General features: G+C 34.9%; 13 protein-coding genes, 1 long non-coding RNA gene, 6 other non-coding genes and 1 pseudogene across 21 annotated transcripts; 12 read left to right on the forward strand and 9 right to left on the reverse strand.

Moving 5' to 3' along the window:
• The first annotated feature begins 6648 nt into the window (after positions 1 to 6648).
• On the forward strand, positions 6649 to 6753 carry LOC121261756. Its single transcript, XR_005939978.1, has one exon. It is a non-coding gene; the product is annotated as a small nucleolar RNA R30/Z108 (small nucleolar RNA).
• A 179-nt stretch (positions 6754 to 6932) lies between these two features.
• On the forward strand, positions 6933 to 7024 carry LOC121261778. The gene has a single exon (XR_005939998.1). It is a non-coding gene; the product is annotated as a small nucleolar RNA SNORD34 (small nucleolar RNA).
• A 3882-nt stretch (positions 7025 to 10906) lies between these two features.
• Positions 10907 to 11756, reverse strand: LOC121259031 (putative glycine-rich cell wall structural protein 1). Its single transcript, XM_041160510.1, has one exon. The coding sequence runs from the start codon at positions 11611 to 11613 to the stop codon at positions 11194 to 11196; it is 420 nt and encodes a 139-aa protein (XP_041016444.1). The 5' UTR covers positions 11614 to 11756; the 3' UTR covers positions 10907 to 11193.
• A 5069-nt stretch (positions 11757 to 16825) lies between these two features.
• LOC121261789 lies at positions 16826 to 16921 on the reverse strand. The gene has a single exon (XR_005940009.1). It is a non-coding gene; the product is annotated as a small nucleolar RNA snoR31/Z110/Z27 (small nucleolar RNA).
• A 429-nt stretch (positions 16922 to 17350) lies between these two features.
• LOC121261736 lies at positions 17351 to 17441 on the reverse strand. Its single transcript, XR_005939963.1, has one exon. It is a non-coding gene; the product is annotated as a small nucleolar RNA snoR31 (small nucleolar RNA).
• Positions 17442 to 17553: 112 nt separating this feature from the next.
• On the reverse strand, positions 17554 to 17656 carry LOC121261754. Its single transcript, XR_005939976.1, has one exon. It is a non-coding gene; the product is annotated as a small nucleolar RNA R30/Z108 (small nucleolar RNA).
• A 168-nt stretch (positions 17657 to 17824) lies between these two features.
• Positions 17825 to 17928, reverse strand: LOC121261790. The gene has a single exon (XR_005940010.1). It is a non-coding gene; the product is annotated as a small nucleolar RNA Z107/R87 (small nucleolar RNA).
• A 1755-nt stretch (positions 17929 to 19683) lies between these two features.
• LOC121260856 (peptide methionine sulfoxide reductase-like) lies at positions 19684 to 23484 on the reverse strand. Its single transcript, XM_041162906.1, has 2 exons — positions 22921 to 23484; positions 19684 to 20234 (listed from the first exon to the last, which is right to left on the reverse strand). Exons 1-2 carry the CDS (start codon positions 23284 to 23286, stop codon positions 19983 to 19985), a joined length of 618 nt encoding a protein of 205 aa, XP_041018840.1. The 5' UTR covers positions 23287 to 23484; the 3' UTR covers positions 19684 to 19982.
• A 2436-nt stretch (positions 23485 to 25920) lies between these two features.
• On the reverse strand, positions 25921 to 26904 carry LOC121259142 (stellacyanin). The gene is made up of 2 exons (XM_041160638.1): positions 26693 to 26904; positions 25921 to 26490 (listed from the first exon to the last, which is right to left on the reverse strand). Exons 1-2 carry the CDS (start codon positions 26850 to 26852, stop codon positions 26093 to 26095), a joined length of 558 nt encoding a protein of 185 aa, XP_041016572.1. The 5' UTR covers positions 26853 to 26904; the 3' UTR covers positions 25921 to 26092.
• Positions 26905 to 35020: 8116 nt separating this feature from the next.
• LOC121260290 (flavanone 3-dioxygenase 3) lies at positions 35021 to 37425 on the forward strand. Its single transcript, XM_041162116.1, is given in 3 exon segments — positions 35021 to 35257; positions 35384 to 35631; positions 36849 to 37425. Coding segments are annotated over 3 exon segments (1062 nt in total).
• A 1051-nt stretch (positions 37426 to 38476) lies between these two features.
• On the forward strand, positions 38477 to 39602 carry LOC121260951. The gene is made up of 2 exons (XM_041163056.1): positions 38477 to 38929; positions 39171 to 39602. The coding sequence occupies exons 1-2, from the start codon at positions 38665 to 38667 to the stop codon at positions 39365 to 39367; spliced, it is 462 nt and encodes a 153-aa protein (XP_041018990.1). The 5' UTR covers positions 38477 to 38664; the 3' UTR covers positions 39368 to 39602.
• A 3425-nt stretch (positions 39603 to 43027) lies between these two features.
• On the forward strand, positions 43028 to 47425 carry LOC121260954 (GTP-binding protein YPTM2-like). Its single transcript, XM_041163059.1, has 8 exons — positions 43028 to 43303; positions 44527 to 44599; positions 44937 to 44984; positions 45066 to 45113; positions 46188 to 46259; positions 46393 to 46548; positions 46658 to 46761; positions 47016 to 47425. The coding sequence occupies exons 1-8, from the start codon at positions 43290 to 43292 to the stop codon at positions 47107 to 47109; spliced, it is 609 nt and encodes a 202-aa protein (XP_041018993.1). The 5' UTR covers positions 43028 to 43289; the 3' UTR covers positions 47110 to 47425.
• A 1299-nt stretch (positions 47426 to 48724) lies between these two features.
• LOC121260952 (polycomb group protein EMBRYONIC FLOWER 2-like) lies at positions 48725 to 60770 on the forward strand. 2 transcript variants are annotated; one of them, XM_041163057.1, is made up of 21 exons: positions 48725 to 49134; positions 49228 to 49283; positions 50191 to 50305; positions 50471 to 50630; positions 50720 to 50788; positions 51519 to 51658; positions 51786 to 51848; positions 52021 to 52142; positions 53104 to 53168; positions 54756 to 54808; positions 54929 to 54982; positions 55064 to 55123; positions 55279 to 55325; positions 55447 to 55568; positions 56855 to 56893; positions 56970 to 57108; positions 57289 to 57337; positions 57455 to 57538; positions 58168 to 58247; positions 58701 to 58790; positions 60404 to 60770. In XM_041163057.1, the coding sequence occupies exons 1-21, from the start codon at positions 49009 to 49011 to the stop codon at positions 60522 to 60524; spliced, it is 1854 nt and encodes a 617-aa protein (XP_041018991.1). In that variant the 5' UTR covers positions 48725 to 49008; the 3' UTR covers positions 60525 to 60770. The 2 variants fall into 2 exon arrangements, with proteins under 2 accessions (XP_041018991.1, XP_041018992.1); XM_041163058.1 differs by lacking the exon at positions 56855 to 56893 and having other exon boundaries at positions 48728 to 49134.
• Positions 57897 to 58011, forward strand: LOC121261733 (annotated as a pseudogene).
• A 1920-nt stretch (positions 60771 to 62690) lies between the features above and the next one.
• Positions 62691 to 64085, forward strand: LOC121260955 (zinc finger CCCH domain-containing protein 54). Its single transcript, XM_041163060.1, has 3 exons — positions 62691 to 63072; positions 63115 to 63861; positions 63892 to 64085. The coding sequence occupies exon 2, from the start codon at positions 63124 to 63126 to the stop codon at positions 63847 to 63849; it is 726 nt and encodes a 241-aa protein (XP_041018994.1). The 5' UTR covers positions 62691 to 63072; positions 63115 to 63123; the 3' UTR covers positions 63850 to 63861; positions 63892 to 64085.
• Positions 64086 to 66519: 2434 nt separating this feature from the next.
• On the forward strand, positions 66520 to 67887 carry LOC121260956. The gene is made up of 2 exons (XR_005939809.1): positions 66520 to 67492; positions 67727 to 67887. It is a non-coding gene; the product is annotated as an uncharacterized LOC121260956 (long non-coding RNA).
• A 2201-nt stretch (positions 67888 to 70088) lies between these two features.
• Positions 70089 to 73602, forward strand: LOC121260957 (cyclic nucleotide-gated ion channel 2-like). Its single transcript, XM_041163063.1, is given in 9 exon segments — positions 70089 to 70218; positions 70389 to 70953; positions 71089 to 71304; positions 71451 to 71752; positions 72005 to 72116; positions 72219 to 72455; positions 72601 to 72687; positions 72831 to 73295; positions 73297 to 73602. Coding segments are annotated over 9 exon segments (2061 nt in total). The 5' UTR covers positions 70089 to 70201; the 3' UTR covers positions 73357 to 73602.
• Positions 73603 to 74484: 882 nt separating this feature from the next.
• LOC121260958 (oleosin 1-like) lies at positions 74485 to 75161 on the reverse strand. Its single transcript, XM_041163064.1, has one exon. The coding sequence runs from the start codon at positions 75064 to 75066 to the stop codon at positions 74644 to 74646; it is 423 nt and encodes a 140-aa protein (XP_041018998.1). The 5' UTR covers positions 75067 to 75161; the 3' UTR covers positions 74485 to 74643.
• A 5923-nt stretch (positions 75162 to 81084) lies between these two features.
• On the reverse strand, positions 81085 to 82125 carry LOC121260959 (ethylene-responsive transcription factor 2-like). Its single transcript, XM_041163065.1, has one exon. It carries the CDS (start codon positions 82012 to 82014, stop codon positions 81211 to 81213), a length of 804 nt encoding a protein of 267 aa, XP_041018999.1. The 5' UTR covers positions 82015 to 82125; the 3' UTR covers positions 81085 to 81210.
• Positions 82126 to 90387: 8262 nt separating this feature from the next.
• Positions 90388 to 91714, forward strand: LOC121260960 (ethylene-responsive transcription factor 5-like). Its single transcript, XM_041163066.1, has one exon. The coding sequence runs from the start codon at positions 90614 to 90616 to the stop codon at positions 91535 to 91537; it is 924 nt and encodes a 307-aa protein (XP_041019000.1). The 5' UTR covers positions 90388 to 90613; the 3' UTR covers positions 91538 to 91714.
• Positions 91715 to 99875: 8161 nt separating this feature from the next.
• Positions 99876 to 100873, forward strand: LOC121260961 (ethylene-responsive transcription factor ERF106-like). The gene has a single exon (XM_041163067.1). The coding sequence runs from the start codon at positions 99982 to 99984 to the stop codon at positions 100720 to 100722; it is 741 nt and encodes a 246-aa protein (XP_041019001.1). The 5' UTR covers positions 99876 to 99981; the 3' UTR covers positions 100723 to 100873.
• The last annotated feature ends 586 nt before the right edge of the window (positions 100874 to 101459 follow it).

Genomic DNA, 101459 nt, shown 5'->3' on the forward strand with positions numbered 1-101459 from the left:
TCGCTGTACATCGCGGGATCCAAATGTTGATTATGCACAATTTATAGGTCTTCTTTTATTTATTTTACTGTATGTTTTCTTGTATATATATATGCACAATTTCTGGAGTAGAAAAGAAACAACCCATCTTGGATAGAAGGGAACGACGGTTTGAGGAGAGACTCCTTAGAAATCATTCCCGAGTTATTTTCTCTTGGTATCGCCTCTTTTTCCTTCTTCTTCATTGCTCTTGTATGATGTTTTCAGTAAAGCAAATTGGATGATTAAAAAAAATAGTAGTACAAATTACGAAGCTTCGTATGTGGTAATTCTTCATTTGCTTTGCTGGACGAGTTCATGATTTTATTGTTCTCCTTCCTTGCGTGATTCGTGATTATGGATGTCTCAGTGATAAAGTTGGATGCTTTTGGACCTGGCTATAAACTGGAATATTTTATAGACTACATGTTATTCTTTTTGCCTTTTGTTTTTTACCTCTTCATCTGATTCTCCAATTGAGCTCTCACATGTAAATTCTGCTTATGTCAAATTTTATAGAAGTGATGAGTTAAATGTATATTGAATCATCATCCCCTGAGAACACTCCTCATATGAGAGAAACCAAAGAAAAAAAAAATACCTGATGAGTTAAATATATGTTCAATTTTTCTGTAACAAACTAGTGCTGGCATTTGGAGCTTTTTTATCCTACAAAGACACTCAGGCAGTAATGATGTTGTGCATCACAGCCAAAATATCAGAAAACAATGTTTCCCTTTGTGTAAATAGGCTGCGTTTGAATGTTGAACTGAGTTGAGTTGAGATAAAATATTATTTGAATGTTATTTTTTAATATTATTATTATTTTGAGATTTGAAAAAATTAAATTATTTATTATATTTTGTGTTGGAATTTGAAAAAATTGTAATGATGAGTTGAGTTTGGTTTAGTTTCCAAACACACCAAGCTACCATTTGTTAGAAGATAATCTAAATGCATCTGACCATGCCTCAGTATTAGTATTATTCAAAAAAACTTATGGGACTTTGTCCTCTTAAAAAAGTATTGCTTTTCTCCATATTTATTGAACTGTTTAACTGTCAAAATTTTTTAAGCGTACATATTATAAATGTAGTCGTGGTGAGATAATAGGAAATATTTGATAATAAGTTTTAAATATTTGATAATAAGTTTTAATAGGAAATATTTTAAATGGATAACTTGCATTGAAGATGTGATTAAAATAGGTATAACAATCCAGAAAAACCTCTATGCGATGGAGCCTATCTGTTTCATGTGTAAATGATTTATGCCTTCCTGTTTGGTAACTTCATTCTCAAAACTCAATTGATATTGTGTGATGGACAAAGAGGAAGATGAAAAGCCACCTAGACCTTCTACATCGATTTCACCAACTCATGTATGATACACATTGATAATTTAGAAATGTCATTGTTTTTTATATATCCATTAAGTTAACGTATTTTTAGTTGTGTATTATAGGGATATTATGGTCCAGGCTCTTCGTAATACCTGCCATTTATGATGCATCCAAATATATATCTAAATCCATATATATACGCATGCAGGAACCAGGTAGATTCCTTTCAGCGATGCTTTTAAAATTCTTTTGTTACGTGCATTTGAGCGGTTCTACCAATGATATGCCAATTTACAATCTCCGTCAATGCCCTATTTTGGATCAATGATTATCTACCTTCCGTTGACTAATGTAGAGGAGTTGGGACGAGTTCAACATCCGAACCAGGTAGATGCCTTTCTACTTTTTAAAATTATTTTCTTACGCACATTTAAGCGGTTCTAACAGCAGTATGCCTATTTACAGCCTCCATCAATGCCCTCTTTTGGACTAACGATTATCTACTCTACGTCAACTAATGTGGAGGAGTCGGGACAAGTTTAACATTCGATCCAGGATGTTTTGAAAATCATGTTGACAATGTTATGGTGTTGTGCCACTTCAAGATTCTATTCACTTCTGTTGTGTTTTAATAAGATTTTTCTTCACTACTAATATTCTAAAGTTCATTGATCAGTGGTTGTTAGAGCTATCTCTCTTTCTAAATTTCAAATAGCTTGAAACATATATATGAAAAATCAGCTATTTAATAGTGATATAATTATTGAGCTTATTTATTTATTTTTGGCAGACAACGTGAGAACTTAGTATCATGGTAAGGGGGATTTTGTATGATTTTTTTGGAGACTTCCTTCAATATGATGTCTCCCTTTTCATTGTGGTTTCTTTTCAACGACAGAGCAGCACTTCAATTAGGATACAGGTGCTATGAACCTTGCTTGAGATTTGCGACCATGCTTTAGAGAACATTTTGGTGGGTGATCTTATAAGTTCTTTTCATTTTTTTGTTTACGTGTAATCGAGTTAATTGCAGCCCACGTTGTACCATTTCAATTTGATATAACCAACTGAGTCATGTTCGAGAGAAGTTACTGTAGTAGTGCACACTTTGCACTCACTACATGGTTGCTTTTAGTTCTTTACTTTTTTATTTCAGACTTAGGAGATATGTGGTTTAGATGATGCCACATCATGTATATAAAATAGTTGCTCCTAACAGAGACTTCTATCTATATTTATTCTAACCAATAAGAGCTTAAAAAATTGTAATCATACAAGATGGAGCTACGCTGTGGACACCTTCTTGTCCCATTAAAATCCTATATAAACTAACTACATAATCAAATTAGTAATGTCTATTAGAAACATAGTCCAAATCATCATCCATTTACAATTAACAGTAACACATATATCTATAGGCTCCACTAACCAAAAGCTTTTACAACTAAGGTCCGTTTGGAATCAGAAATGTGATGAATTCAGATGATTTGTAAATAGTAATGAGATTTATGAATTGAAATTTATAAATAGTAGTGAGAGAGATGATCTAACGATCTCTCAATCCAAACCGGCTCTAAAAGTCACCATTGCTGCAAATCGGGAACTTCTGTTTTCACGGCCGTTCTAAACAAATTAGAATTGTTTGTATTCGGAGTCCACTTACTGAGTTTGGTCCCACGTTATGCCCAATTCCAGCAAAATCTAGCTTTGCATGAACAATTTCTCCTGGATCTGGAACATCAAAGAGTAGTTTTTTTAAGATTGGGATAAAGAACTTCGGTCAATCTCTTCGACAAACAACAAAAAAATGCCTCACTTTTTTTCCAATTTGGCCAGTTCCAAACTGTTGACAGTTATGCAAGTATAAATTCTTACCTGGATCAGCGAAGATGAGAGATTCGCCTTGGTAATTAGGTTCGGCCAGATCGGTCCCTGACGGTGATATAATAACACTACCTCTAGCACATACGATTTTGTCCTGGGATGCATCGCCATTTGAACCTTCAGAAACACATTCTGTCGAAAGAAAATAGCCTTTCCTTCGGCAGAATTGGTTTCCAGATAGAACAAAGCAGCCGCCTTCTAGGGCTATATGGGTCATTGATGACCTCCATATCTCTCTTGCTTTGGCTGTCGGTGCACAAAATATTTCAATGCCTATAGAGTGGAAAGAAGGATTAAACAGATTGTGATCGGCACAACCATTGATTACACAATGTATGAAATTCAAACATTAACTGGACACAATCAAAACAATCCTTCAAACAGCTGATGGGCCAACCAAAACAATCCAAACATTCAACCAACGCACTCGTTAAAAGATCTATGGTTAAATCCAAACATCCAAATATTCAAATATGGACGCAGAGTGATTAAATCTCAAATGTTAAACACAACAGAGTGAGTAAATGTAAAATATACAAATTTATTGAGATGTAGGGAACGCGGATCTGGATGCAGGCACAGATCTATGGTTGAGCAAAATAATCGTTTGATAAAAGTCCAATGAATTATAAAATTGCAATGAGAGTAGAGATAATGACTGAGGAGGTTTGAGAGATGAAATTAAATTTTCAAAACTTCTAATAATTTTATAATTTTCAAAACACACTGAGCTCGCTGCATTGAGGTGTTCGTTGCACCTCTAGGTGCAGCCGTCATGGGCACTGCCTGTAGAGGTTTCTGTCAACTGCAATGGCATGCTACTTTACACTGCAGAGACTGGCGCTAGTATGGGTGCGCGGCTCTAAACCTTGCGACATCGGCTTGGTCCGCCGTGCTTCTCTGCGCGCAGTAGATCTCGCAGCGCCACCATGGTGTGCGCTGCTCTGCGCACAACAAAGGATAGTGCCTTCGTCGACTTACCGCTTTGCTTGCAGCAAAGCGCACCGCTTTACATGGTGCACACCATGGCAGCGCTGCCTTGGGCGAAGCAGATCTGGCCCACAGCTTCATGTGCGGTACTGCTCATCACGAAGCACCACGTACGACATTACTCCAACACCGTGCCGATGGGCTCTCTTCCTTGAGGCAGTGTTTTATCAGCACTGCACCGTGGCAGCGTTGCACTGACGCTGGCTGCGCAACACCTTCGTCAGTGTAGCGCCATGAGTGGGGCAACATCGATGAGCGACGCAGCAGCGACGCACCTTGTGCCACTTTTATCACACAGCACAAGGGCGATACACCTGTGTGTATTGCCGTAGCAGCGGCAACGCCTTGGGCACGCAATAATCAAACAGTGATCGCAGCACTGTAGGCTACATTGTTCATGGTCGGAGCGCGATGCACCCAAGGTTTGCACAATGCGCAACACCCATGCGGTGCGCTATGGTGTCTCTAGCGACCTATTTCCGAGATACACAACCACCTCTCAAACAACCATGGTTTCCGAGAGAAAAATAAAAATTTTCTCATTGTGCTGTAAAAATTCAGTGAATGAAATCATAACATACTCGTCAAACTGGGAACAACCAATTTTTGCTCTGATATAAATGTTAAAAATATTATATCAAATATACAGCAGAAACAATATTACCTCGTTGATAAATTATAAATTTAGTGTAGTTGTTTTACAGATTTTTCAACGTTATTATTCGTCTATAATCTTCACATCGATAATAAAATATGCTACATTGTAATATCAGAATAATACTTACAAATTCTACAATTTAGATGTCGTGACTAGAAAGAATACTCTTGAGATAGATAGTTTGTGATGCAAGTATCTCATCAAATCAAAGAGGGGAGGGCTATGTAAATAATAGTCCCTCTAAGTATAATCCCGGCTGGCCATTAAAGTTTATAAAGTGACTCTTAAGCCATTTCATAATCTCCAAGAGAGGGGGAAGAGATGTCTATTATGGGTGCCCCTTTCGTACAGTTTAAAAATTTTAAAATATTGTAATGATTGGATAAAAAAATTAAATATTTGAAATATACTTTAAGTTTTACCACGTAGTGATATTTAAAAATAAAATATTTGAGAATATTTATGAATACTTAAGAATAATTGTATTCTTAAACAGATCCATAATCATATAGGGATTAAATTTCGAGATGTCACTCACGTAGGAGAATGAATACCATTAGATTGAAATGAACGTTCCGATGTAGGCTTCTAAATATATGTGTGTAGATCGTTAAAGAGAAGGAACTGCTACCCAAACTCGGCTTTGTACAGTAACGAAGCATAAAAAAATAAATTTTGAGACAACTTTTAAATATGCACCGCGGAAAAATATTTTCATCTCTCTCTAATTTTACTACAAAAAAAAAGTATACAGTTTTGACACCAATATAGATCCAAAATAGAAAATGATTTATACACCAATCTAGTTTTTAGAAAAATAAGGTACAATCGGTGCTAAGATTAATATGAAAAAACTCATTTTGTTACAATGACTTTACTTTAAAAAAAAAAAAAAAACTACACAAGAATTGCACATATTAGAACTATATTTAGTATTATTATTTTGAAAATTTATATTTATAAATTGGTGTGTATAATACACATAATAAAATGTTTATATAGTATAATTTGATTTGGAAGAGAAGTTTCAAAATTTTAACATTACAAATCAAATTTTATTATTTAAGTAATGTGAATTGTGTATTTTACATTCAGACAAATTTGAGAATATAATAACTCTATTATTTTTTTTTAATAAGCAGAAAAATATAAACTTGAAATTGATAAAATGCTACTATCAATAAAAAAAAAAAAAAAAAAAAAAAAAAAAAAAAAAAAAAAAAAAAAAAAAAAAAACAACGGGCCATCACTCGTGCACGTATCATTTTGCAATTCGGCAAGGCCCAATGGAACCCTAGGTATGCTTCCCCTATAAATTCACAACCTTTCGCGCTGCCCGATCTCCTCTGCACAATATGTTCACAGCGTCTCTTCCTATCTCCTTCGTATGTGCTTTTGCGAGTGGTTAAAACGAAGATCAACATGCAGAAACGCGGAGTTTTCTCTTGCTTTAATTGGGAGAAAGCCTTGCGTGTAGACCACCACGCTCACTGGTGGAGCGATCTCACTCGTCACTTTTCTGTCTCTATTTTTTTCTTCACTTGAAATAATTGTCTGTTTGGTTTCCCGGAATACAACTAATCAATAGGAAATTAAAATTCTTGGAATCATCTTCTATTCTTGAAGTTAATTAGCATTTGCCCTTTGGTTTAGTCACTCCAAAACAACAGATCAGTACGTTCTTTTAATTTCCTGACTTTTTAAGTCGTTTGTTGTTCGGGTTTATATTTAATTTCACATATATTTTGGGGAAAGCAGAGTTTGCAATGAGGATGACAGAAGCTCCCTCTTCTGAGGTTTTAAGGTGAGGAATTCTGCTGGCAGAATCGAACCTACAACTTTAAACGCCACAACTGAGTAACCTCTCTTCCCTTTTTTCCTTTTTCAATATATCTACAAACTGCGTTAAATCTTTTGTTATATTTTTATGTTCTGATGCGGAGGAATGGTAATAGACTTCAAGAATGTGACAATATTTATTAATAGTTGGCTTTGTTCTGAAAGGTACAAATACTATTTTGCTTTCTCCTATATTTAAGTTGAGGCCGATGATGATCTACAAATGATTTTTGCCTACATTGCATGATTATCTGGACTAAGATAGTGATATATCTGAATTTTCTGAGGCCTTTAGATCGTAATTTCTTCGAGTCATGGGATGGGCAGGATATGTTTCGATGCATGTTAGATCTGCAGCTTGCCCACTATGCTGTTTTTAGTGTGCATTATAATTTCTGTATTTATAAATTTGGCAGCTTTGTTTTATCAGTTTTCTCTCTGTTTATTTCTTTCCATCAAATGCTGGAACTGTTTCATGTTTTGCTCAACCTGCTATCAAAGTCTACAATCTATGTAATCTCTTGTTCCTCACAGGGAACTGGTGACGTAGTTTCTTGAGGTATTTGGGTGACTTGAAATTTTTTTTTTTTTTTTTTTTTTTTTTTTTTAAGAATCTAAAGTCAACATCTTCCTAAGAGTACTGGCATAGGCCAATGTCAGTGACCAGCTAAATGTATATTTGTGAAATTTTGAAGTACAGTAATTTAGGGCCCAATCATATTTGTAGTCACTTAAGAAGTGCCAAATCAATATTTTATGATTTTTCCATCCAACTAACTTTCTCTTTTAACATTAAATTTTAGTATTTATACAAAATATTAAATATTAAATATAAGTGTATTTAAAAAATATTAAATTTTAATATTAATATAAGTGTATTTAAAAATTATTAATTTTTTTTAAATATTATTCAAATATATAGTATTATATTATTATTTTGACTTTAGGATGACTAGTCCAATATAGATTAGCCTCTTTAAAAGTTTTGGCTATAGCCAAAACTTCAAATTCTAGTCAAAATTTAGACATTGCTAATGCTCTTAGAACATTGGCAATGCCAAATCTAAAATTTGACTAAAACTTGAGGTTTTTGGTAAAGTCAAAATTATTGAAGAGGTTAATACACATTGGACTATCCATTCAAAAGTCAAAATAATAATATAATATTAGATATTTAATAATATATTTTTTTAATTTTTTTTTATATTTTGCAAATATTCTATATATTAATTAATAATTTAATTTTTACTTAAAATTATTGTTGTCCAAATTTTTTTTCTCAACGTAATTATCCAATAATAGCCATTGAGAATATTTTACGAGTAAAATATTATTTTGGAGATGAATAGTGACTGGTCAAATTTGGAGAAAGGGATTTACTGGAGCTCAAAAGTAGAGCATTGGAGTTTTGACTACTCCAATGCAGACCACTTTTGAGTTACTTAGCCAAACTTTGGCTAGGCATTGACATTTGGCTAGAAGTGCTGTTAAAGTGATCTGCATTGGAGTAGTTAAAACTTCAATGCTCCACTTTTAAGCTACAAGTCAAACAATTTTTCAAGTTTGGCAAGCTATTGTTCATTTCTAAAATAATATTTGACTTTAAAAATATTCACAAAGTTGGCAAAATGTGTTTGTTGGATAATTAAGTTGAGGGAAAAAAAATAGGAAATAATAATTTAAAATAAAAATTAAATTATTAATTAATATATAGAATTTATTTACAAAATATAAAAAATAAAAATAAAAATTATTATTAAATATATAATATTATATTATTATTTGGACTTTGAGATAGATAGTTCAGCGTGGATTAATATCTCCAATGGTTTTGGCAACCTCAACTTTTAGTCAAATTTTAGACTACCATTGCCATTACTCTTATAGATCGATTTATAGGAAGAGACATGAAAAAATGCCACTCTTTTCAAGTTCCCTTTAGATTAAGCATACAAATTGATGGCCTTTTTATTTCTTTTGAAGTGAATAAACAATTTGTAAAATTGCGTTGATGTGTTTGTACAATCTCTTGGCTGCCCTCCCAATTCACCTCTCGAAATATGTTCTCACTCGCTGAGGATATGGATGGTCTCCATGTATATGAAGCTATAGCAAATAAACCATCATACTGCAATGCAACTAATCAAAACATACAAAGAAGAAAAGGAGGATGTTAGATTTTCATGGATTATCAATCTTGATTCGAGTGATTTCCGCAAGTGGTGCATGTCTCTATAGAGAAATTTATGGGCGAGCTCATGGCTTGTAATCTAAGTTCTAACAATATGTTCTTCGTTTTATAGCAAAAGGTGATATTTGAGATCAAGGCGATATCTCACTTTTTAGTAAAAAAGTTGGATATTGGATCGTTGGTTACCTTATTCAGTGTTGTAGAAGGAAGATGAACAACATGTTATGTAAAAGAAAGGAGAACGTATTACAGTAGAAAGCAATCGATTGATAAAAAAGTCCAATGAATTATAAAATTGCAATGAGAATAAAGAAAATGACTGAGGAAGTTTGAGAGATGAAATTTTCAGAACTTCTAATAATTTTTTATTTTATTAACAAATATCGCTTAAATAACAAATATTTTTTAATTTCAAATTTTAACTTTTTTATTAAATCATTATTTTAACACATAATTTTTTATAAATTTTAAAACAAAAGTAATTTTAAAAAATTATATATGCAAATGGTTTTTTAATTAATAATATTTTATTTGGTTTTTTTCTCTCTTTTTTCGAAATTTCGATAAAGCATCTTATTTCAAACGGAAAACAATACCTCAGCATTTCAACGTCCTGTGGCCCCAAAAAAACAGCCTCGATCCGCTGATAGCCTCTTATCACACTGTTTTGTGGGGTCTTTTCCCAGTTTTCAACAATTTTTTCATGTTACCTACCATCTGCAATTGAACTACATATCCGTATAATTTATCAAAAATATTTATAATTCTGTAAAGAGAAATACTTTAGGTAAAACGATTTAAACAAAATAATACTACAAATTAATGTAATTTGATGTAGTTTATTAAATTATAAAGTTATTTTTTTTTATAAAATAGATTTAACGTGTAATATCAGATAGATTGTTAATTTATTTTTATGAAATATATTTGTATTTTAGCACTGTTCTTCCAAAAGAAATGTCAAAATGATTGATTATATACACACGTTAGTTGAATCACAACAAAACCACACTATCATCCGTCTTGCATTGACGGTTTCCATACTTCATATGGGAAGGACGCAACTGATCATCTACTCACAAAACAACGTTTTTTTTTTTGCACAACTCAAGCTAATCAATTAAGTTTTAGGGACTCACGGGAAATATCCTCGTTTGAGATGGCGTTGGCCTAACTATGTACTGGTTTAAATGGGTACATATCTTGTTATAATAAGAAATAAGTACTATTTCTCATTCTTATTGAGTTCTTTTTTCTAAGCCATTCTTATCGATTTCACCGAAGTGTTTACTTGTTCTCGGAGCTTTTGGGCCTAGGTCTACTTATTTCTCAATAAAACTTAACTTGCCCCGAACAGAAAATTCTCGCACCAAAAAAAGAAAAAAAGAAAGCTCTTTGACTAGTCAGACAGTTCAGCTTCAATTGGGCAGTCGGATGTTTCAGAAGTTTTTGGTGAACATACAATAGTACGTCTGGAGAAGCACAGCGCGAAATGCCATCGATCGTGTTTTGTGACTCTCGTTTATAATTGGAACGTAATGCAAAGTCTTCCTGCTGGCTGCAGCTTCCGTATTCATGACTCTCGATATATATCCATATATATATATATATATATTCCAAAACTTTATTGAGGCGATAAATCAGACTCTCTCTTTAATGAAAATCATTTCCTTATTTCAAGTATCTGATGTTTATATCATGAAGCCCTCGAAAACACGCCATTAATATAGTTCTTGTTTCCATTGATGTTTCATATATAAATCCTTTTAAAGTTTTCTTTTTGCTTCCATAATATTTTCCTTTTTAAACGTCAGTACTCAGCTGTCAGAAATGTTTGGTCAACTTAATTAGATAGTTTATGATCGGCTGTGGCCATTCAAACTAACCCTTCCGGACCGAATTTTAGCGAACAAATTAAAACCATAAGGTCTAGCTAGCTGAATAGTAAGTACCCAAGGAGCTAAATATATTCTTATCCACAAACTTGCAAAAAGACCTAGCTAACTCGCTAGAACAACATCCTTTGAAGCATTTTCCTAGCATGGAAACTATACGAGATACAGACAGTTAAAATAGACACAGATCAAGAGCTTAATCGTAATGGAAAATCCATAATACGATATTAACATAATAATACTGCCAAGGCTTACAGATAATTAACAATAATGTAAACGATACTCTTTTTATAACTCATGATAACATTGATCATGATATATATTTTTCTTCTCGAGAACATGCTATTCCATCAGTTGTACCAAACCAGTGCATCATTCAGCCATGCTTCTTTTTCCCACCCGAGCCGCCACTTCCTCCACCAGCACCTGCACCAGCACTGCTGCCACCACCTCCTGACCCGTAGCCAAACCCTGAACCTGAGCCTGAGCCTGAGCCTGAGCCTGAACCAGAACCAGAACCAAAGCCAAAGCCTCTTCCAAAGCCGTTGGGAGATCGGCCAGACCCCGAACCATAACCCCATCCGCTTCCGGGGCTCGAGCCCCATCCCCAACTGTAGTCCCAGTTGGGGCCATGGCCCGAGCCACTATCACCCGTACTTGGGGTCCCGGAAGGCGTTTCCGAGGATCCACTACTCATTTTCCCACCGCCACCATTACCAGGCTTGGCATGTGCTATGGAAGTTCCAATGATCAAGAAGAGAAGAAAGAGAGTGAATAGCAAAGAATTTGGCTGCATTTCCTTCTCTGTTTTTCTTTTTCCTTTCTCTTGTGCTTGTGAGTTTTGCAGGGAAAGTTAGTTCGCCACTTTCGTTAGCACTTGAGGGTGTAATGCATGAAAGTCGTATTTATAATGGTTTCTGACTCTTTGGGAATGGGGGATATGGACGGCCGTCATGAAAGTTGTCGATCCTATAGTGTGCATTATAGAATAACTACAGGGTAGATCAGATTTTAGCCACAACAAATAACTACACGCCAGATTCGCACCACCGCCTCTCAACTAATTAATGTTGTACAGTGAAAGTGTTTTATTTTAAATTTTATTTATAATTATTTTAAATTTTTATATAAAATATAATAAATAATTCAATTTTTTTAAATTTTTAAATAATATTAATATTAAAAAATAATATATTAATAATATTTTATATAACTTTTAATTTTTATCTAAAATTATATTATCTAATCTCACCGTCGCAGACTCGCACTGACTCAACGTAACTTTTTCCTTATCCATCTCCTTCTAAATTGTGATAGCTCTTATTTATTTCGTTTTCGGTCGAATACGATGGGGTTTTAGTTGGTGGTTGAAAAAAAAAAAAAAAAAAGTGCTTTTTGCTTGTGCTATCGTGCTGTGTGGCGAGTAATTGCTCTGACTTCTTCCACGTTCCATATGCTGGACGGATCGGATCATTTAAGAAAGTGACCCGATCCTGACACGTGTGCGATGTTTTTGTGATATCATTATTAGTGGGAATTTCAGGGTGCAAGTAGATAACAGGTTGTGGCATTGTGCAGTTGGGCTGTTTGCACTTGAAAAAATATCTGCAGTTTTCAGGCTCAGTGCAGCATTCTTTGGACCACATATTCATTTACACTTGTAATAGGTAAAGAACCATAATTCTCAAGGAAAATGTCATTAAACTAATCGAACTAGCAAGTTGGAGTAGAGAAAAACTTATTATTGATTGTTGAACTCATCTCAACTTAATTATTAATGAGATTCGTTATTTTGTCAACTTATCATAAAAAAATTAAATTCGTCTCAATTTATTTTATACATTTAAACATATAACTCAACTTATTCAGTGTGTTTGGTTGTTAAAACCAACTCAACTCATTTCAAATAAATTATTGATGAGATCTATTATTTTTTTAACTTTTCATAAAAAAATTAAACTCGTATCAACCTAATTCGTACATTTAAAACATATTTTAACTATTTACATTCAAACACATATCAATAAGATCCACAAAATATTACTATTCATAGATTAACTTAGATTATCTCAACGGCCAAACGCAACCTGAACATATTTCAATAGGATTCACAAAATATTGCTATTCATAAATCAACTCGATCATCTCAATATCCAAACGTAGCCAAACAATCATCCTAACCTTTCAAAAAAGCTTTATTAATCGGACTCAATGTATCATCTCACTCTTAACCATTAATGTTTTACTGTTTAAAGCCAAGTGCTGGTCATCAGATAAATGATTTAGCCACAAATAAATTTTATAAAAATAAGTTTATAAACTAACATAACTTGATATAATATATTAGATTATAAAAATATTTTTACTATAAAATAAATCAAATTAAACCACATTAATTATAGATTTAATTTTTTAAAATCTCTTTATATATCTAACATTTCTCTAAATCATTAACTAGGTGTTAGTCTAGCCTAGAAGCAAGCAAAGAACGGATTATCTATGTTTCAACTGGGAGAGGAAAACTATAAACAAAAGGAATAAGGCTTGGAAGTTGGATCCATGACGTAGGAGCTGTATGGAATCCAGGACACAGTGTGGATGGGTGCACACGTTTTAAAAGCTCATTGTATGGAGCCCTCTGTAAAGAAGTAAAATAGCCCTGCTCCGCAGGCTGGCTAATGGGCAATCCGCGTTTCAGCCATTTTGAAACCTCATGTGGACCTCTTGTCCAAGCTTGCCTTGGGATCCAGTTTTATATAAATATGTATATGTATATAAATACACGCTCAACGACTAAGCTACTTCAACTTGTACATCATGGCCATGTGTACTAGTACTACTGTCAGAATACTTTTGCTTTCGGAAATGCTTGGGGACCGAAAGGATGAGTTACTACTTCGATTACTATAGCACCGCTCTTTTGCCTTTGGTCCACATTGCAGAAAAATTCTACTCTTCCAATCATATAGATCGAACCCAATTAATCGACCGAATGCATTTGAGGGTGCATACATCTACCATAGCTGTACGCCTGTAGGCAGTGGCGGACGTTATGTCTATTACAGGGGTAGCGGATATGATAATGAGTAAAGCTAGCGTGCCGCTCTCAGCTTATCATGTTGCAAGTTATCGCTAGTGTAAAGTTATTTTTTTTTTTTTTATCTAATTTTTATTCATATTTTTTTTATCATTTTTAAATATTTTTTAAAAATATAAAAAATATATCAATATATTAAAAATCACTTCCTTAATCATTAAATAAAAAAAATATTATTATTAATTTTTTTTCACTGAACGGTTAAATAGAGCGGTAAACTTTATGCGGCAAATTTAATTTTTCCTATGATAATTGAACTTTTAAAGCCAAAATTTTGAAGAAATTTGGTAAAAGCCGAAATGAATGTAAAAATTTTAGGATTTTTTTTAGCATTTCCAATTACTTTTTTATCTTATCTTTTAAAATATATCATCAAAATCTACTTTCTCTATTTTATATATTAATTTTTACAATACGTCATATCAACTTATCTATTTTTTTTATATTATTTAAATATTATATTTTTTAATTTTTTTTATTTATTTCAAATATTATATTCTCTACTCATCATATATTTTAAATATTTCTTTATACATCATATATTTGCAATATTTCATTATATATAATGTAATATTTTAAATTACTTTAAAAAAATAGTAAAACGATAAAAAAAAATACATGTCTTTATTATTAAATTGAAAAGGAATAAATTGAAAATAAGATAAAAAGGAAAGATGATGAAATGAGAGAAAATAAAAAATTGTTTAGAGAAATGTATACCTCTACATGTAGAAGATTTACTGTAGCTAAATATATAATAAAAATAGAATAAATGATCAAATAAAAGTGACTTTTGATCATCTTTTTTTATATTTTACAGAAATTTATATTTTACAAAATTCATTATAAACACTCTAAGGCTTCGCTTGCTTCCTAAACTCCTCTTAACTAATCTCAACTCATCATTATAACTTTTTTAAATTATAATACAAAATATAATAAATAATTCAACTTTTTCAAATTTTAAAATAATAATAATATTAAAAAATAATATTCTAACAATATTTTATCATCTAAACTCAACTCAACTCAGTTCAACATCCAAACACAGCTTAAGTTGCATCCAATTTTGAGTATTGTATGTATATGTAATTTTATCGTGTACCAATTTCGCACAATTATTTAAAAAATAAATAAATATTATTATTAAAAAATAATTTTTAAATATAAATCTTAAATTTTCTCACTTTTTAAAAAAAATTATCTGAAACTTATACAACTGTAAATATCATTTATAGCATATTTTATAACACCCTTTGAGGAAATTATCTTTTGTAAATACATCCAAAACAATATGGGAATAATAAGTTATTGATCCGCTTGTCATTTCGATAAAATCAAAAGTGTTGAAATAAAATCTAAATCAAACCTCTTCTTCTGGAAATAATTTTTACTTTTCTCCAGAGAATCGTAAAGAATTATTTGTTGAAATAAAATCTCGTGAAAAATAAAGAATTAAATAAATTTATTTCTTAATTATTTCGATTAAATTATAAAGCAAAACCTTGTCTTGACTACTGTTTGTACAGGTAAGTACGAGGGTAATATCTTGACAGCTACAGCCTACCGAGCCAAGATACGAACTCCAACCATGCAAAATACCGCCAATCTTATCAACTAACCTTGAAATTCACATACGATGCGAATCCATCACAATAACGTAAACATCAGCACATGTAAAGTTACGCCGTGTTTCTAGAAATTTACCGGCAAAGAACAATTTCCGTGCAAAACAACTCAACTTGGGGCCGATGATCGAACAAGACTTGTAACCGCGATACATGGAAGAACATAACACTTTCTTCGACTTACATCATCATACCCCCGTTTCATAAGTAAAAAGGAACTCAGCAGTCTTAAACTAAATACGATTAACCAAAAAGCACACATACAATCATATACCAAAAACGGCGCTAGAACAATTATTCAAGTGGTCAAACGAACAATACTATTATAAAAGAACGTTCCATTAGAATTGTAAAATAATTATAAGATAATTGTAAACTTTACATTTTCAGACCCAAAAATATCAGATTGGTTTCGGCGAGCCAGCTCAACCGGTACATCCCTCTACCACCCATCACTTTGGATGGAGACTGTAAACATTGTGTCTGCTTTTCGGGTGACTTCAACACGCCTTTGATGCAAGGAAAATGCAAAAGCCCTGTTGCCACTAATCGGAGAATCAAAATTGTAATTCAATTTCAACCCTATTATAGCTTACACGAGGACAACTACCGTGCTCATATGCCAAAAATCTGATGAAAGCCACAAGTTCTCTAATTGAAGAATGTCCTCAGACCAAAATATTTGAAGATGCAAGCAATATAAAGCTTTTCGAACAAGTATTCCAACTATTGCATCACTCATAGTTACGATGTTCAACAGTGCCTACAACACTTCATAAGTCAACATCCCAACCATATCAAAACCTTTTTGATACGGAGGTGGGAGGGTTAAAACTTGTTTCTTCCCTTTAGAGACCAGATCTTGCGCCATCCTGTCTAAGGTAGTTGGTTTAAAAATCTCGAGTGGCTTACAAATGATTAAAAATTGATTTTTTAAATTTCGATGCAATGATAATGTAGGAACAAGCCTAAACAGCATATACCCAAAACAGCAGCAATAAAAAGGAACGAATATGTGAATTGAAAACAACTTTATGAGTCATGGTTCGATATAGGAGATGTAAAACTTCGTAAATAAAACATCCATCTCAGGCCGATTTCAATTTCTACGCGGTAATGAATATTCCATTGCATTCAAGAAACGGAATGCCAAAAAGTGATGTCTTTAAAGAAAAAAGCACCGGAATTTCAAGCAAAAAGGAAAAAATGTAGTCAATTGTGCATATGCAAGCCTAATATGATGAAGCAAGTCAGTTTGTAGGCGCAAATGTGGATAAGACGTCATCATCATCAGAATGGAATTTCTATTCTCATCCACAGCTAATAAATACTGTGTAGGAAGGTGTCCTAAGATTTTTTAACTTTCATCATATGATGATTCAGATTATAATTAAAAGAAAAATATAATGAATCACAAGTTTAATTTTTCTCCAACGGATGCAAGAAAATCTTTTATCCTGATTTCAATATGAATGGCATGATTAACAATATTTAAGTATTTGGCTAACATAAAGCATTGCAATACAGGGACCTTCATTGATAGAACAACACAGAAATAACAATTATTGTGGCATCAATGTTTCTATTGAAATCTCACAATGAAAGGAACTCAATTGATTATTGAAGTCCCTCCAATCTAAATCTTACTAAGGACCCATCGTTTGATAAACTGAAGTGCGTCCCTCGTATCAACCAAAAGTCATATGACAGACACTTCCAATGAATCAAAATTATTTTTTGAAACTTATAAATAAATCGAACGAGAAATAGAAGGGACAAACGAGGGCATTGAAAAAACAATGAGATGAGCAGATTCAGAAGCCATATATTTATAATCACTCGACAATGAATATCTCAGATCAAGTGTTGGATTATGTTATTTTGCTTCATCCCAATCTTGCATAGATAATAAATTAATAATTTAATAAACTCAAAATAAATTCACACAAAAATAGCATGCCATTGTAACATATCCTAGAAAAATGCTGAGTATATGAAGTGGGAAAATAGATTACTCAGTGGTGGCGATAAAGTCATAGGTTCGATTCTGCCAGCCATCTCTCTTCAAACTTAGACTTCAGAAGAGGGAGCTAAGAATCCTCATCGTAACCTTAGATTTCCCACAACATAAACATATAAAAAACAAAAATAAACAGCACACGCAATGTCCGTTTGGCTTCTGAGAAAAAACAGAACTTAATAAATAAATACTAAAATTTGAAATCTGAGACTTGAAAGTGTTTGCAAAACCACAAGAATGAAAAAAAGGGGAGAACGGGGAAGATCGCTCAGTTCAGCGGGGTTGTCGACACGCAAAATTCTCCAGAAAGAGAAACCTGCATTCCGGTCTGTTGAGCTTGAATTTCTTGGAGTCATCACTGCGATCTCTCTCCCATTTTAAGCAAAAACAAAAACCAATAACATACAGACAGAGAGGTTCATAAAAAGTCTAAAAGAAACAAAAGCGAAGTCAGATAAACAAAATTCAGGACAGAACGAACGAAAGGAAGAAATAGTGGCGAAAGGAAAACCTAAACGATAGAGAATGGTGCGCGGGACTGTGGTGCTGAATGGCTGTGTAAAAGCCTTAATTTATAGTGGTTGATTTAGGGTTTGTGAGGATTCGGGCCGAACGGGTGTGTTGTCATGTCTAAGACGGGCCGGGCCGACCATTTCCCTTTCAATATGAATAATGATAGCTTACTATGATACTATCTCCTCTCTTGATATCTATTTATTATTGTTTTTATTATTTTTTTACTTAATAGTATAAATAACTATTAATGAAGTTACATATATTTTTAAAAAAATAAAAATAAAAATAAAGGATGTTAAAAGAGAATAATTTTAGTCACACCTATCCCAGCTTCCGGTGGGAGCTACTTTTGACATTTTTTTTTTTACTTCTTGATTAAATAAGTGTTTTTTAATGAAATTGTGATTTTTTTTAAAAATATATTTAAAAGTGTAAAAAGAATGTGTTAAAAAACAAAAAAATAAAAAATACACCAAAATAACTAGCAGTAGCTCCCAGTGAGGTTGCAGTGCCACCTATTAAAAAAATACTTAAAATAAAATAATAAAAAAATAAAATTTCAAATTCACTATAGAGTAGTAATTAAGTGATAAGAAGAAATAAGCCTATTATCCTTTCAATAATCATAATGAATGAATTTGTAATTACAGTGTGCATGCACATATTTTTATAAAAAAAAATACTAGTTTTTTAATAATAAATCTCATTATTTTGTGTGGTTGCTTGCACAATTCATAACTGTATCTAACATTGTTCTATACAAAATATAATAAAATTAAAAATATATTTTTTTCTATTCTCATATGCAACTCTGATAGAGATACATTGGAATTGTTTGGCAGCTTGAGTAGCACCAGTAGTTCAATTCACTTTTATGTGATAAGTAACTGGTAATGTGCTTTGCAACCTGCTGAACAATGACTAGAGTTTTGCATAATTTCGATTTTATTTTATTTTTTTTGTAAATAAAAGAGATATAAATATAATGTAAGGATCACACAGTATTTTATTTTGTCTATGAATAATGTAATGCTAATTGCTATAGATATCCGCATTAAATATTGTGAAATTCATATCTGTATCTCTTTTAATGGGATGAAATACTTGGAGCAAACAGTTGCCCATTTCTATACCATGAAGAGGAGACGAGTCAAAGCGTAATGCTAAAAATGCTAAAGTACTACTTGCATTACTCGACGTGCAGGCAATGGCTGGCTATGCTCCTCCACCTTGACCACGCTAGCATGGTCCACAAAACAATGTGTGTTTGGTTTATTCCAGCAGCACTCTCGTGTAAGTTCGATTATGCCAAGATGATGGGCAAAACAATTGCCGTACAATCACCTTCGTCGACTGAAAATGCCATCCCCATGCCGGCACTCGTAGAAGAATGCCCCCATCAGCTATGTCTCAAAAGAAAACTTTCTTTCTGACCCCAAAATATTCTTACAAACCTAATGCGGCAAAAGAATTTTAAGGTGCTTTATTTACCATGCCATTTAGGAATGTTCCATGCATTGCAAAGCTTAGAACTTATTTGTTATGCCCAACACCAAAAAACTCCACTGTCATTTGAGCACTACACTCCAGAGAGGCAAACACCACTAGGACAGAAAAGCTTTTCATATATACCAACTAGTCAAACTAGCATAGTGAACCTCCGACCAAAAGAAAAAACATGCCGCCGGTGTAGATACAAATGTTGATGCTGGTTGGAAAACTCTGTAACTAATTTACAGATCCATGTCTAAAAGGTAAATACACCGGCATTCTTATTGCAGCAGAGTATCATAACCACACAGGCATATGAATATGGTAGGCAAAAGGACAAACCTATAGACAAACAGTCTCAGGACTCTAACTAGAATATAACCCTTTGGCTTGGGCTCGCCATTGAAAGAGACTTAGCCATAGCATCGGATCGGATCATTGCAGCCTTTGGCAGTAGACTGTTTAAAGCCAAAGCGGCCACCTTTCTCAAGGTACTGCTGATGGTATTCCTCTGCTTGGTAGAACTTTTTGGCAGGCAGAATCTCAGTCACAATCTTCCTGTTCAAGAGCTTCTGCTGACGCTCCAGAGACTCTCTCGCTGCCTTCTCTTGCTCAGGCGTGTAGAAGTATATACCGGATCTGTACTGTGTCCCCACATCATTCCCCTGCACATGAAGGATTTCTAAGCTATTAGGATCTGTGAAGTGGTCTGGTTCCGAGACAAATGAGTCTAATGTTGATGGATAGAGAAGATTGAACATCATGTTACATGCTAGGAACTTTTTTTACAAGTGATTGTTATGTAATAGGAATTTCTTCAGTATAAGCTCTTTGTAACCAACTAGTTTTTTCCTACAATTAAGAATTTTGCAATTCCAAACCAGGATTATCTAGAATCCCATGTAAGTATTCCCAACCAGGTCTACCAAAGGAAAAAAAAACTCCTAGATCACAAATGTAGTTCTAGTACAGCACTTGCCAACCAACGAAAGACATAGAAGATGCTCTAATGCTAACATATTTCTGGTAAAACTAGTGCCTCTTATCTAATTTGCCAGAAAAGCAACCTATTGAAGAGTGGGAGCCATTTTCAAGATGCTTCCAGATATCTCAAACCACACTACAGATTCAGATTAATGAACACCATAACTAAAAAAAGATTGTTCATATGAGTTTCACTGTCTCCATATAATTCAATGTCCATCTCCCCAAGCACAATTCTAATAGGCCATTAAAGTTAATGGTTAAAGCAATATGGCCTTCCTCACATTCATCGATAGCTTGTTGCCTTTTGGTAACTCAGATCAAAATACACTTTCCTAATCTCAAGCATGCCAATGAGTCCTAAAAAAAGCCAATGAGTAGCCAACATGTCAAATAAAATCCAGAACATGCCATCCCAATTATTACCATCAGCATTAATTGATTATCATCTATCAATATCACTAGAAAGATAAAAGTACAAATTAACAGACTGAAGATAATAGGTGCTAACCAGAGTCCAGAGTCTAATGTCATTACTCAGAATTGAAGACACCCAGAAAAAATCTCAATCAGAAATCGTCATGAAGAAAAATAAAAGGAAAAAAGTGAACATTTCTGTATAGCTGATATTCATCTTCAATAATTCACCACATAACACCTGACAAGATTCAGAAGTTACAGTTCACCCAACGGGAAGATTGTAAGTTGCTAGCTGTGGATAGCATAACAATAAGGGAAAAATAGGAACAAGCACATCCTTCGGTTCTAGTGAAGATAACAGCTAAGGGAAACGTCAAATAAAAGTCAAAGTGGTTCCCATATGGTCAGATAAGTTTTAGGTGGCTACGTTTGGATGTTGAGATGAGTTGAGTTGTGAATAGTAATATTTTGTGGGTTTCATTGATATGGGTTTAACTTTTTAGGCTGAAATGTATGAAGTAAGTTGAAATGAGTTAACTTTTTTATGGGAAATTGAAAAAATAGTGTGTCCCATGAATGATTTGTTTGAGATGAGTTCAGTCAGTTCCCAAACACAACCTAAGAGAGCAATACATACCATAGTTTTAAATTATGTTCCGTTTCGGCCGGAATTTTCATTCCAGTGTAGTATCTGGTACACTATGCATTAACCTCCTCGTTCCATTTTGCTCCAAATTCCAGCTCGTTTCTGCCATTTTGGGCCCTATTCCGTTTCGTACTGTTTTTGTCATTTTCTTGTGCTTGGATGACATTTTTGTAAATTTTAAATCTAGATGGTATTTAATTAATTCTAGAATATAAAATGTATTTATATAATCTTAATTTTTTTGTAACTTTAAATATGTCTCCTCATTCTCTCTTTTTTAAAATATCATTATTTTTAATCATTTTTCTGTATTCTTTTATTTTTTTATTTTTTATTTTTTTGTGACTCAACTCAAGTTTGTGATTTTTTCAATGTATGTTCATTTTATAAATCTTCAGTTCTTCCATATATATACAGATATACATGATACACAATTACATATATATGTATTTATTCTATTAATTGTTAGTTTATATATAATATATAATTAATCCCAAAATGGTATACTGGAATGCATTGGCACCGAAATATTATGTTCTAGTACTTAAACCGGAATGATGACAAGAATGGAATTTAAAACATTAATACAGACACATCCTTAAAAATTAGATGGTTCTGAAGTCTATTCTCTTCACAAGTCAACAGCACGATTTAAATTAAAGAAAAAAAGAATAGAATATTTAACCAGAAGATCAAGCAACAAGTTGACAGACAAATATAGATATATTGCGCTGCATGGCTATTCATTCCCTTTCAGATAGAAAATACATAAGCTAAAGCCAGGCAAATCCCAAACGAGTATTGGTTCACAAATATTGGAGAGAAAAAGAATAACGATATTTCTTTTAAAAAAAATAAAAATAAAAAAATCACTGAACATTACAAAGTAACCAAAACGCAAAGATTCATCTACAGAGCTACCCAACCATAATTCATTAAAATTATGGTGAAAATAACAATCAACCCTGCTTCCTCTAATAGAAAAGCACTACACTGCAAAGCTTATGAACGAGGAAAAGAACCAGGACCTAGCGAGAATCAATTTCAGTACAATTCAATCAAAACTGAAGAATTATTCGTCAAATCACAGCCAAAGCAACCATCAACCCCAAAATGATCAACCAAATCACCGTAATTAAAACATCCATAAAAATTTAGACCAGACATACATCATAAATCAATCATGGGCCTCAAAAGAAGCGAAACCCAAATCATATTTCTTCAGAATTAAACAAAAAAAAAAAAAACCCCAAATTAGATTTCTTCAGAATTAAACGAAAAAACAAACCCAAGAAACCAACCTGCCGATTGAGCGTGGTTGGGTCATGCCTGGCCCAGAACGCGTCAAGCAGAGAATCGAAGCTGCACTCCTTGGGGTCGAACTGGACTCTGACGACCTCGGAGTGGTTGGTGGTTCCCGAGCACACGTCCTCGTAGCTGGGATTGTGCAGGAAGCCCTGGCTATACCCGACCTCAGTCTTGGTGACGCCAGAAACTCTCTGGAAGGCCAGCTCAACGCCCCAGAAGCAACCCGCCCCGAACTGCGCGAACTGCTGGCCCGGTGCCGGAGCTTCTTCGTCCAGGCCCTGCGGAATCGACGCATCTGCTGTGGATTGAGTGGCCCTCGGGGAGCCGGAGCCGAAGCCGAGCTTGTTCAAGATGTTCATGGTGGTGAGAGATATTTCTTTGTATTTGGAGAGAGGATTCAAGAAGGATCTGTTGACTGAGGGTGAAAAGTGAAGGAGATGTGAGGTGATGGCGGTGGTGGTGGTGGTGACGGCTGGTGAGGGTGGGAGAGGCGTTTAGTTTTAGGTAACTTTTTAGCTTGATGTCGTACATGGAATTGGAATTGGTAATTCAGAAAAGAAAATATATGGAATAGGAATAGAAATTTTTTAAAAAAAAAATGCATTTTACATAGAAATTATAATTTTTTTCCTAATTTATTATAAGTTCTTTTATAATTTACATAGCCAATTTAATATTTTTTTTTATAAGAATAGAAGGTTCGAACCAGATATTTGTTAGTCAATTGCTCAAAAAAAAAAAAAATCTTATCTATATGATTATAAATAATATTTTACATCAAAACTTGGGGAAAAAGGGGGCAGTTGTGGTGGTAGTTTATCCACATCGTCATTTTTTATTATTATAGTAAGCTTTTATGGTAGAATATTATTATTTATAAGTCTCACACATTATATATTATATATTATTTTATTTTTTTAATTTTTTTTAAATTTTATTTTTCTTAAAACAATTAAATTATTCTATTTATCATTTATATATCACACATTTTATTAAAGAAAAAATTAAAAAAAAATAACAAAAAATATTATGTGTAGTGTGTGAAATTTATGAATAAAATTTTTCAAAAAATAAACCTACGACCAATATAAGTTTTGGAGTCAAATTTAACAAACTCAAATCTTAAATTATTAAATAAATCAATAGGGAACTCAAATTTTGAAGAATGGAAATATAATTTACTACTTCTGAAAACGATAAACAATCTCCCTCTCTTAATCAAAGGCCTTGTGATTTTTTACTGCGATCATGAATATTATTTACGAAAAAATGATTATTTATAATAAAAATATATTTATTTTGACAAAAAATAGTTATTTTTATCACAAATTACATATAAACATTTCTCTTGTAACATGCTCTTAAAATGAATCAAAAACTTATTAATCTTGACAGTTTATTTATTTATTTTTATTTAAGATTTTCGCTCCTCGCAGGATATAATAGGAAGGGAGCATTAGTACCAAGTAATGATCTTTTTTTCCCAGGAAAAACGAAATAAATGCATCTGCAATTAAAATAATAAATAAATAAAAACCGCTGGGATTAACCTATTTATTTATTCAAAGTCCTTTTTATTTAGTAAAAACTATGCAAAACGAAATTAAAGAACTAGCTTGTAAAAGAGATTCGTAGAGACTAACGTGGCGGCCAGCACCTTCCTGGCCGGTCTGCAAGTTGATATTATTCTGGTTCGAGGCTCTCCTGGCAATTCGCAGCTCGATCGATCTTTGTGTATATATGATCGATCGATATGTACTAATAATATTATGTATGGCAACGTTAATTAACGTTATAGTACCTAGAATATCTGAATTTGTGCGTGCTGGATGCAGCTTGACAATCCATTCAAGAGGAATATGTAATTATGCTTTAATTTATGTACGGTTTAGAATACATTTGCTAGTCTTGTACATCCAATGTCAAAAGATCATACCGTACGTACTCATGGGTTATTCACGGAGAGATCATGATGTTTTTAGGATGATATTGAACTGAATTGAATTAAGAGATAAAATATTGTTAGAATATTATTTTTTAATATTATTATTATTTTAAGATTTGAAAAGGTTGAATTGTTTATTATATTTTGTGTTGAAATTTAAAAAAGTTATAATAATGAATTGAGATGAGTTTGAGATCCAAACTAACCCTTAATCAATTCTCAGGACATCTTACTTCCAAATGCCGTTGGTTTTGACCCCCTATTTTAGATTTTCATGCATTCATAGGGATAATGCCCAATGAAGAAATTCACCACTTGTCTCAAAAATCTAAACTAATGGGAAATGTAGATTTTATTATTTATTTTATATCTTTTCCACACATGTGTGGGCCATACTCTCCCACAATTGGTAGCCTAACACGTGAAATATTTAATTAGATGGAATAGAGTATAAAGTTAGGGTTCGAATTTAGGACCTCTGCTCTGATACCATGAAGAAATTCATGGGCCAAATTTATCTCATAAAACCGATTTTACAAGAGATGATTATTCATTCCTTATAAACATGTCAAAGATTTTGTCCATAGGCAATGAATCATTCCTTAATATCTATGAATTTCTTTATGGTATCAGAGCCTGACATAGGACGAATGGGGGCTCACACTACTTATCTCGTGTCAAAAAAAATATTGACATGCACGTGAGGGAGGGTGTTGAGAAATAATCTCATATTATCTGTGAATATAATCTTAAACATATTTATAAAAATAATTTTAAGAAATGAACCAGGCCCATAAATTTATTTTCTATAAGGTTCTATTTTTGTCCGAAGAATCATTTAGATAACATTTCCCTAGAGAAACCACGTGCCGCAGGCCCGCAATATTACAATTTGGGCTAGCTCTAGGTCGGCCATGCATGGTATCAGGTTGTCAACATCCAAGTAATTATACGATTCCAAACCATCTGATTTAGAGGATTTGGCACTTAATAATAAGTACTGTACGCACGTACAAGATATATAATATCATTGGAAACAAAAAATATAGCCCGAGAAGTACTACAAGTTTCATTAAAACTCCTCATTACACGATGGTAATTAATTAAGCAAATAATCACTTAAAGCTAGGAAAGTTGATAGATAATATTCAAAGTCCAAATAATTAAGAAAAACCTTAAACTTATAATAAATCTATATATGTTTCTGAAAATGATAAACTTTAGATCATTTGCACCACCCATAACACAGTAACCATAAAACCTAGACAAACTGACACAAGGGCATGCCATCCGCCATGCACAACTCCGCTTGAAATTGGCACGTTGCTCTTTGTAGAAGGCCGTGGAAGAGCATCACCCCCCTGGTTTGAACCATCTGCCGGTAGAGGTGCACCGGCTGGAGAATATTCTTGATTGTTGTCTTTTACATTTAGCTGGAGCTTCATCCCTCCAAGGCAATATAATTTGTTTCCAGATATGAAATACCTGGGACCAGGTTTTGACAATGTAACGGTTGTGTTCCCGTTTGTATAGGATTTCAATACATTGGTCGTGTTGCAGTTGTTGAAATTTTCTTTCGTCACTTCCTCTAGACTATTAGATGAAGAAAACTGGAACACTGCAAACAAATACAAAAGCACATCAATATAGCAAAATTTTCATTCGACCACTTCTCCAATATTTCATGTGTTGGGAGGAATTAATTAATATATCCGTAGGAGGATTTATGAACGAGAAGGCAAAAAAAAAAAAAAAAAAAAAACTCAACATATGCTAATTTATAAGAAAGAACAAACAAAAACGAAAAGAACAGTACTTACGTAGAACGTCGCCAACGAAAAATGTCTTGCCCTTGGCCCACGAATCAAGGTCAGTGCTTATGTCCCAGCCAGAGTTATCCCCCACCACGTACGTCGTGGCTGTGCATGTCAAAGCCAGGCTGAGCGCGACAAGAACAAAAACCTGAAGCTGCTTCGCCATGAATTATGAACAAAATGTGACGAAATTATACGAGGAGCGGAACGAGTAACTTATAAGCGTACAGAACTCCGAATTTATATATATATGTATGAAAAGTTGCGTAGCATTAGATAACCTAACTTTGGAATTCACAAATGACTTGTGCTTGTGGAGGATTGTTTTTACACGCTGAGCCTGTGTGCGCGCGCGCATGCATGTGTGTCGTTGTATATTCTATCAAAAATTCGTTTCAGGAAAGCGGGACGAGATTCCGTACCAACCCCTTTTTTTAATCCACAAATTCTTTTAATTAGTATATTATATGGTATTTTAGTGATTTACAAGATAGGAGGGGTAAGAAGATATTGATTATTCATGATCTCTCTCAAACATAATGTGATTTAGAAACCGTTTTATAAGTACAAGTTTCCATTCAAACCGTGTTGAAATTTAAGTTTTACACGTACGTTTTAAAATTTAAGTGGGTGGGGTTGTTGAATGGAGAGTTCGTTGGTAGGCAGTTAAACACCTCCCACCTATTTAGATGGTCGAATCACCTAATCGGGAGCTGGGTAATAATTTACAGAATGATCAAAATAATTAAGGGGATAATTAATTACCGGAATAATTAATTACCATAACTTTAAGGATTCATTTGGATAGTGAGATGAGATGATATGATTTTAGATGAGTTGAATAAAATATTATTATGATATTATTTTTTAATATTATTATAGTTTTGGGATTTGATAAAAAAGTTAAATTGTTTATTATATTTTGTGTAAAAATTTAGAAATTATAATGATGAAATGAGATGAGATCGTTTCTCCATCCAAACAAGCCCTACATCTTTAGATTCAAGTTTTTTTTAATAAAAACAAGATGAGAATGTTATCAATAATTTTTTTTTCTTTTTCACTCTCGACAACAAAGAGAATGTTCAAATTAAGCATAATGGTCGCATATGATTCGACTTTCAAAGTTGGAAGTACCACTACTTTATAAATGAGTGGTTTCACCAGCCGTTTCGTTTACAATTATTATCTATAAATATATGTAAGATTGTTCATCCGGGCTGGATTTTTTTTCGAACCGATCCAGAACTCGGGTTACCAAAATCCGGACCTGCCCGGTTCAAGTACGAGTTTGAAACTTAGGTACGGGGTTTAAAACCGGGTACTCGGATCTTTTTTATTTGGAATTCAGCTTTTGGTTTCTTTGATAACAGACCGTGTCTATGAGATAACCAACGTCTTCCTGATAACTGTTATAACTTCTAAAGCTGTCAAGTCACATCAAGATCAAGTAAAGCGTACAAGGTCAGCACCCAAGCTTCTGAAGCTGTCAAGTCACCCAAGCAAATCATACAAGCTTCTACTCGTTTACTATCCATATATAATTTTTTTCATTTTTTTTTTGCTGCAGTTACCTAGCTTCTCTCTACCCAAGGTCTGCACCTTTTCCAAACAATATCCTTACTGTCAAAGCAGTACCCAAGGTTTGCCAGCTCGCCGAGGTTCTACTAATAAAAGCCGCCACACGCTTCCTTTGTCGGTGTATCTCCGTCTCACAAACTCTTTGTTCGGCCTCCATCTCATTTTTTCCTCTCGTCGTCACCTAATAATCCCAATCTCTCATCCCTTTTCTCTGTTCCATCAGGTTTCCATCAAGAGCAACCACAAGCTTCTAGAAAATCACGCAAAACAATGTGTGATTTCAACAAAGACAATGAAAACGACAGCCATTGGTTCTGGGTGTAAGGATCTTTGAGATCTCCTCACTCTCTGTTTCTGTAATCATCTAAGGAATTTCTTATTTTATTGTTTAGATCTACACATGATATTACCGATGTTTTTAAAATTTGGTTTATTCTCGTGTACATCGGTATCAATGTTAACGTATATAGTTGTAAATATTCCTATAAATATCAAGAGATCCTCACAGCAGTTTTACGCTTGAGGTATTACCTTTTCATGATATCAAGAGCTTTAGGTTAAAACCTTAATATTTTTTTTCCCATGGCCGATTCAAGCTCCAATCAGCTTCCGCTCAATACAATGGTTCACATGGTGACCATCAAACTCACTTCTACCAATTACCTCATGTGGCGTAGCCAATTCGTTCCCTTGCTTGAAAGTCAAGATCTCATGGGCTTCTTGGACTGGTCTTCCTCTGCACCCACAGCCCAGTTCGATAGGGTTCCAATCAAGTTCCTAATCTAGCTTACAAGAGATGGCCTACACAAGACAGGATGTTGCTCAGCCTCATTTATGCTTCTCTTACAGAGGAATGTATGGCCGAGGTTGTTAATTCCTTAACTGCTCGTGATGCTTGGTTGACTCTTGAAGCATCATTTTCTCACAACTCCAAGACAAGAGAAATTCAATTGAAAGACGAACTTCAGTTAATGCAGCATGGCTCTCGCGGTGTGGCTGAATATGCACGTTCTTTTCACTCTCTTGGTGGTCAACTTAGTGCTATTGGCAAACCGGTTGATAACATTGATAAGGTACATTGGTTTCTTCGTGGTCTTGGATTATATTTCAAAAATTTTTCGACATCTATGTTATCTCAGATGCCACTGCCTTCCTTCGCCAATTTGGTTCCCAAGGCTCTAAGTCATGAGCTTTTCTCTCGGTCCATTCCTGGTGATTCCTCTCAGCAGTCGGCTTCATTGCACAACGTCGTTCTTCTACACCAAGTTTCACTAAAGGGTCTATTGTTGCTTGCCAGTGGTGAGGTAAAGAAAATCACACTGCCAAAAAGTGTTATAAACTTGGCAAATTATTAAAAAAGGCCAAGGTTGGTGGCTTAATTGAAGCTTTCTCTGCCACCTCTCTTGATAATCCCACTGATTCCAAATGGTACACAAATACGGGGGCCACTTCGCATATGACAAATAATGATACGTCTCTTGATAATTCTGTCCTTTACAATGGTAATCAACGGGTGTTTGTTGGTAATGGTAACTCTTTGCCTATCTCTCGAATTGGCTCCATCTCATCCATTGTTGCTTCCAAATCCTTATCATTATCTGATGTTCTCCTTGTTCCTGGCATTACTAAAAATCTTTTGTCTATCAGTAAGCTTACTCACGAGAACAACTGCTCTGTAACCTTTTCTCGCTTTAGTTGGATTTTTCCTTTAAAGCTTAAGTTAGATTTCTTTGATATTTTTGTCCGTTTTTATAAATATGTCAGTACTCAATTTGACAAAAACATTAAATCTTTTCAATGTGATGGTGGCACCGAATTTACCAATAATCGCTTTACCTCTTTTCTTCATGAGTGTGGTATTGTTCAACGTATTGCTTGTCCTTACACTCCTAGTCAAAACGGTATTGCTGAGAGAAAACATCATCATATCACTGAAACTAGTATCACCCTCATGTTTCATTCTAGTGTTCCATTACATCTTTGGGTGGAGTCCTTCTCAACGGCTTGTTATCTCATGAATCGTCTCCCATCACCGGTTCTTGAAGGGAAAACTCCTTATGAGATCTTATATGGGAAAGCTCCTTTTTACTCGTCACTTCGCACTTTTGGTTGTCTTTGCTTTCCCTTTTTGCGTGACTATATGCCTCATAAATTATCTCCTCGTTCAATTCCTTGTATTTTTTTAGGCTATAGTCCTCTCCATAAAGGTTTTCGGTGTTTGGATAAAAACACTAACAGAGTATATGTTTATCGTAATGTGCAATTTTTTGAGGATTATTTTCCTTACGTTACATCAAGTTTACCAACTTTGGTTTCTACAGATTACGTTACTTTTATTGATCCTCTTGAAAATTCTTTGACATGTGCAAATAACTCTTCTTCAGGTCTGACTTCCACCCATCTCGAGGCTCCTATTTTTTGTGCTCCTTGTGCAAACAACAACAACAATTTGTTGCCACTTGTGCTGCCTTCAACTACAGCAACATCTTCCACGTTTGTTGCCTCTTCTTAGCCGTCCTCGCCTGCGATGGAATCGAAAGTCATACCTCCACCACCTCCTTCAACCTCCCAACCGACTTCCTCTACACACCCAATGATTACTCGTGAAAAGGACGGTATTCTTAAACCTCGCACCATTCATTCGTTAATTGCTTTGTCAGCTCCTCAATGGTTTCAGGTACATCTTGTCATTAAAGAACCACGCGAATTTAAATCAGCTGTGAAACATTCAGAATAGCTCTCTGCCATGGATGATGAAATTACCTCACTTAAGCAAAATAACACTTGGCACTTGGTACCTCATCCTTCAGATCATAATATTGTCGGCTATCAGTGGATATTCAAAATAAAACTTCGAGCAAAAGGAACTATCGAGCGTCACAAAGCCCGCCTTGTTGCACAAGGATTTTCTCAAAAGCATGGCATTGATTTTGAAGAGACTTTTAGTCCAGTTGTTCGCCCTGCTACTATTCGGATTATCTTATCTCTTGCCGCCATGCATGGTTGGCGTCTTCATCAGCTTGACGTAAAAAATGTGTTTCTCCATGGCTTTCTTTAGAGGAAGTCTAAATGGAACAACCCCCAGGTTATATTGATCCACAATTACCAAATCATGTTTGTCGTTTGCAGCGTGCCCTTTATGGCCTTAAACAGGCTCCAAGGGCTTGGTTTCAGCGTTTTAGCAATTTTTTTCTTGGTCTTGGGTTTCTTGCGAGCCGTGCAGATTCTTCTCTCTTTGTCTATCATGGTCAACATGGTGTTATTTATCTCCTTTTGTATGTTGACGATATGGTTATTACTAGCAACAGTCCAACCATGCTTCGTACTCTTATTGATCGTCTTGCCGCCAAATTTTCTATGAAAGATTTGGGTGATCTTCATTATTTTCTTGGTGTTGAGGTTATTCACAATGACAAATGATTGTTTTTAAGTCAAGCGAAATATGCTCTAGATCTTTTGACTCGCGCTGAAATGGTGGATTGCAAACCAATTTCCACACCCTTTGGGGTCGGTTCTCATCTTTCTGGAACTGGTACAGCATACTCAGATGCAACACAATTTCGCTCTTTGGCTGGAGCCTTGCAATATTTGACTCTCACACGTCCAGATTTGTCTTACAGTGTTAATACCATCTGTCAATATATGCATGCTCCTACTATTGATCATTTGTGCCTTGAAGCGTATTTTACGATATGTTAAAGGCACCTATCAGTATAGTCTTCAGCTGTCACGGGATCCTTGCCCAATTCCAGTTGGTTACTCTGATGCCGATTGGGCGGGTTGCCCTTATACTCGATAGTCTACTATAGGTTTTGCTGTTTATTTTGGTCGAAATTTAATTTTATGGTGTTCTAAAAAGCAAATCACCGTCGCACGTTCCAGCACTGAGGAATAATACATGGCTCTTGCATTTGTAGCTGCCGAACTATCCTGGACACTTCAGCTATTACGTGAACTACATATCCAACTCTCCTCTACTACAAAACTTCTATGTGACAATAACAGTGCCATATTTATAGCATCAAATCCTGTCAACAAATCTCGCTCTAAGCACATCGACATCGACTACCATTTTGTTAGAGAGCTTGTTGCTCAACGGGTTCTTAGTTTGGCGTTTGTTCCCTCTTAACTATAACTAGCAGATGTCTTCACTAAAGGGGTTGCTAGACTGCAGTATCTTTTGGATCATACCAAGTTATGCGTGTTTCCACATTCCACCACACAAACTTCGAGGGGGGTATTAGAGGAGAATCTGTTAGAGAAGAATCTGGAGACAAATCAGGAAGAGAAGGATCCGGAGACAATCAAGAGGATTCTCTACTTATATAGCAGTTTTTAAAATTCAAATAGTTGTTTTGTTGTAACAATGTTAACGTATATAGTTGTAAATATTCCTATAAATATCAAGAGATCCTCACAGCAGTTCGCTTGAGGTATTACCTTTTCAATCGGCATGTTTTTTTTACGCAACTTCTAGAAATTCCAACATCTCACAGATTTTGTTTGGTCTAAGTGTTCATTTCTATAATGGCCTGAGAAAATCCTTTTCTCTTTTTTAGATCTACAAGTATTCGATTTTATTTTTAGATTTGGTTTCTTTTCGTGTATATGGGTATGATTTATTTAGTGAATTTAAGGGATTGTGTTTGGATCTGCCTTGCTTTCGTGTTATGTGTATGCTGGTGAAAGTGATAACATAAATGGATAAAGAGGATCAATTCGAGATGATCGATCTCCAAAGATTATGCTAGGCAAAATTCTCTGCCTTTTTGTTATTATTCCTTAATATTTAAAGATAACAAAACCAACTGACTGGCAAAATAATTGCCTAAATACAAGAAATTAAAATATTTGAAAAGAAAATGATAAACATGACCACCTTAATCCTATGATAATGTTTACTTTCTAAGACTCAGTCAACTGACCACTGATCTATTTATAGCTGGTTTGTTTATTTGCTTGCAAACCCATCTCGACTTTCGTAAGGACTGGACCTCGTGGACCACATGGGCCACAAGGCCACGTTGGCCCGTAACATTTCGTCTATATGGGTATCATTTTTTTGCTAAACTTGCACAAATTCAAACAGAATTTGCGTATTTGATTTTTGTGTGATGCATATGCAATGATGTAGTTAATTATTCTGCAAGAATTAAGACATCCTGCAATCAGAGAGAGGATAATAAAAAAGCATACCCAGAAGATGCCAAGATTCAGAAGAAGGGGAATCAATTGGAAGCCCACCGAAAATTTTGTGTGGAAAAGTGAGAAGTAGAAAACGAAGAGGCGAAGAAGATGAATGAAACAGTTTCTGGAAAGTTAAATAAGTACAAAACAGATAGAACTATAGAAATGTAGAATGACCAAAAGGTTAGTTGGTTGAGAAATAACCAAAAAAGAACAAAACAAAATTTCATCATAAAACTAGGGGTAAAATAGGGAAAAAAATAATGGATGAAAATTCACTGTTCACTCCATATTTGTTATGAAAAAAGCTATAAAGAGATAAGTGAAACATTGTAAAAATATACTTTACACCGTCCGTGAGATGAAGAAAAAACACAAAACAATGAGAATTTTGTCAGAAAATAGAGGGCAAAATAGGAAAAAAAAATAGTGGACAAAAATACTGTTCATCCCCTATTCACACTTATTTAATATATATATATATATATATATATATATATATTTGTGTTTTGAGCCGACTTAGATTCTAAATTTCTATTGTTAATTAAGAACCATGCAAAATCTTCATGTTGGAAGTTTGAACCGCTTCCATGTGGAGTATACGTTTCAGAATTTTTGAAAGTTGGTGTACAAGAAAACACACCTTCAATTTTATTGACATAATAATATTTGATTTATTAGATAAATTTAAAATTAAAGTCTTTTACAAATCAAGTATTGTCAATGTCGATAAAATGAAGGGTGTATTTTTGAACACCGACTTCCAAGTAGAAGAACTCTTACCCAATACAAAAATCTTCATTATACGAAATAAAAGTTCCTCTTTGTCCCCTTCTCTTATTTCCTTGCACAATGCTCGTATTAGTCTGATCAAAGAATATATTGAATATATTTGGAAAAAAAAAATCATTTTAGTAATAAATTTATTTATAAGAATAAAGTTTGTCAGAATAATAGAAACCAAAATATTTGAGTAATTATTAAGCAATATTATTCAAGTATGTAAACAAGTATTCTTATTATAAGAGTATATAAAATATATTTATCTTCAAGATCTTTTTCAATAAATCCCACCGGCACTCTGGCAAATAAACATAGCACATATTTCAAGAGTCTTTATCACAAGCATAGAACGTGGACCGCTCTACGAAAGTAGGAACGGGGGCATGCAGATATGATATCAGCATATCACATTTTCATCAAACGCATGGATATATATGTAAAAAAGGTCGAGTGCTAGTACTCTTGACCCGCTCTGATAAATAAGTCCACATCCAGAGCGAGCAAAATTACAATCACACAACTGTGCATATAACTGCATGTGAAAGGTGTTTTTTTGGATTTTAGTCTTAATTAATCCCTTCGACGCAAAACTCCTTTACGTCTCTGTACAAAGTATGCTACCCTACTAAGCAAGTTCAACTTTTTGCATGGGAACCGCCTAAAACATCTCTATATAAACCCGTTCTGCATGCATGTTTTGCCAAACCATCTGAGTCTCATTCTCAAGCACAAATCACCTATCTTTGAGAAGCAATTCTGTAATTCAGGACTCAGATCGATCGCATGGCGGGTGATCATCAAAGTTCGAGCTCATTCTCGACAGGAAAGAGTGCACAAGAGAGAGGCTTGTCGTACGTCCTCGATTGTTACGTGGTTCCAGCCCCACAACGAGAGAGTTTACACTCATAGGCCGCCAAAGTTCCCGTTGTTGATTTGGCTGAGTTGAGACAGGGTCCAGCTCGACGGTCTGTCGTTATCGAAGACATTCGAAATGCTTGCCAGCGTTTGGGTTTCTTCCAGGTAAGCATATGAAGAATTCATTTTGTGTAATTTAGCTTCAGGCAGCGAGATTTGTACGTAATTATGTTTTGAAGTTATACGCTGCGCTAATATTGGGCTTTGCGGCGGCAACCATGTACGTACAAGATCGTCAACCATGGCATTTGCCAATCGGTGCTGGACGGAGCTCTTTCTTCAGCATTCGATTTCTTTAAGTTGCCAACCGGAGAGAAGATGAAGTTCATGTCCAACGACGTTCGCAAGCCGGTGAGGTATGCGACAAGTCTCAAGGATGGGATCGACAAGGTGCAGTTTTGGAGGGACCTCCTTAAGCATTATGCGAATCCCTTGGAGGACTGGATCGATGCATGGCCTGCTAATCCACCGAGTTACAGGTACTTATTTTCTTCTGATAGTGATAGGTATGGAAAATGATACTCCCGACAAAGTTTACTGATTAGTAACACTGATCGGTATCTTTTTCGATCGGTACCCTTTTTTATACCGATTCTCGATGAATGTAGCTAGCGTCATTCGATAGGTATATATATATATATATATATATATATATATATATATATATATATATATATATATATATGATAAGTGCATTCGCGCACGGCATACGCAACGTACCTTTGCATTAGAATAATTAATCTTGAGTATTAGTTTAGAGCTTGCAAGCTTAATACAAACTTATTTTATAAATGTGAGATTTACTTAAAAAAAAAAATTAAATTGGATCCCCACGTGCATTTTATAAATTAAGGGACTTGCATCGATTTGTATGTCCTTAACTTTTATATATTATTTTTCTTGTCAATATATGCTGCCTAAGTACTATTTATAACACAAATATATGATATTATTAATTAATTATTAACTAGCTAGCTAGTATTGAAGTAGGTAGGTCTTATATATAGAAATACAATACGTCGACTGGACGATGATCTAGTATATATAATATTATAGCACGAATGCTGCATGCGGCCTAGCTCGGGCCTCTTGTACGTCACATGATTTCGGCTAAGTTGTGTCGTCGCTCACGATCACATGCATGCACGCATCTTGCTTTATTACGTACGCTGTTTCTTTTCATACTGTCCGCATGATATTTTTATTTATTGTCAACAAAAGGACAGCCACCGTCTTTAATTTATTGAAGATCGTGTTCATTTAAATTATTTATAATAAGATAAATTATGTAAGAAAACTTCACATGCACTTCTATTTAATTAATATATAATTTTTTTATTTTTATCATTCTATCTTAATATTTAAATATGTATATATTTAAATAAAATGATAAATTATATATTGATTAGAAGAACGCGTGTAGTGTAAAATTTTTTTTATAACATGTCTCTTATAATAATCCTATTTCCAATATAATCATGCACGGTTACATGTTAAACATATATGTATACACACACATGATCAAGAACAAGTGTAATTAGATATATAATAGATGATCAACTTCTGCCTAAATATATACATGAATATATATTTATTTATTTTTACCACGGATACATTTCATAATTAATTATGCTAGCTCGTCGACATACATCCAACTTTCATATTTTGATCTTTGGCTGAAAGAAAACTCTCTCAGGGAAAAAATGGGGAATTATTCTACGGAGGTGAGAAAGCTTGGCTTAGACCTAATGGGAGCAATCACCGAGGGTTTGGGCTTAGGTTCAACATACTTGAGCGACAAAATGGACAAAGGAATGCAAGTCATGGCAGTCAACTGCTACCCACCGTGTCCAGAACCGGATATTTCACTTGGGTTACCGCCTCATTCCGACTACAGCTGCTTAACCATTGTCCTCCAGAGCTCAAGGGGCCTCGAAATCATGGACAAGGATGACGGAGAATGGGGAGCAGTCGAGCAACTTCAAGGTGCCCTACAAGTGCATGCGGGCGACCATCTTGAGGTACTGAGCAATGGCTTTTACAAGAGTGTGGTGCATAGGGCTTCACTCAATCCTGACAGGACTAGAATCTCCATTGCTAGCCTACAAAGTTTGGGCATGGATGAGCTGATGAAGCCCGCCAAAAAGCTTGTGGATGAACAACATCCGAAGGGGTATAAAGAAAGTAGTTTCAGAGATGTTCTAGATTTTCTCTCCAAAAATGACATTGGGGAGGGAAAGAGTTTCATTGACACGCTTAAGATGAAGGGATAATAATGTTAATGTACTCGCTTTGAAGGTGTTCTAATTCTTAGCTCGTATTTCCCTAAATTAAAGTTCTGAGAACTCATTATAGGGTTTGTTTGGAAATATAGTCTTCTGCTAGTTTGGTTTTGGCTACAAGTCAGCCTTGTTGGCTTGCATTTTATATAATTTTCAAGCCCCTAGGTTTTTGGATCCAGTAATATATGGCCTATTGGGTTTTTTCTGCGGGTAGGCTCCTGTGCCCCTGTTTTCTATATATTAGCCAGGAAGGTATCTAGCTTTTTTCTCGTGCCTTTGATATGTACCGGATCATGTATTGCGGCAAAGAGGCCAGGTTACTCTTCAAATTTATTAGAAGGTCAAAGGCCGAAGGGTTATTTTTCTTCTTCTCTCTAAAGTTATTTCGAGTGCTTTCAAATATTATTTGTCTACACCATCGGTTATCTTTTAAAACCATGGTGTATATATATTATCTTTTAAAAACAAGATAATATATATAATATATGCTTAACTACAAGATAATACATACATATATATATATATGCTTAAACAATATGTTAATAATATTTTATTTAACTTTTAATTTTAATTACAATTCATCTCATCTGTAAAAATAAATGAAACCTTAAAAGTTATTAACATCATGTTTGGATATAAAGATAGTTTCATCTCATTTCATCATTATAATTTTTCTAAATTCTCGCATAAAATATAATAAATAATTTAATTTTTTTAAATCTCAAAACAATAATAATATTAAAAAATAATATTTTAACAATAACTTATTCAACTCATCTAAAATCATCTCATCTTATCTCATCTCACTATCCAAACGATCCAAAACTTTGACACATTCCAAATTTTATCCCAAAAAACAGAGGATACAAATAAAAAGAGAAAAGCTTGGCTTCAAATCCGGTATAATTAAGGACAAAGTGCCATCTCATTCTCATCTAGGGCTGACAGAGTAAAAAATGATGGATCCAGTCAATCTATTATGCCACAGAAAAATAAGGGTAGTCAAGGCTAATACGAAACTGATTTACCCAAAAACAATCCACTTTTCTTGAACTGCAACCTTCGCTCCCTCCCCCGGCCCTCTCTCTCTCTCTCTCTCTCTCTCTCTCTCTCTCTCTGTGGCGCGCACACACGAACATTCTGATTTTCATTCTTTTAGATTCGTATTTCCATTGCTTTTCATATTCTCTCTTTTCATTCTTCCGTTTTCTGCCAAGGAGAAAAACAAAAATGTATAGATCGGCGAGCTGGAGCCGCGTCTCTGACGGCGACGATTACTTTAAGCATGGACCCTCACCTTCGACGAAGGAGTCGCCGAGCATGCAGAGATTGACAGGTTCGTTTGAAAGCAATAATGAGTTGCCTGTCTATGACCCTATCGCGGAGTTGGCTAAGAAAGAGAGGGCACGCGTCAAGTTTGCAGAGAATGCCGTGCATGTCATACCCTTTGTCCTGCTTCTCTGCGCCACTGTTCTCTGGTTCTTCTCTAATCCGGGTAACTCTGCCGAATCCCAAAAGGAAGCCTTCTATTTGATGGTTTAGCCATTTTATAACATTCAAACGAGTTTGATGGTGCAAGCAGCAAGACATTAATGTGGAATTCCTTCAACCGATATTTATTATTATGAAGTTTTTTTTAGCATTATGTGTTCTAGGCAACCAAACAAGAAAATCTCGAGCCCTAAGTAATGTTTATTCTTTAAATAATTGACACGCATTTTGGATTTTGGATGCAGAAGTGGATGTGGGAATCAGAGGAGATTCAGCAGCGGCAAGAATCGAAGGATTGACACTCGAAGGAGAATTTGATACTGATAGTGATGGCACTCAAACGGGTGCTTTGCCGATAGTCGATTTTGGGGATATAGACTCACCGAAACAACTCGAAGGTCGCAAGGGTCCAATCAAATTGGCCCTCAGATCTTTCAAATGATGCCTCCGTGGGTAATGCATTACACTGCTATGTTTTTAACTTTTTGCCTACATTTTGCCCTTCAAACCAAAAAAAAAAAAAAATGCTACGACATTGTTTTGCTCTCGGCAGATTCTATAGGGACGGCAATGGAATAAATATTTTGTGTCGTGAATTATCAATATTTTTTCAATTCATAACATAAGCCGTCAAATTTGAATAATTTATAGACTCACCGTTTGTTTAAATAGTGATATGAAATGAGATAATTTTAGATAAAAATTAGAAGTTGAATAAAATATTGTTTTTTAATATTATTATTATTTTAAGATTTAAAAAAATTTAATTTTTTATTATATTTTATATAAAAATTTAAAAAAATTATAATAATAAGATGAAATAAAATAAAACCATTTCTGACGATTAATTCGTTTAGATATTATTATTGGGTGCATTGATGGTAATTCAAAAGCATTAGAGCATGTCGACCAACCAAAACAGTCGTTTCCAAGTTGCCATTTTGTTTGTGCATCTTCGTATGGTTATGCATTCAACTAAAAAGATGGTGCCTTTTGGAGTCAGATGACTCAGACCCCTTTAATTTGTAGTTGGCGCGGCAATTTCCTGGCCACAATTTCTTCAATGTTTGAACACCCATCACGTTCATATGCTTGCTTGTTATCCATCCAAGGTCCAAAACTATAAGGACTTGATTGGACTATAAAACTAGTTCATTTTTATTTAATAATTAAACCAATTTGGTAATTACAGTTTTCCTGCGTCTGTAGAAGTGACACTGTCTGTCAAAAATAATAATTTGTTTTCGAGCAAAAGTGATTTAATTTGTTTGAATTTGTCTCTTTATTTTCACAGCTTATATATTTAATTTTTTTAATTTTTTCACTTAACAATTAAGAAAATGATTTTTTATGTATTAGTATATTTTTTTATTTTTTAAAAATATTTAAATATATTAAAAAAATTAAAAATAAAGAAGATAAAAATAAAAAAATAACTTTATACTAGCGGGCACATCTAGCGGTCAAAGTTGGGCGGCACACTAGCACAACTATTTTCATTTTAGTTTGGTTACGCAATTCAGATGAAATAAAATATTTTATTGAAAATTGAATAAAATATTATTATAATATAAAATTTTAATATTTGATAAAGTTGTAATGGTTATATAAGACGGGTTGAGATGTAATAGTTTGGTTCGATTTTGTATAACCAAACAAGCCAAGTCTCTAATACTTTGTGGTTAATTACTATCCTCGTTTCATTTTAATTATACCACGTTACAACGTTACGTTAATGTGATGTTATTTATAAATTATTAAAATTATTATTAGATTCAATTTATAATATTTTAATTAATAAAGTTCACTAAAATAATACAGATCATTTTTTTTCTCGACAAATAAATCATTTATGGATAAATTAACGGATACAAAATACAAGTTCAGTGGGGTGAGAATCTCCTAAAGTCTTCTCAAAGCCAATACAAGTCACAACACAAAAGTAAAAAAATAAAGGGGGTGATCGGAGCCAAAAGATTGACTTCCACCTAATTCCCACAAAGAGAGACCACTTGGTGACATTTTTTAAATAGTTTGATGAACAGACTATAAAATTGCAGCTGGAAGCCGTAGTATAAAGGGATGTGTTGCAACGTGTTGGTCTGGACTGACTGGAAGGAGCTGTCACATCCACTTTCACTTGATCTTTGGTTAGGAAAAGCATGAACATAGTGTAGTAATTGAAAACAGTGACGAATCGCCGACTAGGGGGCGTTACTGGAGGTGGTGGCGCATGCAGGCCACGCATCACAGCTGGAGTGAAGAGAACAATCAGATCTAGAAGATTCGAAGCCGTAGAACTCGAAACTGCCGCGTGTGGTGGCAGAGTGCTTTCCAAGGCGAGGCGGCGGGTGAGGATTACGCGTAGCATAAGCTGCGTGTGAAGCGAATGCGCTGCATAGATAAGCATATTTCTGTTGCTAGCTTGACGATCGGCACCTAGAGAAGTTGAGGAAGGGGCGTGTGTCCACCCTAAGTCGTCGGAAAGCAACAAATCAATAAAGATAAACGATGCTACCAGAAAACTAAAAAAGAGAGAAAAAAACATATATAAAAGGAAATAAAGATCGTGGCTGGCGAGGAGGGGAGGTGGGTGGAGCCGAGACATCAACCCCCCTCCCCCCGGTGAACGAAAAAATTTTCTGAGAGAGGATTAATAAAGTTTTGTTTAAGAATACAGATCATTTGTTTGTTCATCATAGTGGGTGTACGTATTACTCTGTTAGGTGCATCTCCCCAACGACCAATAATAACGCCACCCATTACTTACTGCAGCTAAATGGATTAGCCATTAACATGGTTGCCTATGGTCCCTCCCAGACGAATAAATGCCACTTATAAAGCAACATTTTCTTAACACGATATAATTTTATTAACATAATTATTAAAAAAAATCATTCAAATTGTACTGAAATGTCGATAATTAACCAAAGACTGGCTAATTGAACTAAAAGATTAATTAAAAGAATAATTGTTTCATTACGGTTCTCCTTTTGTAAGTTATTTGTTTGACTTTTTTCTACCGCGTGTTTTATTTTATTTGCCACTATAATATCAAATAAACTCGTATTTTTATTTTTGTTTTTAAAGTTGTCGTCGGAAACAACATTTGGTGAGATAAGTTTTCACGATTGGAATTAATAATTAAGATTTAAAAAAAGGGATAATTAATCAGTATATAATTGCAAAAAAATTATATTAAATTAACATAAACCAAAAACTGGTTACTAGGTTCTGCGCATCAAACATTAAAAATGTTGAACAAAGTATATTTATATTTTCAGGGAATAGTGAAATTTAAATGAAAGGAATTGTTACAAAATTTCTTAAGAGCATGCTTGGGTAACATCAAAGTCCTAAACAATCTCGTAATTTTATTTATAAACATTATTCAAACATAAAATATTTATTTATTTTAAAATTTAAACTTTTCAATTAATCATTATTCAAAAACAAAAATCAATAAACTTTTATAAATTTTAAAATAAAAATTATATTCAAAAATTATATTCAAATAACTTTTTACTTTTATCTATTCATTTTGACAAACTTCAATATAATACTTATTTTAAAATATATTTATTTAAATTTTGTCTCTATCTTTCCAAAACCCAATAAAATATATTCAATCAAATCATTTAATTACCATTCACAAAATTTGAAATATATTTTAAATTAAAAAATTTTAACAATTTGACGTGGAAGATCAAGCTACACTAATTTGTGATATTTATTTTTTTGAGATTTATTTATATATCAAATATTTATTTTTTAGTAATTGATATGTTAGATTATTTAATATGAATTTCATTAATAAATATTCAAGAATGACAAAATCTCCTCAAAGAAGTAAAATTACAATTAATTAATCGATAAATTAATTTTTAAGAGATTATAGAGTAATTAATATGCTGACATGAAAAATTATATTTATTAATCGATAGGAATAACATATTTAATAAATTATTTATAAGATATAATTTGACTTAAAAATAATATTATTAAAATTTTTAAATTAAATATATATTTTTTTTTTGCTAATTAAATGTTGATGATGATGTAGCGAAATAAAATAACTGCAGTTCAAAAAAGAAAAAACTCCACTGAAATATATCACATCACATGTGCATGGGCCACTCAGATCCGTGCAAACCCGAAGTTTACGGTTTCGTCAGCATCCTTTGTTCGTTTCTGATCTCTCTACGATCCCTATTCTCCCCCATTTGTGTTTCACTGTCCAATTCGAACACCGCCCTCTTTAACACCATAACCGGGTCTACTGTTCCCGGTCTGGCCGGTCCTATCCCGGTCGATCTCCTCGCAGATTAAACACCACCGCCAACAACGAGGACAACAACTCGGTCATGAATCCTGAATAGTAAGTCTCTCCCATGTCAATCTCCTCGTCGGGATTGTTACAGCTTTAACCTCTGTTTGGTGGCTTAGAGATTGAGAGGAGATAGAAAAGAAGATTCTGAATCGGTTGTGAATGCGATTTTATCTTGTTCGTAGTTTCTTGCAACCAAATGCAACGTGAATTGGAAAATTTCTTTAGATCTCTGATTGTTTTGTGCTTTTTAGGGTGGTGGATCATGGGTGCATGAATTAATAGTTTTTTCCTCTTTAGGAAATTAAGTTGATTCGGGAAGGTTCATCAGTTAATTCGTACGATTTAGTTCGCCTTCCTGTTTGGTTGCCGAAAAAGAAAAGAATCGGGAAAGGAAAGAAAATAAATGAAACTTTAATGCTTTATTCTCTTATTGGTTATTCGATGCTGTGAATATTAGGCTTTCGTACTGTTAGATTTATGATCGTAATCGCAACTAACCGGAAGCATTTTTTTCCTTGGCTGTTTAGATCTGCAACGAGAATGCTTTAGCTTGGGTGTGCAATTACAATTTTTTTTTTTCTCATGAGAGTACTCGTCTCCGTCATTGCGATATAATCACTTTATCTGGATTGCGATTTTCAACCTCGATAAGTTGACCAACGACAGTGTTTGGGTTTCAGATCTCAATGTTTAGTTTGATGGCATAACTCTTTTCTGTATGGTGTGCACGCGCCCAATCGCCTTCATCTTTTTGTGTCGCTCAATGTACACATCCCATATTTGTTTCGTCCACTAGGTTGCAAATATATTAAGATATTTTTGTCTAATCTTCTCAACTATATCCTTCTCTCGAAGTTAAGTATATAATTAATTGAAGTTTAGGATTGAATTGAACGTGCTAGGTTCTATGCTTAACAAGCTGCTGTTGGGGGCTGTTTGAGCCCTTTTATTAGTGGTCACAATCTCGGAGATGCTCCTTCATTAGTGGCTATTCGCTTTTGGGATTAGGCACATGAATACTATTTTCTGTTGTTCCATACCATATGCTTGTCACTAAGTCGTTGTCAGGACAAGGATCACGCCCAAGCATTTAATTGAAGATATTACTGAATTTCTTTCTAAGGCCTCAATAATGTTTATTTTTAGCCCCATGAATCCTTTTGTTCTATATTTGAGTACAGAGATTTATCTGTTAAAAATGAGTTACAGCTTCGTGACTCAGATGAAATCGTGGGGACAAATTTATTTATTTTTAATGTTCTCTTCTGCAGTGACTATCTGTTCAAGCTTTTGCTTATTGGAGACTCTGGTGTTGGCAAATCATGTCTTCTTCTGAGATTTGCTGTAAGCTTTCCAAAAGCCAGGCTACATTAAATGCCCCCAATTTGTTGTGGGTTGATATTTTTCTCCGCTGCGTGCCTCCCTGGATATTGATTCTCATCCAGTTCAAATTTTTTTTTTTTGTCATCCATTTTGTATATGTTTATCCTTGCTTTCTTACTTGCCAAGAAGAAAATTTGAGACCTAGTTCGTGCTAGGGTGGGCCTGGAAAAGATGTTTGTGTCACTGCTGGAAGTTTTCTGCTTGCCGAGCATACTGAAGCCATTGTGCTTTTCTTGAACTTTCCTTTTACTCTTTCCACCCTTTATGATAAGAATTGTCTTTCATCACTTTGATACAGGATGATTCGTACTTGGACAGTTACATTAGCACAATTGGAGTTGACTTTGTAAGTATCACCTGGGTTTTAGTGCATGCTATTTTAAGTGAAGCAATATGATCCTAACTCTACTTTTCCACCGATTGTTAGAAAATACGCACAGTGGAGCAAGATGGGAAGACGATAAAACTTCAAATTGTAAGTACGACTTATTCTCCCCTATGTTTTCTTGGAGGCGTCATGCTAGTTCCCGGGCATTTATTTAGCTGATTAATTGGAAATTGCAAAGAAGTCTTGTTAAGATTCTGTTTAATCAATTTTTACTATTATCGGGTGTCTGCCTTGCCTTGTTATTGAACTATCTGATAGGAAGTGTGACATGAAAGTAATCCAATGGTCTTTGGATTAAATGGCATCTCCTCCCTTTGAAACATGTGAAAGGTGAGGTCACAGGTTAAACCTTGCGAGGGTGTGAGAGTTGTATTTATTTATCACTAGAAACATGTTGTAAATATAAGTATAGTATTTATGGTGGTGATAATTTCTATCGACTTATAAAAAAAAAAAATTCTATTGTATTGTTTTGGAAGCTATCATTAGAAACATGATATGAAAATAAGTCTAGTAGCTGTGGTGCTAAAGGTTCTACGATATTTTTTTGGTGGAATATGATGATACAGTTCTGCCACATTAAGGATTGATGTCTTCGAGGGGATTGTGGCTCCAATTTCTGGGATACAATAAAATCTTGATTTATTTCATGATTAGCCATTAGATATCTACATAGCAAATTACTATGATGTGGAAAAGAACTGAAAAGGATATCGGATTGTAACAGTATCCTATTTTAAATGAACATAACAATCTCTGAGATCTGGCTAGGTGTATCAAATGTTAACTCCCTATGTACTTGGGTAGTGCCTTTCTGCTCATTAGTAAATTTATCTTATAAAAAAAATGTCCTAGTTGAATGACTCAATAATATATGCTCTAACTAAATGAGAAGCTTAAAATTATAAAGGCATGGAGACTAGATAAAAAAGGCTACTAGATGATCTGGAAAATCAGAATCATCTCTAAGATATTTGCTTTTCACTGATGACCATCTTCATGCAGATGTATATTTGGATGGTGTCATTGTTTTACTAGTGTTAATAGATTAGAATGGGGTGCATATCCACAACTTTCTGTGTTGTGGCATTCTGTGCAAGTTGCTTTTGTTTCTATCTAGTTGTTGAAACTCACCTGCTCTCTCTCTCCTCGAACTTGCAGTGGGATACTGCAGGACAAGAGCGATTTAGGACAATCACCAGTAGCTATTACCGTGGAGCACATGGCATTATAGTAAGCTCTCTCTCTCTCTCTCTCCTCCGTGTCAGGTTTTTTGGCACTTTGCTCATGGTTGTGCAGTGAGTCTGTCATCTGTGTGTGTGAATGTATTGAATTTGTTTCACAATGTTCTTGGCATGTGTGGCAGATAGTTTATGATGTGACAGACCAAGAGAGCTTTAATAATGTTAAGCAATGGTTGAGTGAAATTGACCGATATGCTAGTGAGAACGTAAACAAGCTTCTGGTTGGTAACAAAAGTGACCTTACTGCTAATAAAGTTGTGTCCTACGAAACCGCCAAGGTAAAAGCTGGTTTCCTTCAATGGCAAAACCTTGGTTATTTTGTTTTTTTACTGGATTATTGATAACCCAAATAATGCTGTTGCATGTGATCTGAATGGGTTCTAATAGGCTTTTGCGGATGAAATTGGCATTCCATTTATGGAGACGAGTGCTAAAAATTCTAATAATGTGGAGCAGGCATTTATGGCCATGGCTGCTGACATCAAGAATAGGTACTTCTTATGTATATGACTTAATTATATCTTGTGGAAATAGAGTAGAGAAGAGGTATAGCATACGTAATTTACAAGGAAAAAGCATGTGTTGGACAGCTTCGAAGGAGCGAGTTAGAAAATACTCAGCTTCAGTTTTTGTTATGGTTGGTTAAGTTGCTTGGGGACAGGATTTCCTTGTATTTCAAGTACCATCTTCGTGTGCAATTGCCTTTTCTCAATGGTCAAAGTAATTCTTTCATCACTTTTTGCAGGATGGCGAGTCAACCAATGAACAATGTGAGAGCACCAACAGTGCAGATACGAGGACAACCTGTTAACCAGAAGTCTGGCTGCTGCTCTTCTTAGTTGCTTCTTTCGATATTCCTTTGGACGTAGGCATGTAAGAGCAGCCTTCTCGCTGAATCGAAGTGGAAGAACCCCCTGAATACCATATGATTATGATATGCACGTCCGGTCGCTTTGTTAGATTTTCTCTCACTCCATTATTTTTTCGGTTTGTTTCTAAAGGGTATGTACAAATGATCTTATTCTAGCCACAAGGCATTCTCTATTACAGTCAGTGTCTAGTAATTCGACTTTAATCTTTGTCATACTAAATTCGAAGTAGCTTGCTGATACAATGATGAAATGTTAGCTTGGCAGAGAGGTGCCCTTTCTGTCAGACCGTATTCAGTTCCTTTTTTTTAAAAACAAAATTTGTGCTAGAAATTAGTAGATAATGACTCTACGTTTTTGTCGTGCTTTGCATTTCATCTATGATTTTTGGATGCCATGGGGGTTTTCAGATTTTGAAAAATACACATGAATGTTCCCCACTCACAACAGTTTTTCACACGTGTTGAAATCAAATGATTTTTATCCTGAAGACTTTTGCATGATCAAGCTGGTGGGGCATTGTCAAGGAATGCTAGACTGATGTATAATTACAGCATCATGAGTAGAAAAGTTTAGCTGGGCCCCCGGGGCAGAGAGGGATAACTACTTGGGCTGGAAAGACGGGCAAACTAATCATAAATGGCTCGACACTTCGGACAGAAGAAAGCTTCAAATGAAAGGCTCGAATATGCATTTGGAAATAGCGCAAGATTATTTCCCAAAATACCTTCTAAATACATAAAAAAAAAAAGACATTTATTTGAATTTCTTCCTCTTCCCATTTTCCATTTCCACTTTTTGCTCTTTTAATTCTTCCTCGTTTACCAATGGTCCATAGGAAGATTCACATTGAAAGATATCAATCCAAAGAGAGAGAGATTCAAGCCTCTTTTACTTCTAATTACGCTAATTTGTTTGTATAGCCGGGATTTGAGCCCTCGTTTTGGACAGTGAAATAAAAAATTTATGAATAATAGTTAGATAATTTGTGAATAGTAGTGAAATAATTTGAGTCAAAATTTTTATTGAGTTTTAAGAAATGAGAGAAAAAATTGAATAAAAATATTATAAAAATAAAATGTTATTAGAATAAAATATATTAATATTATTTTTATTTTTTAATTTGAAAAAATTAATTATTTTTTATATTTTATATGAAAATTTGAAAAAATTGTAATGATGAATAATTATTATATTAAAAAGTATGAAAAAGAAATTGAAAATTTTTTATGTTTAAATAGTATTCAGATGTTGATATGAGATGAAACAAATTTTTATCGGAACCTAAGTCTAGATTATATTTCTTCGTAAATACTCTCTCTCTCTCTCTCTACATATAATATATATATATATATATATATATGAAAAAATATCTATTCTTTTTGCACTTGTTTGACTGAAACTGATTTTGTTCCAAAAAACTTATCAAGAAAAGACCCACAAGGCGCTGCCCAACTCGAGTCGTATGATTGCCATATGCGCAACAACTGCCAGACCAATCAAGTCGTCCTCGCAAGGCCTTGTATTCCAAATTCAGCCAAGTAGTAGTACAACGCAGGCCGGTATCCCCTTAAGAAAAAGGAAAAAATATTATTAGAACAAAAGAAAAAGAATAAGAAAAAGAAAAAGAAAATGGAGGAGCAACTCTCGAGTCAAAATCTGGCCCAAAATCCATCGTTACAACGTACTTACCAGTTACTTCTTCATGACTGCCCTGCCTTTTGAAGACTTTCTGGAACCCCCACCTCTTCAGATCGTACCGCTCCTGGTTGGTCTGCGACCCCTTTATCTATTATAATGAATCCCTGCTGATTTTCTGAGCTTCCTGAGAGCTACGAAGCTCAATTCCTGTTTAGAATTGCGGAAGCTATGTGCCGTCAAGATTCCCGTGTGCGTATGTCGGCCGAAGAGGAAGTCGCCGCGGAAGAGAGCCTCTCCGTTTACTGCAAGCCCGTAGAACTCTACAACATTCTTCAGCGCCGTGCCATCAGAAACGTAGTCCCCCGATAATCCATTCAAATTCTCCTTCTTTTGTCTTCATTTCCGCCTCTGCATTTCTAACTCTACACATTGCTTTTGCTTGTGTAGCCGTCATTTCTTCAAAGATGTTTGCACTACAAAATAGAGGCAAAAAATAGAAAGAGGTATATTGTTTGAAGTCTGCATTTTATTTGAAGTCTGCATTTTATTTTCCATTCGTACTCGGATGCTACATTTTCCTCACAGTATTGCTCTTTTCTGTAAATTTTGTTTTATTTCCTCCCCATAAGTTTAAAGCTTATTCTGAACTTTTTGTTTGGATCTTGGTTCTTAAGAACACTTTTTCATGTGCTCGTTCTAACGTAGAAGTTAGATTGAGCTGCGGATCAGCATCTGTTGCATGAAAAAGTCGGGTAATTGCTTTCTAGGGCAAAATAATCTGTATTTCTTGAATTTAAACTCGCCAATTGTGAATGATAGAGATATCTTAGTCTTCATCATATATTTTTTCATATTCAATAACACCGACTGTCGTGGCATATCTTGAGTCGCTTTAATAGTTAACTTTTAAATGAAAAGAATATGATACATATGACTAGAGATGAGAACTTTCAAGATAAAGAATAACATTTTTTTAAATATATTGTTTTTCTAGTGTTTAAGAGAGGAAAAAATTCATCCGTGCAAATTACAGTTTAGTTAAACATTTCACGTTTTAGTTAATCATCTTCCTCCTGCTTTACTCGTGTTGTTGAATTCTATTTGTTTTCATGACGTTTATTGCTAAATTTATTGAACTTGAGCAACTTTTGCAGAGACCTTTCATTCGTGCTATTGTTGTTGAACTTTTAGTAGAGAGTAATTCCATTAAGCATATGATGAACATAGATGATGGTACTGGCATTTTGCTATTCATCTTTTTTCCCCTGCATCATTATTTGAATTCCATTAAATTTCATGACACTGAACGGATATCGTTTGAATAAGGATGTGGGCTTTTCTGCTTTAGTCTGTCCTCATCCTACAAATCAATTCGTGGCACTCACTTGTTCCTGTTGGTTGATCATGTAGAATACAAATGAAAATTTCTTTACCGGGGACTGCGAATGAAAGTTTACAAACTCAAAAACTGTTTCCCCTGTGTATTTTCTTAGCGAGACTAGTTTCTGATGTTGCAGATGCTGAGGTAAGAATGCATATGATTCATTCTTAGGCTAATATTAATCAATATATATCTTATTGAACATTATTCTAACTTCGCTAGCATCTGTTGATGATAATCTTCTATTTATTCTACCCTCTAAATTGTTTTGTTGGAATTATTTTTAATTCCTCTTCCCCATAAAAAAAGGATTCAGCTGTATACCGCTTTAGTCGAGCATTCATCTTGAACAATCCTATCGGAGTAGGTGGGAGTACTCAAATTCAAGCCAATATTATTCTTCCTGAGATTAATAAGCTAGCACTGGAGGCCAAATCTGGTTCACTTGCCATCTTGCTTGTCAGCTGGGGTATGCAATAATAATGTATAAACTGAATGATGCGGAGGGATTGAAGTGTGATTCTCACTGCAATATTTGGTCACATTATTTTCTTGCAGTTGGGGCCGAAAACCCTTTGCCTGGAATCGATTTAACCAAGGGATTTTTGGATGTGACTTCTTTTCCGTGTAAGATACATAGTAGTTTCTGTACTCTGTTGTATATAAAATACTTCGCTACGTTTTAACAATTCATGAGTCATTGTCTTTCTTTTTTTTCCTAATCAATATCTAACAATCATGTGTTTTTCTAATTTGATTCATTGCATCTGCTTTACTCACGCTATTTTTTTTTTATTGGCAACGGGTGCTCGAGAACAAAGTCCCCCAACTAATCCCGGGGGTGTACAAGCCCTTGACAAGGAGTTTTCCGCAAGTGCACCTCGGGTAATTCAAGGGAAAGTTCTCCCAGTCCGATGGTCCCTAGAAATTGTTTGCACCCTAGAGGATTCGAACCTTAGACCTGGAGGGAGCATACTACCAAGACCAAGGCCTTTACCACTTGAGCCAACCCCTAGGGCTTTACTCATGCTAAATGTGTTTTATTTGTAGGAGATTGCATTTTTTTGATATTTTTGTACAAGATTGCATTTTATTGCATCAATATTAAACTTCCTAAATGAAAGTAAATAACTACCTCTGAAAAATGTAACTTAAGATCACCCAAAGGTTGCAAAGAAAACATTTCATAGAGCACAATCTTATGTTAGAGCTAATAGATAATGAGACCTTTTTATAATATTTAAATTAATTATTTAATGCATTTTCAACCCATGATCCATAGAGTATGAAACGATTTTAGGTGTACCTCAGCATAAGAATGTTGCTGGTTTGGTTTTGTTTTGTTTTCACTTGACAGTAACTGCTGGAGGATACTGTTTATGGGGCAAGATACCATTCGAATCACTTTACTTGTCGTGGGAGAATTCTCCTAACTTCATCTTGGGCCAGAGGGCTGAGATAATTTCAACTGTAAACATGCATTCTTGCTTCTTAAAGGTATGTCTTATATATGCCTACTAACTCTTTTTTTCTCTTGTTTCTAGCCTAGATGTGCTAATTAGCTGTTTAAATATGCCTTGGGAATATTTTCATATTCTAATAAATTTATTTTTACTTTACTCAGCTGAGTTGTTTGAATGAGGACAGATGCATCTCAATTCAACTTCCATATAATTCTGAAACTCTGGTATTTTCCACATTTAACATTTCCTTGTTAGGTTGGAAAAAAAATGAGTATCATTTCTTTTTTTTTTTTCCTGTTCCTTTTTCTTTCTACTATTCGATATATATTTTCTCATTGCTCTGCAAGGTCCTGTTTTTTATAATATCTGTTACTTTTTTTTTCCCGGTTGCCTAAGGGTACATCACAGCAAGTGCAAGTCATCATTTCTGCAGAAGAGATTGGGGCGAAGGAGAAATCTCCTTATAATTCATACATGTGTAGTGACATTCCTTCTTCATCATTGTCTCATATTATTCGGTACTCTTCATCTCTCTCTCTCTCGTGTGTGTGTGTGTATTTCATGTATAGGTAGGTAGGTATGTATGTATGTATGAAGACATTCGCAAATAGAGACAATAGGTAACACAAATTCAGCCACATGAATGGTATAGAAAATATATTATATGCATTGTCACATCAAGATTAATACCTTCCCATTTTTTAATACAAGAATGGGATGATATGCAGATCCATATAATTCAAATTAATCTACCAACCATAGATTTTGATCAAATTGTTGAGCACATCAATTTATAGATTTTCTAATGATTGAACGGTGAATAATGTTGTCTGTATGAGCCAGTAATTATGTTGTTTTCTTAAATGAAAATGGTCACTTAATTCATATTTTAGCTTTTTTCAAAAATATCTTAAAATTTTTTAACCTCTGTTATACAGGATCTTTAACTATTGAATGTTTAGATGGAGGATAAATACAGAATCTTAAGTGAGAAAGGATGAGGGTCTCTTTATCTTGATCAGGCAGCCCCACATCGTTGATTATCCCTGCACATGTTTATATATTCACAACTCCTTGTGCTTCATAGATGCTGTTAGGGTTGGAATTTAGAAATCTTCATTTTTATTAAAACTAATAGTCTTCTAGAATTGGTATACTGCACATATTTTTCTTTGTTGAATTTTTTCAGCCGTTCCAATCTTAAATGAATGCAAACAAGCATTGATTCAAGAATGTTGTTACATGTTCACTGTAGATTATCAAAAACTACCCCAAGTGGATTGAGTCTGTAACTTGGTCAATAATATTCAAAGTTTTAGTTTTATCATGTGTCTTGCTGTTTATTTGGAAGATTCGAATATGTGCATTTGGCATGCTTATTGTTTAACATGGTCCACTAAAAACATTGGCCTGGCATATTCTTTGTTTTCCCATGTCAATTTATGAAAAAAAAAAAAATTGGCTGATTGTGATATCCAGGCTAAGGGCAGGAAATGTCGTTTTTAATTATCGATACTACAAAAATAAGTTGCAGAGAACAGAAGGTGATGTGGATTTCTCTTTTTTCTTTCTGGTTAATCTGTAGTTTTTTACCCTTTCAATTTGTTCTCTATCTCCTTTCCCCTGCACAGGGGGCCGTCCCCCCTTTGTTGGATTATTTTCACACACCTAGTGGCATTGATAATTTGTTATTGCTTTGGCAACCTGTTGAAATTCATAAGGGTGCAAGGAAAGAAATAGAGAGAAGCATGAATGTAACTGATTACTTATGTTAGTTTTCTCTTAGAATTAGGCATGACAACTTATTGTAGCTTCATATCATTAACTCAGCGAGTGCATTCTTGTCCTCTGAATTTTTAAGTGGTATCAATTTATATCTTATGTTTTATACTGAGCATTTCATGGCTATATTATTTCCTGTGAAAGCTAAACTAGTGTCAGTTACCAATTCTCTAGAAAAAAGCGCTATTAGGAAATGGATTAATAATGTGAACCTGCTAAGCTCTCACTTCCTCCTCCATTTTGAGTAGACATAAGATGGACTGCCCTTTCCATTATACCTTTATTAAAGGGGAACAAAAGCTGTTGATGGGATTCTGGAAGCATAGTAATTGGAGGAAAAGATAAGTCCATGGAGGTGGAATAGGTAATTGAGAGTTTGAAATAGTGCAGGAAAAATCCCATTCCAAATGCAAGATGTGTCCAAGGGCAACTGTCACATTAGAAGCGATCCGTTTGAGTAGTTGAGGGTCTAGATGAAGCACTTGGATAATTAACTCTTTCTAAACAACAATGAACAGAAGTCATTTTTCCTGTTAGTTCCCAATTGATAATATATTAAAGAAGACACTTTCTAATTGCAGATGTAGTCAAGGTATAGTAGGAGATGGCAAATTATTTCCACTGTTAAGAGATGGAGAAATGATAACATCGCAATTGGATGTTTAGTTACTGATGGACAAGTGGGTTTGCACTTGTTCGAGTTCCATCAGGGCTAGTATATGATAGAACATACCTGTTTTTGTATCATTGTTCAAAGTGGTGAAGGCATGCCATCAGAAAAGAAGAATGGATTCTGGGTGCTTGGGGGCTGGGGGGTTGATTTCAGGGCTTCATAGTAATGATAAAGGAAAGAAAGAAAATAAAGGGTTAATCAACAGATTCTTGGTGCTTTATGATTCCCCTTGATTGCTGTCAACTTCATGTATATGGTCCATCTTCTTATCAACTTGTTAGGTTTTTGATTAGCTCTAGCCAGTATACTAGTTTGGTAACTTGTGGCAACTCCTCGATGATAACTTGGTTTTAGATGAGGTTTATCAGTTAGACATTCATAAAAGAATAAGGGTTTTCTCATTTTGCATTCCATTTACTTGTAAGAATATAGTAGATATTGATGCTAATGGAAATTCCTCTTCCATTTTTTCCCTGCTTTTTTTAATCCTTCCGAATAGTTTTTTCCCTAACTAGGTGTCTTCTATTGTATAAGTCCTGTATTTGGGCTTCCCCTAGATTGCTATTAATAAAATTTTAACTTATAAAAAAATAGTTCTGTATGATGTATGCTTTTTCCCCATTAATGCATGGTTGTGATTTTTGAGCTGTAACCTGGTTAATTCATGAACTTGCAGTAACTGAAGACTTTACATGCCCATTCTGCTTGATAAAATGCTCTAGCTTTAAGGTAAATCTCTTTCCTTGTTCGTTTTCTGATCTCTTCATAGTTCATTTCATATGAAAATGAACAGATAGTATGCATGCTTTTGCATGTTGATGCTTATAAGTTTTGAAATCTTTTCTGTAGGGTCTCAGATTTCACTTGTGTTCATCACATGATCTCTTCAACTTTGAGTTTTGGGTTGGTAATCTTCAAAATTCTTGTCATTCTGATTATTAAAATTTGGTGAAGCATAACTACTAAAACATGGATGTATTACAGGTGACTGAAGAGTATCAAGCTGTAAATGTGTCTGTAAAAACTGAAACGTGGAGATCTGAGGTGACAATAACTCTATCCTGAAAATTACTTTGTGATGATTCTTTATTGTACTTTGGTTGTCATTAACAGTCTAGTATTATTGTGTGTACAGCATTTTGCTTTTGTGTCATTGATATTCCGTGTCTGGAATTTATATCCAAGTTTGTTCTCCTCAGGTTGTTGCAGATGGTGTTGATCCTAAGCAACAAACTTTCTTCTTTTGGTAAGTTCTCTCTTCTTTTTCCATAGTGTGACCTAATAAGCTTCTTTGGTTTTGTTCCATTTAAGTTCATATACATAATCAATTCCTTAGAATTAGTGTGAGGGCTCATTTCTCTATCCAGCTCAAAGCCACTTAGACGCAGAAGACCAAAGAACCTAGTTCAAAGTGCAAAGCATGTACATCCACTCGCCTTGGAGTCACAGTTGCCATCAGAAGTCTGTGAGCTTCTAGACAAGGCTGATGGTATGTGTTCTTTACTTTTATCTGTATCAGCAGCCTCAACAGATCTTCTAATCAGTTCTTTTGAATGAGCTTCTCAACACAACTCGTGCTTCATAGTAGATTGGACCTGTGGCCTTATTCTCCACCTCTTGCTTATTCTGAAGATGTCACTTGACAACAGATTGTTAATGGGCCAATAATACTTGTAGCATAGAAATTCCTTGGTGTTTTTGAATTTTGGTTCAAATTATTGCCCCCGAAAAAGATAAAGGAGTAAGATTGTAGAGAATGAGCACGAAGGAATCAGAAGAGAAACAAAAGGAATTGATATTTTACCTAAAAATACTCGCCTCTTAATTATTACGCGACTTACGTCCGGAGTCTACCTAGAGTGTCCTAGTAGGGAAGTCCTGATTGAAGAGATGAATTTTCATGCAATCCATTTATCCACCCCTTCAAAGTGGTGTCGTTTCTCTTTTCTCACTGTTTACAGGATCGTAGATCGAGAAGAATTTCAAAACCTCTCTCTTCTTTCTTGTGGCTGGAAAATACAATAAACCTAGAATTTCCCACCTGACAGACAAGTGACTCCTAACAACTGATAAAAAAAAAAAATGATTGTGCTGAAGCAATCCAGCAAATTGAAACCATGATGGTCTACCAGCTCCTTAAGGCTAGTGCATGACATGTCTCTTGTAAATCACCAGCCCTATGATAAAGTGGGTGACTTGAATGTGGAACTGCAATGAGAGTGGTGGTGTCAAATTTATTAGTAAACCTTAATAGTGTGAGCCTCTTTTAGAATGTGATAAACTTGTGTGCACATATGCATGCATTCCTAACTGTGAAACTGCATTGCCCCAAGTTTCCTTTCACATTAAAATTGTGCGTAGGGAGGGATCAGGGGTGGGATGAACATGTTATGCAACGTGTAATCTGCAGATTGCACTTACATTTTTGCAAAATGACCTCCTGGAGTAGGTTTGGAACTTGTGAAATGACCTTCAGTTGCCCTACCAAGCTTTGTTTCAAAAGACCATCTCAAAATAGGACTGAATTGTTGAAAACTATCTAGCTTTGTGCCACCTGTTGAAGATATATGGAAAAGGTGGGGTGAACCTATTGTTGCAGGCTTTCTAAGGCATCAGCCTACAAGATATCTCCAGCAGCTCGTAGTTTTAGATATCTGCAGATACTGTGAAGGATTCTTGGACCAGATAGACTCTTGCATTCTTATCTTTTTTTTCCTGTTCACCCATTCCCATGGATTTTATATATGTACAATGATTTTTTTTTTTTAATTCCAGATGCTCATTCTAGCAAAGGTGATAAGGCCCGTTTCTCAGGTGGGAATGATTTGCAGAATGCCATTCTTAGTGCCGAAGAGTGTTTAAAATTTGTTGTCTGACTTTGGTGTTGCAGGGGTTTTAAGTGCCACACCACAATCACATGTTGATCCTGATTGTGTTCAATCAATACCTGGGAATAATCTTGCAGCCCCTACCGTGCTACAGTTTGCAAAGACAAGAAAGTTATCTATTGAACGATCTGATCCTAGAAAGTATGTCTGTTCCCCCCCCCCCCCCCCCCCCCCCCCCCCCCCCCCCCCCTCTTTCTCTCTCACCCCCACCCCATGGTTTGGCATATTCTTATTTTTATTTGGAAGGATACAAGTTTTTATAAATTATAAATTCCATCATCTTAAATGCATATCATTATAATTATTTTCCAATCATTTCAGCTGTGCCCTGCTGCGGAAGCGACAGTTCTTCCACTCACATAGAGCACAGGTGTCAAGTTCAAGTTGTATATTTTTTCAACAACATGATATTTTGTTTTGGATACTTCTGCTCAAAATATACGAATCAATATATCTGAGAATAGATATTATTATCTTGTGCTTGTAGCCAATGGCACCAGAGCAAGTATTATCAGATCGAGATAGTGAAGATGAAGTTGATGACGATGTTGCAGACTTTGAAGATCGGAGGGTATGCTTAGTGATTTCATGACTTTTTTTGTTGTTTTCTCAGAGTTGTTTCTTTTTGCTTGAAAAATAAATTTCAGGTTGAAGAGTAATGTTTAAGTTACAAAATAGTTAATAGCTAGCTAAGGCATTGAAGGGTACTTTTTAGGTAACCTTTAAGAAGTATCAATTACAAGGGTCATAATTAGGGCCCATTACAGGAAATTGTCAATTGTTATAATTGTACTAAATTTCATATTGTTGACTCTTCAAATGCATGTGGACAAGTGTTCACATTCTTTGCTTCTTATTAGCAGTTCCTCCTTTTAGGTATCCATTAGTAGGTAAGAATGATTAAAAAAATTTCTTGGTCCAGTCTTGGTTGAGTCCATGGTCAGTTTGCTGAATATAATTTGCGCCTTGGTAAAGTCAATGGCCCAGATATTGTTTCTGTCGTCATCTTTTTTAATTGGTGATTTGATTGTTGCTCGTCCACATTTGTTACTTTCATTGTTATAAAAAAATAAAAAATTGGCCTTGGTTGGATAATATGGGTAAGCACCTTCAGTTTAATAAACATCTTTGACTTTGTTTACTTGGTGGTGTTTTGTTCTCTATCAATAATAGCATTGATACACTCTTATCATGTCGCAGATGCTTGATGATTTTGTTGATGTGACGAAGGATGAGAAGCTAATGATGCATATGTGGAACTCTTTTGTGAGGAAGCAACGGTAATCTTCTTTCTTGTTTCAAATTTATTTATTTATTTATTTATTTAAGCTTTACAATTGACTTTCTCTCATTAGCCATGCCTGTCTGAATTGGCTGAAAGGGTGATTGTATCTGGGTTCTGTGTAATTGTTCAAATCAACCTAACTGAATGAAGCCTGAAGCCATTAGTTGCCGTTTAGTGATGTTTGGAAAACCAAACATAATACGGATGTCTGAATCACGAATGCAACCTATGTTCAATACTTTTATTTTATATGGAAAATTGCTTTGAGTACTTCTCACTAGGCTAGGACGAAAATTAGAATGGGGGTGTATGCATCAATTTGAATGCGGTTTGATTTCATGGCACATTTAATAAGGATATATGATGCATGGTTCATGCCTGTCTCTCTGAATTGATCTTATTCATTTGAGGCTTGTTCTTTGAAATACTCTATATTTGGTAATGTCAGGGTGCTAGCAGATGGTCATATTCCTTGGGCATGTGAGGCCTTTTCGAGCTTGCATGGACCTGACCTGGTCCGTAACCCTGCCCTGATTTGGTAAGCTGTTTTCATTTGATTCTGTATTGTGGGTATGTTCATTCCAATGCATCCCTTAAAGTCTAATTTCCCGGCTTCCGTGTAACTCTGCCCTTAAAGTCTCATCCAATCCCCAATTATTTGATGAATATAGAATGCAGTCAGAACCAATGTTTTGAATACCGTACTGGAAGCCGTACCGTCAAGGCACTAGAACGAAATATTTCGGTACCAGTACCGTTTCGGGATAGTCGATATATGAATAAATTATATATATAAATATATATAAATTATAAATAGCCTAGTCTGAATTGGAGGTCAAAAAATAAGCTTGTAGTTTGAAAAAATGAAAAAAAAAATAATAATAATAATTGAAGGCCGAAATATCAGCCGGTACCGGCCGAAATATAGGTCGGTACAGGCCGAAATTGAGGCCGGTATGACCGGTATCGGCCGGTATTTGGGCCGGTACGAAACGTGTAGGGTACCTGTACCGGCCCAGCGGCCGGTATAGAAAATTTCGGCCTTACCGGCCGGTACGGTACGAAATTCAAAACAGTGGTCAGAACACCTTATAGCAAGCCAAATTGAAAATGTGCCACACGACCTGGCTAGGATATATGTGTGGACGGTGTTTATCGTTGTGCACTTGCTTTGTATGTATGCACATCATATAAGTGTGACATTATGCCTGTTAATTTCAGTCTTCATTTTCTTTATTGATTGGAAAGGTTTGAAACTAATCTCTCTTCTGCTCCATGCTGCTTTATGATAACATGAAACTGTTCATAAACAGATTTGAGTGCGTTGAGTCAGTTAGAAATTTTGTATAAGAACATCAAGTTTATATATTGTCAGCATTGGCTTATTTAAATTTAATTGGGGATTGCTTTTAGGAGTCACATTACAGAACCTCCATGCTCTGGGACTCAGCTACCTTTGACAGTTGAATGAAATAGGGGGAGAGGGGATGGGGGAGAGGGCTTTTTACTTAAATGACAGTGGGCACATCTAAAGGTTAAGACTAACGGTTTTTAGATATTAGTGACAGTACTTTCCAGGCCATGCTCTTGTGCCTCCACTCTTGCCACCAGCTCCCCGCAGATGCTTTGCACCAATGCAGAAAAAGAAATTACTAAACAGATTAGCTGTTTCCAGTAACGCTGCTTTTGGGAGTTTAAAGGTTTGAAGGTGGAATAGAATGAAAAGGAAAGGAAAAAAAGAAAAGAAAAGCAAAAAAGAAAAAGAACACTGAAAAAGTGAACTGTTGGATGTCAAGAATTGGATTTGATATTTAAAGACTCGAGTTTCCTGTGTTTGGGCCTCCTTCCTTCGCAACCATGTTTGTGTTTACTAGCTCACCTCTACTTTTGTGGGCAATGCCCGAGTTTTATTAGTAATTGGATTACGATGTTTGACATGTTGCCTTGGGCCCAAATCTTTGATTATCTGTTTATCATTACAATTTCTTGCTCTATAATTTTGGTAAAGTTGCTCTCCTGACTTCTAATGTCATCTGGTTGGTTGGAAGACTATAAGGTGGTAGTACTCATATTCAATAGAAGCCATCGATTTGCTCATAACTTGTAATTGATAAAACGGTCTGGAGTATTAATATGCTTATGGCTTGACAGGTGTTGGAGATTATTTATGATCAAGCTATGGAATCACGGTCTCCTTGATGCGCGCACCATGAACAATTGTAATGTTACTCTTGAACAATGCCAAAGCCAGGATTCATATCCTAAAACCTAAAGAGGTGATTTTTTTTTTCTTTTTTATTATTTTCTGAGTCAGCAAAGGTATGGGCCAAGATGACATAATTCGTCACTCATGTATCAATCTCGATCACTACATTTGCGGCATCTTTATTTTCATTTTTGGGCCCCAAGTTTCTACCCGTCTGTGTCTCAGCACACCTTGTATCCGACCAGAAAAAAAAAATATGTATTTTGTATAATTTGAATTATAGAGGAATAAAAATTTTGTTCCATTGTGCAAGATTGGAATTTCACATCTTCGCAAGACTTTTGGGTTATTCATGTAATCCTATTCCCTTTTTCACGAAATTGTTCTTCTGTTGTTAATTGATGTGTAATTTGGATTTGTTATATTTTATATTTTATAAATTCCGCCAATAGTTTTATATCTATAATGAGGAGTTCCACTTTGATATTTCTCACTATTTTCAGGTCACGAGTTCTAGGCACTTCGTTAGAGTAATTGCATGAATCGTCCAAGGAATCATGCTCTACTAGTTTTAGCCTCAAATGGGATAGAAATTAGAAAATGATTAAAGTCTTGCAGGCCAGCCTTTTATTTTTATTTTTTAGAAGTGTTATAGGAACAAAAGTAAATTTATAAAATGACATGATTTTATATTATTCGTTAGATATGGATTACAATAAAATTAATTTTACAATTTAATATATTACACCAGATCATATCACTTGTGAGTTTATTGTAACGTAATCACTTGGTGTATTTTATTTTATTTTTACCTTCAGATTGGTCAGGCCGCAGGGGGCACTTGTCACCCCGTGGGTTGCGGCTTGGGAGTAAGCCACGCAGATTCCTTGCAAGCAACAGCACACCCAGACCCCATACCGCTGAGTAATAATCAGCAAGCATGAAATTAGACTTTTTTGTTTTTATTTTTCACCTAATCATTTAATACCAAATTAAAATATGAGGAAAGGATAATAATTAAATAAATAGTATTTTTCATACTTTAAAACTCAAAAAAAAAAAAAAAAAAATCCCAATTTGAGAAGGGAAGCTGACTTTTGATTACTTTTTTCGTTCATGAGAGTGGACTTCGGTTGGAACCTCTCTTCTTCAATCGTGTAACCGGCTATAGATCTATACAGACTAATCAATGCTAACCTCAATTTCAAGTTGTATAGATTTTTGGTGCCAAGAAGACAACACGTACGACTCGGAGATGGGTTTTAGAAAAGAAAATAATCCAATGAAGATAAAGGTTTATGTATCTCGATTTTGTTAAAAGCTTTGCACCAACTCTTTTTTTTTTTTTCTCACATATATAGAACCAACAAGCGAAGGGAGGCGTCCGTTTTGTTTGCTTTTGTTGTTTTGTGAACGAACGGAACCACAGAGAAGAGAAGAAATTAACGCTTGCCAAACCGAAGGACACCTCTCAATAAGAGCAGGGAGAGTAACTCAAAACTGTTCCAGCTCGGGTATTTGATCCTCTGACACGTGAATGCGAGAATCTCTCACTACTTTTGTCGTAAATATGGGTCGGGTCACTTATCATTTCCACGTGTGGATTGCCATGCGTTTGCCATTTTAGCAAAATTTGTTCTCTGTGGTGTGGGGGCCGGAGTCGATACAACGTCGATTCTGGGTTTTTGTTTACTGTGGTCTCATCTAGACGTCCGTTAAACCCCTGCGATCGGCAATCTTTAGTACGTCACCACATTTTCTTTGTTTCATGATCTCCAGTTTCATTAATGGGCAAAATAATGCCAATTAGTAATTATGAGAAAGTAGTGTAGATTCTGGTGAGGGTGCTTTAGCAAATTCATAGATCTTAGGTCATAAAATCTTGATTTCATCAAGAGATCTCCAATTAATTATATTCTACCACATGGGGAGTTAATTGCAAAGTTAAGCATCTTTCGCTCTGCAAGTTGCAACAATGGCCAACATGAAATGGCCAAGCTGCCTCTTCATGGGCTCACAACTGGCAGATTGTGTTAACCAATGTCTTCCCGGTGGCAAAGAAAGCATGCATGCCAATGTCATGCCCATTAAGGGGAACCCCAGCAGACGTCCGTTGCCGTTAGACGAAAGGTCCATTTGTGGACCTCAATTGTAACTCATAATGGTTAGCTTTTAACTCTAGCAGAGTTCAGTTCTTGTTCGCTATAAATGCACGTACCCTTTCCCTTACCTTCCTAATTCACTTCAATGCTTCCTCTTAACAGCCTAGCTTGCCTCTTAGATTTCTCTGGCATGCTTAATGGATCTGCTCTCTGCTTCCCATATTTGCAATCACAAAAACAATATTTATCTTCGAACCAATAAGCCAGAGGTATTATGAAGAGATTAAAGCTTAACAGATTGTTTGCATCCCTCAAGCCCCTGAAGTGTTCGGATTTCTTCAACCCAATGCATCCTGGAGTTGAATTTTCTTTTCAATCTTAATTTCTTGGAATTTGTGACACACACACGCACATCCCATTGTCATGCATTCTCGATTTGTATAAAGAAAATTTGGCACTTGATTTTTCTATTTCCTTTGAAACCGTAAAACCTTGTGCATGTACGAGTGCAGTTTGGATAAGTTCTCTCTTTCCCTTTCTAAAATCTTATCCAACCATAAAAAATGTTGAATGGCATCAATCCCGGTTTCTACGATTTCTCCGAGCAGCAGTTTCCCCAAGTCGTCACTCCTTCAGAGTTCAATTCTGACCACATTGACAACGCCGTGTTTGGCTCAGATGAGTTCCGCATGTACGCCTTTAAGATCAAGCGATGCCCGAGAGTGCGAAGCCACGACTGGACCGAGTGCCCCTACGCGCACCGAGGCGAAAAGGCCCAGCGCCGGGACCCAAGTAAATTCAACTACTCGGCCATCGCCTGCCCCGCCTTCCGCATGAACGGGAAATGCCCTAAGGGCGATGCCTGTGAGTTTGCGCACGGAGTTTTCGAGTACTGGCTGCACCCCGCAAGGTACCGCACGCGTGCATGCAATGCCGGCAAATATTGCCAACGTAAGGTATGTTTTTTCGCCCACACGCCCGAGCAACTGCGATCGGAGACCAAATACAAGTTCCATTACGCTTACCGGGCACGAAATAACGGTGGGGATAGATCAAATGGAAATGAGAGAGCCATATCATCAGTACCACCGGTGCCGGAACAGTTGACGAGGAAGAAGAATGAGAGTAATTGTTTTGATGGTGTTTCGGAGTTTTTGAAAACATTGAGGGGCTTGAAGATTAGGGATTGCGAGGAGGCAGGGGATCAGAGGAGCTCTACTTCTAATTGCTGGGAATTACCAGATTCGGATTTGCCTCATCTCGGTTGGATTTCAGAGCTGTTGCAGTAAATATATATATATATATATATGTGTGTGTGTGTGTGTGTGTGTGTGTGTGCTGCATTTGAGAAGATGAGACATATATGTGTGTCGATTCTTGAGAAACATGATATATGTTTTTGCGGGTAAATATGCGTAATTACGTTTAAGTAAAGATTGTTTTTGTTTACTGCCTATCTTAATTTGAGGACTCCATTTGGGTAAATAATGTCAGCATCAAGATTATCTAAAAGCCTTTGAAAGAATGTGAATTTTGCAGTATTTATTTTTTTCTATTTTTCGCCTTCAAATTATTACTATTTTTTCATGATCTAGTCTTAATCAATACTAACTGGAAGGGAAAACAAAAGCAAAAAATGAAATGCATGGCTAGATGATCATATATATGGGGCACAACGCTAACAATTCATTTCTAAACTGCGATTTGACTGAATCTCTCACGTGGACTTCTTGATCAATAATGGAGCCAATTACGTACCAAACGCAAAACCTTTGCAATATTAAATTCTCTCCCCTATCACCTAGGGCTCAGCAAAAATTAGGAAATACGATTTTGAATCCGGCTTCACTTCAGCTCTGGCAAAACGGAATTAGAGTCAAATTTATTTTTAATTTCTTAGTCGGAGTTGGAGGTTTCGCTAGACGGACTCCCATTTTATGTTCCGACTTTTTTCCTCCGACTCTGACTAACTCTGAATTTGATTTCGATATTGTACATATGTTATAAAAATATATATTTATAATATATTTATATAGTTATATAACTAGAACTTATATAGTTAAATTCGATAATATATAAGTATGAGCTAATTATTATACAATAATATACTTATACTATAATATAAATAGATTAATAGTAATTTAGTATATACAAACATCATAGTATTACTACCATACAAAATCAAGTACATAAATAAGTTAGTCACTAGCAGTATTTAAATAAGTATAGTATAATAAGTTATTAACACATATGAATTTACTAAAGTATAATAACTTGTAATTAGACATTATAGTATAAGTCTTGTATAGACACTACAAGAAATATAGATTTTTCCCACGAATTCTTTTTCCAAGATACATAATCATGGCAAATAGTATTTTTTTAACATGAAAAATGTTCGTAGGAAAAAAGACAAGCCTTTTGTCACGAGATATTGTTGGCAAGTAAAACTTTGTGAGAAAACAATTTTTTCCCACGAAATAAACACATTTTGCGGCGATTAAAAATCGCCGCAAATAAACTTACCAAAAAGTTTCTTTCGTAGGTTATTAGTTCTTGCCACAAGGTTATCAATTTTTTGCGGTGACATTTTCTCGCTGCAAATACTCTTACTAAATTTAAATTGCCCTCGTGGGTAATGAGTTTTTGCGACAATTTTAGTATTTTTTTGGGCGACTTTTTGTCACCACAAATAGACCAACCTTTTTAATTATGCGTTCTTAGTATTTGCGGCGATAAAAAGCTGCCTCAAATACTAATAAAATTAAATCCCCATTCTTCCCCCCCCCAAAACACTCATGCGACTCTCACTCTCTCTCTCTCTCTCTCTCTCTCTCCGCAACTGTCAAATGTCCAGCCTCTCCTCCTTGCTGCGCCACCGCGAACGGCTCCTCTTGTCGTCAAGCCACCGTGGGTCTTCCCCCTCGCCCTCTCGCCGACTCTCTTTCTCTCCCTCTTCCACTCGGATCGCAGCAGATCTATGTCCCTCCACCTCTTCCAGCCATGGCCATCGCCTCCCTCAGCCGCCCTAAGGTTCCGCCAGTCACCAACTGTTGCTTCACCCTAGCTCCCGCATCTCTCTCCCTCGCACGGTCTCTCTCACGGGTCTCCAACGCACACCCCCCCCACGGTTGTCTTATTACAGTGGTATTCCCCGTCGCCATGAGCCACCATCTCCGCCTCCAACCAAGATGCAGCACCATCATGAGCAACCCATGGACGCAGGAGCACCTCCTGCATGCCTCCTTCGATGTCCAGCTCTTATACATGGTAAAAATCCTACTTTTGTGTCTCAAGTGCATTATTTTAGTGTATATAGACGTGTATGGTGTGGTGTTGAGGGCTTAGGCAAATTTGTATCTATGTAAATTTACTATTTCAAATGTTTTCAACTAAATTGCACCTCACATGGTTTTGAGTCTGCTCTGAAAATGGTTTTGGGCTAGTCGTGGATGAAAAGAGAGCCGAGGAGATGAAAGCGACCTCACAGGGTTTCTCTATTTTGCAACTTCTGTTAGTTCTGTTTATTTTCTTTTGGGGATGGGGGATTGATTATCTTGTGTTTTCATAAGTGAAAATTGAAGGTGTACACTTCTTTGCTTCTCAAACCAATTGTTGTGCTTTTGTACTGCCTTAAATAATTGTGCTGATAAGGAGTGCCGTAAGTAAATTAGCTCCATGCCTTGTTTGCCTTGGATTTATGCTATGTAAGATTTTTGAAAGGATTTGAAGTTTTTCATGTATACTAACTTGATTGTTATATGTACATTCCAGGGAAGCTCAAACTTATCTATCCTAACAGAAACTAGAGTAAGGAAGGCAGAAAGGTGCAAGAAAGTGACGTACAATAATGTTTAGAAATTCTTCTATTTTTGTCCTTGCAGATTTTCTGTGCAATTGATTGGGAGTTAGATGAGCTTGAGGTATAGAATTAATGTTCAATTTTTTTATTCTATGACATTTAGTTGTGAGGTTGTAGTCATGTGGTCTGCCCAGTTCAATTGATTGTGCAATGTTATTGTGTCTAACTATGCCGTTTCTTAGATTTCTTTTTTTTTAAATCAAATTTTGACAAAATTCTTATTTGGTTACATAACTTGCAACTTATTATCACATCATTGGGGTCTAATGTGGAATATCTGGAGTAGGGTGGGTTTTGGAGGATAAAGTGTCACAATAATTTAACAAATTTATAGATTAGAATTTATATGAGGACCATGAGGTCTAAGAATTTGACAGATTTGAATATGTAGAGTGTATTTATGCATGAACAATGGATTGTGTGATGGATTTAGGTTGGGCTTAAATGATAAATGAATTAAAATTCCTTTGGGCAGCAAGCATGCTGTATGTTTTTGGTAAGTGGTCGAGGCCTTACTTCACCAGAAATTATGTAAGTGGTCCCGCTTTTCTCCTCTCTTCTTTTTATTTTTCTCGCGCCTAATGAACATATATTTATATTTGCTTTGTAACAAAATCTGCACCCAATTAGCTTAGTTTAGGTTGGGATGTGTCACTCTAGAACCTTGCATAACCAATTTTATGAGCAGAAAACACATCTAAGTACTCAAAGATTCTGGTAATGAGGTTGGGTTGAGTGCAGCTTACCCAAGATTCATTTGTTTTCCCAAGTCCCAAATGGCAAATACTCATGTTTCTCTTAAAATAATGTTGACTGGCATCTAGTTGTGTTCAAAGCTAAAATTATTACAATTTTATGTGTCAATACAAGTTTTGCAGAATGTACAGCTAACCTACATGGCAAATGGGGTAAAACAAACTATGTGGAAAATTTATTGGATTTTTCTTTGAAAAGTAATCCTTGTGAAGGTTATGTTTGCAGGTGATCTTGCATATATGTTATCCGTTGACATGTATAAAGGTCTTTCAGGGCGAACGTTGACTCTAAAACTGAAAACATCATCATTTGAGGTGCTTTCTGATTCTCCATTACTATTCCCTATAATTATAGTTAATAAGTTTTCTGGCATAATTCTTTTAGATATTCTACCTAATTTCTTTGCTCCTTTGCTACCTTTTATTATTTAGATATTCAATTATAAATGAATCAATGAATATATGAATTTACTTATTAAAATTATATTTAGTAATCTAGTTACTGTGAGAAGTCTCTAATTAGAGGTTACTGTGCCATTGACAAGTTAGAACCAAAGCTATGACTTTACAACAGTATATTTGCTCAAGCGATAATATTTTGAAATACGCTTCAAATCTGGTAAAGGCTGAACTTGATAGTGATGAATTGTTTTGAAGTGTTTTGGAGTTGTAGGGAGTTTGTAAAGTATGACGATGATGTTGGTTTAATAGACAAATTTGTGTATATTAAATGCATAGGGTATAGATGAAGCTTGTAAAAACAAATGAGTACTTTGAATGGATTGTATGTTGATCTTATAAAGCTTGAATGGATTGTATGATTGTGCTTTTGTAGAGCCATGAATTATAACTTATAAAGTTTTTTGGTTGTGTGGTGTATGTGTATAAATTATATGGACAATTTCCTATCTTTGGTTCTAATCAGAAATTTTTATGTTAGCACAATTTTACATGTTTTTTTTTAAATTATTATAAATGTAAATTTGGATCAATAAGATTTGGATATATTTATTTTATCCTATATTAGACTATTTGTTTTGATTATTTTTGGTTCAGTCTCATTTTTGTATTTTACAATTTTTGTTTTCTAAAATCTCTTAGCGTTTGCCATGAATGTAACTCGTGGCAAATACTATTTTTTTTGTCAGAAGTGATTATTTCCCGCGATAATATTTCTTTGTAAATAAGTATTTCTGATGAAATATTGTGTGGAAAATATATATTTCCCAGTAAATTATTTTATGGGAAAATAATTTTTTTCCAAGGTAAATACTTTTTGCCTCAATCTCTTGTCATAGAAAATTGTGTTATTTCTCACCACATCATACCAAATGAAACCTTATTTGTAGGAAGAAAAAAGATTTTAACCACCACGGTAGTTCAAAAGCTTTTCCCATGAACTTGTGGTTTGGTAAAAAAAAGAATTTTTCCCCAGCAGTTTTATGCCACAGGTCTCCCACCACACAAATTGGTGGGAAACAGATCGTTTTCCAAGAAATCTACACTTTTTCCGACCACAATCATTCTCGAGAAAAAATGAGATTTATTGTAGTGAGAAATAAATTATACACTAGTATAGAAATAACTAATAAGTCTAGCATAATAAGTAAATTATATAATACTAATTTACTAAAGTATAATAATATGTAATTAGACACTAGAAATAAGTCTAGTGTAAAAATAAGTTAGACACTAGTATAATACAATAACATGTAATTAGACACTAAAAATAATATGTAATACTATAGTATGATAACATATAATTAGAAATTATTGTATAAGTCTAGTATAAAAAAAATTAGATATTAATATAGAAATAAATTAACAGTGAATGATTTAGTTTTAGTTTTAAATTTTTTATAAAATTTGAAATTTAAAAGCCCATAATTTTTTTTTAAAAAAATAAGTTAAATATGAAGGTAAAAAAAGCCTAAAACTGAAAGCTCAAATCTAACTCCACTCTAATAAATTTGAGTCGGAGTCGGATTGAAGCCTACACTAGTGAGAGTTGGAATCGGATTTTGAATTTGAACTCCAAAAAAGTCGTAGTTAGAGTCGAATTTTCCTAAATCTGACTCCACTTAAGTCGGTACTCACCCCTAGTATCACCTACCTTTATCCGTTTTCGCTCTTCTTAAGTTTTCATTTTCCTAATCTTAAAAAAGTTTCTTTAATTTGCTTTCTTTTTTATTTATCTGTTTTGCTTCTTTCAATATTGAGAAAAATAATTTTAAGTAATTCTCTACAAAAACCATAAATGAATACTCAAAATCTATCTCTCGACAATTATCACTTTAAGCAAACAAAAATGGAAGCCCTTTAAGATTATTACTATTATTATTATTATTATTATTATTATTGATTGCTCAAATAAAAAAGGACTATCATTTCCATAATGCAAGAGCATCTTAATTTCCTTCATTTTTTCTTTTCATTTTACCACCTCTAATATTGTTTTCTTTTAGATCTCTCTCTCTCTAGCTATATATATGTAACAGTAAACTACAGTCGTTTTTGTCTTAATTGATAATAAAAAAGAATTCATATATTTGTTCATGCGCATACCATACCTCCTGGTGCGAGGACCAGTACATGAAACTTTTTGCAATAAATTATCTTTAAAAGAATTAATAGCAACTCATTAAAACTAGTGAACGATGAAGTCTCAAATTAGTCATAAAGCAAAACCCTCATTTTTATGCCATACCAAAGACACTTCGGCAAAGGTCGGCATTCAAAGTAATAAATAATCAATATGGGGAATAACAATTCATGCGTAATTAAGAAATTTGATAGGTATGAGTTGTCCCATCTCTGCTGACATGGAAGGTAAGTAAGACACTTTGTGCTATGTGGACCCAACTACAGTCGATTTATAGCTAACCGACCATCCACGTAAGAGCGTCTCCCTCCTTCTCACAGCCAGGACATCTCCTCCAGCTACGTGCCTCTGACACAGACAACCCGACCCTCCGTCATAATCCCTTCAGACCCCCCCTCTCTCTCTCTCGCTCACTTCCAACCATGTCCTCCCTCTCAAGGTAATTAAGATAGGTATCACTCCTCTCTGATCTGATCAGATTCTCATGTATTTGCATATTGCATACGCGCACGCAGAAATGTGCCATATTGTTGAGGTGATTGGATTGAGATCATGTATGGGTTTTGAATTCTTACTTTCTTTTGCTTGTTGATAATATAATATTTATAGGTGGATAGAGATGTCAAGAAATCCTGACAAGAATAATAACAGAAACAGAAACAGCCATAGCATTAGCGATGGCGATCATGAGCCTATTGCAACTACGAAGAACTTCAACGAATGCTCTGCCTGCACTCAGGTGGGTGTCCCTGTTTTCCACTCCATCCACTCTGACTGTAACCTTCGCCGCCCCAGCTGGGGCCCTTTCGGGAGAGTTTCGGACCCACGAAGCAAGCGCGTGCTGAGGTGGAACCGTGCCGTCTTGCTGGCACGTGGCATGGCTTTGGCCTTGGATCCTCTGTTCTTCTACACGATTTCCTTAAGCCCGAGTGGTGCCCCATGTTTCTACATAAACGTTGCGTTGGCTGCTATCCTCACCGTTGTTCGCACGTGTGTGGACTTGGTTCATCTGTGCCATCTCTTGCTCCAGTTAAGGCTGGCGTACGTGTCGACCGAATCTTTGGTTGTTGGGTGTGGGAAGCTGGTGTGGGACGCACGTGCGATTGCATCTCACAACCTGCGTTCCCTGAAGGGTTTCTGGTTGGATGCTTTTGTAATACTTCCGGTTCCTCAGGTTTGTTTCTCTCACAAAGGATACTTCTTTGAGTTCTTTCTCTATATTATACACGATGACATGAACAATTCTTTTACAGGACAGGCCTCCTGATCTATAGCTGAATTTCTCTCCTTTAATTAATTTAATTGGCAGGTGGTAACGTGGTTAATAGTCCCAAAATTGCTCAAAGAAGAAGGGATTAAGCTGATAATGACAATACTTTTAGTAACCTACTTGTTTCAATTCCTTCCCAAACTCTACCATAGCATTTACTTGTTGAGGAAACTGCAAAAGGTCACAGGTTATATCTTTGGCAAAGATTGGTGGCGTTTGCACCTTAATCTCCTTGCCTACTTCATTGCTTCTCATGTAAGCTGCCTGCCTAGCTACCTTCATCCTTCAAAATATGAACCCATTTTACCCATTTATTTGATAATTATAAAGTAATTTATATATCCTATAATATATATATATATATATATATATATATATATATATATATATATGATCTACAGGTTGCAGGGGGATGCTGGTATGCCCTTTCAACACAACGACTTGTGTCGTGCCTCCAGCAACAGTACTCATGTGACAGACCAAGGATTAACAACTACTGTAATCTCTCTTTATTTTGCTCAGAGGGAATTGGTACTTGTCTTTATAACCAGTCTCCAGCAACAACAATTAATAGGTCATTATGCTTGGATGTCGATGGGCCTTTCAATTTTGGGATCTATTCGGAGGCACGTCCAGTATTTTCTAGCAATTCCCTCGCTCTTACCATCCTCTATCCCATATACTGGGGCTTTCTGAACCTTAGGTAATTAATTAAATAAAGATTAAAGTTATTATAATCTTAATTAATGCCAATACGAAAATCTAATTAATTGTCATCATGCATTAATTAATTTCCATGAATTTTTAGATCGTAGCTTAGATTTTGAATAAATAAATTAATAATCTGAGTAATTTTTTGTACTATATATATTAGTTAGTACGTAATTCATGTTTATATAATTATGCTTATATATATATATATATATATATATATATATATATATGTTACATGCAGCACTTTCGGAAATGTTCTTGAGCCTTCAAGTAACTGGTTGGAATTGATAGTCAGTATTTGCATCACGCTTGCGGGCTTGGCACTCTTCATTACTTTGGTTGGCAACATCCAGGTGTGACCCATTACTCACCTGATTTTTTTATTCTTAGACTTATAATTTATTCATGACGTATCAAATACAATATTAGAAGAACTTGTCTCTGTAATTATGAAGATATTTCTGCATACGGTCACGGCAACTAAGAAAGAAATGCAGCTGAGATATCGAGATATGGAGAGGTGGATGAAAAGAAGGCAGTTGCCATCTCATTTGAGACGGAGAGTTCGCCATTTTGAACGCCAAAGAGGGGCCGCCATGGGAGGATTGGATGAGATGGAATTGATCAGAGATTTGCCAGATGGCCTCCGTAGGGACATTAAACGTTATCTTTGCATAGATCTTGTCAAGAAGGTAACAAAAACCATATTATATATATCTCCCTTGTCATCTACAGACGATCGAGAAGTTTAAAATAAAATATGACATTATTTTGAAAATGAACTTCAATTTATTTACATTAATTGCACTTTGTATAATCTCTCATGATCATCATCAGGTTCCTCTATTCCAAGTGTTGGACGATCTTATTCTTGACAACATCTGCGATATGGTCACACCCCTTTTCTTTTCCAGGGGCGAAAGGGTGCGATACGGTCTCCTTCTATTACTTGATTTATTTAATTAAGTTGCAATTAGTTGTACGTACGTACGTAGAACGGCTGATCTTAAGAATTTCGGCTCTTTTTTTTTTTTTTTAACTAGTTTAGTGTTCCCATAAATTAGCAGATTATTAGAGAAGGAGATCCTGTTCACAGGATGATATTTATAGTTAATGGACGCCTAAACCGTCGCCAAGCGCTTGGTAAAGGGTTCATAACGACGAGTACTGTGCTTGAAGCTGGTAGCTTTCTGGGTGAAGATCTCCTATCCTGGTGCCTCCACCAACCTTTTAGAGATCGGCTTCCGTCCTCACCTGCAACATTTGTTTGTCTAGAGTCCGTAGAAGCATATGGTCTGGATGCTTGCAATCTCCGATTTATAACCGAACATTTCCGTTACAAGTTTTCCAGCGATGGACTAATTAAGAGGACGATGAGATACTACTCGTCCAATTGGCGAACATGGGGAGCCGTCATAATACAGTTTGCTTGGCGTCGCTACAGGATAAGAGCTAGGAGATCAGCAGTAGTGACTACGGATCATCTTGATCCTTTGATGCAAAATAGATCAGGCAGTACTGAGAATCTGCTCAGACGTACAGGATGCTGCAATATTATTCATGTCACTCAGGCCTCATGATCACCTGGAATAAAAAATAAAATTAAAAAAAATTCATGTTTATGTTGACAAACTTTGGTTAAACTATTTGTTTATCAGTACGTACGTAGTAGTCATGATGCACTTCCATTTCTGAAGCACATGATCATCTCTACACTTGCCCGGCACACATGTAACACGTCTCACAGTACTTATACTCTCACCTATCCCAAATTGCTAGCTAGCGTAACGCGCGACTTGTACTTTTAATTCAATCTAGAATTTCAATCTAATTTTTTTTTAAAGCTCTTTTGATTTGATTATATATATATATATATATCTTTTTTAACAGTACTCTACACGGACAGTTCTCAAACAATAATTTAAGTTATATATTTCACGGATGAATTGAAATAACATCTAAAGAAAGCTACCATTAAATTCCGAAAAATTTATCCCCGCATAGATTCTAATGGATTGTTTGGAAAATACTATCTTATATGTTCTAAATATTTTCTTTCTAAATATCACTCAAACACAATTTTTTTTTTTCAATTTCAAATATTTTAACTTTTTCATCTACTTATTTTTTAATCTTTCAAACAAAGCATAAAAAATAATTCTATTTTCTCCCTCGTTTTTCAAAATCCAAAATATGACTTAATAAAATATTTGAGCGTGAAGAGAATCTTAGTCCTAAGATCATATGATAATATTATGACATATTTGAGCTTTCAGACAATTAAGTCCTTCGTAACAACCCATTTTCTCTTGATCTTTATAATTATAATTATCAGCTTCATGAGTTGTGACAAATAACAAAATTGCCTTGATTTTGTGGTAGCGCCACCTCTCTTTAAGATTAAGATATTGGCTGGCCGTTTATGGGAATCTTGATAAAATTTACACGTGTTTTGCTGCATGCATATATGAATCACTTGTCATGCCACAAAAGCAAAAAATAAGCCTTCTGATGAGCGAATACGCTTGTATTTTGCATTCATCGATCCAGCCACCTGTCCTGTACGTAGTAATTAAGGTGCATGACTTCGAGTGCAAGCAGGCCTGATCTATCGATCAGATTACTTCCAAACCCCATTCACAAATAAAAATTACCAGCTTATATAAGAAAATAATAGCCCAAATCAAGCTCCTCAAGAAACTAAAGAAAGCAAAAAAATAGAAATAGAAATTCAAGTTAATTCACTTAAAATAGTTTAATTCATTACATCGACAGTAACAGATCGACACCATATAAAAAGCACTCAAAAACCACAACGCGATAACGAGAAACAGACAACCAATGAACCCCTCCACTACAGCTTCCATCGTAGATGAGAGCTTAAGAGCTCTGGGCACCAGAGACATGCTGCTGACCAAACTGCTCAGCCTTGTCCTTCATCTCTCGAGCCTTGCTAGCCAGCTTCATGCGTGCCTGGTCAATTTGTTCCGCCCCAGGTGGTTGCCTTCCCGTCACGTACCTATAAATCCAAGACAAAACTGTCACCGCCGCTACTCCTAATCCACCGGAGGCCAAGAACCCAAAGATAATAAGACAGACTGTAATGACCGCCGGGACGAGAACAGGACTGAATATCACAAGCAGTGGGGTGACTACGGTCAAGGCGATGACCGTGCTGGCTAGGATCAAGCCAGAGAGTAGCAGGAGGGACCCTCCGGCGGTGGCCGCGGTGGCTGCCTTGACAACTTGATGTGACCGGGGTGGTTGGGCTGGGTGCTGGGATTGCTGTTGGTGCTCGGCCATTGGATATATCGATGAAGATCGGACGATTAAGAATTGAGCAGAGAAACACCGTATATATATTTGCTAGTGGGGCTTGTGATACTGATCGTAGGTAGACGTGGAAGGGATCGAGGTGGGTTTTATAGAGAGGGATGAGGGGCCGGTGCATTTGCACGCGTTGAAGAAAGGGTGGCACGTGTTGGAGAGCATTCATGCACGGACCGCATGCAGAGTAACTGGCCCGGTCTTGAGACACGTACGTACGTCGACGTTTTTGTCCGATTTGATGAGATTGTTGATCAAGAGATCAGAGAGCGAGGTTGGGGAGGATAAGGATTCGATAATGACTTCGATCGGCTGGAAACAATCGATAGAGCGCAAGTGCTCGACGTCGACTACTTATAATCGAATTAAGTGCATGCATGGGTATATGTGTCATTATCGTACATGATGAGTACTAGTAACAATTTGTTTTTTATTAGAACCATGCAGTAACGTACAATTTGATTAAAAACATGAAATAAAACAACTGAATTCATTAATATTGTTCGGGAGTTCATCCTGTAAGCAGAGTACTATTGAGCGGATGAGACGATTTGGGGCTTAGATATTATGTGCAGGTATTTTTTTTTTTAGGAAGAAAAGTAATTGACAAGAATCAAGTTTGTGAAAAAACCGATCAAAAAGAAAGAGAAAGCGAAAGAAAAGCTGCACAAGGATTTGGCTGATTCGACTACATCAAGTATGCATGATTCATTATTAGCTGGTTTTTCGCAGGATATATATTTATCCTATTTCGTTTTAAAGCCTAATTGACTTCCCTGAAATGTTTGATTTGCATAAAAATCTTATCCAAAAAATCTACATACTTATATGGCTTAATCGTATGAATCATCATATTTACTATTTACAATAAAATAAATTTTATACTCGGATGGTTCACTTTAAGCCACGTCAATGTTTAATTTTCTAACGTAAGATTTATGTGTAGATCATCTAAACACTTCTCTTTAATGCATGATGCATGCATTGATAAGATATACAGAAAACAGCTCACAATTCAAAGCAAACAAAGGAAAGTGACGTTGAAGATTCGTGAATGACGTCGTTCAAGAGATTTTACGGTTTGTAACATCAGATATTTTGTTGAATTTTAAACGATTTTTTTAGGAATGCCGGTTACCTCAAATAGACAAATTTTATATAAGTTTCTTCTTTTTTTTTTTTTTTGGTAGAAAAGTAGGTTCATTAGTAAAGAATAATTTTTTTTACACTTTTTTTTTTATGTGGGATCTATTTTTTTTACGAGATCTTGTATGTGGCTGTCTATTTGAAACCTATTCCAATCATTTTTTTTTTCTTGACAATATTCTCATGATGGAATAAACCTTATAAGAAATATGGTGAAATTGGGTAGAAAGTGAAATTTATATGAAAAAGGAAAGATATTTTGGATCACTTCCAAGTTGAAAGAACTAAAAAAGAGAAGAAGAAATTAAAAAAAAAATAAAAAATAAAACAAAACAAAACAAAACAAAACTGGACATATTTGATTCTAAAGATTTGAATTGGTTAATACTGATAAGAGGGCCGAGAGAAAAGAATACTGCCTATACAAGGAACTATTAAACGAATGGCCCATATCAAGAAAAGGGAAGGCCCAAAGACCGGCCCTAGACCTACAATACATGTTTCAAAAACTTTGGGTATTTTGTCCACGCGAAAAATCGTGTGATTTTACAGTTTTACCAGTGCGATGTCTGACAAATTAGGTATAATGTTACATTACCATTTTGTAAAATTTGATTTTGGCACGTTGACCTTCTTTTTTTTTTTTTTGGAGGGGGGGGGGGGAGGATATTACGATGACTGGGAACTTTTAATACGTATACTTGAAAGTTGAAACTCCATGAAACAGGTAATTAATAAGAGTAATGATAAACACACAATACTTTTTATAACATATATTATAAAATAAGAATATTTTTATAAAATGATGTTAATTTTATAAAATATTTTACAAAAATACTCCTCATTTTAAAATATTGTTATATAAAATGTTGTATGTTTATCATTTTTCAATTAATAAAGGCAATCCAGCTTTTAAAAGTATATATTGAGACTACTTCACTATTATTTATTACTATTCACAAATAGTTCATTACTATTTATTATTTTTTTATTATTATATTTACTACTCTTTCACTATTATATATTTACAAATCATTTGAAATTAACCCCAGTATCCAAACATAACCTAATGCAACCATGTTGACACTAACAAGCTGGTAGCGGGCAGTACCTAATTAGTGTCGACAACGTCCACGTGTAGCTAGGTTCAAACGAGAGGAATATCTCTTTATCCCTGTAAAAAATCCTTGACAACAATCGTAAATTCCTAATGGCTTTGGAGTAATATATCTTTATTTTTTTTAACAAAAAAAATTATATGATTGTAATTATATTAATGCTCACAGTTGGATAATATCAATGACATGCATATTGACATTTTGATATCACCTAGCTAGGATATGATCCGTCCCTGCATGCATATATACAACTATATCATAATCACACATGCATATTATAATAAGTCATTATATCTACTAGTTTTGGTAAACCACGTTACGTACGTTAGTCAATAACTTTTAAAAGTTTTTCGTGGAAATCCTAATTCCCTGACTCGTGATATTAATTCAATTCAATAGCTAGCTCTCGATCGTGGAAGTCTTTTCACATGATGAGCACCTAATTAATGGTTTTGAAATGCCTTTAAAAGTGGCCTACTATAATTCCTTTCACATTGATCATTTCGTTTCAATTTCCACTCCCTTAGTTATATCAATATTAATTCTTCTATAGAGGTTATACACTACAAAAAAAAAAAAAAAACAAACTTTTGTAATCAATTTATTATAATTAAAAAATTATTTACAATTAATTTTAATTACAAATAATCATTTCGTTAAAATTAACTGATCACAAATAAATAATTTTATATATAGATTAATTTGATCATAAATCGTAGGATACATATATTTTATAATATATATTGTAGGCAAATTATTCGAAAGACGAGCGAACTAATTAAGACTTATACAACCTAATTAATTAACTAGCTCGCACTTATGTCGTAAAAGGTGTATATATATGATCGATTGTCGACTTTGTTTAATTTATAATTACTCTTTTCGTTTTTCTATTATATATATGAGCCGTGCATTTAATTTGCTGCTCTAATAATATTGACTGCATCGTTGAATATTTTGGGTCGCTTTTATGCAAAAAAAAACTCATTAATTATTATTTATAATTAAAAGCATTATATACATCAAACTCCCATGTAATATTATGCAAATATTAAAACGCTAACAACTTCCGATCATATAATCGGTTACCTAAAAATTAAAATGATACGATAAATTATTACGAAAAGTTAATTAAATTCTTATTAGTTTTTGTAGTCATCCTTTTTTTTTTTTTATGGGATTTATTCTTTTTTTCTTTATTAGCATTCAAATTTAGAAGCTACAAACTTAACCAACTATATGATTGATCTAATTAGCATGTATAAATATGGGGTTGGGTGAGTGAGTGTTTAGCTATTTATTAATCAAGTCGAAATATGGTCATTTAATATACTAGCTACTCGACTGTAGGCAGTAGGCCTCTATCGGATCTATAGGTACGTAGCTGGAAATAATTATCGGGTCTAAAATTCTCCTCGATTTGAGACGACCTTTTTGTCTCCTACCAATTTGGTCTGCATGCGCACAGTTGGTGGTGGAAGCGGCGCCCGCTCCCGTCGGCCCTGCCCCCACCCCGCATGAAAGATTCCTAACGGAGGCGGGCTGACCCTGCCCCTAGCGGGAGGTGGGGCGGGCTGATACTAATTAGTCATGAGATAATTATTATAGAAATTTTTGAGTCATCGAATCACCTAAGATTTAAATTATTTACGTTTAGTAAAAGCCAGACATGATGCATGCATGGGGATTCTGCATATCTAATTAAGAAGTGATTTAGATTGAGATATGAATTGAGGTAAATTGAGATGATTTGTAAATAGTAGAATAAAAGTTAAATTATTTATTATATTTTGTATGAAAATTTAAAAAAGTCGTTTCGAGATTTGAAAAAGTTGAATTGTTTATTATATTTTACATGAAAATTTGATAAAATTGTAATGATGAGATGAATTGAGATGAGTTGAAGTGAATTTTAAATACAAACGAGAACTTAATCACTGGACCTTTGAATCTCATATATTATCCAAAATATGACGAGGAGAATTTCTGACTTAGGACGTTATCATTATTATATATATGTTAGTCAAGTTTAATTTGGTCGTGCATCAATATATAAGAAATTAAAAATATGCATATATATATATATATATATATATATTAACTCTAACTAGCTGATCATGATGATATAATGTCAAACTTGTTAGTTTGGATTCCAACGGAGTAAAGGATATGTTTTCACTGACTAATCACTACCTACATATAATAAATCAAGTTAAAAGTTTGAGATATTTCCTGAATGTCAACCTCACTGCGCTCAACGACTTTGGGAGGGCTAGCTGAATTAAATTTCGATTGTCAGGAAAGAAAGTGCATGACATATTCTGGTTAGAACTTAGAATAATTACTGCTAGCTCATGATTTGATTTTGGTGTGAACGGGCAACGTTTTCTCATTTGTTCCTTTCACATTATGATATCGTCATCATTTATGTATTTTGATACTTACTTCAGCTATATATATAAATATATATTAGTTTGTCCGGAATGTCTCAGTCAAATGTCTCTAATGACGAGTATTTCAACGTAGAAGTACATTTCATAAACAACAAATATAGTCAGTCGAAAAAAAAGAAACATCTTCTCTGTTTTTTTTTTTCCTTTTCCTGATCATTGAATGGCGTCAAAATGGCGTCTTTTGAAGAAGGTACATGAACATTTCTTGTGTTAGAGCTAGCCAATTTACAAATGAAATTTTTAAAATGTTAAAATTAACCTAGATATTAAGAAAATCTTCGAAAGAAAAGGGATGATCATAAAATTTGGAAAGTTAACACAAAAATCATATTAGTACTTTATATATATATATATATAAATGATAGTTGTAATCGTGAATGTGTAAGTACTGTATAATTATTTTAAAAAAAATGAATAAATCTAAAATTTAAATTAAAAAAAAATTAATTTTTTAATAGTGAATCTCATTCTTTTTTAAAATAACTATACTGGTACTTGCACATTCTATAACTATATATAGCATTACTTATATATATATATATATATATATATATATATAAAAGCTCTAATTAATTATTTGGGTTGATTGTGGAATAATGTTGCATTTTGTCGCGATCACTTCCTTTCTAATTAAGCGTGGGCGTACGGAAACGTTAACTTGTTTTCATACTCGAAGAGAGAATTCTAGACCGTACGTACGTAATTAATTTGTGTCCCACCATTTGTTACAAAAACAAGTTAATTACGTACGTACGGTCTAGATGCTCTTGCCGTCTTGCGCTACTTTCTTCCTGCATGTCCTGCTAGCTAGCTTTTCATTGAAAATAAAAATAAAAATAAAAATGTGCTTTACATGCAAAGAAAAGGTCATCGACCCCAAGTTTCCTCTCATACACCTCGTTAGGGAAAAAGGAAAGTGCTATTTTCTCTCATTTTCTGAAAAATTTATGAAACTTATAACTCAATGATTTGAGACAACTCATTTCATTACATTTGATATACTATATCAAGTCAAATAATTCATTTATAAATTTATTTTTATTAGATCTGTTTTTGTAAACGTAGTATTTTTTTAATCTTATTCATAAACCCTCGCTATTTAAGGTTTGGAAATGATAATGCTGTCGCAGGTTCATAAAAATTGCCATTGCTGGGTAATGACTTCTCAGTGACATTTATGGGCACTTTTGCTCTCCTAACCCTGTGTTTGCAACAGAGTTTAAAAGTAATTTAACACCAAACGTCAGAGGAAATTAGAGAGAGAAAAAGTCATGTACTTACTAATGAAAGTGACTCGATTTTTGTGTAACGTTTATTAATTACATGACCATTAATTGATCTGGCACTCTTTGTGACATTTGCATTTAGCCACCGGTGCATTTTATCCAAGTAGAAAATAAAAACTACATTAGATTCCATTCCTCTAATTGCTCGTTAATTGGAAGCAGGTCCTTTTGCTGTTGATGCTCGAATACATTTGATTCTCTCTTTATTTTGATTTCAGCTTCGTTAGTTGTCAAGCCTTTCCTCTTTTTTGGGGAGCCGCTGTCCAACGCCGGCTCTGATTCTCGTCGCTTGGCTGTGATTCTAACCGGCTCGGGCTCACCGGAACCAATCCGGTGAGGAAAATTAAGCAAAGCCTTGGAGCCGCGCATCTTGTAAGCCGCTACGTCATAAGCCAACGCAGCTTCCTCTGCCCTCTCGTACGTGCCAAGCCACACTCTCGCTCCGTTCTTAGCCGGGTCACGTATTTCCGCGGCAAACTTCCCCCACGGCCTTCGCCTCACTCCTCTGTAGTGCCTCTCTTTGATCACTCTCCGGTGAGCGTTCTGGAAGAATTTTCTTGACTCATCCAACAAAATTTCGCATTGATTTTCGATTTTCGGAGCAATAAAAGAAGTTCCCAATAAGTTCCCGGACGATGCAGAATCTTGAGCCAAATCGATTGGCGCGGTTACCGTAATCGGAGCCAGCTCCGACACCTCCCTCGACTCCAATTCCACGTTGGTCGCCGTAAAATCTAACGGAGACCACCCAAAACTGAGAGCATCATGCAGTGAGTTGTAGACAATCATGTCCTCGGAGTCATTAACTTGGAACGGCAATTCACCCCACTGTTCGGTTGAGCAGGGGAAGAAGCCACCGAGGCCTGAGCTTCGGTGACAGAGATCAGGGAAACTAAAGTCACCCAAGGCAGCTTCGTTCATTTTCGTGTAGTTTAAGGCTCGAAAGAAAGCTGGTTGAGTTGTGAGGCGAAAGAGCTGGGAAGAAAGGCTTGAGATAGGAGGGGGAGAGACGAATTTGGTAGAAAATAAAGGTTTCGAGGGCATTTATACTGGAAAGAAGAGAGAGAGAGACACGCATGCACCGGTAGGTGAGACAGGTGTTTTCTTTATAAAAAGAAAATCACAAAAATTAAAGTTTGTGGAAGCAAGTTTTTTTTTTTTTTTTTTTTTTCCTTAAAAAAAAAAAAGTTGTTTTTATTTTTATTTTTTTTTCCATTTCTTTGGCAAACAATTATTGTTTTAATTACAAAGTCTGGACACAGCCCATGCTGTATAATCAAACAAGGGAAGTAGCATTCCCACACCATCGTCAAATGTAGTTCATAACCTTCAAACAGAATCAGCACAAAACCATCATCACATCACTTACAATAGCAGCTGCAGAATTATACAACAATATAAGATATATATATATATATATTAGATCACGTCAATTTGTAAGAATAAATATTTTAATCACAAATTTTTTTATAAAAGTAAATTTATAAATTGATGTGATTTGATATGGTACGTCAGATTATAAAATTATTTTTACTGTAAAGTAGATTTAACGTATGACATGAAATCATATTAATTTATAAGTTTATTTTTAGAAATTCTTTTGTGGTTTTAGTATTTTCCAATTCTAAGTATGGATACTTATATGCATAGAAAGTTTTAGCTACACCATTTAATAAGAACGGGGAGAGAGAGAGAGAGAGGCATTGGAAATTAGGAATAGTGGAAGCTGTGCATAGGACTGTTTTATTGATCTCCAATAATGCATGCGCTAATATTCCATCATGAATGAGTTATAATTTGTCCATTCACGGGTCCGAGTTGTAGGGTTTGGAGAGGTTTTGTTTAACACTTGTGTTTGTTGCTTCTGGTCTCGTCCATCTAACAACTTCAAGATGCCTATGATTTGTTTTTTCAATTTTGTATGCTTCAATATCGTTGAAATAAGTAATTTTTATTTTCATGGATGTACGTATATATGCATATTTAATGTAGGAACAGCTAGCAAGCTTACCAAATCTTGCATTTTTAATGGGATTACCTTTTTTTTTTTTTTTTTTAAGATAGCTATGTTTTAGTTGAGAATATAATTTGCATAGCATGTGAGGGAACTCTTTTTCTTGTATCCTTTGTGTCTTACTAATTGTTATCATGTATGAAGCCTCCAACGTCTTGAAATTAAGGGTTTGTTTGAGAGTACAATTGTTCTCAAATATTCTCAAATTCAACTTTTTTTTTCTCTTTTCTCAAAACTCAATAGATCACCACTTCATTATTATTCACAAACTATTTAACTACTATTCACAAATATTCTAAAATATTCTTAATATTAAAACGAGCCTTAAAAGAAATGATGGAATCTTCTTCCTAATGGTTATTCATTCATCCTCCATTTGAAATCCCTCCACTTTTACTTTTGTACATAGTTTTTTATGTTATACGTATTATGAGTGCTACCCCCTACCCTGACCTCTGCCACCACTGCCGCATGGGTGAGAGGCCCCCACAATCCACTTCCTAGATGTGGGGGCAAAGCCCCCTCATCCATGTGCCAAGGTGTGGGGGAGGAGCCCTCATCCATCCACCCCCCATCTGCTGTCCCACAATGAGATGGAAAAAAAATTCAAACAAACTCACAGAAAACACAACAAAATACAAATCACACAAAAACCTAAACTAATAAAAAATAATCTCACAGTCATGGACTTAGAGAAGAGGAGGAATCAAGGAGGAGTCGTAGCAGAGGATGGCGATGGCAGGAGATGAAGACAGCGACGCAATCCATAGAGGAAAGAGAGAGTGAGGGGGAAGAGAGAACTGCGAAGTGAGAAAGAGGTAAGGAATGGGGGTTTAGGGTTAACTTAAATCATCTAAAACAACGTCATTTTAGCATTGGTTTAAAAAAAGAAATTTGTTACCAAAACGATATTGTTTTAGTAACAAAATTATATATATATATATATATATATAAATTTTTGGCCTAACCCGCTCCCGCCACCTGCATGGGCAGGTGGGGTTGCCCGAGCCACCCAAGCAAAGTCGAGGCGGTGGATGGCGGGAGCCCTGCCGCCCAACCCTAATATACAGGGTGAAAATGCGACATTTAAACCAAGATTTAGGTTTACTTTAAATAAATAAATTCACACTTTACCTTTCAAATTATCACTCATTTACAATATATATATATATATATATAACTAATAAATTACCATTAGACTGCTGCTCTTCTTTACACTTTTGTTCCATTATTAAAGATTCAACCCTCAAAGTCTTACCATTTAACTTATATATCATCTATTTTAACAATTCGTAATCATAGGTTAAATGCTTAAATTTATATTTTTGCTTCTTAAAATTCTAACCGTTAAGATCGTGTTATGTCAATAATTTTTTTGTCAACTTTAACGGTCATTAATGACAGGATAAATTGTTACTTATATTTCAAATTGGGGATTAAATAAAAAATTTGATAATTTAGTGGTCATATTATAAAATAAATTATATTTGAAAGGTATGAATAATAAACAAATTTATGACCTCTTTTGTTGAATTATACTAGAGATGATGGATAATTTCTAATTAGTGCATAATTAATTACACCAGGAATCAAAGTAACCCTTTTATTGGTATTTCCATCCCTAGCCCTTTTAAATTTCCACGGAAAAGAAAAGAAGAAACATAAGTCGTTTTCTTACTTGTTCATGATCTTTAATGATCTTACAAGTCAGATGACACCCGGGCCACCAAGGAGTTGGCAAGGACTAAAGTAAGGAGGCATCAAAATAATTATTGGATAAATATTCTTTCAATCATTTTACAAATTATTTATCACTCAATTGATACAATTATTCGTTACAAAAAAATATAATTTTATATAATTATCTTCTATTTAAAATATAATTAATTGAGATTGGAGATGACAACGGAAAAAACTCTATTTTAAAAAATGCTTGGGGTTCCGAGAGTGTCTACCAATACCTTTTTAACTTAGTAATTAAGTAAGTATTTTTTAATGATATTGTGAATTTTTTTAATATTTAAATAAAAAAAACATGTGAAATTTATTTAAAAAAATTAATGAGACATTTGGCTTTCTCCTCTGGAGAATTTGTCGGCTACACCCTCGGTGGTGTAGCACGACTTTGTTTTTATGATAGATAATGATAAGTTTATTACTTTTCTACCATCCTTTTATTACTCTATAGTTTATTTAAAATTTTAATTTTTTAATTTTTTTAAATATTTTTTTAATATCTTTAATCATTAAAAAAATTTAAAAAATATATATATAACATTACTAATAATCATTTCTTTAATTACTAACTAAAAAAATAAAAAATAATAATAAGAAGTAATAAGTCTATCCCTATTTTTTAGGATTTGGCCCTATGGGTTCCACAATGGTAGTTGTTGGATCCGTCCCATGCACCGTGCTTAAGCGGTAGCCGGTAGCTGACTCAAATGTTGCTGGGGAATTCTATTCTGTGGCCGCATGCATAAAGATGAAGAAACAGAAGACTCTTTCGGTCAAACTTTCGATTTCAAACGGTTGAACGTTGAAACTATTAAAATGTTTTTGTTTTTTGTTTTTTTTTAAGTGCTGATATGAATCAATGAAGAATTTTGCAAAACTAGTGTCTTATAAGGTATATTCCAAACTGGAAAGACTCAATTAAGCTTTTGTTTGTATTCATAATCAATCTTAATTCATCTCAACTCATCTTACTATTATTCATTACTATTCAGTAATTTTAATTTACAAATCTCACTACTATTCACAACCTATCTCACTGCTATTCACAACTCATCTTAACTCATCTCAACTCATCTTCGAATCCAAACGACATTACTAAAATCTAAGAAAATTATACAAATTTTATAATATTTATTGGGCATTTACTGTTCTTTAGAGAAGTTATGTAGACATTATTACATGTTGTTAGACTCGTTTTTTCTAAAAGCAAAAATTAAAAAATTAGGAATTGTAGAAACAAAAACTATATTTTTTATAAAATAGAATAAAATAAAAATAAAGACTACGAATTGTAGAAACATACAAAAACTCCAAACTTTATATATTTTTTTTAAATATGCTGTCTTTTTAATTTTGGTGATGTTATTATTCTGTTTTGAGCAACTCTATGCAATACTATTTCACGGAGAAAGACTTGATCCATATGGCCGGATTCTTGCAATATAAAAGGCATAAACGTTGATAAATTATTGGGAGACTGCAATATTGTAAGCACGTGGGGAAAATAATTTATTTTCCTTAACCAAGTGTTAAGAAATTAGTAAAAGACAGTGTATCTATCCTTATTCTTAAAATAATATTTATGATTTGACTTTGAAATAATGTAATCTTTATAATATTAATTATATTTTGAATTTTTTGTTTATTTTAGTGATCTTTTTCTATAAATCATTGATAATATATTATAAAGATTACATCAACATCAATTGACGATGAGTAGCTATCATAAGTTAAAAACTGAGGAAAAAAAAAGAGGGGCAATCCAAGTTTATCATCCGTGCATGGGTCAATTATCAAGAATGATAAAATTATTTATACCCTCTAATAGTGTTGATTATCAATAGTTTTAATTCTCGTGAGTTTATATTAAGAATTTCGTTACGTAAAGTTATTTTTGTATATTTTTTATATATTTTACTGATATAATTAATTAAAATAATTATTTTGTATTAAAAAAAGATGACGCAATCAATTGTATTAGTAGAATGTATAAATAAATACATAAAAATGACTGTACATAAAATTTTGTTATATTAATACCTAATAATAATCAATAACTCGCGAGATTTGAAATTCTGTACAGCCCGAGCAAGTCTTAGAAGAAAATTATTTCATTAATTGTGATTCTCAAAATGTTATTTTCACTTCCCTTTCATATCTTTATGACAATTAATTCCTATATATACATAAAAGTCACTGTATAAACACAGACCAGCTATTAAACTATTTGAATATTCAAACTTTAAAAATAAAAATATCATGAAACTCGCAAACAACAAAAAATATCGTACTCATACATCTACTCCATCATTATATATAAAGACTTATTTGAACACGAGCAAATCCCTTCATTATCTTACCGCTAGCTATAGCCTACAATCCAAAAGGATATATACTTATATAAGCAATGAGATCAATAATGAGAGAACGATATGAACACTCAAATGTTAAAAATAAAATATTCACTGATATTTGTATCCATAAGAAAAAAAAAAAAAATCACAAAAAATATCTTAAAAAATATCTTACTGCATCTATTCCATCATTATCACGACTTTTTTTAACACAAGAAAAAAACCCTTCATTATCTTATAGCATTTGGTGTTAATTCCTTCCAAATGCTCACAACATGCTAAAAGATTGTTTTCTCTATGGTTTAAATTAACTATAAAATGGACAGCGGTCCAATGTAAACTAAAGATAATTAAAGACAAAAAAATAAAAGAGTAATGTTACATATAGTCATAGAGTGCGCAAGTATCGTACAATCATTTTAAAAAAGAATAAAATTTATTATTAAAAAATTAAATTTTTTATATAAAACTTATATTTATTTATTTTTTTTAAATAATTACATAATTCATAATTATAACTATCATTTTTCAATAAAAAAATAATAGCAAAAGTCGGTCCCGTTCGTTCGTTGCAAGTGGATGCTTTTGTTATTTCTTATTTTTTGAAATTATTATTGGGCAGGCAAGTGGATGATGATCTGGCTGTTGCCAGTTGCCTACTAGTTGTATCGTCCTTTCAAAAGTTTCGCTTTAATTAGAAGCATCCAAGTCAAAATTCAACATCACATGGTTGTTGAATTCCTTATGAAAAGTCAAAGACATAAACCTCTCCTTGTTACTTGCTAATTTCGAATGATGTGCGTGTGTACCCCTGTAAAGAGCACGTTCTTTGCATATTTCAATACTGCATGCTAATTGATGCGAACGTTGAAAATAAAAATGCAAGAATATATATATTTCCGAAACACTGCCATTTACTGCTAATCTTTCGAGAGGGAGAGAGGAGAAAAAAAAAAAAAAACCTGCAAGAAAGCCTAACTTTGTGAAGTTAGGATTTATTATTCAAGATTATGAACAATAAGATGTTTTCTTTAAAGGTAGTGTAAGACCTCATTCGTATATTTACAAAATTATATTTTTTTATAAAAGGACGGTACCCGGCCAATTTTATTAACTATCCTTATTTTTTACGGAATAAAATTTTATATAAAAAGAAAAATTTGGAAGTTATATAGATAGAAAAAAGAGATTTACAAAATCATATATATACTAATGACATGTATATCATAGCAATGAAAAATTATATTAAGTTCTATACGTGTGTGGTGTAGAACTGCTGAGAAGAAAAATTTTATGACAATAACTTCTTTAGATGAATGGATAATTACTCATTAGGGATGAATGGCAGAAAATTTCAAATGCATCAAGTCATGACATTGGCAATATATGTTGTCATCAAGTGTTTTTTAAAAACTAAGGGGTCAAAATTCTTCAGGAGTTCAGAATTAAACATTAGATTTTGTTAGAGGACACAAGTTAAGCTACAAGTCGTTAATTATTCTTATGCATTTATTATATTTCTTTGTTATAATTTTTCTTTACTTTTATTTCAAATTACCAGCTAGCAATAGGATAGCTAGGACAATTCTGTTAGTTGGTTATGATTCTTTTCTGTACATATACCATTCTTTTGCCATAGACGTAATCACATTGAGCATAATATATCAGAGGAAAAGTTTCTTCTCCATCGACCCAGCTCTCTGTTTTCTTTATCCTCCCTGTTTTTACTTTCTTACAAATTTCTAAAGGATAAGCACTGAGATTTTTATGGCAGGTCAATGTCTGCTTTCATTTTTTATTTTTATTATTATTATTTGTTATCGTTGCTTGTTTATCTGTGTTAAGGACTTGTTTTGCTGTTACACACTTTCGATCTCCTGCAACCAAAGAGTAAGGTGGTTTGAGAGGTTTGATGGGCACCTCCGATGTCTAAATCAGTAATGATAGGAATCTTCGTAGAGCCAAATTATTCAAAATTCATTGACGTACCTGGATTCTTTAAATAGAGATTTTGACTTCTTAAGGTCACTTAGACTAACTGTTTCGCTCACTATTTAAAATTTGAATCTCAAAACATTCAGACTATTTATTCACTTTAAATGAGTGAATATCTCAATTGTCCTAAGATAAGCGGGCGGACGCAAACTGGCAGTAGTCCTATCAGGTCAAAGGGATTTGAGTCTTGAGTGGAGTGATTCGTCGGACCATTATGACCCAGCCCATGGTAACACCTTACGAGTCCTTACGGTGGTATTAAAAATTTAAAATCCTTCCGGTTACTTCCAATCTAGATGATCTATTAGCCAATTCTATGGGGGCTACGTGTATATATAACATGGACTCAAGGGAAAATAAAATCTTTTCATTCTAATATTTTTATAATCTATGTGCCAAAAAAATGAAAAGGAAAAATCCATATCCAAAGGGAATGAAACTGGAAAAGTCAAGACATTTTGAATAATTAATACGGGAAATGATAAGTGGCATGGCAAATGACACCCCAAGGCCCCAAAGTATCCGAATGCATGAAAATGTCTTTTTTTTTTTTTTTGTCAAAACTTTGCATTTTCCTCAATAAAAAAATGTAATTTCTCCAAGTAATTAGAAAAAGAAAATCCATTCGGTAATTTAAAAAAAAAAAAAAGGATTGTCATATTTCAATCTGATGAGTAGTAGCATGATCCAATTAATATATTCCGTGAAATATAATAATATATTGGACCGCCACAGTCGTCGTCGTCATCATCAGAATCAGGTGCAAGTAGGCCATCGATCTTGTTTTTATAAGCGACAAAGTTTCAAATACTTGGGGCGTTAATGGCAGTGGCATTTTTAATTAACTTAAGCTCTAATAATTTTCGACCATGTAATCAAAATCCTCTTTCATTACGGCTCTTCTGGAAGAATAATGATGTACACATAATATATTGCATAATAATATTATAAAATAAAGATATTTTTATAAAATGATATTATTTTTATAAGATGTTTTATAAAAATAACTCTTATTTAAAATATAATTATATAAAATATTGTGTGCAAATATTTTTATTTGTGGAAGTACCGTGGAAACAAAACGTTGGTTACTTGGCGTGGACACTAAATAAAGACATACCGACAAACACATCAAGAAAGGTTCCCAGAGCTTCCATTCCAAGGACCAAGACGATGCTTCTTTCCTCCATCCTCGAACCTAATGTGAAACCAAGTCTCCCCTGTATTCCAACCAACGTTCAAAATTCCTCCCCCTTATATACCTCCTCCTCACTCATTTCTTTTTGCATTCAAAAGAACCCAACTTTCTTCTCAATTCTTCCTAGGTTTGAGTTTACTCCATCTCATTCTCTCTAGCTCTCCTCCCATCTAGGAGAATCTCTCACACACACAGCCTCAACTAGTACTGCAGTACCCTGCAATGGCGTCTTGTCTGGAATCTTCAACCTTGGACCTCATCAGACAACATCTTCTTTGTGACTTTACTTCCATGGAGAGCTTCGTCTCCAATCTCGATGTTTGTAACTCCAACATCTCCCAAAATCAGCCCATCCAAACTTCGGAACTCAAAAATGGAGGCTCCAACGGTGATATTGAAGTCTCTGCTTATTTGCTGCCAAAGGAAGAACCCGTCACATATCCTTCCAGTTCTTTCAACCAAACAAACTCCGACCTCGAAACAGAGCCTAAACCCTTCCACTCAAATCCCCCCAAAACTTCCAACTTAAGCCACCGCAGACCCTCCATAAATGTCGCAATACCTCCTCCAACTTTCCGACTAAATTCGCAGCCCATGCTGGAAGCTGGATGTAATTCGAACGTTTCGAATCATAGTGAAAGTAAGCACTACAGGGGAGTCCGGAGGCGGCCGTGGGGGAAGTTCGCGGCCGAGATACGTGACCCCAACAGGAAAGGCTCTCGGGTGTGGCTCGGAACGTTCAATACGGCCATAGAAGCAGCAAAAGCTTACGATCGAGCTGCATTCAAGCTGCGTGGAAGCAAAGCTATACTGAATTTTCCACTAGAGTTCACTGCCAATACTCCGGAGAATAATACTTCTGAAGTGCGCGTCGGAAGGAAGAGAACGAGAGAGAGTGAGATTGAGATTGAGGAAGAGACGAACAGAGCAGTAGAGAGAAAGAAGGTGAAAGAAGAGCCGGTGGAATGTGCTCGGGAAGTAATGGCGGAGAGTGTTTCGGCGGCAGTCCATCCGTTAACGCCGTCGAGTTGGACAGAGGTATGGGATTGTGAGGTTAAGGGGATTTTCAGCGTGCCTCCGTTATCACCGTTATCACCGTTACCTCCGCATCCGTCGTTGGGATACTCTCGGCTAATGGTTATATGATAGCGCGCATTGGCAGCTAAAGCCTAACGCGGGACCCGGGTGGCATCACTGGGAAATTATAAGGAATATATGTATATATACGTTTAACGTATAGATAGAAGAGCTAGCGATGTCAATCTTAATTTTAGATCTTGCTATCTTTAGTTATATTTTAAAAAGTGTGGGTCGAATTCCTTTTCTGCAATGTTGAGTTTGTTTGTTCATATAAATAAATGGTTTTATTAAAAATATATATATATATATTGTGTTGATGTTTCTTACTATTATTTTGTTGTCTAAAATAACTGAGACTTCATAATTCTCAATTATCTACTCTAATCCATACCCAATTTTTCATTTAAGAATTTTTTGATAATAATATTGTTGTAGGTCGACATGAATTTTTAATTCTTAAAGGAAGTTGTGAATTAGGGCTGGCTTGGTTACACAAAATCAAATTATCTTATTTCATATAACCTCATATAATTATTATAAATTTTTTAAATTTTTAAACAAATATGATAAATAATTTAATTTTTTTATATCTCAAAATAAAAATAATGTTATAATAATATTTTACTCAATTTTTAACAAAATATCTCATCTCATCTCATCTGAAGTAACCAAATGAGACTTAATATCTAGAGAAAAAAAAAAAAAAAAAGAGATACAAAATATACAAAACAGAAGATCATGGACAGAAAAGAGTTTAGCACTACAGCTGCATGTTATGGTGACGTGGTAGCAACATTCTCGCAAGTACTATGTACATGAAAAGGAAGCACAAAACTATATAGCAAATTGCATTGAGTAGGATCGTCAGAAAGTGAAAGCATTATCCTTTCCTTCTATTTTTCTTGTTTTTTCTTAAAATTAAAAAAAAAAAATCATGTAATTGATCTACACACACAAACACACGAATTGCTGCTTTCTTCCACGTCCACTTCCTCGATCTTATAATTTATTTTTTGTTTTTACTCTTTTTCTCCTCATCATCGGTATTATCCCTCCCATATTCTATCTATTTGGTTAGACGTCGTGGATGCACAAGTTGATGATGTATGTGGGGATATCATTAAATAGACAAACTTTGCATCTGGTCACTTGGAACTTTTAATTCTATCTCATGATATATATATACAGAAAAGATTCTATATTTTATATTATTATATCACTTTCATTCTATTAAGTAAGATATAGTACATTTATTACTATTAAATAATCATTTATTATATATTTATTTATTATCTAATAGTGATAAATGTTTCATATATTATTTAATATGATCAAATTAAAATATGAGTACTGTGATATATAATATTACTCACATTCTCTCTCTATATATTATATATATATATATATGTATTTATATATACACGTAGGTACGTAGCTAGCTTGGCGTCTTTTCTCTTTATTTATGTCTTATGAATTAGTGACATGCATATTAATTTGCTGGGTCCCCCAATAAGCACAAGTTGCAGATTTATCAATGTCCCATAACAGATTGGCTGTCCATGTAGGATGGATGGATGCATGCGCCCTTTGTACGTACGTACACATGAACAATTACTTCTGGCTCCAACCTAGCTTAGCTTAGCTACATACCAAATAATAAATATCAACTTGCATGTCATTATATTTTGTTGTATGGGATTCATCTTTTCTTTCATCTCAATTCTTAAACATGAGTGCTCCATTTTTCCTTTATTATTGTGAAAGGATAAGATTATAGATTCAATTGGTGAGCAAAGGTATTGTCTATTAAGCTATCCATTTCAGCATCCAAGAACTCCAGCACAGCTGCTGCCTCCAGAAGAACAACCACGTCAACTATTCTGCTGGACACTCCTCAACGAATATCTTCTGGAATCACCTAGAATAGGTTGGTGCCTACCCTCTGGGTATGGCTGCTGTACTGTCACAGCACTACATGATTATATACTGTATTATGGCCGACAGCTTGTAACCAACTCTGCAAATATACTATGCTATTTGTAATGCACAGCATGTACTCGATTATATTCCTTAGAGAAGTTTTTAGGTTGTAAGTACTATAAATACTCAAGTCTGTACACAGAGCAATATATTGGGAAATATAGAAAAGGTTTTCCTTCTATCAGTTTGCATTTTCTCTTCTCTACATGGTATCAGAGCAACAATAGCGACTAACGTCTTTTTTTTTTTTACCTGGTCCTCTTTCCTTTCCTTTTTTTTTCTTCTTTCTCTCCTTCCATGGCTTCCGATAGCTCCTCCTCTGATAAAGATCTTCTTCATCCTTCTACCTTCCAACTCCCCAGCAACTTCTCCCACATAGTTTCCGTAAAACTAACTTCTGATAACTACCTACTGTGGCGTGCCCAAATCATTCCCTATCTCTATGGCCAAGAATTATATCACTTCATCGATGGTTCCACACTTCCTCCCCCACCTATTCTTCCCGCAGTATCACCGTCTCCAACTAGATCTTCACTTCCTCAACCAAATCCAGCTTACCTTCAATGGCGTCGCACTGATCAAATGCTTCTCAGTGCCTTACTTTCATCTCTCACATAACCAATCTTGGCTCGAGCTATTACCTCTCGGACATCTCGTGAACTCTGGCTCACCCTCGACACCATGTTCACTTCACAATTTCAAGCCAAAATCTTCCAAATTCGTCATCAACTCACTAATCTGAGAAAAGGCTCTCTATAAGTAACCGACTATTACAGAAAAGTTCAGCTCCTCTCAAACACAATGACTGCTGCCCGTGAACCACTTCGAGACTCTGAGATAGTCTCATATCTGCTCAATGGCCTCACCTCTAATTTTGATACTTTCGTCACTTCAGTGACAACTCGTGCCACTCCCATAAGCTCCTATGAGCTATTCAATCTGCTTCTCACTTTCGAAAGCCAAGTATCACTTACCTCCATACAACATGGCCTCCTCCCAACACCATCTGCAAATCTTAACACCTCATTCTCTCTTCAAAATGCATATTGTAGAAGCCGCAACACTTATTGTGGTAATGGCCGAAACAATTATCGGGGATGGGCGTAACTGTGGAGGTCGCACCACTACATCTTCTCCCATCTCTACTTCACAAACCAACAAACCCACATGCCAAGTCTGCAATAAAATCGGCCACGTAGCACTTCAGTGCTACCACAGATTTGACCAGGCATATCAGTTTGAGCCACCTCGATCTCTTTCGGCAAACTACACCAGCTCACCACAGCTCTCTGACAGACACTAGTATCCTGACTCAGTTGCAACAAATCACATAATCTCGGACCTTCACAACCTCAACATTTCAAGTGAACCATATCTTGGGTCTGAACAAATTCAAGTTGGAAACGGTGCTGCTCTCCCGATCTCACACATTGGTGACTCTAAAATCTCTTCCTCAAACTCTATTTTCTCACTTCAGAAATTACTTTGTGTTCCTCAAATCACCAAAAATTTAATCTCTGTACAAAAATTCTGTCATGACAACTCTGTTTTCTTTGAGTTTCATGAATCTAATTTTCTTGTGAAGGACAAACAGATGGGAAAGTTACTTCTCTAGGGCCCAACCCATAATGGTCTATACATGTTTTCTCCAGTTTCCTCATTACCTGCTCCTGCTGCTTTCATTGGAGAATGCACTACTCTTGCACAATGGCACTATCGGCTAGGACATCCCAATCTTCAGCTTGTCTCTCGCATATTGCGCACAAAATGCTTGCCTTTTGTTTCGTCTCAACACAAGTTTTTTTGTTCAAATTGTCCTCTAGCAAGTGTAAACAACTATCTTTTCATTCCTCTAATACATGGTCCTTGAGACCTTTGCATTTAATTTTTGTGGATGTTTGGGGTCCAGCCCCTCATATATCAAGGGACGGTTTTCGATATTACATTTCCTTTGTGGATGATTTTAGCCGCTTTACTTGGTTCTATCCCTTAGCTTCAAAGGGTGATGCCACATCCGTTTTCACCATTTTTCAAAAATACGTTGAGCGCCTCTTCAACACTAAAATAAAAAATATTTAAAGTGATTGGGGAGGGGAGTTTCGACCCCTGACCCGCGTGCTCCAATCTCAAGGGATATCCCATCGTCTCTCATGCCCCCACACTCACCAACAAAATGGTGTGGTTGAACGTAAACACCGTCACATAGTTGAAACGGGCCTTTCCCTTTTAGCAACGGCCTCTCTCCCATATAAATTTTGGGCCGATACCTTCCAAACCACGGCCCATCTCATCAATTTTCTCCCTTCTCCATCTCTCAAAAACAAATATCCCCATCTACTTCTCTACAAAAAAGAACCTGATTATTCTTTTCTCAAGGTTTTTGACTCTGAATGCTAGCCCAATCTTAGGTCCTACAATAATCACAAAATCAATCTTCGTTCCTTATCTTGTCTTTTTCTTGGTTATAGCCCCATTCACAAAGGGTACAAATGCCTTCACGTTGAATCTGTCAGACAATACGTTTCGCGTGATGTCATATTCAATGAAACTTCCTTTCCGTATGAAAAACTCAAGAAAACACCCACTACATTTTCCCAACCCAACTATACTTTACTTCCGATTTTACATATCAGCTCATCCATCACCAACACAATAACAGGCCCATCAACCTTACCCCCGAACCCATCGTCTCCTATCATATCCCAACAAATCTCCTCAAGCCAACTTATACGCCAAACACATCGTCTTCTTCACCCTCCCCCCCTCGTCAACACTCATCCCACGCTCACAAAAAATCCTCGCATTCTCATCCCTACTCCTTCAACCAGCCAGCCTCCCTCATCCTCAAACAATAATCAACCTATACCACAACCTCGATCACCCATTGTAACCTGATCCAAAACAAACTCCTCCTGTCCCAAACTTTTTCGAGATGGCCAAATTCCATACCCCTTACAACGACAAGCCCTAACTTCATCTCTTGAAATTCTAGAGGAACAAAGCTCTTTTACCATGGCATCTCAGTTCTTTGAATGGCGAATCGCCATGACCACCGAATTCCAAGCTCTCATTCAAAACCGAACTTGGATATTGGTTCCCCCTCCCCATTCTTCTAACATTGTTGGTTGTAGGTGGATTTTTCGGACTAAGCATCATTCAGATGGCACCATTGAACGTTGCAAGGCGATACTCGTCACCAAGGGCTTTCATCAACAAGAGGGAATCGACTATTCTGAGACTTTTAGCCCCGTCGTTAAACCCACCACCATTCGGTTAGTGATTTCCCTTGCTGTTTCCCATAGTTGGCCTCTTAGACAACTAGATATTTCTAATGCCTTTCTCCATGGTGAATTGATCGAAACTGTCTACATGTCCCAACATGTTGGTTTTGTTCACCCCGACCACCCACACTATGTCTGTCGCTTGCAAAAGGCCATCTATGGCCTTAAGCAAGCACCTCGTGCATGGTTTGCACAACTAAGCTCCAAACTCTGTGAATATGGTTTCATCCCATCCAAATCCAACCCCTCTCTTTTCGTCTACTCTTATTAGTCTGTTCTCATTTATGTGCTTGTATATGTGGATGACATTATTGTCACCAGTTCTCATGATACACAAATTGAACTACTGATCAAATTTCTTGCCTCTGTTTTTCCAACAAAAGACCTAGGAAAATTGTCCTACTTTCTTGGATTGGAAGTATCTTATTTATCCAATGGCATTCACCTGTCCCAACGGAAATACATCCGTGATCTATTAGCTCGCACAAACATGTTGTCTGCCAATGGTATAACTTCTCCCATGACTGCCTCATCTCGCCTTTCCACTTCAGATACGCCCACCTTCACTGACCCAACCCTGTACAGAAGTATTGTAGGCAGTTTACAATACTTGTCCTTAACTCGACCAGACCTTGCTTTTGCCATAAACAAAATTGCACAGTTCATGCATAATCCAAAAATGCCCCATTGGCAAGCAGTTAAGAGACTACTTCGATACCTCAAACACACTCTGAATTTTGGTCTTCTATTTCAAAAATCCAACTCACTTCAGCTACAAACCTTCTCTGATGCAGATTGGGCTGGCTGCCCTGATGACCGCCGCTCTATTGGTGGTTTTTGTATTTTTCTTGGTCCAAACTTAGTCTCCTGGAGTTCTCGAAAGCAACGAACTGTTGCTTGCTCAAGCACCGAGGCTGAGTATAAAGCTCTAGCCAATGCCACTGCTGAAATACTTTGGGTTCAATCTCTTTTAAAAGAACTTTGCATTTTCCTTCCCAAACCTCCAACTCTTTGGTGTGACAACCTTAGTGCCACTTACCTCTCCATCAACCCTGTTCTTCACTTCCGTACTAAGCACATGGAAATCGACTTCTACTTCGTACGTGATAGAGTGTCTGCAAAAACACTTCAAGTTGCCTTCCTCCCCTCCAAAGATCAAATTGCTGACATTTTTACAAAACCAATTGTATCATCTCGTTTTCACTTATTGCGAACAAGTCTCACAGTAGTTGACATACCGTTAGACTTGCGGGGCGTATTGAGCTATTCACTTCAGCATCCAAGAACTCCAGCACAGCTGCTGCCTCCAGAAGAACAACCACGTCAACTGCTCCACTGGACACTCCTCAACGAATATCTTCTGGATCACCTAGAATAGGCTGGTGCCTACCCTCTGGGTATGGCTGCTGTATTGCCACAAGACTACATGATTATACACTGTATTATAGCCGACAGCTTGTAACCAACTCTGCAAATATACTCTGTTATTTGTAATACACAGCATGTACTCGATTATATTCCTTAGAGAAGTTGTTAGGTTGTAAATACTATAAATACTCAAGGCTGTACATGGAGCAATATGTTGGAAAATATAGAAAATGTTTTCCTTCTATCAGTTTGCATTTTCTCTTCTCTACACTGTCTGATCAGAATTTTATCAGATCCTACGTAGTCATTTTGTCAGCAGACTTTAAATTCCACTTTGAACTGGATAATATGATATTGTACTCACGTATTACAATGCGCCAACCAACTAAAATATCCTCTCTGCGTATAACATGTTCTAATTGATGCGTTACATATCAAGAAAAAAGCCGCCATGAAGATCGAAAATAACAGTTATTTTGAGTTAGAAAATACAAATGCGAGAGATGATGAGATTGAGCTAGATGTTTTACTTTTTTGTGTGTATTGACTTGTCGGAATTTATCATCGATTACTATTTATTATCAGAATGAACTATTCATGTACGTAATATCAAATTAATATTTTTATTTGATTATTATCATGATTTGATTACATAATTATAAAATTAACTGATTTCAATTTCATAATTATCAAATTAAGAGTTTTGATTTTCGTAAACAATTATCTCATTTTCATGTAGTTTTTCTATAATTAGAGATCAATGCTTTATATTCTATCATAATTGAGAATAAGAAAATAATGCAACCATCAAAATGTTTGTTCTGCCTCCTCTCTTCTCCATCTCTATTTTTATTTTATTTAAATTTCTATCATGCTATCATATAAGCCCTTGGCTAAAGCCATACTCGATACCGTGGACTACTTTTAAAGTTCTACTACATTTATCCCTCTTCGCCGTTCAACCATATTTTGTGTTAAATCCATGCATTTGAACCATGTTTATTCGTTATGAGCCTTTTTATTAGGTTTTGATATACTATGAATATTGTTTGACGCTTCATATCCATTTATGGCATTTTGATTTTGGTTTTATATTTAGCCAAGGTCATATGTAGCCCATTGTCAATTCAATTTGTCGGCCTATTGTTAATTTTTTGTTGGTTTTGACCAATTATGAACTCATTGTCGCCACAATTTTAAATTTGATGTTCCAATTACAAGTCACTCTATTATCAATGTCATTTTTATCATTTCTTCAATAATCAATCAATAGATATAAAAAGTTATACTAAAATTTTAAACCTACGATTTTAAAAATCTAAAATTTATCCAAACTTTAGAAGCTACGACAAAAGAGAGAGAAATAGAATTCTATAAAACATATGTACTCTGTATATCTATTTATTTATCTACGAACGATAGAGGTGCAATAAAAACTTAGAAAAGATCTTGTATATTTCTCGTTAAAAAAATGCAATTAAAGACTAAAGTTAAATTCGCGTGAGGTTGACGTTATATCTCGACTGTCTAGTTGTATCTACTAGCAGAAGCTCACGCGCCAAAACGGAAATACTTGAACTCTTGGCAGTTTTGCTACTCTTCGTTTTCATATATCATATATCATATTTATTTTAATTTATTTTAATTTTATATTCTTTTATTCTTTTTAAATTAATTGAATTCTTTTGTTCATCGTTGATATATTATATATTTAGTAAAAGAAAAATTAAAATTAAAAAAAAATATATAATATATGATGTATGAGAATGATATATTATCCCCGTACTCTGTTTAGCGTTTACAATGTCTTTCATTCAAAATTATCAACCTTGAAGCTTCCACTTCTTTCAGCTCAAACCGTTTTGCGTTTCTTTCTCTTTAATGGCAACACCGCATGAATCCTCCGTCCTTGACCTTATCCGACAACACCTTCTTGGAGACTTTACCTCCACGGATTCCTTCATTAACAGTCTCAGTTTCGGTGCCCCTACAGCCTACTGTCCTCAACCCATCAAACATGAAGCTGAAAGCCCCATATCCGAATCTGAATCGCACTCTCCTACTTCGGACCCGAGTTTATATCATAATCCAGAACTAGAAGCCTGTTACCTCGAAAGAACAGCCAGTACTTTCATTTTTGACTCAACTCGAAAACCACACGCTTCGAGTACTCCAAAACATGACTTACCGAAGGAAGTCGGACAGTCCAAATCACCCGAACCAGCGGAAAGGTCCAGCAAGAAGGTGTCGGATTGTGGTGATCATCATGATCAGAGGAGGCACTACAGGGGAGTTCGACGTAGACCGTGGGGTAAGTTCGCGGCGGAGATCCGGGACCCGTCCCGGCACGGGAGGCGGGTTTGGCTGGGTACCTTTGACACTGATGTTGATGCTGCCAAGGCCTATGATTGCGCTGCCTTCAAGATAAGAGGCCGTAAAGCCATTTTGAATTTTCCTTTGGAGGCCGGAGAGTCGTTTCCAAACAACTTTTCCGGCCGGAAAAAGAGGAGAGAGAATATATCGGTATTGGAGGTAGCGGAATCTGATGAGGTTGCAGCTGAGAGTTGGATGATATGGGATCAGGTGCAGGAGGAGGAGGAGCTTACAGAGTCCTGTGCTTGATGAAGCTCCACTGTCGCCGTTGCCTAGAAAACCAGTTACGGCCAGTTGTTCCTTAACAATATTAGGATAAGTGTGACGTAGTTTGACGTGTTATATTAGATATATTTTATAATAAAAATAATTTTATAATTTAATATATTATATTAATTTATGAATGTATTTATCTGAACAGTGCAAATATAAAAGAGAAATACTCTGTGTTCCGAATGATCTTTGTTTTTTTTTTTTTTTTATTTAGTGATTAAGGAAGTGTTTTTTAATAATGTTATGAATTTTTTATTTTTTTAAAAAATATTTATGATAATTAAAAAAATACATAAATAAAAATAAAAATAAAAAAAATGAAATAGAGTATTCGGATCCTTATTCGGGATCCATTTTCGGTGAACGCAGCTATGCTCAATATAAAACTCCATTCGAGGAGGACGTTGACCTCAAAATAAAAATTTTGAAGAAAAAATGGCTCAATGCAGTACATAATTAGACTTTGTAGCAAGTATTTTGAAAAGAGTAATGCTACGTAAAATTTTTATTTGGGGACTAGTTTAGATAATTTTATCTATAAATTTTTTTAAAATTACAAAAATATCATTTTTAAAATAATTTTTTTTTCATTTAATAAAGGATCTGCACATACAGTCCCTAAGCAGGAACTGTAAATAAAATTTTTCTATTGGAAATAAGAATTCTACTCATTCCTTATTATTCACTCTCGCATGTACAATTTTTTTTATAAG

The sequence above is a fragment of the Juglans microcarpa x Juglans regia genome, chromosome 4D (assembly GCF_004785595.1).
Source record: "Juglans microcarpa x Juglans regia isolate MS1-56 chromosome 4D, Jm3101_v1.0, whole genome shotgun sequence".
NCBI lineage: Eukaryota > Viridiplantae > Streptophyta > Magnoliopsida > Fagales > Juglandaceae > Juglans > Juglans microcarpa x Juglans regia.

Coding starts and splice junctions, on each gene's coding strand:
- LOC121259031 (XM_041160510.1), bottom strand. CDS start 11,613: ATGCAGCCAAATTCTTTGCTATTCACTCTCTTTCTTCTCTTCTTGATC.
- LOC121260856 (XM_041162906.1), bottom strand. CDS start 23,286: ATGAACATCTTGAACAAGCTCGGCTTCGGCTCCGGCTCCCCGAGGGCC. Junction 20,235..22,920: donor CAACCACGCTCAATCGGCAG/GTTGGTTTCTTG, acceptor CTTCATGTGCAG/GGGAATGATGTGGGGACACA.
- LOC121259142 (XM_041160638.1), bottom strand. CDS start 26,852: ATGGCGAAGCAGCTTCAGGTTTTTGTTCTTGTCGCGCTCAGCCTGGCT. Junction 26,491..26,692: donor TTTCGTTGGCGACGTTCTAC/GTAAGTACTGTT, acceptor ATTTGTTTGCAG/TGTTCCAGTTTTCTTCATCT.
- LOC121260951 (XM_041163056.1), top strand. CDS start 38,665: ATGTATAGATCGGCGAGCTGGAGCCGCGTCTCTGACGGCGACGATTAC. Junction 38,930..39,170: donor CTGGTTCTTCTCTAATCCGG/GTAACTCTGCCG, acceptor TTTTGGATGCAG/AAGTGGATGTGGGAATCAGA.
- LOC121260954 (XM_041163059.1), top strand. Junction 46,260..46,392: donor GTGGAGCACATGGCATTATA/GTAAGCTCTCTC, acceptor CATGTGTGGCAG/ATAGTTTATGATGTGACAGA. Junction 46,549..46,657: donor TGTCCTACGAAACCGCCAAG/GTAAAAGCTGGT, acceptor GGGTTCTAATAG/GCTTTTGCGGATGAAATTGG.
- LOC121260952 (XM_041163057.1), top strand. CDS start 49,009: ATGTGCCGTCAAGATTCCCGTGTGCGTATGTCGGCCGAAGAGGAAGTC. Junction 49,284..50,190: donor GAGGCAAAAAATAGAAAGAG/GTATATTGTTTG, acceptor TTGATCATGTAG/AATACAAATGAAAATTTCTT. Junction 51,849..52,020: donor CATATAATTCTGAAACTCTG/GTATTTTCCACA, acceptor CGGTTGCCTAAG/GGTACATCACAGCAAGTGCA.
- LOC121260955 (XM_041163060.1), top strand. CDS start 63,124: ATGTTGAATGGCATCAATCCCGGTTTCTACGATTTCTCCGAGCAGCAG.
- LOC121260958 (XM_041163064.1), bottom strand. CDS start 75,066: ATGGCCGAGCACCAACAGCAATCCCAGCACCCAGCCCAACCACCCCGG.
- LOC121260959 (XM_041163065.1), bottom strand. CDS start 82,014: ATGAACGAAGCTGCCTTGGGTGACTTTAGTTTCCCTGATCTCTGTCAC.
- LOC121260960 (XM_041163066.1), top strand. CDS start 90,614: ATGGCGTCTTGTCTGGAATCTTCAACCTTGGACCTCATCAGACAACAT.
- LOC121260961 (XM_041163067.1), top strand. CDS start 99,982: ATGGCAACACCGCATGAATCCTCCGTCCTTGACCTTATCCGACAACAC.